This window comes from Ranitomeya variabilis, chromosome 3 (genome assembly GCF_051348905.1).
Source record: "Ranitomeya variabilis isolate aRanVar5 chromosome 3, aRanVar5.hap1, whole genome shotgun sequence".
Taxonomy (NCBI): domain Eukaryota; kingdom Metazoa; phylum Chordata; class Amphibia; order Anura; family Dendrobatidae; genus Ranitomeya; species Ranitomeya variabilis.
The window spans coordinates 291128051-291272229 of NC_135234.1; positions in this window are offsets into that span (position 1 = coordinate 291128051).

The following is a 144179-nucleotide window of genomic DNA, read 5'->3' on the forward strand; positions in this document are numbered from 1 at the left end:
ACCCTGTTCCCCCAATGGCTGCCAATCGGGGTCAATAACTGGGTCATCTATTACCTCCTCTTCGAGCTCGTGTGCAACTTCGTCTGTGTCACTGTGTCGGTCGGTGGTATAGCGTTCGTGGCGGGGCAACATAGTCTCATCAGGGTCTGATTGTGGATCTGTACCCTGAGAGGGCAATGTGGTGGTCTGAGTCAAAGGAGCAGCATAGTACTCTGGCTGTGGCTGTGCATCAGTGCACTCCATGTCAGAATATACTTGTAATGGGCATGGCCTGTTAAATGTTTCACTTTCTAAGCCAGGGACGGTATGTGTAAAGAGCTCCATGGAGTGACCCGTTGTGTCGCCTGCTGCATCCTTCTCTCTTGTTGTAGTTTTTGCTGAGGAGGACAAGGAAGCGACTTGTCCCTGACCGTGAACATCCACAAGCGACGCGCTGCTTTTACATTTACCAGTTTCGGAAGAGGAGGCAAAAGAGCTAGAGGCTGAGTCTGCAATGTAAGCCAAAACTTGCTGTTGCTGCTCCGCCTTTAAAAGCGGTTTTCCTACTCCCAGAAAAGAGAGCGTTCGAGGCCTTGTGTAGCCTGACGACGAAACTGGCTCCACAGCTCCAGACTTAGGTGGAATATTTTTATCCCCACGACCACCTGATGCTCCACTACCACTACCATCATTACCAGCTGACAATGAACGCCCACGACGACCTCTTGCACCAGACTTCCTCATTGTTTTAAAATCTTAACCAAAGTAACTTTATTTGTTGCTATCAAACAACTTACACGGTGAGCTATAACTTCAGTATGATTTCAATATCCCTTAACAGGTTGGTGAGACCACAAGGAAAATCAGGCACAATGTTACACACTCTGTTTTCTGTGGCACAAAATCACAGAGATGACACACACGCAGGACTGTCACTCAAGCACTAATGTCAATATTAATCTCCCACCTAATTTATTTATTTTTTTTTCTCAGGGAGACTTTAGAAACCAAATAATATTAAAAAAAAAAAAAAAAAGGCTTTCTATGGCCCACAATTAGAGAGAGAGAGGTGGCACAACCAGGAGTCAAGACTGGCGCACAAGCTGAAAGGGCAATATTACTCTCCCACTGTTTTTTATGTTTTTTTTGTTTTTTTCAGGGAGACTTTAGAAACCAAATAATATTAAAAAAACCAAAAAAAAAAAAGGCTTTCTATGGCCCACTGAATGAAAGGGAGAGAGGTGGCACACCCAGGAGTCAAGACTGGCACACAAGCTGAAAGGGCAATATTACTCTCCCACTGTTTTTTTATGTATTTTTTGTTTTTTCAGGGAGACTTTAGAAACCCAATAATATTTAAAAAAAAAAATAAATAGGCTTTCTATGGCCCACTGAATGAGAGGGAGAGAGGTGGCACACCCAGGAGTCAAGACTGGCACACAAGCTGAAAGGGCAATATTACTCTCCCACTGTTTTTTTAGGTTTTTTTTTTTTTTTCAGGGAGAATTAGAAACCAAATAATATTAAAAAAAAAAAAAATAGGCTTTCTATGGCCCACTGAATGAAAGGGAGAGAGGTGGCACACCCAGGAGTCAAGACTGGCACACAAGCTGAAAGGGCAATATTACTCTCCCACTGTTTTTTTATGTATTTTTTGTTTTTTTCAGGGAGACTTTAGAAACCCAATAATATTTAAAAAAAAAAATAAATAGGCTTTCTATGGCCCACTGAATGAGAGGGAGAGAGGTGGCACACCCAGGAGTCAAGACTGGCACACAAGCTGAAAGGGCAATATTACTCTCCCACTGTTTTTTTAGGTTTTTTTTTTTTTTCAGGGAGACTTTTGAAACCAAATAATATTAAAAAAAAAAAAAAAAAAAAAATATAGGCTTGCTATAGCCCACTGAATGATAGCGCACACACAGCAGTGGCACACAAGCCCTGACTGAGGCCAATATTTTTCTCCCACTGATTGATGTAGTGTTTCTGTGTTGAGGTAGATTTTAGAACACAAATCACGGAAAAAATAAATAGGCTTTCTATGGCCCACTCAGTGAGAGATGGCACACACAGGGATGGCACTGTAGCAGAAATGCCAATCTTAATCTCCCACAAAAAAAAAACAAAAAAAAAAAAAAACTGTCCTACAATTACTATCTCCCTGCAGTAATGTAAGCCAGGTATGGCAGGCAGCAATAGGAGTGGACTGATGCACAAATTAAATAAAAAGTGTGGACAAACAAAAAAGATAGCTGTGCAGAAAGGAAGGAACAAGAGGATATGTGCTTTGAAAAAAGCAGTTGGTTTCCACAGTGGCGTACACACAGCAATACAGCTATCACGGAGCCTTCTAGGGCAGCCCAATGAGCTACAGCGCTGAGGGGAAAAAAAAAAAAAAATAGCTTCCACTGTTCCTGCACACCGAAGGTGGTGTTGGACAGTGGAAATCGCTGCAGCACAAGCGGTTTGGTGGTTAGTGGACCCTGCCTAACGCTCTCCCTGCTTCTGATGAAGCGGCAGCAACCTCTCCCTAAGCTCAGATCAGCAGCAGTAAGATGGCGGTCGGCGGGAACGCCCCTTTATAGCCCCTGTGACGCCGCAGACAGCAAGCCAATCACTGCAATGCCCTTCTCTAAGATGGTGGGGACCAGGATCTATGTCATCACGCTGCCCACACTCTGCGTTCACCTTCATTGGCTGAGAAATGGCGCTTTTCGCGTCATTGAAACGCGACTTTGGCGCGAAAGTCGCGTACCGCATGGCCGACAAGCACAGGGGTCGGATCGGGTTTCATGAGACGCCGACTTAGCCAAAAGTCGGCGACTTTTGAAAATGATCGACCCGTTTCGCTCAACCCTACTCTACACCCTACACCCTAGACTACAATCTACACCCTACACCCTACACCCTACATGCTACACCCTACACTCTACACCCTACACCCTACATGCTACACTCTACACCCTACACCCTACTCTACATGCTACATGCTACACGGTACATGATACACGCTACACCCTACACGCTACACGCTACACCCTACACGCTACATGCTACACTCCAAACCCTACACGCTACACCCTACACCCTACTCCCTACACTCTACACGCTACACGCTACACCCTACACCCTACACTGTACACCCTACACCCTACATGCTACACTCTACACTCTGCTCCCTACTCTCTACACGCTACACTCTATACCCTACACTCTACACGCTACGCGCTACACGCTACACACTACACCCTACACCCTAACACCCTACATGCTACACCCTACACTCTACACCCTACACCCTACACTCTACATGCTACACGCTACACGCTACATGCTACACCCTACACGCTACACCCTACACCCTACACGCTACACGCTACACGCTACACTCTACACCCTACACTCTACACCCTACACGCTACACGCTACACGCTACACTCTACACGCTAAACGCTACAGCTTATACCCTACACTCTACACCGTACACATTACACGCTACACTCTACACCCTACACGCTACACCCTACACCCTACACCCTACATGCTACACCCTACACTCTACACCCTACACCCTACACGCTACACGCTACACCCTACACCCTGCACGCCACACACTACACTCTACACGCTACACCCTACACGCTACACTCTACACGCTACACGCTACACTCTACACCCTACACGCTACACTCTACACCCTACACGCTACACTCTACATGCTACACGCTACATGCTACATGCTACACGCTACACCCTACACGCTACACTCTACACCCTACACCCTACACCCTACACGCTACACTCTACACCCTACACGCTACACCCTACACTCTACACCCTACACCCTACACGCTACACGCTACACTCTACACCCTACTCTACATGCTACACGCTACACGGTACATGATACACGCTACACCCTACACGCTACACGCTACACCCTACACGGTACACGCTACACTCCACACCCTGCACGCTACACCCTACACCCTACTCCCTACACTCTACACGCTACACGCTACACCCTACACCCTACACTGTACACCCTACACCCTACATGCTACACTCTACACTCTGCTCCCTACTCTCTACACGCTACACACTACACGCTACACCCTACACGCTACACTTTACACTCTACACGCTACACTCCACACTCTACACACTACACTCTACACCCTACACCCTACACCCTACTCTACATGCTACACGCTACATGCTACACCCTACACGCTTCACCCTACACCCTACACGCTACACGCTACACGCTACACTCTACACCCTACACTCTACACCCTACACGCTACACGCTACACTCTACACGCTAAACGCTACAGCTTATACCCTACACTGTACACCGTACACCCTACACGCTACACTCTACACCCTACACGCTACACCCTACACCCTACACCCTACATGCTACACCCTACACTCTACACCCTACACCCTACATGCTACACTCTACACCCTACACCCTACTCTACATGCTACATGCTACACGGTACATGATACACGCTACACCCTACACGCTACACGCTACACCCTACACGCTACATGCTACACTCCAAACCCTACACGCTACACCCTACACCCTACTCCCTACACTCTACACGCTACACGCTACACCCTACACCCTACACTGTACACCCTACACCCTACATGCTACACTCTACACTCTGCTCCCTACTCTCTACACGCTACACTCTATACCCTACACTCTACACGCTACGCGCTACACGCTACACACTACACCCTACACCCTAACACCCTACATGCTACACCCTACACTCTACACCCTACACCCTACACTCTACATGCTACACGCTACACGCTACATGCTACACCCTACACGCTACACCCTACACCCTACACGCTACACGCTACACGCTACACTCTACACCCTACACTCTACACCCTACACGCTACACGCTACACGCTACACTCTACACGCTAAACGCTACAGCTTATACCCTACACTCTACACCGTACACATTACACGCTACACTCTACACCCTACACGCTACACCCTACACCCTACATGCTACACCCTACACTCTACACCCTACACCCTACACGCTACACGCTACACCCTACACCCTGCACGCCACACACTACACTCTACACGCTACACCCTACACGCTACACTCTACACGCTACACGCTACACTCTACACCCTACACGCTACACTCTACACCCTACACACTACACTCTACACGCTACACGGTACACGCTACGCCCTACACCCTACACGCTACATGTTACACTCTACACCCTACACGCTACACTCTACACCCTACACGCTGCACCCTACACGCTACATGCTACACTCTAAACGCTACACTCTACACCCTACACGCTACACTCTACATCCTACACCCTACACGGCTATACGCTACACTCTACACCCTGCACGCTACACGCTACACTCTACACCCTACACGCTACACTCTACACCCTACACGCTACACCCTACACTCTACACTCTCCACCCTACACGCTACACGCTACACTCTACACGCTACACCCTACACGCTACACTCCACACCCTACACGCAACACCCTACACTCTACACCCTACACCCTAAACCCTACACGCTACACCCTACACGCTACACTCTACACCCTACACCCTACACTCTACACCCTACACGCTACACGCTACACTCTACACCCTACACCCTACACGCGCTACACGCTACACGCTACACTCTACACCCTACACGCTACACTCTTCACCCTACACGCTACACCCTACACTCTACACGCAACATGCTACACTCTACACCCTACACCCTACACGATACATGCTACACCCTACACGCTACAGCCTACACGCTACACGCTACACTCTACACCCTACAAGCTACACGCTACACGCTACACCCTACACTCTACACCCTACACCCTACATGCTTCACCCTACACGCTACACTCTACACTCTACACCCTACACCCTACACGCTACATGCTACAACCTACACGCTACACTCTACACCCTACACTCTACACGCTACACACTACACGCTACACCCTACACGCTACACGCTACACCCTACACGCTACACGTTACACTCTACACCCTACACCCTACACGCTACACGCTACACCCTACACGCTACACGTTACACTCTACACCCTACACGCTACACTCTACACCCTGCACCCTACACGCTACACGCTACACCCTACATGCTATACGCTACACAATACACGCTACACGTTACACTCTACACCCTACACTCTACACCCTACACTCTACACGCTACACTCTACACCCTACACTCTACACTCTACACCCTACACCATACACGCTACACGCTACACTCTACACCCTGCACCCTACACGCTACACGCTACACCCTACACCCTACACGCTACAATCTACACCCTACACCCTACACGCTACACGCTACACCCTACACTCTACACCCTACACCCTACACGCTACACACTATACTCTACACCCTACACGCTACACCCTACACGCAACACGCTACACTCTACACCCTACACGCTACACTCTGCACGCTACACGCTACACCCTACTAGCTACACTCTACACGCTACACTCTACACCATACACGCTACACCCTACACTCTACACCCTACACCCTACACGCTATACCCGACACCCTACACCCTGCATGCTTCACACTACACGCTACACTCTACACTATACACCCTACACCCTACACGCTACATGCTACACCCTACACGCTACACTCTACACCCTACACCCTACACGCTACACACTACACGCTACACGCTACACCCTACACACTACACGCTACACCCTACACGCTACACGTTACACTCTACACCCTGCACCCTACACGCTACACGCTACACCCTACACGCTACACGCTACACCCTACACACTACACGTTACACTCTACACCCTACACTCTACACCCTACACTCTACACGCTACACTCTACACCCTACACTCTGCACTCTACACCCTACACCCTACACGCTACACGCTACAATCTACACCCTACACGCTACACGCTACACCCTACACCCTACACCCTACACGCTACAATCTACACGCTACACGCTACACCCTATACGCTAGACGCTACACTCTACACGCTACAGGATACACGCTACACCCTACACACTACACCCTACACTCTACACCCTACACCCTACACGCTACACGCTACACCCTACACGCTACACCCTACACTCTACACCCTACACCCTACACGCTACACGCTACACCCTACACGCTACACGTTACACTCTACACCCTACACCCTACACTCTACACCCTACACCCTACTCTCTACACGCTATATTCTACACCCTACACGCTACACTCTACACCCTACACGCTACACGCTACACTCTACACCCTAGACGCCACACTCTATACCCTACACTCTACACGCTACACCCTACACCCTACACTCTGCATGCTACACCCTACACCCTACACCCTACTCTCTACATGCTACACGCTACACGCTACATGCTACACGCTACACCCTACACGCTACACGCTACACACTACACGCTACACCCTACACCCTACACCCTACACGCTACACGCTACATTCTACACCCTACACGCTACACCCTACACTCTACACCCTACACGCTACACCCTACACTCTACACCCTACACGCTACACGCTACACTCTACACCATACACGCTACACCCTACACTCTACACCCTACACCCTACACGCTATACCCGACACCCTACACCCTGCATGCTTCACACTACACGCTACACTCTACACTATACACCCTACACCCTACACGCTACATGCTACACCCTACACGCTACACTCTACACCCTACACCCTACACGCTACACACTACACGCTACACGCTACACCCTACACACTACACGCTACACCCTACACGCTACACGTTACACTCTACACCCTGCACCCTACATGCTACACGCTACACCCTACACGCTACACGCTACACCCTACACACTACACGTTACACTCTACACCCTACACTCTACACCCTACACTCTACACGCTACACTCTACACCCTACACTCTGCACTCTACACCCTACACCCTACACGCTACACGCTACAATCTACACCCTACACGCTACACGCTACACCCTACACCCTACACGCTACAATCTACACGCTACACGCTACACCCTATACGCTAGACGCTACACTCTACACGCTACAGGATACACGCTACACCCTACACACTACACCCTACACTCTACACCCTACACCCTACACGCTACACGCTACACCCTACACGCTACACCCTACACTCTACACCCTACACCCTACACGCTACACGCTACACCCTACACGCTACACGTTACACTCTACACCCTACACCCTACACTCTACACCCTACACCCTACTCTCTACACGCTATATTCTACACCCTACACGCTACACTCTTCACCCTACACGCTACACGCTACACTCTACACCCTAGACGCTACACTCTATACCCTACACTCTACACGCTACACCCTACACTCTGCATGCTACACCCTACACCCTACACCCTACTCTCTACATGCTACACGCTACACGCTACATGCTACACGCTACACCCTACACGCTACACGCTACACACTACACGCTACACCCTACACCCTACACCCTACACGCTACACGCTACACTCTACACCCTACACGCTACACCCTACACCCTACACCCTACACACTACACGCTACATTCTACACCCTACACGCTACACCCTACACTCTACACCCTACACGCTACACCCTACACTCTACACCCTACATGCTATACGCTACACTCTACACCCTGCACGCTACACGCTACACCCTACACGCTACACTCTACACCCTACACGCTACACCCTACACTCTACACCCTACACCCTACACGCTACACGCTACACTCCACACCCTACATGCTACACGCTACACCCTACACGCTACACATTACACTCTAAACCCTACACTCTACATCCTACACCCTACACTCTACACCCTACACGCTACACTCTACACTCTACACCCTACACCCTACATGCTACACGCTACACGCTACACTCTACACCCCACACGCTACACGCTACAATCTACAAGCTAAACGCTACAAACTACACGCTACATATTACACTCTACACCCTAGCGTGTAGCGTGTAGGGTGTAGAGTGTAGCGTGTAGCATGTAGCGTGTAGGGTGTAGGGTGTAGAGTGTAGCATGTAGCGTGTAGGGTGTAGAGTGTAGCGTGTAGGGTGTAGAGTGTAGCATGTAGCGTGTAGGGTGTAGAGTGTAGAGTGTAGCATGTAGCGTGTAGATTGTAGGGTGTACTGTGTAGGGTGTAGAGTGTAGCATGTAGGGTGTAGGGTGTAGAGTGAAGGGTGTAGCGTGTAGAGTGTAGCGTGTAGCGTGTACGGTGTAGGGTGTAGAGTGTAGGGTGTAGCGTGTAGCGTGTAGCGTGTAGGCTGTAGCGTGTAGGGTATAGCATGTATCGTGTAGGGTGTAGGGTGTAGAGTGTAGCATGTAGCGTGTAGAGTGTAGGGTGTAGTGTGTAGGGTGTAGAGTGTAGCATGTAGGGTGTAGAGTGTAGCGTGTAGCGTGTAGCGTGTGTAGGGTGTAGGGTGTAGAGTGTAGCGTGTAGCGTGTAGGGTGTAGAGTGTAGGGTGTAGGGTGTAGAGTGTAGCGTGTAGGGTGTAGCGTGTAGGGTTTAGGGTGTAGGGTGTAGAATGTAGGGTGTTGCGTGTAGGGTGTAGAGTGTAGCGTGTAGCGTGTAGGGTGTAGTGTGTAGCGTATAGCGTGTAGGGTGTAGGATGTAGAGTGTAGCGTGTAGGGTGTAGAGTGTAGCGTGTAGGGTGTAGCATGTAGCGTGTAGGGTGTATGGTGTAGAGTGTAGAGTGCAGCGTGTAGGGTGAAGCATGTAGGGTGTAGGGTGTCGGGTATAGCGTGTAGGGTGTAGGGTGTAGAGTGTAGGGTGTAGCGTGTATGGTGTAGAGTGTAGCGTGTAGCGTGTAGAGTGTAGCGTGTAGGGTGTAGGGTGTAGCGTGTAGCGTGCAGAGTGTAGCGTGTAGGGTGTAGAGTGTAGCGTGTTGCGTGTAGGGTGTAGAGTGTAGCGTGTAGCGTGTAGAGTGTAGAGTGTAGCGTGTAGCGTGTAGAGTGTAGCGGGTAGGGTGTAGAGTGTAGCGAGTAGCGTGTAGGGTGTAGGGTGTAGAGTGTAGGGTGTAGCGTGTAGGGTGTAGAGTGTAGCGTGTAGGGTGTAGGGTGTAGCGTGTAGGGTGTAGAGTGTAGCGTGTAGGGTGTAGCGTGTAGCGTGTAGCGTGCAGGGTGTAGAGTGTAGCGTATAGCGTGTAGGGTGTAGAGTGTAGGGTGTAGCATGTAGCGTGTAGAGTGTAGCGTGTAGGGTGTAGGGTGCAGCGTGTAGCGTGTACCGTGTAGCGTATAGAGTGCAGCGTGTAGGGTGTAGAGTGTAGCGTGTAGTGTGTAGCGTGTAGGGTGTAGGGTGTAGCGTGTAGGGTGTAGAGTGTAGCGTGTAGGGTGTAGAGTGTAACATGTAGCGTGTAGGGTGTAGGGCGTAGCGTGTAGCGTGTACCGTGTAGCGTGTAGAGTGTAGTGTGTAGGGTGTAGAGTGTAGCGTGTAGGGTGTAGAGTGTAGCGTGTAGCGTGTAGCGTGTAGCGAGTAGCGTGTAGGGTGTAGCGTGTATCATGTACCGTGTAGCGTGTAGCATGTAGAGTAGGGTGTAGGGTGTAGAGTGTAGCGTGTAGCGTGTAGTGTGTAGCGTGTAGAGTGTAAAGTGTAGCGTGTAGTGTGTAGTGTGTAGCGTGTAGCGCGTAGCGTGTAGAGTGTAGGGTATAGAGTGTAGCGTGTAGAGAGTAGGGAGTAGAGTGTAGAGTGTAGCGTGTAGGGTGTAGAGTGTAGCGAGTAGCGTGTAGTGTGTAGGGTGTAGGGTGTAGAATGTAGGGTGTAGCGTGTAGGGTGTAGAGTGTAGCGTGTAGGGTGTAGCGTGTAGCGTGCAGGGTGTAGAGTGTAGCGTATAGCGTGTAGGGTGTAGAGTGTGGGGTGTAGCGTGTAGAGTGTAGCGTGTAGCGTGTAGGGTGTAGGGTGTACAGTGTAGGGTGTAGCGTGTAGAGTGTAGTGTGTGGCGTGCAGGGCGTAGGGTGTAGCATGTAGGGTGTAGGGTGTAGAGTGTAGGGTGTAGCATGTAGGGTGTAGGGTGTAGCGTGTAGGGTGTAGGGTGTAGCATGTAGGGTGTACGGTGTAGAGTGTAGGGTATAAGCTGTAGCGTTTAGCGTGTAGAGTGTAGCGTGTAGCGTGTAGGGTGTAGGGTGTAGAGTGTAGCGTGTAGGGTGTAGAGTGTAGCGTGTAGAGAGTAGGGTGTAGGGTGTAGAGTGTAGGGTGTAGGGTGTAGAGTGTAACGTGTAGCGTGTAGGGTGTAGCGTGTAGGGTGTAGAGTGTAGGGTGTAGCGTGTAGGGTGTAGCGTGTAGCGTGTAGCGTGTATGGTGTAGGGTGTAGAGTGTAGGGTGTAGCGTGTAGGGTGTAGCGTGTAGGGTGTAGCGTGTAGCGTGTAGCGTGTAGGTTGTAGGGTGTAGAGTGTAGGGTGTAGCGTGTAGGGTGTAGCGTGTATCGTGTAGCGTGTAGAGTGTAGCGTCTAGCGTGTAGCGTATAGTGTGTAGCGTGTAGATTGTAGCGTGTAGGGTGTAGGGTGTACCGTGTAGGGTGTAGCGTGTAGCGTGTAGCGTGTAGAGTGTAGCATGTAGGGTGTAGCAAGTAGCGTGTATTGTGTAGGGTGTAGAGTGTAGCATGTAGCGTGTAGAGTGTAGGGTGTAGAGTGTAGCGTGTAGGGTGTAGAGTGTAGCGTGTAGCGTGTAGGATGTCACTTTTTCCTCTGATGAAGACGCTTGAGTAGTGTCGATACGCGTGGGGTAAAGGGCTTCCTTTGTTTTTTTCCCGAGGGACAGGACTTGGGTAACTTATCTTTACAACTGCTATGGAATTACACCTATTTACTTCATGCATGGCCTGGCATTTTTCCAAGCCTTAGGACAATGGATCCTGATTCTTTGTATTTCCACAAGGCGTCTGTATGCATACATTTATCCAAATAACTAGGATTTTGTAGTACTGCAGCATATCTATTTCCCTGATTACCTTTCTATAGGGGTCTGCTTTCATTTGCTTACCAACTGTGCGCACGCATGCTGTGTTGAACAAAATAGGATCCATGATGTATTTCTTCCAGATACTAGGCTGGAGTATATGTTTCCTGTCATAGTACTCAGGGGGTCACAGTTGGCAGTAAACAATAGGCTTCTTATATGTAGATTTGACTAAGATTGGTGTACCCGCATACCTAGCAATTTTTTCTCTCTGGTTATTTCTCCTGTCTCACATATGCTGTAAAGTATTAGCTTCCTGCATTCCCTCGGGTAAAATTACTTATGGCCTATTCAGCCATACTAGTGTTTTAAATGTTTTCAAATGTATGTTTTGCCTGGTTCTGTTTGTGGATTACTATTTTTGTGCAATAAAATTGACTATTTAAGGTGGATCCCATTGGTTTGCATATCCTTTTCTTTTTGTGTTTAGTGTGAAGCGTGTAGCTTAACCCTACACCCTACACGCTACACCCTACACTCTACACCGTACACTCTACACGCTACACTCTACACCCTACACCCTACACGCCACACGCTACACTCTACACCCTACACGCTACACTCTACACGCTACACGCTACACTCTACACTCTACACGCTACACGCTACACCCTACACCCTACACGCTACACGCTACACTCTACAACCTACACGCTACACGCTACACTCTACACGCTACACGCTACACTCTACACACTCTACACCCTACACCCTAGACTACAATCTACACCCTACACGCTACACGCTACACTCTACACCCTAGACGCTACACTGTATACCCTACACTCTACACGCTACACCCTACACCCTACACTCTACATGCTACACCCTACACCCTACACCCTACACTCTACATGCTACACGCTACACGCTACATGCTACACGCTACACCCTACACGCTACACGCTACACACTACACGCTACACGCTACACGCTACACCCTTCACCCTACACTCTACACCCTACACCCTACACGCTACACCCTACACGCTACACGCTACACACTACACGCTACACCCTACACCCTACACCCTACACGCTACACTCTACACCCTACACGCTACACCCTACACCCTACACCCTACACGCTACACGCTACACTCTACACCCTACACGCTACACGCTACACTCTACACCCTACACGCTACACCCTACACTCTACACCGTACACTCTACACGCTACACGCTACACTCTACACCCTACACCCTACACGCTACACGCTACACTCTACACCCTACACGCTACACGCTACACTCTACACGCTACACGCTACACTCTACACCCTACACTCTACACGCTACACGCTACACGCTACACCCTTCACCCTACACTCTACACCCTACACCCTACACGCTACACGCTACACCCTACACGCTACACGTTACACTCTACACCCTACACCCTACACGCTACACGCTACAATCTACACCCTACACGCTACACGCTACACCCTGCACCCTACACCGTACACGCTACAATCTACACGCTACACGCTACACCCTATACGCTAGACGCTACACTCTACACGCTACACGATACACGCTACACCCTACACACTACACCCTACACTCTACACCCTACACCCTACACGCTACACGCTACACGCTACACCCTACACGCTACACCCTACACTCTACACCCTACACCCTACACGCTACACGCTACACCCTACACGCTACACGTTACACTCTACACCCTACACCCTACACTCTACACCCTACACCCTACTCTCTACACGCTATATTCTACACCCTACACGCTACACTCTACACCCTACACGCTACACGCTACACTCTACACCCTAGACGCTACACACTATACCCTACACTCTACACGCTACACCCTACACCCTACACTCTACATGCTACACCCTACACCCTACACTCTACATGCTACACGCTACACGCTACATGCTACACGCTACACCCTACACGCTACACGCTACCCACTACACGCTACACCCTACACCCTACACCCTACACGCTACACACTACACTCTACACCCTACACGCTACACCCTACACCCTACACCCTACATGCTACACCCTACACTCTACACCCTACACGCTACACCCTACACTCTACACCCTACACGCTATACGCTACACTCTACACCCTGCACGCTACACGCTACACCCTACACGCTACACTCTACACCCTACACGCTACACCCTACACTCTACACCCTACACCCTACACGCTACACGCTACAGTCTACACCCTACACGCTACACCCTACACTCCACACCCTACACCCTACATGCTACACGCTACACCCTACACGCTACACATTACACTCTAAACCCTACACTCTACATCCTACACCCTACACTCTACACCCTACACGCTACACTCTACACTCTACACCCTACACCCTACATGCTACACGTTACACGCTACACTCTACACCCCACACGCTACACGCTACACCCTACAAGCTAAACGCTACAAACTACACGCTACATATTACACTCTACACCCTAGCGTGTAGCGTGTAGGGTGTAGAGTGTAGCGTGTAGCATGTAGCGTGTAGGGTGTAGACTGTAGGCTGTAGCGTGTAGGGTGTAGCATGTATCGTGTAGGGTGTAGGGTGTAGAGTGTAGCATGTAGCGTGTAGAGTGTAGGGTGTAGCGTGTAGGGTGTAGAGTGTAGCGTGTAGGGTGTAGAGTGTAGTGTGTAGCGTGTAGCGTGTGTAGGGTGTAGGGTGTAGAGTGTAGCGTGTAGCGTGTAGGGTGTAGAGTGTAGGGTGTAGCGTGTAGGCTGTAGCGTGTAGGGTGTAGCATGTATCGTGTAGGGTGTAGGGTGTAGAGTGTAGCATGTAGCGTGTAGAGTGTAGGGTGTAGCGTGTAGGGTGTAGAGTGTAGCGTGTAGGGTGTAGAGTGTAGTGTGTAGCGTGTAGCGTGTGTAGGGTGTAGGGTGTAGAGTGTAGCGTGTAGCGTGTAGGGTGTAGCGTGTAGGGTGTAGCATGTAGCGTGTAGGGTGTAGGGTGTAGAGTGTAGAGTGTAGCGTGTAGGGTGAAGCATGTAGGGTGTAGGGTGTCGGGTATAGCGTGTAGGGTGTAGGGTGTAGAGTGTAGGGTGTAGCGTGTATGGTGTAGAGTGTAGCGTGTAGCGTGTAGAGTGTAGCGTGTAGGGTGTAGGGTGTAGCGTGTAGCGTGCAGAGTGTAGCGTGTAGGGTGTAGAGTGTAGCCTGTTGCGTGTAGGGTGTAGAGTGTAGCGTGTAGCGTGTAGAGTGTAGAGTGTAGCGTGTAGCGTGTAGAGTGTAGCAGGTAGGGTGTAGAGTGTAGCGAGTAGCGTGTAGAGTGTAGCGTGTAGGGTGTAGCGTGTAGCGTGTAGAGTGTAGCGTGTAGGGTGTAGAGTGTAGCGTGTAGGGTGTAGCGTGTAGCGTGTAGCATGTAGAGTGTAGCGTGTAGGGTGTAGAGTGTAGCGTGTAGGGTGTAGCGTGTAGCGTGTAGCGTGCAGGGTGTAGAGTGTAGCGTATAGCGTGTAGGGTGTAGAGTGTAGGGTGTAGCATGTAGCGTGTAGAGTGTAGCGTGTAGGGTGTAGGGTGTAGCGTGTAGCGTTTACCGTGTAGCGTATAGAGTGCAGCGTGTAGGGTGTAGAGTGTAGCGTGTAGTGTGTAGCGTGTAGGGTGTTGCGTGTAGCGTGTAGGGTGTAGAGTGTAGCGTGTAGGGTGTAGAGTGTAACATGTAGCGTGTAGGGTGTAGGGCGTAGCGTGTAGCGTGTACCGTGTAGCGTGTAGAGTGTAGTGTGTAGGGTGTAGAGTGTAGCGTGTAGGGTGTAGAGTGTAGCGTGTAGCGTGTAGAGTGTAGCATGTAGGGTGTAGCGTGTAGAGTGTAGTGTGTGGCGTGCAGGGCATAGGGTGTAGCGTGTAGCGTGTAGGGTGTAGGGTGTAGAGTGTAGGGTGTAGCATGTAGGGTGTAGGGTGTAGGGTGTAGCGTGTAGCGTGTAGAGTGTAGCGTGTAGGGTGTACGGTGTAGAGAGTATGGTATAAGCTGTAGCGTTTAGCGTGTAGAGTGTAGCGTGTAGCGTGTAGCGTGTAGCGTGTAGGGTGTAGAGTGTAGGGTGTGGAGTGTAGCGTGTAGGGTGTAGGGTGTAGCGTGTAGGGTGTAGCATGTAGCGTGTAGCGTGTAGCATGTAGAGTAGGGTGTAGGGTGTAGGGTGTAGAGTGTAGTGTGTAGAGTGTAGTGTGTAGCGTGTAGAGTGTAAAGTGTAGCGTGTAGGGTGTAGCGTGTAGTGTGTAGCGTGTAGCGTGTAGCGTGTAGAGTGTAGGGTATAGAGTGTAGCGTGTAGAGAGTAGGGAGCAGAGTGTAGAGTGTAGCGTGTACAGTGTAGGGTGTAGGGTGTAGCGTGTAGCGTTTAGAGTGTAGGGAGTAGGGTGTAGGGTGTAGCGTGTAGGGTGTAGAGTGTAGCGTGTAACGTGTAGCGTGTAGGGTGTAGCGTGTAGCGTGTAGGGTGTAGCGTGTAGAGTGTAGTGTGTGGCGTGCAGGGCGTAGGGTGTAGCGTGTAGGGTGTAGGGTGTAGAGTGTAGGGTGTAGCATGTAGGGTGTAGAGTGTAGCGTGTAGGGTGTAGAGTGTAGAGTGTAGAGAGTAGGGTGTAGGGTGTAGAGTGTAGGGTGTAGGGTGTAGAGTGTAACGTGTAGCGTGTAGGGTGTAGCGTTTAGCGTGTAGAGTGTAGCGTGTAGCGTGTAGGGTGTAGAGTGTAGCGTGTAGCGTGTAGGGTGTCACTTTTTCCTCTTATGAAGACGCTTGAGTAGCGTCGATACGCGTGGGGTAAAGGGCTTCCTTTGTTTTTTTCCCGAGGGACAGGACTTGGGTAACTTATCTTTACAACTGCTTATGGTATTACACCTATTTACTTCATGCATGGCCTGGCATTTTTCCAAGCCTTAGGACAATGGATCCTGATTCTTTGTATTTCCACAAGGCGTCTGTATGCATACATTTATCCAAATAACTAGGATTTTGTAGTACTGCAGCATATCTATTTCCCTGATTACCTTTCTATAGGGGTCTGCTTTCATTTGCTTACCAACTGTGCGCACGCATGCTGTGTTGAACAAAATAGGATCCATGATGTATTTCTTCCAGATACTAGGCTGGAGTATATGTTTCCTGTCATAGTACTCAGGGGGTCACAGTTGGCAGTAAACAATAGGCTTCTTATATGTAGATTTGACTAAGATTGGTGTACCCGCATACCTAGCAATTTTTTCTCTCTGGTTATTTCTCCTGTCTCACATATGCTGTAAAGTATTAGCTTCCTGCATTCCCTCGGGTAAAATTACTTATGGCCTATTCAGCCATACTAGTGTTTTAAATGTTTTCAAATGTATGTTTTGCCTGGTTCTGTTTGTGGATTACTATTTTTGTGCAATAAAATTGACTATTTAAGGTGGATCCCATTGGTTTGCATATCCTTTTCTTTTTGTGTTTAGTGTGAAGCGTGTAGCTTAACCCTACACCCTACACGCTACACCCTACACTCTACACCGTACACTCTACACGCTACACTCTACACCCTACACCCTACACGCCACACGCTACACTCTACACCCTACACGCTACACTCTACACGCTACACGCTACACTCTACACTCTACACGCTACACGCTACACCCTACACCCTACACGCTACACGCTACACTCTACAACCTACACGCTACACGCTACACTCTACACGCTACACGCTACACTCTACACACTCTACACCCTACACCCTAGACTACAATCTACACCCTACACGCTACACGCTACACTCTACACCCTAGACGCTACACTCTATACCCTACACTCTACACGCTACACCCTACACCCTACACTCTACATGCTACACCCTACACCCTACACCCTACACTCTACATGCTACACGCTACACGCTACATGCTACACGCTACACCCTACACGCTACACGCTACACACTACACGCTACACGCTACACGCTACACCCTTCACCCTACACTCTACACCCTACACCCTACACGCTACACCCTACACGCTACACGCTACACACTACACGCTACACCCTACACCCTACACCCTACACGCTACACTCTACACCCTACACGCTACACCCTACACCCTACACCCTACACGCTACACGCTACACTCTACACCCTACACGCTACACGCTACACTCTACACCCTACACGCTACACCCTACACTCTACACCGTACACTCTACACGCTACACGCTACACTCTACACCCTACACCCTACACGCTACACGCTACACTCTACACCCTACACGCTACACGCTACACTCTACACGCTACACGCTACACTCTACACCCTACACTCTACACGCTACACGCTACACGCTACACCCTTCACCCTACACTCTACACCCTACACCCTACACGCTACACGCTACACCCTACACGCTACACGTTACACTCTACACCCTACACCCTACACGCTACACGCTACAATCTACACCCTACACGCTACACGCTACACCCTGCACCCTACACCGTACACGCTACAATCTACACGCTACACGCTACACCCTATACGCTAGACGCTACACTCTACACGCTACACGATACACGCTACACCCTACACACTACACCCTACACTCTACACCCTACACCCTACACGCTACACGCTACACGCTACACCCTACACGCTACACCCTACACTCTACACCCTACACCCTACACGCTACACGCTACACCCTACACGCTACACGTTACACTCTACACCCTACACCCTACACTCTACACCCTACACCCTACTCTCTACACGCTATATTCTACACCCTACACGCTACACTCTACACCCTACACGCTACACGCTACACTCTACACCCTAGACGCTACACACTATACCCTACACTCTACACGCTACACCCTACACCCTACACTCTACATGCTACACCCTACACCCTACACTCTACATGCTACACGCTACACGCTACATGCTACACGCTACACCCTACACGCTACACGCTACCCACTACACGCTACACCCTACACCCTACACCCTACACGCTACACACTACACTCTACACCCTACACGCTACACCCTACACCCTACACCCTACATGCTACACCCTACACTCTACACCCTACACGCTACACCCTACACTCTACACCCTACACGCTATACGCTACACTCTACACCCTGCACGCTACACGCTACACCCTACACGCTACACTCTACACCCTACACGCTACACCCTACACTCTACACCCTACACCCTACACGCTACACGCTACAGTCTACACCCTACACGCTACACCCTACACTCCACACCCTACACCCTACATGCTACACGCTACACCCTACACGCTACACATTACACTCTAAACCCTACACTCTACATCCTACACCCTACACTCTACACCCTACACGCTACACTCTACACTCTACACCCTACACCCTACATGCTACACGTTACACGCTACACTCTACACCCCACACGCTACACGCTACACCCTACAAGCTAAACGCTACAAACTACACGCTACATATTACACTCTACACCCTAGCGTGTAGCGTGTAGGGTGTAGAGTGTAGCGTGTAGCATGTAGCGTGTAGGGTGTAGACTGTAGGCTGTAGCGTGTAGGGTGTAGCATGTATCGTGTAGGGTGTAGGGTGTAGAGTGTAGCATGTAGCGTGTAGAGTGTAGGGTGTAGCGTGTAGGGTGTAGAGTGTAGCGTGTAGGGTGTAGAGTGTAGTGTGTAGCGTGTAGCGTGTGTAGGGTGTAGGGTGTAGAGTGTAGCGTGTAGCGTGTAGGGTGTAGAGTGTAGGGTGTAGCGTGTAGGCTGTAGCGTGTAGGGTGTAGCATGTATCGTGTAGGGTGTAGGGTGTAGAGTGTAGCATGTAGCGTGTAGAGTGTAGGGTGTAGCGTGTAGGGTGTAGAGTGTAGCGTGTAGGGTGTAGAGTGTAGTGTGTAGCGTGTAGCGTGTGTAGGGTGTAGGGTGTAGAGTGTAGCGTGTAGCGTGTAGGGTGTAGCGTGTAGGGTGTAGCATGTAGCGTGTAGGGTGTAGGGTGTAGAGTGTAGAGTGTAGCGTGTAGGGTGAAGCATGTAGGGTGTAGGGTGTCGGGTATAGCGTGTAGGGTGTAGGGTGTAGAGTGTAGGGTGTAGCGTGTATGGTGTAGAGTGTAGCGTGTAGCGTGTAGAGTGTAGCGTGTAGGGTGTAGGGTGTAGCGTGTAGCGTGCAGAGTGTAGCGTGTAGGGTGTAGAGTGTAGCCTGTTGCGTGTAGGGTGTAGAGTGTAGCGTGTAGCGTGTAGAGTGTAGAGTGTAGCGTGTAGCGTGTAGAGTGTAGCAGGTAGGGTGTAGAGTGTAGCGAGTAGCGTGTAGAGTGTAGCGTGTAGGGTGTAGCGTGTAGCGTGTAGAGTGTAGCGTGTAGGGTGTAGAGTGTAGCGTGTAGGGTGTAGCGTGTAGCGTGTAGCATGTAGAGTGTAGCGTGTAGGGTGTAGAGTGTAGCGTGTAGGGTGTAGCGTGTAGCGTGTAGCGTGCAGGGTGTAGAGTGTAGCGTATAGCGTGTAGGGTGTAGAGTGTAGGGTGTAGCATGTAGCGTGTAGAGTGTAGCGTGTAGGGTGTAGGGTGTAGCGTGTAGCGTTTACCGTGTAGCGTATAGAGTGCAGCGTGTAGGGTGTAGAGTGTAGCGTGTAGTGTGTAGCGTGTAGGGTGTTGCGTGTAGCGTGTAGGGTGTAGAGTGTAGCGTGTAGGGTGTAGAGTGTAACATGTAGCGTGTAGGGTGTAGGGCGTAGCGTGTAGCGTGTACCGTGTAGCGTGTAGAGTGTAGTGTGTAGGGTGTAGAGTGTAGCGTGTAGGGTGTAGAGTGTAGCGTGTAGCGTGTAGAGTGTAGCATGTAGGGTGTAGCGTGTAGAGTGTAGTGTGTGGCGTGCAGGGCATAGGGTGTAGCGTGTAGCGTGTAGGGTGTAGGGTGTAGAGTGTAGGGTGTAGCATGTAGGGTGTAGGGTGTAGGGTGTAGCGTGTAGCGTGTAGAGTGTAGCGTGTAGGGTGTACGGTGTAGAGAGTATGGTATAAGCTGTAGCGTTTAGCGTGTAGAGTGTAGCGTGTAGCGTGTAGCGTGTAGCGTGTAGGGTGTAGAGTGTAGGGTGTGGAGTGTAGCGTGTAGGGTGTAGGGTGTAGCGTGTAGGGTGTAGCATGTAGCGTGTAGCGTGTAGCATGTAGAGTAGGGTGTAGGGTGTAGGGTGTAGAGTGTAGTGTGTAGAGTGTAGTGTGTAGCGTGTAGAGTGTAAAGTGTAGCGTGTAGGGTGTAGCGTGTAGTGTGTAGCGTGTAGCGTGTAGCGTGTAGAGTGTAGGGTATAGAGTGTAGCGTGTAGAGAGTAGGGAGCAGAGTGTAGAGTGTAGCGTGTACAGTGTAGGGTGTAGGGTGTAGCGTGTAGCGTTTAGAGTGTAGGGAGTAGGGTGTAGGGTGTAGCGTGTAGGGTGTAGAGTGTAGCGTGTAACGTGTAGCGTGTAGGGTGTAGCGTGTAGCGTGTAGGGTGTAGCGTGTAGAGTGTAGTGTGTGGCGTGCAGGGCGTAGGGTGTAGCGTGTAGGGTGTAGGGTGTAGAGTGTAGGGTGTAGCATGTAGGGTGTAGAGTGTAGCGTGTAGGGTGTAGAGTGTAGAGTGTAGAGAGTAGGGTGTAGGGTGTAGAGTGTAGGGTGTAGGGTGTAGAGTGTAACGTGTAGCGTGTAGGGTGTAGCGTTTAGCGTGTAGAGTGTAGCGTGTAGCGTGTAGGGTGTAGAGTGTAGCGTGTAGCGTGTAGGGTGTCACTTTTTCCTCTTATGAAGACGCTTGAGTAGCGTCGATACGCGTGGGGTAAAGGGCTTCCTTTGTTTTTTTCCCGAGGGACAGGACTTGGGTAACTTATCTTTACAACTGCTTATGGTATTACACCTATTTACTTCATGCATGGCCTGGCATTTTTCCAAGCCTTAGGACAATGGATCCTGATTCTTTGTATTTCCACAAGGCGTCTGTATGCATACATTTATCCAAATAACTAGGATTTTGTAGTACTGCAGCATATCTATTTCCCTGATTACCTTTCTATAGGGGTCTGCTTTCATTTGCTTACCAACTGTGCGCACGCATGCTGTGTTGAACAAAATAGGATCCATGATGTATTTCTTCCAGATACTAGGCTGGAGTATATGTTTCCTGTCATAGTACTCAGGGGGTCACAGTTGGCAGTAAACAATAGGCTTCTTATATGTAGATTTGACTAAGATTGGTGTACCCGCATACCTAGCAATTTTTTCTCTCTGGTTATTTCTCCTGTCTCACATATGCTGTAAAGTATTAGCTTCCTGCATTCCCTCGGGTAAAATTACTTATGGCCTATTCAGCCATACTAGTGTTTTAAATGTTTTCAAATGTATGTTTTGCCTGGTTCTGTTTGTGGATTACTATTTTTGTGCAATAAAATTGACTATTTAAGGTGGATCCCATTGGTTTGCATATCCTTTTCTTTTTGTGTTTAGTGTGAAGCGTGTAGCTTAACCCTACACCCTACACGCTACACCCTACACTCTACACCGTACACTCTACACGCTACACTCTACACCCTACACCCTACACGCCACACGCTACACTCTACACCCTACACGCTACACTCTACACGCTACACGCTACACTCTACACTCTACACGCTACACGCTACACCCTACACCCTACACGCTACACGCTACACTCTACAACCTACACGCTACACGCTACACTCTACACGCTACACGCTACACTCTACACACTCTACACCCTACACCCTAGACTACAATCTACACCCTACACGCTACACGCTACACTCTACACCCTAGACGCTACACTCTATACCCTACACTCTACACGCTACACCCTACACCCTACACTCTACATGCTACACCCTACACCCTACACCCTACACTCTACATGCTACACGCTACACGCTACATGCTACACGCTACACCCTACACGCTACACGCTACACACTACACGCTACACGCTACACGCTACACCCTTCACCCTACACTCTACACCCTACACCCTACACGCTACACCCTACACGCTACACGCTACACACTACACGCTACACCCTACACCCTACACCCTACACGCTACACTCTACACCCTACACGCTACACCCTACACCCTACACCCTACACGCTACACGCTACACTCTACACCCTACACGCTACACGCTACACTCTACACCCTACACGCTACACCCTACACTCTACACCGTACACTCTACACGCTACACGCTACACTCTACACCCTACACCCTACACGCTACACGCTACACTCTACACCCTACACGCTACACGCTACACTCTACACGCTACACGCTACACTCTACACCCTACACTCTACACGCTACACGCTACACGCTACACCCTTCACCCTACACTCTACACCCTACACCCTACACGCTACACGCTACACCCTACACGCTACACGTTACACTCTACACCCTACACCCTACACGCTACACGCTACAATCTACACCCTACACGCTACACGCTACACCCTGCACCCTACACCGTACACGCTACAATCTACACGCTACACGCTACACCCTATACGCTAGACGCTACACTCTACACGCTACACGATACACGCTACACCCTACACACTACACCCTACACTCTACACCCTACACCCTACACGCTACACGCTACACGCTACACCCTACACGCTACACCCTACACTCTACACCCTACACCCTACACGCTACACGCTACACCCTACACGCTACACGTTACACTCTACACCCTACACCCTACACTCTACACCCTACACCCTACTCTCTACACGCTATATTCTACACCCTACACGCTACACTCTACACCCTACACGCTACACGCTACACTCTACACCCTAGACGCTACACACTATACCCTACACTCTACACGCTACACCCTACACCCTACACTCTACATGCTACACCCTACACCCTACACTCTACATGCTACACGCTACACGCTACATGCTACACGCTACACCCTACACGCTACACGCTACCCACTACACGCTACACCCTACACCCTACACCCTACACGCTACACACTACACTCTACACCCTACACGCTACACCCTACACCCTACACCCTACATGCTACACCCTACACTCTACACCCTACACGCTACACCCTACACTCTACACCCTACACGCTATACGCTACACTCTACACCCTGCACGCTACACGCTACACCCTACACGCTACACTCTACACCCTACACGCTACACCCTACACTCTACACCCTACACCCTACACGCTACACGCTACAGTCTACACCCTACACGCTACACCCTACACTCCACACCCTACACCCTACATGCTACACGCTACACCCTACACGCTACACATTACACTCTAAACCCTACACTCTACATCCTACACCCTACACTCTACACCCTACACGCTACACTCTACACTCTACACCCTACACCCTACATGCTACACGTTACACGCTACACTCTACACCCCACACGCTACACGCTACACCCTACAAGCTAAACGCTACAAACTACACGCTACATATTACACTCTACACCCTAGCGTGTAGCGTGTAGGGTGTAGAGTGTAGCGTGTAGCATGTAGCGTGTAGGGTGTAGACTGTAGGCTGTAGCGTGTAGGGTGTAGCATGTATCGTGTAGGGTGTAGGGTGTAGAGTGTAGCATGTAGCGTGTAGAGTGTAGGGTGTAGCGTGTAGGGTGTAGAGTGTAGCGTGTAGGGTGTAGAGTGTAGTGTGTAGCGTGTAGCGTGTGTAGGGTGTAGGGTGTAGAGTGTAGCGTGTAGCGTGTAGGGTGTAGAGTGTAGGGTGTAGCGTGTAGGCTGTAGCGTGTAGGGTGTAGCATGTATCGTGTAGGGTGTAGGGTGTAGAGTGTAGCATGTAGCGTGTAGAGTGTAGGGTGTAGCGTGTAGGGTGTAGAGTGTAGCGTGTAGGGTGTAGAGTGTAGTGTGTAGCGTGTAGCGTGTGTAGGGTGTAGGGTGTAGAGTGTAGCGTGTAGCGTGTAGGGTGTAGCGTGTAGGGTGTAGCATGTAGCGTGTAGGGTGTAGGGTGTAGAGTGTAGAGTGTAGCGTGTAGGGTGAAGCATGTAGGGTGTAGGGTGTCGGGTATAGCGTGTAGGGTGTAGGGTGTAGAGTGTAGGGTGTAGCGTGTATGGTGTAGAGTGTAGCGTGTAGCGTGTAGAGTGTAGCGTGTAGGGTGTAGGGTGTAGCGTGTAGCGTGCAGAGTGTAGCGTGTAGGGTGTAGAGTGTAGCCTGTTGCGTGTAGGGTGTAGAGTGTAGCGTGTAGCGTGTAGAGTGTAGAGTGTAGCGTGTAGCGTGTAGAGTGTAGCAGGTAGGGTGTAGAGTGTAGCGAGTAGCGTGTAGAGTGTAGCGTGTAGGGTGTAGCGTGTAGCGTGTAGAGTGTAGCGTGTAGGGTGTAGAGTGTAGCGTGTAGGGTGTAGCGTGTAGCGTGTAGCATGTAGAGTGTAGCGTGTAGGGTGTAGAGTGTAGCGTGTAGGGTGTAGCGTGTAGCGTGTAGCGTGCAGGGTGTAGAGTGTAGCGTATAGCGTGTAGGGTGTAGAGTGTAGGGTGTAGCATGTAGCGTGTAGAGTGTAGCGTGTAGGGTGTAGGGTGTAGCGTGTAGCGTTTACCGTGTAGCGTATAGAGTGCAGCGTGTAGGGTGTAGAGTGTAGCGTGTAGTGTGTAGCGTGTAGGGTGTTGCGTGTAGCGTGTAGGGTGTAGAGTGTAGCGTGTAGGGTGTAGAGTGTAACATGTAGCGTGTAGGGTGTAGGGCGTAGCGTGTAGCGTGTACCGTGTAGCGTGTAGAGTGTAGTGTGTAGGGTGTAGAGTGTAGCGTGTAGGGTGTAGAGTGTAGCGTGTAGCGTGTAGAGTGTAGCATGTAGGGTGTAGCGTGTAGAGTGTAGTGTGTGGCGTGCAGGGCATAGGGTGTAGCGTGTAGCGTGTAGGGTGTAGGGTGTAGAGTGTAGGGTGTAGCATGTAGGGTGTAGGGTGTAGGGTGTAGCGTGTAGCGTGTAGAGTGTAGCGTGTAGGGTGTACGGTGTAGAGAGTATGGTATAAGCTGTAGCGTTTAGCGTGTAGAGTGTAGCGTGTAGCGTGTAGCGTGTAGCGTGTAGGGTGTAGAGTGTAGGGTGTGGAGTGTAGCGTGTAGGGTGTAGGGTGTAGCGTGTAGGGTGTAGCATGTAGCGTGTAGCGTGTAGCATGTAGAGTAGGGTGTAGGGTGTAGGGTGTAGAGTGTAGTGTGTAGAGTGTAGTGTGTAGCGTGTAGAGTGTAAAGTGTAGCGTGTAGGGTGTAGCGTGTAGTGTGTAGCGTGTAGCGTGTAGCGTGTAGAGTGTAGGGTATAGAGTGTAGCGTGTAGAGAGTAGGGAGCAGAGTGTAGAGTGTAGCGTGTACAGTGTAGGGTGTAGGGTGTAGCGTGTAGCGTTTAGAGTGTAGGGAGTAGGGTGTAGGGTGTAGCGTGTAGGGTGTAGAGTGTAGCGTGTAACGTGTAGCGTGTAGGGTGTAGCGTGTAGCGTGTAGGGTGTAGCGTGTAGAGTGTAGTGTGTGGCGTGCAGGGCGTAGGGTGTAGCGTGTAGGGTGTAGGGTGTAGAGTGTAGGGTGTAGCATGTAGGGTGTAGAGTGTAGCGTGTAGGGTGTAGAGTGTAGAGTGTAGAGAGTAGGGTGTAGGGTGTAGAGTGTAGGGTGTAGGGTGTAGAGTGTAACGTGTAGCGTGTAGGGTGTAGCGTTTAGCGTGTAGAGTGTAGCGTGTAGCGTGTAGGGTGTAGAGTGTAGCGTGTAGCGTGTAGGGTGTCACTTTTTCCTCTTATGAAGACGCTTGAGTAGCGTCGATACGCGTGGGGTAAAGGGCTTCCTTTGTTTTTTTCCCGAGGGACAGGACTTGGGTAACTTATCTTTACAACTGCTTATGGTATTACACCTATTTACTTCATGCATGGCCTGGCATTTTTCCAAGCCTTAGGACAATGGATCCTGATTCTTTGTATTTCCACAAGGCGTCTGTATGCATACATTTATCCAAATAACTAGGATTTTGTAGTACTGCAGCATATCTATTTCCCTGATTACCTTTCTATAGGGGTCTGCTTTCATTTGCTTACCAACTGTGCGCACGCATGCTGTGTTGAACAAAATAGGATCCATGATGTATTTCTTCCAGATACTAGGCTGGAGTATATGTTTCCTGTCATAGTACTCAGGGGGTCACAGTTGGCAGTAAACAATAGGCTTCTTATATGTAGATTTGACTAAGATTGGTGTACCCGCATACCTAGCAATTTTTTCTCTCTGGTTATTTCTCCTGTCTCACATATGCTGTAAAGTATTAGCTTCCTTCATTCCCTCGGGTAAAATTACTTATGGCCTATTCAGCCATACTAGTGTTTTAAATGTTTTTAAATGTATGTTTTGCCTGGTTCTGTTTGTGGATTACTAGTTTTGTGCAATAAAATTGACTATTTAAGGTGGATCCCATTGGTTTGCATATCCTTTTCTTTTTGTGTTTAGTGTGTAGCGTGTAGCTTAACCCTACACGCTACACGCTACACGCTACACTCTACACCCTACACGCTACACCCTACACTCTACACCGTACACTATACACGCTACGCGCTACACTCTACACCCTACACGCTACACTCTACACTCTACATGCTACACGCTACACTCTACACTCTACACGCTACACGCTACACCCTACACCCTACACCCTACACGCTACACGCTACACTCTACAACCTACACGCTACACGCTACACTCTACACGCTACACGCTACACTCTACACCCTAGACTCTACACGCTACACGCTACACTCTACACCCTACACTCTACACGCTACACGCTACACTGTACACCCTACATGCAACACGCTACACTCTACACCCTACACGCTACACTCTACACGCTACACGCTACATGCTACACTCTACACTCTACACCATACACCCTACACGCTACACACTATATACACCCGACACGCTACACTCTACACGCTACACGCTACACGCTACACGCTACACTCTACACTCTACACGCTACACTCTACACCCTACACGCAACACGCTACACTCTACACCCTACACGCTACACTCTGCACGCTACACGCTACACCCTACACCCTACACGCTACACTCTACACGCTACACTCTACACCATACACGCTACTTCCTACACTCTACACCCTACACCCTACACGCTATACCCGACACCCTACACCCTGCATGCTTCACACTACACGCTACACTCTACACTATACACCCTACACGCTACATGCTACACCCTACACGCTACACTCTACACCCTACACCCTACACGCTACACACTACACGCTACACGCTACACCCTACACGCTACACGCTACACCCTACACGCTACACGTTACACTCTACACCCTACACCCTACACACTACACCCTACACGCTACACGTTACACTCTACACCCTACACGCTACACTCTACACCCTACACCCTACACGCTACACACTACACGCTACACGCTACACCCTACACGCTACACGCTACACCCTACACGCTACACGTTACACTCTACACCCTACACCCTACACGCTACACCCTACACACTACACGTTACACTCTACACCCTACACTCTACACCCTACACTCTACACGCTACACTCTACACCCTACACTCTGCACTCTACACCCTACACCCTACACGCTACACGCTACACTCTACACCCTACACACTACACGCTACACACTACACGCTACACGCTACACCCTACACGCTACACGCTACACCCTACACGCTACACTCTACACCCTGCACCCTACACGCTACACGCTACACCCTACATGCTACACGCTACACCCTACACGTTACACTCTACACCCTACACTCTGCACTCTACACTCTACACGCTACACTCTACACCCTACACTCTGCACTCTACACCCTACACCCTACACACTACATGCTACACTCTACACCCTACACGCTACACGCTACACCCTACACCCTACACGCTACAATCTACACGCTACACCCTATACGCTAGACGCTACACTCTACACGCTACACGATACACGCTACACCCTACACGCTACACCCTACACTCTACACCCTACACCCTACACGCTACATGCTACACCCTACACGCTACACGTTACACTCTACACCCTACACCCTACACTCTACACCCTACACCCTACTCTCTACACGCTATATTCTACACCCTACACGCTACACTCTACACCCTACATGCTACACCCTACACCCTACACTCTACATGCTACACGCTACACGCTACATGCTACACGCTACACCCTACACGCTACACGCTACACACTACATGCTACACCCTACACCCTACACCCTACACGCTACACGCTACACTCTACACCCTACACGCTACACCCTACACCCTACACGCTACACGCTACACTCTACACCCTACACGCTACACCCTACACTCTACACCCTACACGCTACACCCTACACTCTACACCCTACACGCTATACGCTACACTCTACACCCTGCACGCTACACGCTACACCCTACACGCTACACTCTACACCCTACACGCTACACCCTACACTCTACACCCTACACCCTACACGCTACACGCTACACTCTACACCCTACACGCTACACCCTACACTCCACACCCTACACCCTACATGCTACACGCTACACCCTACACGCTACACATTACACTCTAAACCCTACACTCTACATCCGACACCCTACACTCTACACCCTGCACGCTACACTCTACACTCTACACCCTACACCCTACACCCTACATGCTACACGCTACACGCAACACTCTACACCCTACACGCTACCCGCTACACCCTACAAGCTAAACGCTACAAACTACACGCTACATATTACATTCTACACCCTAGCGTGTAGCGTGTAGGGTGTAGAGTGTAGCGTGTAGCATGTAGCGTGTAGGGTGTATGGTGTAGAGTGTAGCATGTAGCGTGTAGGGTGTAGAGTGTAGCGTGTAGGGTGTAGAGTGTAGCATGTAGCGTGTAGGGTGTAGGGTGTAGAGTGTAGAGTGTAGCATGTAGCGTGTAGATTGTAGGGTGTACCGTGTAGGGTGTAGAGTGTAGCATGTAGAGTGTAGGGTGTAGAGTGAAGGGTGTAGCGTGTAGAGTGTAGCGTGTAGCGTGTACGGTGTAGGGTGTAGAGTGTAGGGTGTAGCGTGTAGCGTGTAGCTTGTAGGGTGTAGAGTGTAGCGTGTAGCGTGTAGGCTGTAGCGTGTAGGGTGTAGCATGTATCGTGTGGGGTGTAGAGTATAGCATGTAGCGTGTAGAGTGTAGGGTGTAGCGTGTAGCGTGTGTAGGGTGTAGGGTGTAGAGTGTAGCGTGTAGCGTGTAGGGTGTAGAGTGTAGGGTGTAGGGTGTAGAGTGTAGCGTGTAGGGTGTAGCGTGTAGGGTTTAGGGTGTAGGGTGTAGAGTGTAGGGTGTTGCGTGTAGGGTGTAGAGTGTAGCGTGTAGGGTGTAGCGTGTAGAGTGTAGCGTGTAGCGTGTAGAGTGGAGAGTGTAGAGTGTAGGGTGTAGCATGTAGGGTGTAGAGTGTAGCGTGTAGGGTGTAGAGTGTAGCGTGTAGCGTGCAGGGTGTAGAGTGTAGCGTATAGCGTGTAGGGTGTAGGATGTAGAGTGTAGCGTGTAGGGTGTAGAGTGTAGCGTGTAGAGTGTAGCATGTAGCGTGTAGGGTGTAGAGTGTAGAGTGTAGCGTGTAGGGTGAAGCATGTAGGGTGTAGGGTGTCGGGTATAGCGTGTAGGGTGTAGGGTGTAGAGTGTAGGGTGTAGCGTGTATGGTGTAGAGTGTAGCGTGTAGCGTGTAGAGTGTAGGGTGTAGAGTGTAGGGTGTAGCGTGTAGGGTGTAGAGTGTAGCGTGTAGGGTGTAGGGTGTAGGGTGTAGAGTGTAGCGTGTAGGGTGTAGCGTGTAGCATGTAGCGTGTAGCGTGTAGCATGTAGAGTGTAGCGTGTAGGGTGTAGAGTGTAGCGTGTAGGGTGTAGCGTGTAGCGTGTAGCGTGCAGGGTGTAGAGTGTAGCGTATAGCGTGTAGGGTGTAGAGTGTAGGGTGTAGCATGTAGCGTGTAGAGTGTAGCGTGTAGGGTGTAGAGTGTAGAGTGTAGCGTGTAGGGTGAAGCATGTAGGGTGTAGGGTGTCGGGTATAGCGTGTAGGGTGTAGGGTGTAGAGTGTAGGGTGTAGCGTGTATGGTGTAGAGTGTAGCGTGTAGCGTGTAGAGTGTAGGGTGTAGAGTGTAGGGTGTAGCGTGTAGGGTGTAGAGTGTAGCGTGTAGGGTGTAGGGTGTAGGGTGTAGAGTGTAGCGTGTAGGGTGTAGCGTGTAGCATGTAGCGTGTAGCGTGTAGCATGTAGAGTGTAGCGTGTAGGGTGTAGAGTGTAGCGTGTAGGGTGTAGCGTGTAGCGTGTAGCGTGCAGGGTGTAGAGTGTAGCGTATAGCGTGTAGGGTGTAGAGTGTAGGGTGTAGCATGTAGCGTGTAGAGTGTAGCGTGTAGGGTGTAGGGTGTACAGTGTAGGGTGTAGCGTGTAGCGTGTACCGTGTAGCGTATAGAGTGCAGCGTGTAGGGTGTAGAGTGTAGCGTGTAGTGTGTAGCGTGTAGGGTGTAGGGTGTAGCGTGTAGGGTGTAGAGTGTAGCGTGTAGGGTGTAGAGTGTAACATGTAGCGTGTAGGGTGTAGGGCGTAGCGTGTAGCGTGTACCGTGTAGCGTGTAGAGTGTAGTGTGTAGGGTGTAGAGTGTAGCGTGTAGGGTGTAGAGTGTAGCGTGTAGTGTGTAGCGTGTAGAGTGTAGCGTGTAGGGTGTAGGGTGTAGAGTGTAGTGTGTGGCGTGCAGGGCGTAGGGTGTAGCGTGTAGGGTGTAGGGTGTAGAGTGTAGGGTGTAGCATGTAGGGTGTAGGGTGTAGGGTGTAGCGTGTAGGGTGTAGAGTGTAGCGTGTAGGGTGTACGGTGTAGAGTGTAGGGTATAAGCTGTAGCGTTTAGCGTGTAGAGTGTAGCGTGTAGCGTGTAGCGTGTAGCGTGTAGGGTGTAGAGTGTAGGGTGTAGAGTGTAGCGTGTAGCGTGTAGCGTGAAGGGTGTAGGGTGTAGCGTGTAGGGTGTAGCATGTAGCGTGTAGCGTGTAGCATGTAGAGTAGGGTGTAGGGTGTAGAGTGTAGTGTGTAGAGTGTAGCGTGTAGAATGTAAAGTGTAGCGTGTAGGGTGTAGCGTGTAGTGTGTAGCGTGTAGCGCGTAGCGTGTAGAGTGTAGGGTATAGAGTGTAGCGTGTAGAGAGTAGGGAGCAGAGTGTAGAGTGTAGCGTGCAGGGTGTAGGGTGTACAGTGTAGGGTGTAGGGTGTAGCGTGTAGCGTGTAGAGTGTAGGGAGTAGGGTGTAGGGTGTAGCGTGTAGGGTGTAGAGTGTAGCGTGTAGCGTGTAGGGTGTAGCGTGTAGCGTGTAGGGTGTAGCGTGTATCATGTACCGTGTAGCGTGTAGCATGTAGAGTAGGGTGTAGGGTGTAGAGTGTAGCATGTAGGGTGTAGGGTGTAGAGTGTAGGGTGTAGCATGTAGGGTGTAGGGTGTAGGGTGTAGCGTGCAGGGTGTAGAGTGTAGCGTGTAGGGTGTACGGTGTAGAGTGTAGGGTATAAGCTGTAGCGTTTAGCGTGTAGAGTGTAGCGTGTAGCGTGTAGCGTGTAGGGTGTAGAGTGTAGGGTGTAGAGTGTAGCGTGTAGCGTGTAGCGTGTAGGGTGTAGGGTGAAGCGTGTAGGGTGTAGCATGTAGCGTGTAGCGTGTAGCATGTAGAGTAGGGTGTAGGGTGTAGGGTGTAGAGTGTAGTGTGTAGAGTGTGGAGTGTAGCGTGTAGAGTGTAAAGTGTAGCGTGTAGGGTGTAGCGTGAAGTGTGTAGCGTGTAGCGCGTAGCGTGTAGAGTGTAGGGTATAGAGTGTAGCGTGTAGAGAGTAGGGAGCAGAGTGTAGAGTGTAGCATGTAGGGTGTACAGTGTAGGGTGTAGGGTGTAGCGTGTAGCGTGTAGAGTGTAGGGAGTAGGGTGTAGGGTGTAGCGTGTAGGGTGTGGAGTGCAGCGTGTAGCGTGTAGGGTGTAGCGTGTAGCGTGTAGGGTGTAGCGTGTATCATGTACCGTGTAGCGTGTAGCATGTAGAGTAGGGTGTAGGGTGTAGAGTGTAGCGTGTAGCGTGTAGTGTGTAGCGTGTAGAGTGTAAAGTGTAGCGTGTAGTGTGTAGTGTGTAGCGTGTAGCGCGTAGCGTGTAGAGTGTAGGGTATAGAGTGTAGCGTGTAGAGAGTAGGGAGTAGAGTGGAGAGTGTAGGGTGTAGGGTGTAGAGTGTAGGGTGTAGCGTGTATGGTGTAGAGTGTAGCGTGTAGCGTGTAGAGTGTAGCGTGTAGGGTGTAGGGTGTAGCGTGTAGCGTGCAGAGTGTAGCGTGTAGGGTGTAGAGTGTAGCGTGTTGCGTGTAGGGTGTAGAGTGTAGCGTGTAGCGTGTAGAGTGTAGAGTGTAGCGTGTAGCGTGTAGAGTGTAGCGGGTAGGGTGTAGAGTGTAGCGAGTAGCGTGTAGGGTGTAGGGTGTAGAGTGTAGCGTGTAGCGTGTAGCATGTAGCGTTTAGCGTGTAGCATGTAGAGTGTAGCGTGTAGGGTGTAGAGTGTAGCGTGTAGGGTGTAGCGTGTAGCGTGCAGGGTGTAGAGTGTAGCGTATAGCGTGTAGGGTGTAGAGTGTAGCGTGTAGCATGTAGCGTGTAGAGTGTAGCGTGTAGGGTGTAGGGTGTACAGTGTAGGGTGTAGCGTGTAGCATGTAGGGTGTAGGGTGTAGCGTGTAGCGTGTACCGTGTAGCGTATAGAGTGCAGCGTGTAGGGTGTAGAGTGTAGCGTGTAGTGTGTAGCGTGTAGGGTGTAGGGTGTAGCGTGTAGGGTGTAGAGTGTAGCGTGTAGGGTGTAGAGTGTAACATGTAGCGTGTAGGGTGTAGGGCGTAGCGTGTAGCGTGTACCGTGTAGCGTGTAGAGTATAGTGTGTAGGGTGTAGAGTGTAGCGTGTAGGGTGTAGAGTGTAGCGTGTAGCGTGTAGCGTGTAGAGTGTAGCGTGTAGGGTGTAGCGTGTAGAGTGTAGTCTGTGGCGTGCAGGGCGTAGGGTGTAGCGTGTAGGGTGTAGGGTGTAGAGTGTAGGGTGTAGCATGTAGGGTGTAGGGTGTAGGGTGTAGCGTGTAGGGTGTAGAGTGTAGCGTGTAGGGTGTACGGTGTAGAGTGTAGGGTATAAGCTGTAGCGTTTAGCGTGTAGAGTGTAGCGTGTAGCGTGTAGCATGTAGCGTGTAGGGTGTAGAGTGTAGGGTGTAGAGTGTAGCGTGTAGCGTGTAGCGTGTAGGGTGTAGCGTGTATCATGTACCGTGTAGCGTGTAGCATGTAGAGTAGGGTGTAGGGTGTAGAGTGTAGCGTGTAGCGTGTAGTGTGTAGCGTGTAGAGTGTAAAGTGTAGCGTGTAGTGTGTAGTGTGTAGCGTGTAGCGCGTAGCGTGTAGAGTGTAGGGTATAGAGTGTAGCGTGTAGAGAGTAGGGAGTAGAGTGTAGAGTGTAGCGTGTAGGGTGTAGAGTGTAGCGAGAAGCGTGTAGTGTGTAGGGTGTAGGGTGTAGAGTGTAGGGTGTAGCGTGTAGGGTGTAGAGTGTAGCGTGTAGGGTGTAGCGTGTAGCGTGCAGGGTGTAGAGTGTAGGGTGTAGCGTGTAGGGTGTAGCGTGTAGCGTGTAGCGTGTAGGGTGTAGGGTGTAGAGTGTAGGGTGTAGCGTGTAGGATGTAGCGTGTAGCGTGTAGCGTGTAGCGTGTAGGGTGTAGGGTGTAGAGTGTAGGGTGTAGCGTGTAGGGTGTAGCGTGTATCGTGTAGCGTGTAGAGTGTAGCGTCTAGCGTGTAGCGTATAGTGTGTAGCGTGTAGCGTGTAGATTGTAGCGTGTAGGGTGTAGGGTGTAGAGTGTAGGGTGTAGCGTGTAGGGTGTAGAGTGTAGCGTGTAGGGTGTAGCGTGTAGCGTGCAGGGTGTAGAGTGTAGCGTATAGCGTGTAGGGTGTAGGGTGTAGAGTGTAGGGTGTAGCGTGTAGAGTGTAGCGTGTAGCGTGTAGGGTGTAGGGTGTACAGTGTAGGGTGTAGGGTGTAGCGTGTAGAGTGTAGTGTGTGGCGTGCAGGGCATAGGGTGTAGCGTGTAGGGTGTAGGGTGTAGAGTGTAGAGTGTAGCATGTAGGGTGTAGGGTGTAGCATGTAGGGTGTAGAGTGTAGCATGTAGGGTGTACGGTGTAGAGTGTAGGGTATAAGCTGTAGCATTTAGCGTGTAGAGTGTAGCGTGTAGCGTGTAGGGTGTAGGGTGTAGAGTGTAGAGTGTAGCGTGTAGGGTGTAGAGTGTAGCGTGTAGAGAGTAGGGTGCAGGGTGTAGAGTGTAGGGTGTAGAGTGTAACGTGTAGCGTGTAGGGTGTAGCGTGTAGGGTGTAGAGTGTAGGGTGTAGCGTGTAGGGTGTAGCGTGTAGCGTGTAGCGTGTAGGGTGTAGGGTGTAGAGTGTAGGGTGTAGCGTGTAGGATGTAGCGTGTAGCGTGTAGTGTGTAGCGTGTAGGGTGTAGGGTGTAGAGTGTAGGGTGTAGCGTGTAGGGTGTAGCGTGTATCGTGTAGCGTGTAGAGTGTAGCGTCTAGCGTGTAGCGTATAGTGTGTAGCGTGTAGCGTGTAGATTGTAGCGTGTAGGGTGTAGGGTGTAGGGTGTAGCGTGTAGCGTGTAGGGTGTAGGGTGTAGCGTGTAGCGTGTAGGGTGTAGGGTGTAGGGTGTAGCGTGTAGGGTGTAGCGTGTAGCGTGTAGCGTGTAGGGTGTAGGGTGTAGAGTGTAGGGTGTAGCGTGTAGGATGTAGCGTGTAGCGTGTAGCGTGTAGCGTGTAGGGTGTAGGGTGTAGAGTGTAGGGTGTAGCGTGTAGGGTGTAGCGTGTATCGTGTAGCGTGTAGAGTGTAGCGTCTAGCGTGTAGCGTATAGTGTGTAGCGTGTAGCGTGTAGATTGTAGCGTGTAGGGTGTAGGGTGTAGCAAGTAGCGTGTATTGTGTAGGGTGTAGAGTGTAGGGTGTAGGGTGTAGCGTGTAGCGTGTAGAGTGTAGGGAGTAGGGTGTAGGGTGTAGCGTGTAGGGTGTGGAGTGCAGCGTGTAGCGTGTAGGGTGTAGCGTGTAGCGTGTAGGGTGTAGCGTGTATCATGTACCGTGTAGCGTGTAGCATGTAGAGTAGGGTGTAGGGTGTAGAGTGTAGCGTGTAGCGTGTAGTGTGTAGCGTGTAGAGTGTAAAGTGTAGCGTGTAGTGTGTAGTGTGTAGCGTGTAGCGCGTAGCGTGTAGAGTGTAGGGTATAGAGTGTAGCGTGTAGAGAGTAGGGAGTAGAGTGTAGAGTGTAGGGTGTAGGGTGTAGAGTGTAGGGTGTAGCGTGTATGGTGTAGAGTGTAGCGTGTAGCGTGTAGAGTGTAGCGTGTAGGGTGTAGGGTGTAGCGTGTAGCGTGCAGAGTGTAGCGTGTAGGGTGTAGAGTGTAGCGTGTTGCGTGTAGGGTGTAGAGTGTAGCGTGTAGAGTGTAGAGTGTAGCGTGTAGCGTGTAGAGTGTAGCGGGTAGGGTGTAGAGTGTAGCGAGTAGCGTGTAGGGTGTAGGGTGTAGAGTGTAGCGTGTAGGGTGTAGCGTGTAGCATGTAGCGTTTAGCGTGTAGCATGTAGAGTGTAGCGTGTAGGGTGTAGAGTGTAGCATGTAGGGTGTAGCGTGTAGCGTGCAGGGTGTAGAGTGTAGCGTATAGCGTGTAGGGTGTAGAGTGTAGGGTGTAGCATGTAGCGTGTAGAGTGTAGCGTGTAGGGTGTAGGGTGTACAGTGTAGGGTGTAGCGTGTAGCATGTAGGGTGTAGGGTGTAGCGTGTAGCGTGTACCGTGTAGCGTATAGAGTGCAGCGTGTAGGGTGTAGAGTGTAGCGTGTAGTGTGTAGCGTGTAGGGTGTAGGGTGTAGCGTGTAGGGTGTAGAGTGTAGCGTGTAGGGTGTAGAGTGTAACATGTAGCGTGTAGGGTGTAGGGCGTAGCGTGTAGCGTGTACCGTGTAGCGTGTAGAGTATAGTGTGTAGGGTGTAGAGTGTAGCGTGTAGGGTGTAGAGTGTAGCGTGTAGCGTGTAGAGTGTAGCGTGTAGGGTGTAGCGTGTAGAGTGTAGTCTGTGGCGTGCAGGGCGTAGGGTGTAGCGTGTAGGGTGTAGGGTGTAGAGTGTAGGGTGTAGCATGTAGGGTGTAGGGTGTAGCGTGTAGGGTGTAGAGTGTAGCGTGTAGGGTGTACGGTGTAGAGTGTAGGGTATAAGCTGTAGCGTTTAGCGTGTAGAGTGTAGCGTGTAGCGTGTAGCGTGTAGCGTGTAGGGTGTAGAGTGTAGGGTGTAGAGTGTAGCGTGTAGCGTGTAGCGTGTAGGGTGTAGGGTGTAGGGTGTAGCATGTAGCGTGTAGCGTGTAGCATGTAGAGTAGGGTGTAGGGTGTAGAGTGTAGTGTGTAGAGTGTAGCGTGTAGAGTGTAAAGTGTAGCGTGTAGGGTGTAGCGTGTAGTGTGTAGCGTGTAGCGCGTAGCGTGTAGAGTGTAGGGTATAGAGTGTAGCGTGTAGAGAGTAGGGAGCAGAGTGTAGAGTGTAGCGTGCAGGGTGTAGGGTGTACAGTGTAGGGTGTAGGGTGTAGCGTGTAGCGTGTAGGGTGTAGGGTGTAGGGTGTACCGTGTAGGGTGTAGCGTGTAGCGTGTAGCATGTAGAGTGTAGCATGTAGGGTGTAGCAAGTAGCGTGTATTGTGTAGGGTGTAGAGTGTAGCGTGTAGCGTGTAGGGTGTCACTTTTTCCTCTGATGAAGACGCTTGAGTAGCGTCGATACGCGTGGGGTTCAGGGCTTCCTTTGTTTTTTTCCCGAGGGACAGGACTTGGGTAACTTATCTTTACAACTGCTATGGAATTACACCTATTTACTTCATGCATGGCCTGGCATTTTTCCAAGCCTTAGGACAATGGATCCTGATTCTTTGTATTTCCACAAGGCGTCTGTATGCATACATTTATCCAAATAACTAGGATTTTGTAGTACTGCAGCATATCTATTTCCCTGATTACCTTTCTATAGGGGTCTGCTTTCATTTGCTCACCAACTGTGCGCACGCATGCTGTGTTGAACAAAATAGGATCCATGATGTATTTCTTCCAGATACTAGGCTGGAGTATATGTTTCCTGTCATAGTACTCAGGGGGTCACAGTTGGCAGTAAACAATAGGCTTCTTATATGTAGATTTGACTAAGATTGGTGTACCCGCATACCTAGCAATTTTTTCTCTCTGGTTATTTCTCCTGTCTCACATATGCTGTAAAGTATTAGCTTCCTTCATTCCCTCGGGTAAAATTACTTATGGCCTATTCAGCCATACTAGTGTTTTAAATGTTATTAAATGTATGTTTTGCCTGGTTCTATTTGTGGATTACTATTTTTGTACAATAAAATTGACTAACGTGGATCCCATTGGTTTGCATATCCTTTTCTTTTTGTGTTTAGTGTGTAGCGTGTAACTTAACCCTACACGCTACACGCTACACGCTACACTCTACACCCTACACGCTACACCCTACACTCTACACCGTACACTCTACACGCTACACTCTACACCCTACACCCTACACGCTACACGCTACACTCTACACCCTACACCCTACACGCTACACGCTACACCCTACACTCTACACGCTACACGCTACACTCTACACGCTACACGCTACATACTACACTCTACACTCTACATCCTACACCCTACACGCTACACGCTATACTCTACACCCTACACGCTACACTCTACACGCTACACGCTACACTCTACACTCTACAAGCTACACGCTACACTCTACACCCTACACGCAACACGCTACACTCTACACCCTACACGCTACACTCTGCACGCTACACGCTACACCCTACACGCTATACTCTGCACGCTACACGCTACACTCTACACCATACAAGCTACACCCTACACTCTACACCCTACACCCTACACGCTATACCCGACACCCTACACCCTACATGCTACACCTTACACGCTACAATCTACACCCTACACGCTACACGCTACACGCTACACCCTTCACCCTACACTCTACACCCTACACGCTACACGCTACACCCTACACGCTACACGTTACACTCTACACCCTACACCCTACACCCTACTCTCTACATGCTATACTATACACCCTACACGCTACACTCTACACCCTACACGCTACACTCTACACCCTACATGCTACACCCTACACCCTACATGCTACACCCTACACTCTACAACCTACACCCTACACACTACACGCTACACCCTACACCCTACACGCTACACTCTACACGCTACACGCTACACTCTACACCCTACACGCAACACCCTACACCCTACACCCTACAAACTACACGCTACACCCTACACCCTACACCCGACACGCTACACCCTACACTCTACACGCTACACTCTACACCCTACACGCTACACTCTACACCCTACACTCTACACGCTACATGCTACACTCTACATTCTACACAATACTCTCTACACGCTACACTCTACACCCTACACGCTACACTCTACACTCTACACCCTACTCTCTACACGCTACACTCTATACCCTACACTCTACACGCTACACCCTACACCCTACACTCTACATGCTACACCCTACACCCTACACTCTACATGCTACACGCTACACGATACATGCTACACGCTACACCCTACACGCTACACGCTACACTCTACACACTACACGCTACACCCTACAGCCTACACCCTACACGCTACACGCTACACTCTACACCCTACACGCTACACCCTACACCCTACACCCTACACGCTACACGCTACACCCTACACCCTACACCCTACACGCTACACGCTACACGCTACACTCTACACCCTACTCTACACGCTACACGCTACACCCTTCACCCTACACTCTACACCCTACACCCTACACGCTACACTCTACACGCTACACGCTACACTCTACACCCTACACGCAACACCCTACACCCTACACCCTACAAACTACACGCTACACCCTACACCCTACACCCGACACGCTACACCCTACACTCTACACGCTACACTCTACACCCTACACGCTACACTCTACACCCTACACTCTACACGCTACATGCTACACTCTACATTCTACACAATACTCTCTACACACTACACTCTACACCCTACACGCTACACTCTACACTCTACACCCTACTCTCTACACGCTACACTCTATACCCTACACTCTACACGCTACACCCTACACCCTACACTCTACATGCTACACCCTACACCCTACACTCTACATGCTACACGCTACACGATACATGCTACACGCTACACCCTACACGCTACACGCTACACACTACACGCTACACCCTACAGCCTACACCCTACACGCTACACGCTACACTCTACACCCTACACGCTACACCCTACACCCTACACCCTACACGCTACACGCTACACCCTACACCCTACACCCTACACGCTACACGCTACACGCTACACTCTACACCCTACACGCTACACCCTACACTCTACACCCTACACGCTACACCCTACACTCTACACGCTACACGCTACACTCTACACGCTACACGCTACACTCTACACTCTACACCCTACACCCTACACGCTACACGCTATACTCTACACCCTACACGCTACACTCTACACGCTACACGCTACACGCTACACGCTACACTCTACACGCTACACGCTACACTCTACACCCTACACGCAACACGCTACACTCTACACCCTACAGGCTACACTCTGCATTCTACACGCTACACCCTACACCCTGCACGCTACACTCTGCACGCTACACGCTACACTCTACACTCTACACCCTACACCCTACACGCTACACGCTATACTCTACACCCTACACGCTACACTCTACACGCTACACGCTACACGCTACACTCTACACGCTACACGCTACACTCTACACCCTACACGCAACACGCTACACTCTACACCCTACACGCTACACTCTGCATTCTACACGCTACACCCTACACCATACACGCTACACCCTACACTCCACACCCTACACTCTACACGCTACACTCTACACCCTACACTCTACACTCTACACCCTACACCCTACACGCTACACGCTACACTCTACACCCTGCACCCTACACGCTACACGCTACACCCTACACCCTACACGCTACAATCTACACCCTACACCCTACACGCTACACGCTACACCCTACACTCTACACCCTACACCCTACACGCTACACACTATACTCTACACCCTACACGCTACACCCTACACGCAACACGCTACACTCTACACCCTACACGCTACACTCTGCACGCTACACGCTACACCCTACACCCTACACGCTACACTCTACACGCTACACTCTACACCATACACGCTACACCCTACACTCTACACCCTACACCCTACACGCTATACCCGACACCCTACACCCTGCATGCTTCACACTACACGCTACACTCTACACTATACACCCTACACCCTACACGCTACATGCTACACCCTACACGCTACACTCTGCACCCTACACCCTACACGCTACACACTACACGCTACACGCTACACCCTACACGCTACACGCTACACCCTACACGCTACACGTTACACTCTACACCCTGCACCCTACACGCTACACGCTACACCCTACATGCTACACGCTACACCCTACACACTACACGTTACACTCTACACCCTACACTCTACACCCTACACTCTACACGCTACACTCTACACCCTACACTCTGCACTCTACACCTTACACCCTACACGCTACACGCTACAATCTACACCCTACACGCTACACCCTACACCCTACACCCTACACGCTACACGCTACACGCTACACTCTACACCCTACACGCTACACCCTACACTCTACACCCTACACGCTACACCCTACACTCTACACGCTACACGCTACACGCTACACTATACACGCTACACGCTACACTCTACACTCTACACCCTACACCCTACACGCTACACGCTATACTCTACACCCTACACGCTGCACTCTACACGCTACACGCTACACGGTACACTCTACACGCTACACGCTACACTCTAAACCCTACACGCAACACGCTACACTCTACACCCTACACGCTACACTCTGCATTCTACACGCTACACCCTACACCCTGCACGCTACACTCTGCACGCTACACGCTACACTCTACACCATACACGCTACACACTACACTCTACACCCTACACCCTACACGCTATACCCGACACCCTACACCCTACATGCTTCACCCTACACGCTACACTCTACACTCTACACCCTACACCCTACACGCTACATGCTACAACCTACACGCTACACTCTACATTCTACACTCTACACGCTACACACTACACGCTACACCCTACACGCTACACGCTACACCCTACACGCTACACGTTACACTCTACACCCTACACCCTACACGCTACACGCTACACCCTACACGCTACACGTTACACTCTACACCCTACACGCTACACTCTACACCCTGCACCCTACACGCTACACACTACACCCTACACGCTACACGTTACACTCTACACCCTACACTCTACACCCTACACTCTACACGCTACACTCTACACCCTACACTCTACACTCTACACCCTACACCCTACACGCTACACGCTACACTCTACACCCTACACCCTACACACTACACGCTACACCCTACACCCTACACGCTACAATCTACACCCTACACCCTACACGCTACACGCTACACCCAACACTCTACACCCTACACCCTACACGCTACACACTATACTCTACACCCTACACGCTACACCCTACACGCAACACGCTACACTCTACACCCTACACGCTCCACTCTGCACGCTACACGCTACACCCTACACCCTACACGCTACACTCTACACGCTACACTCTACACCATACACGCAACACCCTACACTCTACACCCTACACCCTACACGCTATACCCGACACCCTACACCCTGCATGCTTCACACTACACGCTACACTCTACACTATACACCCTACACCCTACACGCTACATGCTACACCCTACACGCTACACTCTACACCCTACACCCTACACGCTACACACTACACGCTACACGCTACACCCTACACGCTACACGCTACACCCTACACGCTACACGTTACACTCTACACCCTGCACCCTACACGCTACACGCTACACCCTGTACGCTACACGCTACACCCTACACGCTACACTCTACACCCTACACGCTACACCCTACACTCTACACCCTACACGCTACACGCTACACCCTACTAGCTAAACGCTACAAACTACACGCTACATATTACACTCTACACCCTAGCGTGTAGCGTGTAGGGTGTAGAGTGTAGCGTGTAGCATGTAGCGTGTAGGGTGTAGGGTGTAGAGTGTAGAATGTAGCGTGTAGGGTGTAGAGTGTAGCGTGTAGGGTGTAGAGTGTAGCATGTAGCGTGTAGGGTGTAGGGTGTAGAGTGTAGAGTGTAGCATGTAGCGTGTAGATTGTAGGGTGTACCGTGTAGGGTGTAGAGTGTAGCATGTAGGGTGTAGGGTGTAGAGTGAAGGGTGTAGCGTGTAGAGTGTAGCGTGTAGCGTGTACGGTGTAGGGTGTAGAGTGTAGGGTGTAGCGTGTAGCGTGTAGCTTGTAGGGTGTAGAGTGTAGCGTGTAGCGTGTAGGCTGTAGCGTGTAGGGTGTAGCATGTATCGTGTAGGGTGTAGGGTGTAGAGTGTAGCATGTAGCGTGTGAAGTGTAGGGTGTAGCGTGTAGGGTGTAGAGTGTAGCGTGTAGGGTGTAGAGTGTAGCGTGTAGCATGTAGCGTCTGTAGCGTGTAGGGTGTAGCGTGTAGAGTGTAGCGTGTAGCGTGTAGGGTGGAGAGTGTAGAGTGTAGGGTGTAGCGTGTAGGGTGTAGAGTGTAGCGTGTAGGGTGTAGAGTGTAGCGTGTAGCGTGCAGGGTGTAGAGTGTAGCGTATAGCGTGTAGGGTGTAGGATGTAGAGTGTAGCGTGTAGGGTGTAGGGTGTAGAGTGTAGCGTGTAGGGTGTCGGGTGTCGGGTATAGCGTGTAAGGTGTAGAGTGTAGGGTGTAGCGTGTATGGTGTAGAGTGTAGCGTGTAGAGTGTAGCGTGTAAGGGTGTAGGGTGTAGCGTGTAGCGTGCAGAGTGTAGCGTGTAGGGTGTAGAGTGTAGCGTGTTGCGTGTAGGGTGTAGAGTGTAGCGTGTAGAGTGTAGAGTGTAGCGTGTAGCGTGTAGAGTGTACCGGGTAGGGTGTAGAGTGTAGCGAGTAGCGTGTAGGGTGTAGGGTGTAGAGTGTAGGGTGTAGCGTGTAGGGTGTAGAGTGTAGCGTGTAGGGTGTAAGGTGTAGGGTGTAGAGTGTAGCGTGTAGGGTGTAGCGTGTAGCATGTAGCGTGTAGCGTGTAGCATGTAGAGTGTAGCGTGTAGGGTGTAGAGTGTAGCGTGTAGGGTGTAGCGTGTAGCATGTAGCGTGCAGGGTGCAGAGTGTAGCGTATAGCGTGTAGGGTGTGAAGTGTAGGGTGTAGCATGTAGCGTGTAGAGTGTAACGTGTAGGGTGTAGAGTGTAGCGTGTAGGGTGTAGAGTGTAGCGTGTAGCGTGTAGCGTGTAGCGTGTAGAGTGTAGCATGTAGGGTGTAGCGTGTAGAGTGTAGTGTGTGGCGTGCAGGGCGTAGGGTGTAGCGTGTAGCGTGTAGGGTGTAGGGTGTAGAGTGTAGGGTGTAGCATGTAGGGTGTGGAGTGTAGGGTGTAGGGTGTAGCGTGTAGGGTGTAGCATGTAGCGTGTAGCGTGTAGCATGTAGAGTAGGGTGTAGGGTGTAGGGTGTAAAGTGTAGCGTGTAGCGTGTAGCGTGTAGGGTGTAGGGTGTAGCGTGTAGGGTGTAGCATGTAGCGTGTAGCGTGTAGCATGTAGAGTAGGGTGTAGGGTGTAGGGTGTAAAGTGTAGTGTGTAGAGTGTAGAGTTTAGCGTGTAGAGTGTAAAGTGTAGCGTGTAGGGTGTAGCGTGTAGTGTGTAGCGTGTAGCGCGTAGCGTGTAGAGTGTAGGGTATAGAGTGTAGCGTGTAGAGAGTAGGGAGCAGAGTGTAGAGTGTAGCATGTAGGGTGTAGGGTGTACAGTGTAGGGTGTAGGGTGTAGCGTGTAGCGTGTAGAGTGTAGGGAGTAGGGTGTAGGGTGTAGCGTGTAGGGTGTGGAGTGTAGCGTGTAGCGTGTATTGTGTAGCGTGTAGCGTGTAGGGTGTAGCGTGTATCATGTACCGTGTAGCGTGTAGCATGTAGAGTAGGGTGTAGGGTGTAGAGTGTAGCATGTACGGTGTAGGGTGTAGAGTGTAGGGTGTAGCATGTAGGGTGTAGGGTGTACAGTGTAGGGTGTAGGGTGTAGCGTGTAGAGTGTAGGGAGTAGGGTGTAGGGTGTAGCGTGTAGGGTGTAGAGTGTAGCGTGTAGCGTGTAGGGTGTAGCGTGTAGCGTGTAGGGTGTAGCGTGTATCATGTACCGTGTAGCGTGTAGCATGTAGAGTAGGGTGTAGGGTGTAGAGTGTAGCATGTAGGGTGTAGGGTGTAGAGTGTAGGGTGTAGCATGTAGGGCGTAGGGTGTAGGGTGTAGCGTGTAGGTTGTAGAGTGTAGCGTGTAGGGTGTACGGTGTAGAGTGTAGGGTATAAGCTGTAGCGTTTAGCGTGTAGAGTGTAGCGTGTAGCGTGTAGGGTGTAGAGTGTAGGGTGTAGAGTGTAGCGTGTAGCGTGTAGCGTGTAGCGTGTAGGGTGTAGGGTGAAGCGTGTAGGGTGTAGCATGTAGCGTGAATCGTGTAGCATGTAGAGTAGGGTGTAGGGTGTAGGGTGTAGAGTGTAGTGTGTAGAGTGTGGAGTGTAGCGTGTAGAGTGTAAAGTGTAGCGTGTAGGGTGTAGCGTGTAGTGTGTAGCGTGTAGCGCGTAGCGTGTAGAGTATAGAGTGTAGCGTGTAGAGAGTAGGGAGCAGAGTGTAGAGTGTAGCATGTAGGGTGTAGGGTGTACAGTGTAGGGTGTAGGGTGTAGCGTGTAGCGTGTAGAGTGTAGGGAGTAGGGTGTAGTGTGTAGCGTGTAGAGTGTAAAGTGTAGCGTGTAGTGTGTAGTGTGTAGCGTGTAGCGCGTAGCGTGTAGAGTGTAGGGTATAGAGTGTAGCGTGTAGAGAGTAGGGAGTAGAGTGTAGAGTGTAGCGTGTAGGGTGTAGAGTGTAGCGAGTAGCGTGTAGTGTGTAGGGTGTAGGGTGTAGAGTGTAGGGTGTAGCGTGTAGGGTGTAGAGTGTAGCGTGTAGGGTGTAGCGTGTAGCGTGCAGGGTGTAGAGTGTAGCGTATAGCGTGTAGGGTGTAGGGTGTAGAGTGTAGGGTGTAGCGTGTAGAGTGTAGCATGTAGCGTGTAGGGTGTAGGGTGTACAGTGTAGGGTGTAGCGTGTAGAGTGTAGTGTGTGGCGTGCAGGGCATAGGGTGTAGCGTGTAGGGTGTAGGGTGTAGAGTGTAGGGTGTATCATGTAGGGTGTAGGGTGTAGGGTGTAGCGTGTAGGGTGTAGAGTGTAGCATGTAGGGTGTACGGTGTAGAGTGTAGGGTATAAGCTGTAGCGTTTAGCGTGTAGAGTGTAGCGTGTAGCGTGTAGGGTGTAGGGTGTAGAGTGTAGAGTGTAGCGTGTAGGGTGTAGTGTGTAGCGTGTAGAGAGTAGGGTGTAGGGTGTAGAGTGTAACGTGTAGCGTGTAGGGTGTAGCGTGTAGGGTGTAGAGTGTAGGGTGTAGCGTGTAGGGTGTAGCGTGTAGCGTGTAGCGTGTAGGGTGTAGGGTGTAGAGTGTAGGGTGTAGCGTGTAGGGTGTAGCGTGTAGCGTGTAGCGTGTAGGGTGTAGGGTGTAGAGTGTAGGGTGTAGCGTGTAGGGTGTAGAGTGTAGCGTCTAGCGTGTAGCGTATAGTGTGTAGCGTGTAGCGTGTAGATTGTAGCGTGTAGGGTGTAGGGTGTAGGGTGTAGCGTGTAGCGTGTAGATTGTAGGGTGTAGGGTGTAGGGTGTAGCGTGTAGCGTGTAGGGTGTAGGTTGTAGGGTGTAGGGTGTACCGTGTAGGGTGTAGCGTGTAGCGTGTAGAGTGTAGCATGTAGGGTGTAGCAAGTAGCGTGTATTGTGTAGAGTGTAGCATGTAGCGTGTAGAGTGTAGGCTGTAGCGTGTAGGGTGTAGAGTGTAGCGTGTAGGGTGTAGAGTGTAGCGTGTAGCGTGTAGGGTGTCACTTTTTCCTCTGATGAAGACGCTTGAGTAGCGTCGATACGCGTGGGGTTCAGGGCTTCCTTTGTTTTTTTCCCGAGGGACAGGACTTGAGTAACTTATCTTTACAACTGCTATGGAATTACACCTATTTACTTCATGCATGGCCTGGCATTTTTCCAAGCCTTAGGACAATGGATCCTGATTCTTTGTATTTCCACAAGGCGTCTGTATGCATACATTTATCCAAATAACTAGGATTTTGTAGTACTGCAGCATATCTATTTCCCTGATTACCTTTCTATAGGGGTCTGCTTTCATTTGCTTACCAACTGTGCGCACGCATGCTGTGTTGAACAAAATAGGATCCATGATGTATTTCTTCCAGATACTAGGCTGGAGTATATGTTTCCTGTCATAGTACTCAGGGGGTCACAGTTGGCAGTAAACAATAGGCTTCTTATATGTAGATTTGACTAAGATTGGTGTACCCGCATACCTAGCAATTTTTTCTCTCTGGTTATTTCTCCTGTCTCACATATGCTGTAAAGTATTAGCTTCCTTCATTCCCTCGGGTAAAATTACTTATGGCCTATTCAGCCATACTAGTGTTTTAAATGTTTTTAAATGTATGTTTTGCCTGGTTCTGTTTGTGGATTACTATTTTTGTACAATAAAATTGACTATTTAACGTGGATCCCATTGGTTTGCATATCCTTTTCTTTTTGTGTTTAGTGTGTAGTGTGTAGCTTAACCCTACACGCTACACGCTACACTCTACACCCTACACGCTACACCCTACACTCTACACCGTACACTCTACACGCTACACGCTACACTCTACACCCTACACCCTACACGCTACATGCTACACCCTACACGCTACACTCTACACCCTACACTCTACACGCTACACACTACACGCTACACGCTACACCCTACACGCTACACGCTACACCCTACACGCTACACGTTACACTCTACACCCTACACCCTACACGCTACACGCTACACCCTACACGCTACACGTTACACTCTACACCCTACACGCTACACTCTACACCCTGCACCCTACACGCTACAATCTACACCCTACACCCTACACGCTACACGCTACACGCTACACCCTTCACCCTACACTCTACACCCTACACCCTACACGCTACACGCTACACTCTACACCCTACACGCTACACTCTACACCCTACATGCTACACCCTACACTTTACACGCTACATGCTACACTCTACACCCTACACGCTACACTCTACACCCTACTCTCTACACGCTACACGCTACACTCTATACCCTACACTCTACACGCTACACCCTACACCCTACACTCTACATGCTACACCCTACACCCTACACCCTACACTCTACATGCTACACGCTACACGATACATGCTACACGCTACACCCTACACGCTACACTCTACACCCTACACGCTACACTCTGCACGCTACACGCTACACCCTACACCCTACACGCTACACTCTACACGCTACACTCTACACCATACACGCTACACCTTACACTCTACACCCTACACCCTACACGCTATACCCGACACCCTACATCCTGCATGCTTCACACTACACGCTACACTCTACACTATACACCCTACACCCTACACGCTACATGCTACACCCTACACGCTACACTCTACACCCTACTCCCTACACGCTACACACTACACGCTACACGCTACACCCTACACACTACACGTTACACTCTACACCCTACACTCTGCACTCTACACCCTACACCCTACACGCTACATGCTACAATCTACACCCTACACGCTACACGCTACACCCTACACCCTACACCCTACACGCTACAATCTACACGCTACACGCTACACCCTATACGCTAGACGCTACACTCTACACGCTACACGATACACGCTACACCCTACACACTACACCCTACACTCTACACCCTACACCCTACACGCTACACGCTACACGCTACACCCTACACGCTACACCCTACACTCTACACCCTACACCCTACACGCTACATGCTACACCCTACACGCTACACGTTACACTCTACACCCTACACCCTACACTCTACACCCTACACCCTACTCTCTACACGCTATATTCTACACCCTACACGCTACACTCTACACCCTACACGCTACACGCTACACTCTACACCCTAGACGCTACACTCTATACCCTACACTCTACACGATACACCCTACACCCTACACTCTACATGCTACACCCTACACCCTACACCCTACACTCTACATGCTAGACGCTACACGCTACATGCTACACGCTACACCCTACACGCTACACGCTACCCACTACACGCTACACCCTACACCCTACACCCTACACGCTACACACTACACTCTACACCCTACACGCTACACCCTACACCCTACACCCTACACCCTACACGCTACACGCTACACTCTACACCCTACACGCTACACCCTACACTCTACACCCTACACGCTACACCCTACACTCTACACCCTACACGCTATACGCTACACTCTACACCCTGCACGCTACACGCTACACCCTACACGCTACACTCTACACCCTACACGCTACACTCTACACTCTACACCCTACACCCTACACCCTACACGCTACACGCTACACTCTACACCCTACACGCTACACCCTACACTCCACACCCTACACCCTACATGCTACACGCTACACCCTACACGCTACACATTACACTCTAAACCTTACACTCTACATCCTACACCCTACACTCTACACCCTACACGCTACACTCTACACTCTACACCCTACACCCTACATGCTACACGCTACACGCTACACTCTACACCCCACACGCTACACGCTACACCCTACAAGCTAAACGCTACAAACTACACGCTACATATTACACTCTACACCCTAGCGTGTAGCGTGTAGGGTGTAGAGTGTAGCGTGTAGCATGTAGCGTGTAGGGTGTAGGGTGTAGAGTGTAGCATGTAGCGTGTAGGGTGTAGAGTGTAGGGTGTAGCGTGTAGCGTGTAGCTTGTAGGGTGTAGAGTGTAGCGTGTAGGCTGTAGCGTGTAGGGTGTAGCATGTATCGTGTAGGGTGTAGGGTGTAGAGTGTAGCATGTATCGTGTAGAGTGTAGGGTGTAGCGTGTAGGGTGTAGAGTGTAGCGTGTAGCGTGTAGAGTGTAGGGTGTAGGGTGTAGAGTGTAGGGTGTTGCGTGTAGGGTGTAGAGTGTAGCGTGTAGGCTGTAGCGTGTAGAGTGTAGCGTGTAGCGTGTAGGGTGGAGGGTGTAGAGTGTAGGGTGTAGCGTGTAGGGTGTAGAGTGTAGCGTGTAGGGTGTAGAGTGTAGCGTGTAGCGTGCAGGGTGTAGAGTGTAGCTTATAGCGTGTAGGGTGTAGGATGTAGAGTGTAGCGTGTAGGGTGTAAAGTGTAGCGTGTAGGGTGTAGCATGTAGCGTGTAGGGTGTAGGGTGTAGAGTGTAGCGTGTAGGGTGAAGCATGTAGGGTGTAGGGTGTCGGGTATAGCGTGTAGGGTGTAGGGTGTAGAGTGTAGGGTGTAGCGTGTATGGTGTAGAGTGTAGCGTGTAGCGTGTAGAGTGTAGCGTGTAGGGTGTAGGGTGTAGCGTGTAGCGTGCAGAGTGTAGCGTGTAGGGTGTAGAGTGTAGCCTGTTGCGTGTAGGGTGTAGAGTGTAGCGTGTAGCGTGTAGAGTGTAGAGTGTAGCGTGTAGCGTGTAGAGTGTAGCGGGTAGGGTGTAGAGTGTAGCGAGTAGCGTGTAGGGTGTAGGGTGTAGAGTGTACGGTGTAGCGTGTAGGGTGTAGAGTGTAGCGTGTAGGGTGTAGGGTGTAGCGTGTAGGGTGTAGAGTGTAGCGTGTAGGGTGTAGCGTGTAGCGTGTAGAGTGTAGCGTGTAGGGTGTAGAGTGTAGCGTGTAGGGTGTAGCGTGTAGCGTGTAGCGTGCAGGGTGTAGAGTGTAGCGTATAGCGTGTAGGGTGTAGAGTGTAGGGTGTAGCATGTAGCGTGTAGAGTGTAGCGTGTAGGGTGTAGGGTGTAGCGTGTAGCGTTTACCGTGTAGCGTATAGAGTGCAGCGTGTAGGGTGTAGAGTGTAGCGTGTAGTGTGTAGCGTGTAGGGTGTAGGGTGTAGCGTGTAGGGTGTAGAGTGTAGCGTGTAGGGTGTAGAGTGTAACATGTAGCGTGTAGGGTGTAGGGCGTAGCGTGTAGCGTGTACCGTGTAGCGTGTAGAGTGTAGTGTGTAGGGTGTAGAGTGTAGCGTGTAGGGTGTAGAGTGTAGCGTGTAGCGTGTAGCGTGTAGAGTGTAGCGTGTAGGGTGTAGCGTGTAGAGTGTAGTGTGTGGCGTGCAGGGCATAGGGTGTAGCGTGTAGCGTGTAGGGTGTAGGGTGTAGAGTGTAGGGTGTAGCATGTAGGGTGTAGGGTGTAGGGTGTAGCGTGTAGCGTGTAGAGTGTAGCGTGTAGGGTGTACGGTGTAGAGAGTATGGTATAAGCTGTAGCGTTTAGCGTGTAGAGTGTAGCGTGTAGCGTGTAGCGTGTAGTGTGTAGCGTGTAGGGTGTAGAGTGTAGGGTGTGGAGTGTAGCGTGTAGGGTGTAGGGTGTAGCGTGTAGGGTGTAGCATGTAGCGTGTAGCGTGTAGCATGTAGAGTAGGGTGTAGGGTGTAGGGTGTAGCGTGTAGTGTGTAGCGTGTAGCGCGTAGCGTGTAGAGTGTAGGGTATAGAGTGTAGCGTGTAGAGAGTAGGGAGCAGAGTGTAGAGTGTAGCGTGTAGGGTGTACAGTGTAGGGTGTAGGGTGTAGCGTGTAGCGTGTAGAGTGTAGGGAGTAGGGTGTAGGGTGTAGCGTGTAGGGTGTGGAGTGTAGCGTGTAGCGTGTAGGGTGTAGCGTGTAGCGAGTAGGGTGTAGCGTGTATCATGTACCGTGTAGCGTGTAGCATGTAGAGTAGGGTGTAGGGTGTAGAGTGTAGCGTGTAGCGTGTAGTGTGTAGCGTGTAGAGTGTAAAGTGTAGCGTGTAGTGTGTAGTGTGTAGTGTGTAGCGCGTAGCGTGTAGAGTGTAGGGTATAGAGTGTAGCGTGTAGAGAGTAGGGAGTAGAGTGTAGAGTGTAGCGTGTAGGGTGTAGAGTGTAGCGAGTAGCGTGTAGTGTGTAGGGTGTAGGGTGTAGAGTGTAGGGTGTAGCGTGTAGGGTGTAGAGTGTAGCGTGTAGGGTGTAGCGTGTAGCGTGCAGGTGTAGAGTGTAGCGTATAGCGTGTAGGGTGTAGGGTGTAGAGTGTAGGGTGTAGCGTGTAGAGTGTAGCGTGTAGCGTGTAGGGTGTAGGGTGTACAGTGTAGGGTGTAGGGTGTAGCGTGTAGAGTGTAGTGTGTGGCGTGCAGGGCGTAGGGTGTAGCGTGTAGGGTGTAGGGTGTAGAGTGTAGGGTGTAGCATGTAGGGTGTAGGGTGTAGGGTGTAGCGTGTAGGGTGTAGAGTGTAGCATGTAGGGTGTACGGTGTAGAGTGTAGGGTATAAGCTGTAGCGTTTAGCGTGTAGAGTGTAGCGTGTAGGGTGTAGGGTGTAGAGTGTAGCGTGTAGGGTGTAGAGTGTAGAGTGTAGAGAGTAGGGTGTAGGGTGTAGAGTGTAGGGTGTAGGGTGTAGAGTGTAACGTGTAGCGTGTAGGGTGTAGAGTGTAGGGTGTAGAGTGTAGGGTGTAGCGTGTAGGGTGTAGCGTGTAGCGTGTAGCGTGTAGGATGTAGGGTGTAGAGTGTAGGGTGTAGCGTGTAGGGTGTAGCGTGTAGCGTGTAGCGTGTAGCGTGTAGGTTGTAGGGTGTAGAGTGTAGGGTGTAGCGTGTAGGGTGTAGCGTGTATCGTGTAGCGTGTAGAGTGTAGCGTCTAGCGTGTAGCGTATAGTGTGTAGCGTGTAGCGTGTAGATTGTAGCGTGTAGGGTGTAGGGTGTAGGGTGTACCGTGTAGGGTGTAGCGTGTAGCGTGTAGCGTGTAGAGTGTAGCATGTAGGGTGTAGCAAGTAGCGTGTATTGTGTAGGGTGTAAAGTGTAGCATGTAGCGTGTAGAGTGTAGGGTGTAGCGTGTAGGGTGTAGAGTGTAGTGTGTAGCGTGTAGCGTGTGTAGGGTGTAGGGTGTAGAGTGTAGCGTGTAGCGTGTAGGGTGTAGAGTGTAGGGTGTAGGGTGTAGAGTGTATCGTGTAGGGTGTAGCGTGTAGGGTTTAGGGTGTAGAGTGTAGGGTGTTGCGTGTAGGGTGTAGAGTGTAGCGTGTAGGGTGTAGCGTGTAGAGTGTAGCGTGTAGCGTGTAGGGTGGAGGGTGTAGAGTGTAGGGTGTAGCGTGTAGGGTGTAGAGTGTAGCGTGTAGAGTGTAGAGTGTAGCGTGTAGCGTGCAGGGTGTAGAGTGTAGCGTATAGCGTGTAGGGTGTAGGATGTAGAGTGTAGCGTGTAGGGTGTAGAGTGTAGCGTGTAGGGTGTAGCATGTAGTGTGTAGGGTGTAGGTTGTAGAGTGTAGCGTGTAGGGTGAAGCATGTAGGGTGTAGGGTGTCGGGTATAGCGTGTAGGGTGTAGGGTGTAGAGTGTAGGGTGTAGCGTGTATGGTGAAGAGTGTAGCGTGTAGCGTGTAGAGTGTAGCGTGTAGGGTGTAGGGTGTAGCGTGTAGCGTGCAGAGTGTAGCGTGTAGGGTGTAGAGTGTAGCCTGTTGCGTGTAGGGTGTAGAGTGTAGCGTGTAGCGTGTAGAGTGTAGAGTGTAGCGTGTAGAGTGTAGCGTGTAGGGTGTAGCGTGTAGTGTGTAGCGTGTAGCGCGTAGCGTGTAGAGTGTAGGGTATAGAGTGTAGCGTGTAGAGAGTAGGGAGCAGAGTGTAGAGTGTAGCGTGCAGGGTGTAGGGTGTACAGTGTAGGGTGTAGGGTGTAGCGTGTAGCGTGTAGAGTGTAGGGAGTAGGGTGTAGGGTGTAGCGTGTAGGGTGTAGAGTGTAGCGTGTAGCGTGTAGGGTGTAGCGTGTAGCGTGTAGGGTGTAGCGTGTATCATGTACCGTGTAGCGTGTAGCATGTAGAGTAGGGTGTAGGGTGTAGAGTGTAGCATGTAGGGTGTAGGGTGTAGAGTGTAGGGTGTAGCATGTAGGGTGTAGGGTGTAGGGTGTAGCGTGCAGGGTGTAGAGTGTAGCGTGTAGGGTGTACGGTGTAGAGTGTAGGGTATAAGCTGTAGCGTTTAGCGTGTAGAGTGTAGCGTGTAGCGTGTAGCGTGTAGGGTGTAGAGTGTAGGGTGTAGAGTGTAGCGTGTAGCGTGTAGCGTGTAGGGTGTAGGGTGAAGCGTGTAGGGTGTAGCATGTAGCGTGTAGCGTGTAGCATGTAGAGTAGGGTGTAGGGTGTAGGGTGTAGAGTGTAGTGTGTAGAGTGTGGAGTGTAGCGTGTAGAGTGTAAAGTGTAGCGTGTAGGGTGTAGCGTGAAGTGTGTAGCGTGTAGCGCGTAGCGTGTAGAGTGTAGGGTATAGAGTGTAGCGTGTAGAGAGTAGGGAGCAGAGTGTAGAGTGTAGCATGTAGGGTGTACAGTGTAGGGTGTAGGGTGTAGCGTGTAGCGTGTAGAGTGTAGGGAGTAGGGTGTAGGGTGTAGCGTGTAGGGTGTGGAGTGCAGCGTGTAGCGTGTAGGGTGTAGCGTGTAGCGTGTAGGGTGTAGCGTGTATCATGTACCGTGTAGCGTGTAGCATGTAGAGTAGGGTGTAGGGTGTAGAGTGTAGCGTGTAGCGTGTAGTGTGTAGCGTGTAGAGTGTAAAGTGTAGCGTGTAGTGTGTAGTGTGTAGCGTGTAGCGCGTAGCGTGTAGAGTGTAGGGTATAGAGTGTAGCGTGTAGAGAGTAGGGAGTAGAGTGGAGAGTGTAGGGTGTAGGGTGTAGAGTGTAGGGTGTAGCGTGTATGGTGTAGAGTGTAGCGTGTAGCGTGTAGAGTGTAGCGTGTAGGGTGTAGGGTGTAGCGTGTAGCGTGCAGAGTGTAGCGTGTAGGGTGTAGAGTGTAGCGTGTTGCGTGTAGGGTGTAGAGTGTAGCGTGTAGCGTGTAGAGTGTAGAGTGTAGCGTGTAGCGTGTAGAGTGTAGCGGGTAGGGTGTAGAGTGTAGCGAGTAGCGTGTAGGGTGTAGGGTGTAGAGTGTAGCGTGTAGCGTGTAGCATGTAGCGTTTAGCGTGTAGCATGTAGAGTGTAGCGTGTAGGGTGTAGAGTGTAGCGTGTAGGGTGTAGCGTGTAGCGTGCAGGGTGTAGAGTGTAGCGTATAGCGTGTAGGGTGTAGAGTGTAGCGTGTAGCATGTAGCGTGTAGAGTGTAGCGTGTAGGGTGTAGGGTGTACAGTGTAGGGTGTAGCGTGTAGCATGTAGGGTGTAGGGTGTAGCGTGTAGCGTGTACCGTGTAGCGTATAGAGTGCAGCGTGTAGGGTGTAGAGTGTAGCGTGTAGTGTGTAGCGTGTAGGGTGTAGGGTGTAGCGTGTAGGGTGTAGAGTGTAGCGTGTAGGGTGTAGAGTGTAACATGTAGCGTGTAGGGTGTAGGGCGTAGCGTGTAGCGTGTACCGTGTAGCGTGTAGAGTATAGTGTGTAGGGTGTAGAGTGTAGCGTGTAGGGTGTAGAGTGTAGCGTGTAGCGTGTAGCGTGTAGAGTGTAGCGTGTAGGGTGTAGCGTGTAGAGTGTAGTCTGTGGCGTGCAGGGCGTAGGGTGTAGCGTGTAGGGTGTAGGGTGTAGAGTGTAGGGTGTAGCATGTAGGGTGTAGGGTGTAGGGTGTAGCGTGTAGGGTGTAGAGTGTAGCGTGTAGGGTGTACGGTGTAGAGTGTAGGGTATAAGCTGTAGCGTTTAGCGTGTAGAGTGTAGCGTGTAGCGTGTAGCATGTAGCGTGTAGGGTGTAGAGTGTAGGGTGTAGAGTGTAGCGTGTAGCGTGTAGCGTGTAGGGTGTAGCGTGTATCATGTACCGTGTAGCGTGTAGCATGTAGAGTAGGGTGTAGGGTGTAGAGTGTAGCGTGTAGCGTGTAGTGTGTAGCGTGTAGAGTGTAAAGTGTAGCGTGTAGTGTGTAGTGTGTAGCGTGTAGCGCGTAGCGTGTAGAGTGTAGGGTATAGAGTGTAGCGTGTAGAGAGTAGGGAGTAGAGTGTAGAGTGTAGCGTGTAGGGTGTAGAGTGTAGCGAGAAGCGTGTAGTGTGTAGGGTGTAGGGTGTAGAGTGTAGGGTGTAGCGTGTAGGGTGTAGAGTGTAGCGTGTAGGGTGTAGCGTGTAGCGTGCAGGGTGTAGAGTGTAGGGTGTAGCGTGTAGGGTGTAGCGTGTAGCGTGTAGCGTGTAGGGTGTAGGGTGTAGAGTGTAGGGTGTAGCGTGTAGGATGTAGCGTGTAGCGTGTAGCGTGTAGCGTGTAGGGTGTAGGGTGTAGAGTGTAGGGTGTAGCGTGTAGGGTGTAGCGTGTATCGTGTAGCGTGTAGAGTGTAGCGTCTAGCGTGTAGCGTATAGTGTGTAGCGTGTAGCGTGTAGATTGTAGCGTGTAGGGTGTAGGGTGTAGAGTGTAGGGTGTAGCGTGTAGGGTGTAGAGTGTAGCGTGTAGGGTGTAGCGTGTAGCGTGCAGGGTGTAGAGTGTAGCGTATAGCGTGTAGGGTGTAGGGTGTAGAGTGTAGGGTGTAGCGTGTAGAGTGTAGCGTGTAGCGTGTAGGGTGTAGGGTGTACAGTGTAGGGTGTAGGGTGTAGCGTGTAGAGTGTAGTGTGTGGCGTGCAGGGCATAGGGTGTAGCGTGTAGGGTGTAGGGTGTAGAGTGTAGAGTGTAGCATGTAGGGTGTAGGGTGTAGCATGTAGGGTGTAGAGTGTAGCATGTAGGGTGTACGGTGTAGAGTGTAGGGTATAAGCTGTAGCATTTAGCGTGTAGAGTGTAGCGTGTAGCGTGTAGCGTGTAGGGTGTAGGGTGTAGAGTGTAGAGTGTAGCGTGTAGGGTGTAGAGTGTAGCGTGTAGAGAGTAGGGTGCAGGGTGTAGAGTGTAGGGTGTAGAGTGTAACGTGTAGCGTGTAGGGTGTAGCGTGTAGGGTGTAGAGTGTAGGGTGTAGCGTGTAGGGTGTAGCGTGTAGCGTGTAGCGTGTAGGGTGTAGGGTGTAGAGTGTAGGGTGTAGCGTGTAGGATGTAGCGTGTAGCGTGTAGTGTGTAGCGTGTAGGGTGTAGGGTGTAGAGTGTAGGGTGTAGCGTGTAGGGTGTAGCGTGTATCGTGTAGCGTGTAGAGTGTAGCGTCTAGCGTGTAGCGTATAGTGTGTAGCGTGTAGCGTGTAGATTGTAGCGTGTAGGGTGTAGGGTGTAGGGTGTAGCGTGTAGCGTGTAGGGTGTAGGGTGTAGCGTGTAGCGTGTAGGGTGTAGGGTGTAGGGTGTAGCGTGTAGGGTGTAGCGTGTAGCGTGTAGCGTGTAGGGTGTAGGGTGTAGAGTGTAGGGTGTAGCGTGTAGGATGTAGCGTGTAGCGTGTAGCGTGTAGCGTGTAGGGTGTAGGGTGTAGAGTGTAGGGTGTAGCGTGTAGGGTGTAGCGTGTATCGTGTAGCGTGTAGAGTGTAGCGTCTAGCGTGTAGCGTATAGTGTGTAGCGTGTAGCGTGTAGATTGTAGCGTGTAGGGTGTAGGGTGTAGCAAGTAGCGTGTATTGTGTAGGGTGTAGAGTGTAGGGTGTAGGGTGTAGCGTGTAGCGTGTAGAGTGTAGGGAGTAGGGTGTAGGGTGTAGCGTGTAGGGTGTGGAGTGCAGCGTGTAGCGTGTAGGGTGTAGCGTGTAGCGTGTAGGGTGTAGCGTGTATCATGTACCGTGTAGCGTGTAGCATGTAGAGTAGGGTGTAGGGTGTAGAGTGTAGCGTGTAGCGTGTAGTGTGTAGCGTGTAGAGTGTAAAGTGTAGCGTGTAGTGTGTAGTGTGTAGCGTGTAGCGCGTAGCGTGTAGAGTGTAGGGTATAGAGTGTAGCGTGTAGAGAGTAGGGAGTAGAGTGTAGAGTGTAGGGTGTAGGGTGTAGAGTGTAGGGTGTAGCGTGTATGGTGTAGAGTGTAGCGTGTAGCGTGTAGAGTGTAGCGTGTAGGGTGTAGGGTGTAGCGTGTAGCGTGCAGAGTGTAGCGTGTAGGGTGTAGAGTGTAGCGTGTTGCGTGTAGGGTGTAGAGTGTAGCGTGTAGAGTGTAGAGTGTAGCGTGTAGCGTGTAGAGTGTAGCGGGTAGGGTGTAGAGTGTAGCGAGTAGCGTGTAGGGTGTAGGGTGTAGAGTGTAGCGTGTAGGGTGTAGCGTGTAGCATGTAGCGTTTAGCGTGTAGCATGTAGAGTGTAGCGTGTAGGGTGTAGAGTGTAGCATGTAGGGTGTAGCGTGTAGCGTGCAGGGTGTAGAGTGTAGCGTATAGCGTGTAGGGTGTAGAGTGTAGGGTGTAGCATGTAGCGTGTAGAGTGTAGCGTGTAGGGTGTAGGGTGTACAGTGTAGGGTGTAGCGTGTAGCATGTAGGGTGTAGGGTGTAGCGTGTAGCGTGTACCGTGTAGCGTATAGAGTGCAGCGTGTAGGGTGTAGAGTGTAGCGTGTAGTGTGTAGCGTGTAGGGTGTAGGGTGTAGCGTGTAGGGTGTAGAGTGTAGCGTGTAGGGTGTAGAGTGTAACATGTAGCGTGTAGGGTGTAGGGCGTAGCGTGTAGCGTGTACCGTGTAGCGTGTAGAGTATAGTGTGTAGGGTGTAGAGTGTAGCGTGTAGGGTGTAGAGTGTAGCGTGTAGCGTGTAGAGTGTAGCGTGTAGGGTGTAGCGTGTAGAGTGTAGTCTGTGGCGTGCAGGGCGTAGGGTGTAGCGTGTAGGGTGTAGGGTGTAGAGTGTAGGGTGTAGCATGTAGGGTGTAGGGTGTAGCGTGTAGGGTGTAGAGTGTAGCGTGTAGGGTGTACGGTGTAGAGTGTAGGGTATAAGCTGTAGCGTTTAGCGTGTAGAGTGTAGCGTGTAGCGTGTAGCGTGTAGCGTGTAGGGTGTAGAGTGTAGGGTGTAGAGTGTAGCGTGTAGCGTGTAGCGTGTAGGGTGTAGGGTGTAGGGTGTAGCATGTAGCGTGTAGCGTGTAGCATGTAGAGTAGGGTGTAGGGTGTAGAGTGTAGTGTGTAGAGTGTAGCGTGTAGAGTGTAAAGTGTAGCGTGTAGGGTGTAGCGTGTAGTGTGTAGCGTGTAGCGCGTAGCGTGTAGAGTGTAGGGTATAGAGTGTAGCGTGTAGAGAGTAGGGAGCAGAGTGTAGAGTGTAGCGTGCAGGGTGTAGGGTGTACAGTGTAGGGTGTAGGGTGTAGCGTGTAGCGTGTAGGGTGTAGGGTGTAGGGTGTACCGTGTAGGGTGTAGCGTGTAGCGTGTAGCATGTAGAGTGTAGCATGTAGGGTGTAGCAAGTAGCGTGTATTGTGTAGGGTGTAGAGTGTAGCGTGTAGCGTGTAGGGTGTCACTTTTTCCTCTGATGAAGACGCTTGAGTAGCGTCGATACGCGTGGGGTTCAGGGCTTCCTTTGTTTTTTTCCCGAGGGACAGGACTTGGGTAACTTATCTTTACAACTGCTATGGAATTACACCTATTTACTTCATGCATGGCCTGGCATTTTTCCAAGCCTTAGGACAATGGATCCTGATTCTTTGTATTTCCACAAGGCGTCTGTATGCATACATTTATCCAAATAACTAGGATTTTGTAGTACTGCAGCATATCTATTTCCCTGATTACCTTTCTATAGGGGTCTGCTTTCATTTGCTCACCAACTGTGCGCACGCATGCTGTGTTGAACAAAATAGGATCCATGATGTATTTCTTCCAGATACTAGGCTGGAGTATATGTTTCCTGTCATAGTACTCAGGGGGTCACAGTTGGCAGTAAACAATAGGCTTCTTATATGTAGATTTGACTAAGATTGGTGTACCCGCATACCTAGCAATTTTTTCTCTCTGGTTATTTCTCCTGTCTCACATATGCTGTAAAGTATTAGCTTCCTTCATTCCCTCGGGTAAAATTACTTATGGCCTATTCAGCCATACTAGTGTTTTAAATGTTATTAAATGTATGTTTTGCCTGGTTCTATTTGTGGATTACTATTTTTGTACAATAAAATTGACTAACGTGGATCCCATTGGTTTGCATATCCTTTTCTTTTTGTGTTTAGTGTGTAGCGTGTAACTTAACCCTACACGCTACACGCTACACGCTACACTCTACACCCTACACGCTACACCCTACACTCTACACCGTACACTCTACACGCTACACTCTACACCCTACACCCTACACGCTACACGCTACACTCTACACCCTACACCCTACACGCTACACGCTACACCCTACACTCTACACGCTACACGCTACACTCTACACGCTACACGCTACATACTACACTCTACACTCTACATCCTACACCCTACACGCTACACGCTATACTCTACACCCTACACGCTACACTCTACACGCTACACGCTACACTCTACACTCTACAAGCTACACGCTACACTCTACACCCTACACGCAACACGCTACACTCTACACCCTACACGCTACACTCTGCACGCTACACGCTACACCCTACACGCTATACTCTGCACGCTACACGCTACACTCTACACCATACAAGCTACACCCTACACTCTACACCCTACACCCTACACGCTATACCCGACACCCTACACCCTACATGCTACACCTTACACGCTACAATCTACACCCTACACGCTACACGCTACACGCTACACCCTTCACCCTACACTCTACACCCTACACGCTACACGCTACACCCTACACGCTACACGTTACACTCTACACCCTACACCCTACACCCTACTCTCTACATGCTATACTATACACCCTACACGCTACACTCTACACCCTACACGCTACACTCTACACCCTACATGCTACACCCTACACCCTACATGCTACACCCTACACTCTACAACCTACACCCTACACACTACACGCTACACCCTACACCCTACACGCTACACTCTACACGCTACACGCTACACTCTACACCCTACACGCAACACCCTACACCCTACACCCTACAAACTACACGCTACACCCTACACCCTACACCCGACACGCTACACCCTACACTCTACACGCTACACTCTACACCCTACACGCTACACTCTACACCCTACACTCTACACGCTACATGCTACACTCTACATTCTACACAATACTCTCTACACGCTACACTCTACACCCTACACGCTACACTCTACACTCTACACCCTACTCTCTACACGCTACACTCTATACCCTACACTCTACACGCTACACCCTACACCCTACACTCTACATGCTACACCCTACACCCTACACTCTACATGCTACACGCTACACGATACATGCTACACGCTACACCCTACACGCTACACGCTACACTCTACACACTACACGCTACACCCTACAGCCTACACCCTACACGCTACACGCTACACTCTACACCCTACACGCTACACCCTACACCCTACACCCTACACGCTACACGCTACACCCTACACCCTACACCCTACACGCTACACGCTACACGCTACACTCTACACCCTACTCTACACGCTACACGCTACACCCTTCACCCTACACTCTACACCCTACACCCTACACGCTACACTCTACACGCTACACGCTACACTCTACACCCTACACGCAACACCCTACACCCTACACCCTACAAACTACACGCTACACCCTACACCCTACACCCGACACGCTACACCCTACACTCTACACGCTACACTCTACACCCTACACGCTACACTCTACACCCTACACTCTACACGCTACATGCTACACTCTACATTCTACACAATACTCTCTACACACTACACTCTACACCCTACACGCTACACTCTACACTCTACACCCTACTCTCTACACGCTACACTCTATACCCTACACTCTACACGCTACACCCTACACCCTACACTCTACATGCTACACCCTACACCCTACACTCTACATGCTACACGCTACACGATACATGCTACACGCTACACCCTACACGCTACACGCTACACACTACACGCTACACCCTACAGCCTACACCCTACACGCTACACGCTACACTCTACACCCTACACGCTACACCCTACACCCTACACCCTACACGCTACACGCTACACCCTACACCCTACACCCTACACGCTACACGCTACACGCTACACTCTACACCCTACACGCTACACCCTACACTCTACACCCTACACGCTACACCCTACACTCTACACGCTACACGCTACACTCTACACGCTACACGCTACACTCTACACTCTACACCCTACACCCTACACGCTACACGCTATACTCTACACCCTACACGCTACACTCTACACGCTACACGCTACACGCTACACGCTACACTCTACACGCTACACGCTACACTCTACACCCTACACGCAACACGCTACACTCTACACCCTACAGGCTACACTCTGCATTCTACACGCTACACCCTACACCCTGCACGCTACACTCTGCACGCTACACGCTACACTCTACACTCTACACCCTACACCCTACACGCTACACGCTATACTCTACACCCTACACGCTACACTCTACACGCTACACGCTACACGCTACACTCTACACGCTACACGCTACACTCTACACCCTACACGCAACACGCTACACTCTACACCCTACACGCTACACTCTGCATTCTACACGCTACACCCTACACCATACACGCTACACCCTACACTCCACACCCTACACTCTACACGCTACACTCTACACCCTACACTCTACACTCTACACCCTACACCCTACACGCTACACGCTACACTCTACACCCTGCACCCTACACGCTACACGCTACACCCTACACCCTACACGCTACAATCTACACCCTACACCCTACACGCTACACGCTACACCCTACACTCTACACCCTACACCCTACACGCTACACACTATACTCTACACCCTACACGCTACACCCTACACGCAACACGCTACACTCTACACCCTACACGCTACACTCTGCACGCTACACGCTACACCCTACACCCTACACGCTACACTCTACACGCTACACTCTACACCATACACGCTACACCCTACACTCTACACCCTACACCCTACACGCTATACCCGACACCCTACACCCTGCATGCTTCACACTACACGCTACACTCTACACTATACACCCTACACCCTACACGCTACATGCTACACTCTGCACCCTACACCCTACACGCTACACACTACACGCTACACGCTACACCCTACACGCTACACGCTACACCCTACACGCTACACGTTACACTCTACACCCTGCACCCTACACGCTACACGCTACACCCTACATGCTACACGCTACACCCTACACACTACACGTTACACTCTACACCCTACACTCTACACCCTACACTCTACACGCTACACTCTACACCCTACACTCTGCACTCTACACCTTACACCCTACACGCTACACGCTACAATCTACACCCTACACGCTACACCCTACACCCTACACCCTACACGCTACACGCTACACGCTACACTCTACACCCTACACGCTACACCCTACACTCTACACCCTACACGCTACACCCTACACTCTACACGCTACACGCTACACGCTACACTATACACGCTACACGCTACACTCTACACTCTACACCCTACACCCTACACGCTACACGCTATACTCTACACCCTACACGCTGCACTCTACACGCTACACGCTACACGGTACACTCTACACGCTACACGCTACACTCTAAACCCTACACGCAACACGCTACACTCTACACCCTACACGCTACACTCTGCATTCTACACGCTACACCCTACACCCTGCACGCTACACTCTGCACGCTACACGCTACACTCTACACCATACACGCTACACACTACACTCTACACCCTACACCCTACACGCTATACCCGACACCCTACACCCTACATGCTTCACCCTACACGCTACACTCTACACTCTACACCCTACACCCTACACGCTACATGCTACAACCTACACGCTACACTCTACATTCTACACTCTACACGCTACACACTACACGCTACACCCTACACGCTACACGCTACACCCTACACGCTACACGTTACACTCTACACCCTACACCCTACACGCTACACGCTACACCCTACACGCTACACGTTACACTCTACACCCTACACGCTACACTCTACACCCTGCACCCTACACGCTACACACTACACCCTACACGCTACACGTTACACTCTACACCCTACACTCTACACCCTACACTCTACACGCTACACTCTACACCCTACACTCTACACTCTACACCCTACACCCTACACGCTACACGCTACACTCTACACCCTACACCCTACACACTACACGCTACACCCTACACCCTACACGCTACAATCTACACCCTACACCCTACACGCTACACGCTACACCCAACACTCTACACCCTACACCCTACACGCTACACACTATACTCTACACCCTACACGCTACACCCTACACGCAACACGCTACACTCTACACCCTACACGCTCCACTCTGCACGCTACACGCTACACCCTACACCCTACACGCTACACTCTACACGCTACACTCTACACCATACACGCAACACCCTACACTCTACACCCTACACCCTACACGCTATACCCGACACCCTACACCCTGCATGCTTCACACTACACGCTACACTCTACACTATACACCCTACACCCTACACGCTACATGCTACACCCTACACGCTACACTCTACACCCTACACCCTACACGCTACACACTACACGCTACACGCTACACCCTACACGCTACACGCTACACCCTACACGCTACACGTTACACTCTACACCCTGCACCCTACACGCTACACGCTACACCCTGTACGCTACACGCTACACCCTACACGCTACACTCTACACCCTACACGCTACACCCTACACTCTACACCCTACACGCTACACGCTACACCCTACTAGCTAAACGCTACAAACTACACGCTACATATTACACTCTACACCCTAGCGTGTAGCGTGTAGGGTGTAGAGTGTAGCGTGTAGCATGTAGCGTGTAGGGTGTAGGGTGTAGAGTGTAGAATGTAGCGTGTAGGGTGTAGAGTGTAGCGTGTAGGGTGTAGAGTGTAGCATGTAGCGTGTAGGGTGTAGGGTGTAGAGTGTAGAGTGTAGCATGTAGCGTGTAGATTGTAGGGTGTACCGTGTAGGGTGTAGAGTGTAGCATGTAGGGTGTAGGGTGTAGAGTGAAGGGTGTAGCGTGTAGAGTGTAGCGTGTAGCGTGTACGGTGTAGGGTGTAGAGTGTAGGGTGTAGCGTGTAGCGTGTAGCTTGTAGGGTGTAGAGTGTAGCGTGTAGCGTGTAGGCTGTAGCGTGTAGGGTGTAGCATGTATCGTGTAGGGTGTAGGGTGTAGAGTGTAGCATGTAGCGTGTGAAGTGTAGGGTGTAGCGTGTAGGGTGTAGAGTGTAGCGTGTAGGGTGTAGAGTGTAGCGTGTAGCATGTAGCGTCTGTAGCGTGTAGGGTGTAGCGTGTAGAGTGTAGCGTGTAGCGTGTAGGGTGGAGAGTGTAGAGTGTAGGGTGTAGCGTGTAGGGTGTAGAGTGTAGCGTGTAGGGTGTAGAGTGTAGCGTGTAGCGTGCAGGGTGTAGAGTGTAGCGTATAGCGTGTAGGGTGTAGGATGTAGAGTGTAGCGTGTAGGGTGTAGGGTGTAGAGTGTAGCGTGTAGGGTGTCGGGTGTCGGGTATAGCGTGTAAGGTGTAGAGTGTAGGGTGTAGCGTGTATGGTGTAGAGTGTAGCGTGTAGAGTGTAGCGTGTAAGGGTGTAGGGTGTAGCGTGTAGCGTGCAGAGTGTAGCGTGTAGGGTGTAGAGTGTAGCGTGTTGCGTGTAGGGTGTAGAGTGTAGCGTGTAGAGTGTAGAGTGTAGCGTGTAGCGTGTAGAGTGTACCGGGTAGGGTGTAGAGTGTAGCGAGTAGCGTGTAGGGTGTAGGGTGTAGAGTGTAGGGTGTAGCGTGTAGGGTGTAGAGTGTAGCGTGTAGGGTGTAAGGTGTAGGGTGTAGAGTGTAGCGTGTAGGGTGTAGCGTGTAGCATGTAGCGTGTAGCGTGTAGCATGTAGAGTGTAGCGTGTAGGGTGTAGAGTGTAGCGTGTAGGGTGTAGCGTGTAGCATGTAGCGTGCAGGGTGCAGAGTGTAGCGTATAGCGTGTAGGGTGTGAAGTGTAGGGTGTAGCATGTAGCGTGTAGAGTGTAACGTGTAGGGTGTAGAGTGTAGCGTGTAGGGTGTAGAGTGTAGCGTGTAGCGTGTAGCGTGTAGCGTGTAGAGTGTAGCATGTAGGGTGTAGCGTGTAGAGTGTAGTGTGTGGCGTGCAGGGCGTAGGGTGTAGCGTGTAGCGTGTAGGGTGTAGGGTGTAGAGTGTAGGGTGTAGCATGTAGGGTGTGGAGTGTAGGGTGTAGGGTGTAGCGTGTAGGGTGTAGTATGTAGCGTGTAGCGTGTAGCATGTAGAGTAGGGTGTAGGGTGTAGGGTGTAAAGTGTAGCGTGTAGCGTGTAGCGTGTAGGGTGTAGGGTGTAGCGTGTAGGGTGTAGCATGTAGCGTGTAGCGTGTAGCATGTAGAGTAGGGTGTAGGGTGTAGGGTGTAAAGTGTAGTGTGTAGAGTGTAGAGTTTAGCGTGTAGAGTGTAAAGTGTAGCGTGTAGGGTGTAGCGTGTAGTGTGTAGCGTGTAGCGCGTAGCGTGTAGAGTGTAGGGTATAGAGTGTAGCGTGTAGAGAGTAGGGAGCAGAGTGTAGAGTGTAGCATGTAGGGTGTAGGGTGTACAGTGTAGGGTGTAGGGTGTAGCGTGTAGCGTGTAGAGTGTAGGGAGTAGGGTGTAGGGTGTAGCGTGTAGGGTGTGGAGTGTAGCGTGTAGCGTGTATTGTGTAGCGTGTAGCGTGTAGGGTGTAGCGTGTATCATGTACCGTGTAGCGTGTAGCATGTAGAGTAGGGTGTAGGGTGTAGAGTGTAGCATGTACGGTGTAGGGTGTAGAGTGTAGGGTGTAGCATGTAGGGTGTAGGGTGTACAGTGTAGGGTGTAGGGTGTAGCGTGTAGAGTGTAGGGAGTAGGGTGTAGGGTGTAGCGTGTAGGGTGTAGAGTGTAGCGTGTAGCGTGTAGGGTGTAGCGTGTAGCGTGTAGGGTGTAGCGTGTATCATGTACCGTGTAGCGTGTAGCATGTAGAGTAGGGTGTAGGGTGTAGAGTGTAGCATGTAGGGTGTAGGGTGTAGAGTGTAGGGTGTAGCATGTAGGGCGTAGGGTGTAGGGTGTAGCGTGTAGGTTGTAGAGTGTAGCGTGTAGGGTGTACGGTGTAGAGTGTAGGGTATAAGCTGTAGCGTTTAGCGTGTAGAGTGTAGCGTGTAGCGTGTAGGGTGTAGAGTGTAGGGTGTAGAGTGTAGCGTGTAGCGTGTAGCGTGTAGCGTGTAGGGTGTAGGGTGAAGCGTGTAGGGTGTAGCATGTAGCGTGAATCGTGTAGCATGTAGAGTAGGGTGTAGGGTGTAGGGTGTAGAGTGTAGTGTGTAGAGTGTGGAGTGTAGCGTGTAGAGTGTAAAGTGTAGCGTGTAGGGTGTAGCGTGTAGTGTGTAGCGTGTAGCGCGTAGCGTGTAGAGTATAGAGTGTAGCGTGTAGAGAGTAGGGAGCAGAGTGTAGAGTGTAGCATGTAGGGTGTAGGGTGTACAGTGTAGGGTGTAGGGTGTAGCGTGTAGCGTGTAGAGTGTAGGGAGTAGGGTGTAGTGTGTAGCGTGTAGAGTGTAAAGTGTAGCGTGTAGTGTGTAGTGTGTAGCGTGTAGCGCGTAGCGTGTAGAGTGTAGGGTATAGAGTGTAGCGTGTAGAGAGTAGGGAGTAGAGTGTAGAGTGTAGCGTGTAGGGTGTAGAGTGTAGCGAGTAGCGTGTAGTGTGTAGGGTGTAGGGTGTAGAGTGTAGGGTGTAGCGTGTAGGGTGTAGAGTGTAGCGTGTAGGGTGTAGCGTGTAGCGTGCAGGGTGTAGAGTGTAGCGTATAGCGTGTAGGGTGTAGGGTGTAGAGTGTAGGGTGTAGCGTGTAGAGTGTAGCATGTAGCGTGTAGGGTGTAGGGTGTACAGTGTAGGGTGTAGCGTGTAGAGTGTAGTGTGTGGCGTGCAGGGCATAGGGTGTAGCGTGTAGGGTGTAGGGTGTAGAGTGTAGGGTGTATCATGTAGGGTGTAGGGTGTAGGGTGTAGCGTGTAGGGTGTAGAGTGTAGCATGTAGGGTGTACGGTGTAGAGTGTAGGGTATAAGCTGTAGCGTTTAGCGTGTAGAGTGTAGCGTGTAGCGTGTAGGGTGTAGGGTGTAGAGTGTAGAGTGTAGCGTGTAGGGTGTAGTGTGTAGCGTGTAGAGAGTAGGGTGTAGGGTGTAGAGTGTAACGTGTAGCGTGTAGGGTGTAGCGTGTAGGGTGTAGAGTGTAGGGTGTAGCGTGTAGGGTGTAGCGTGTAGCGTGTAGCGTGTAGGGTGTAGGGTGTAGAGTGTAGGGTGTAGCGTGTAGGGTGTAGCGTGTAGCGTGTAGCGTGTAGGGTGTAGGGTGTAGAGTGTAGGGTGTAGCGTGTAGGGTGTAGAGTGTAGCGTCTAGCGTGTAGCGTATAGTGTGTAGCGTGTAGCGTGTAGATTGTAGCGTGTAGGGTGTAGGGTGTAGGGTGTAGCGTGTAGCGTGTAGATTGTAGCGTGTAGGGTGTAGGGTGTAGGGTGTAGCGTGTAGCGTGTAGGGTGTAGGTTGTAGGGTGTAGGGTGTACCGTGTAGGGTGTAGCGTGTAGCGTGTAGAGTGTAGCATGTAGGGTGTAGCAAGTAGCGTGTATTGTGTAGAGTGTAGCATGTAGCGTGTAGAGTGTAGGCTGTAGCGTGTAGGGTGTAGAGTGTAGCGTGTAGGGTGTAGAGTGTAGCGTGTAGCGTGTAGGGTGTCACTTTTTCCTCTGATGAAGACGCTTGAGTAGCGTCGATACGCGTGGGGTTCAGGGCTTCCTTTGTTTTTTTCCCGAGGGACAGGACTTGAGTAACTTATCTTTACAACTGCTATGGAATTACACCTATTTACTTCATGCATGGCCTGGCATTTTTCCAAGCCTTAGGACAATGGATCCTGATTCTTTGTATTTCCACAAGGCGTCTGTATGCATACATTTATCCAAATAACTAGGATTTTGTAGTACTGCAGCATATCTATTTCCCTGATTACCTTTCTATAGGGGTCTGCTTTCATTTGCTTACCAACTGTGCGCACGCATGCTGTGTTGAACAAAATAGGATCCATGATGTATTTCTTCCAGATACTAGGCTGGAGTATATGTTTCCTGTCATAGTACTCAGGGGGTCACAGTTGGCAGTAAACAATAGGCTTCTTATATGTAGATTTGACTAAGATTGGTGTACCCGCATACCTAGCAATTTTTTCTCTCTGGTTATTTCTCCTGTCTCACATATGCTGTAAAGTATTAGCTTCCTTCATTCCCTCGGGTAAAATTACTTATGGCCTATTCAGCCATACTAGTGTTTTAAATGTTTTTAAATGTATGTTTTGCCTGGTTCTGTTTGTGGATTACTATTTTTGTACAATAAAATTGACTATTTAACGTGGATCCCATTGGTTTGCATATCCTTTTCTTTTTGTGTTTAGTGTGTAGTGTGTAGCTTAACCCTACACGCTACACGCTACACTCTACACCCTACACGCTACACCCTACACTCTACACCGTACACTCTACACGCTACACGCTACACTCTACACCCTACACCCTACACGCTACATGCTACACCCTACACGCTACACTCTACACCCTACACTCTACACGCTACACACTACACGCTACACGCTACACCCTACACGCTACACGCTACACCCTACACGCTACACGTTACACTCTACACCCTACACCCTACACGCTACACGCTACACCCTACACGCTACACGTTACACTCTACACCCTACACGCTACACTCTACACCCTGCACCCTACACGCTACAATCTACACCCTACACCCTACACGCTACACGCTACACGCTACACCCTTCACCCTACACTCTACACCCTACACCCTACACGCTACACGCTACACTCTACACCCTACACGCTACACTCTACACCCTACATGCTACACCCTACACTTTACACGCTACATGCTACACTCTACACCCTACACGCTACACTCTACACCCTACTCTCTACACGCTACACGCTACACTCTATACCCTACACTCTACACGCTACACCCTACACCCTACACTCTACATGCTACACCCTACACCCTACACCCTACACTCTACATGCTACACGCTACACGATACATGCTACACGCTACACCCTACACGCTACACTCTACACCCTACACGCTACACTCTGCACGCTACACGCTACACCCTACACCCTACACGCTACACTCTACACGCTACACTCTACACCATACACGCTACACCTTACACTCTACACCCTACACCCTACACGCTATACCCGACACCCTACATCCTACATGCTTCACACTACACGCTACACTCTACACTATACACCCTACACCCTACACGCTACATGCTACACCCTACACGCTACACTCTACACCCTACTCCCTACACGCTACACACTACACGCTACACGCTACACCCTACACACTACACGTTACACTCTACACCCTACACTCTGCACTCTACACCCTACACCCTACACGCTACATGCTACAATCTACACCCTACACGCTACACGCTACACCCTACACCCTACACCCTACACCCTACACGCTACAATCTACACGCTACACGCTACACCCTATACGCTAGACGCTACACTCTACACGCTACACGATACACGCTACACCCTACACACTACACCCTACACTCTACACCCTACACCCTACACGCTACACGCTACACGCTACACCCTACACGCTACACCCTACACTCTACACCCTACACCCTACACGCTACATGCTACACCCTACACGCTACACGTTACACTCTACACCCTACACCCTACACTCTACACCCTACACCCTACTCTCTACACGCTATATTCTACACCCTACACGCTACACTCTACACCCTACACGCTACACGCTACACTCTACACCCTAGACGCTACACTCTATACCCTACACTCTACACGATACACCCTACACCCTACACTCTACATGCTACACCCTACACCCTACACCCTACACTCTACATGCTAGACGCTACACGCTACATGCTACACGCTACACCCTACACGCTACACGCTACCCACTACACGCTACACCCTACACCCTACACCCTACACGCTACACACTACACTCTACACCCTACACGCTACACCCTACACCCTACACCCTACACCCTACACGCTACACGCTACACTCTACACCCTACACGCTACACCCTACACTCTACACCCTACACGCTACACCCTACACTCTACACCCTACACGCTATACGCTACACTCTACACCCTGCACGCTACACGCTACACCCTACACGCTACACTCTACACCCTACACGCTACACTCTACACTCTACACCCTACACCCTACACCCTACACGCTACACGCTACACTCTACACCCTACACGCTACACCCTACACTCCACACCCTACACCCTACATGCTACACGCTACACCCTACACGCTACACATTACACTCTAAACCTTACACTCTACATCCTACACCCTACACTCTACACCCTACACGCTACACTCTACACTCTACACCCTACACCCTACATGCTACACGCTACACGCTACACTCTACACCCCACACGCTACACGCTACACCCTACAAGCTAAACGCTACAAACTACACGCTACATATTACACTCTACACCCTAGCGTGTAGCGTGTAGGGTGTAGAGTGTAGCGTGTAGCATGTAGCGTGTAGGGTGTAGGGTGTAGAGTGTAGCATGTAGCGTGTAGGGTGTAGAGTGTAGGGTGTAGCGTGTAGCGTGTAGCTTGTAGGGTGTAGAGTGTAGCGTGTAGGCTGTAGCGTGTAGGGTGTAGCATGTATCGTGTAGGGTGTAGGGTGTAGAGTGTAGCATGTATCGTGTAGAGTGTAGGGTGTAGCGTGTAGGGTGTAGAGTGTAGCGTGTAGCGTGTAGAGTGTAGGGTGTAGGGTGTAGAGTGTAGGGTGTTGCGTGTAGGGTGTAGAGTGTAGCGTGTAGGCTGTAGCGTGTAGAGTGTAGCGTGTAGCGTGTAGGGTGGAGGGTGTAGAGTGTAGGGTGTAGCGTGTAGGGTGTAGAGTGTAGCGTGTAGGGTGTAGAGTGTAGCGTGTAGCGTGCAGGGTGTAGAGTGTAGCTTATAGCGTGTAGGGTGTAGGATGTAGAGTGTAGCGTGTAGGGTGTAAAGTGTAGCGTGTAGGGTGTAGCATGTAGCGTGTAGGGTGTAGGGTGTAGAGTGTAGCGTGTAGGGTGAAGCATGTAGGGTGTAGGGTGTCGGGTATAGCGTGTAGGGTGTAGGGTGTAGAGTGTAGGGTGTAGCGTGTATGGTGTAGAGTGTAGCGTGTAGCGTGTAGAGTGTAGCGTGTAGGGTGTAGGGTGTAGCGTGTAGCGTGCAGAGTGTAGCGTGTAGGGTGTAGAGTGTAGCCTGTTGCGTGTAGGGTGTAGAGTGTAGCGTGTAGCGTGTAGAGTGTAGAGTGTAGCGTGTAGCGTGTAGAGTGTAGCGGGTAGGGTGTAGAGTGTAGCGAGTAGCGTGTAGGGTGTAGGGTGTAGAGTGTACGGTGTAGCGTGTAGGGTGTAGAGTGTAGCGTGTAGGGTGTAGGGTGTAGCGTGTAGGGTGTAGAGTGTAGCGTGTAGGGTGTAGCGTGTAGCGTGTAGAGTGTAGCGTGTAGGGTGTAGAGTGTAGCGTGTAGGGTGTAGCGTGTAGCGTGTAGCGTGCAGGGTGTAGAGTGTAGCGTATAGCGTGTAGGGTGTAGAGTGTAGGGTGTAGCATGTAGCGTGTAGAGTGTAGCGTGTAGGGTGTAGGGTGTAGCGTGTAGCGTTTACCGTGTAGCGTATAGAGTGCAGCGTGTAGGGTGTAGAGTGTAGCGTGTAGTGTGTAGCGTGTAGGGTGTAGGGTGTAGCGTGTAGGGTGTAGAGTGTAGCGTGTAGGGTGTAGAGTGTAACATGTAGCGTGTAGGGTGTAGGGCGTAGCGTGTAGCGTGTACCGTGTAGCGTGTAGAGTGTAGTGTGTAGGGTGTAGAGTGTAGCGTGTAGGGTGTAGAGTGTAGCGTGTAGCGTGTAGCGTGTAGAGTGTAGCGTGTAGGGTGTAGCGTGTAGAGTGTAGTGTGTGGCGTGCAGGGCATAGGGTGTAGCGTGTAGCGTGTAGGGTGTAGGGTGTAGAGTGTAGGGTGTAGCATGTAGGGTGTAGGGTGTAGGGTGTAGCGTGTAGCGTGTAGAGTGTAGCGTGTAGGGTGTACGGTGTAGAGAGTATGGTATAAGCTGTAGCGTTTAGCGTGTAGAGTGTAGCGTGTAGCGTGTAGCGTGTAGTGTGTAGCGTGTAGGGTGTAGAGTGTAGGGTGTGGAGTGTAGCGTGTAGGGTGTAGGGTGTAGCGTGTAGGGTGTAGCATGTAGCGTGTAGCGTGTAGCATGTAGAGTAGGGTGTAGGGTGTAGGGTGTAGCGTGTAGTGTGTAGCGTGTAGCGCGTAGCGTGTAGAGTGTAGGGTATAGAGTGTAGCGTGTAGAGAGTAGGGAGCAGAGTGTAGAGTGTAGCGTGTAGGGTGTACAGTGTAGGGTGTAGGGTGTAGCGTGTAGCGTGTAGAGTGTAGGGAGTAGGGTGTAGGGTGTAGCGTGTAGGGTGTGGAGTGTAGCGTGTAGCGTGTAGGGTGTAGCGTGTAGCGAGTAGGGTGTAGCGTGTATCATGTACCGTGTAGCGTGTAGCATGTAGAGTAGGGTGTAGGGTGTAGAGTGTAGCGTGTAGCGTGTAGTGTGTAGCGTGTAGAGTGTAAAGTGTAGCGTGTAGTGTGTAGTGTGTAGTGTGTAGCGCGTAGCGTGTAGAGTGTAGGGTATAGAGTGTAGCGTGTAGAGAGTAGGGAGTAGAGTGTAGAGTGTAGCGTGTAGGGTGTAGAGTGTAGCGAGTAGCGTGTAGTGTGTAGGGTGTAGGGTGTAGAGTGTAGGGTGTAGCGTGTAGGGTGTAGAGTGTAGCGTGTAGGGTGTAGCGTGTAGCGTGCAGGTGTAGAGTGTAGCGTATAGCGTGTAGGGTGTAGGGTGTAGAGTGTAGGGTGTAGCGTGTAGAGTGTAGCGTGTAGCGTGTAGGGTGTAGGGTGTACAGTGTAGGGTGTAGGGTGTAGCGTGTAGAGTGTAGTGTGTGGCGTGCAGGGCGTAGGGTGTAGCGTGTAGGGTGTAGGGTGTAGAGTGTAGGGTGTAGCATGTAGGGTGTAGGGTGTAGGGTGTAGCGTGTAGGGTGTAGAGTGTAGCATGTAGGGTGTACGGTGTAGAGTGTAGGGTATAAGCTGTAGCGTTTAGCGTGTAGAGTGTAGCGTGTAGCGTGTAGGGTGTAGGGTGTAGAGTGTAGCGTGTAGGGTGTAGAGTGTAGAGTGTAGAGAGTAGGGTGTAGGGTGTAGAGTGTAGGGTGTAGGGTGTAGAGTGTAACGTGTAGCGTGTAGGGTGTAGAGTGTAGGGTGTAGAGTGTAGGGTGTAGCGTGTAGGGTGTAGCGTGTAGCGTGTAGCGTGTAGGATGTAGGGTGTAGAGTGTAGGGTGTAGCGTGTAGGGTGTAGCGTGTAGCGTGTAGCGTGTAGCGTGTAGGTTGTAGGGTGTAGAGTGTAGGGTGTAGCGTGTAGGGTGTAGCGTGTATCGTGTAGCGTGTAGAGTGTAGCGTCTAGCGTGTAGCGTATAGTGTGTAGCGTGTAGCGTGTAGATTGTAGCGTGTAGGGTGTAGGGTGTAGGGTGTACCGTGTAGGGTGTAGCGTGTAGCGTGTAGCGTGTAGAGTGTAGCATGTAGGGTGTAGCAAGTAGCGTGTATTGTGTAGGGTGTAAAGTGTAGCATGTAGCGTGTAGAGTGTAGGGTGTAGCGTGTAGGGTGTAGAGTGTAGTGTGTAGCGTGTAGCGTGTGTAGGGTGTAGGGTGTAGAGTGTAGCGTGTAGCGTGTAGGGTGTAGAGTGTAGGGTGTAGGGTGTAGAGTGTATCGTGTAGGGTGTAGCGTGTAGGGTTTAGGGTGTAGAGTGTAGGGTGTTGCGTGTAGGGTGTAGAGTGTAGCGTGTAGGGTGTAGCGTGTAGAGTGTAGCGTGTAGCGTGTAGGGTGGAGGGTGTAGAGTGTAGGGTGTAGCGTGTAGGGTGTAGAGTGTAGCGTGTAGAGTGTAGAGTGTAGCGTGTAGCGTGCAGGGTGTAGAGTGTAGCGTATAGCGTGTAGGGTGTAGGATGTAGAGTGTAGCGTGTAGGGTGTAGAGTGTAGCGTGTAGGGTGTAGCATGTAGTGTGTAGGGTGTAGGTTGTAGAGTGTAGCGTGTAGGGTGAAGCATGTAGGGTGTAGGGTGTCGGGTATAGCGTGTAGGGTGTAGGGTGTAGAGTGTAGGGTGTAGCGTGTATGGTGAAGAGTGTAGCGTGTAGCGTGTAGAGTGTAGCGTGTAGGGTGTAGGGTGTAGCGTGTAGCGTGCAGAGTGTAGCGTGTAGGGTGTAGAGTGTAGCCTGTTGCGTGTAGGGTGTAGAGTGTAGCGTGTAGCGTGTAGAGTGTAGAGTGTAGCGTGTAGAGTGTAGCGGGTAGGGTGTAGAGTGTAGCGAGTAGCGTGTAGGGTGTAGGGTGTAGAGTGTAGGGTGTAGCGTGTAGGGTGTAGAGTGTAGCGTGTAGGGTGTAGGGTGTAGCGTGTAGGGTGTAGAGTGTAGCGTGTAGGGTGTAGCGTGTAGCGTGTAGAGTGTAGCGTGTAGGGTGTAGAGTGTAGCGTGTAGGGTGTAGCGTGTAGCGTGTAGCATGTAGAGTGTAGCCTGTAGGGTGTAGAGTGTAGCGTGTAGGGTGTAGCGTGTAGCGTGTAGCGTGCAGGGTGTAGAGTGTAGCGTATAGCGTGTAGGGTGTAGAGTGTAGGGTGTAGCATGTAGCGTGTAGAGTGTAGCGTGTAGGGTGTAGGGTGTAGCGTGTAGCGTTTACCGTGTAGCGTATAGAGTGCAGCGTGTAGGGTGTAGAGTGTAGCGTGTAGTGTGTAGCGTGTAGGGTGTAGGGTGTAGCGTGTAGGGTGTAGAGTGTAGCGTGTAGGGTGTAGAGTGTAACATGTAGCGTGTAGGGTGTAGGGCGTAGCGTGTAGCATGTACCGTGTAGCGTGTAGAGTGTAGTGTGTAGGGTGTAGAGTGTAGCGTGTAGGGTGTAGAGTGTAGCGTGTAGCGTGTAGCGTGTAGAGTGTAGCGTGTAGGGTGTAGCGTGTAGAGTGTAGTGTGTGGCGTGCAGGGCATAGGGTGTAGCGTGTAGCGTGTAGGGTGTAGGGTGTAGAGTGTAGGGTGTAGCATGTAGGGTGTAGGGTGTAGCGTGTAGCGTGTAGAGTGTAGCGTGTAGGGTGTACGGTGTAGAGTATGGTATAAGCTGTAGCGTTTAGCGTGTAGAGTGTAGCGTGTAGCGTGTAGCGTGTAGGGTGTAGAGTGTAGGGTGTGGAGTGTAGGGTGTAGCGTGTAGGGTGTAGCGTGTAGCGTGTAGCGTGTAGGGTGTAGGGTGTAGAGTGTAGGGTGTAGCGTGTAGGGTGTAGCGTGTAGCGTGTAGCGTGTAGCGTGTAGGTTGTAGGGTGTAGAGTGTAGGGTGTAGCGTGTAGGGTGTAGCGTGTATCGTGTAGCGTGTAGAGTGTAGCGTCTAGCGTGTAGCGTATAGTGTGTAGCGTGTAGCGTGTAGCGTGTAGCGTGTAGGGTGTAGAGTGTAGGGTGTGGAGTGTAGCGTGTAGGGTGTAGGGTGTAGCGTGTAGGGTGTAGCATGTAGCGTGTAGCGTGTAGCATGTAGAGTAGGGTGTAGGGTGTAGAGTGTAGTGTGTAGAGTGTAGTGTGTAGCGTGTAGAGTGTAAAGTGTAGCATGTAGGGTGTAGCGTGTAGTGTGTAGCGTGTAGCGCGTAGCGTGTAGAGTGTAGGGTATAGAGTGTAGCGTGTAGAGAGTAGGGAGCAGAGTGTAGAGTGTAGCGTGCAGGGTGTAGGGTGTACAGTGTAGGGTGTAGCGTGTAGCATGTAGGGTGTAGCGTGTAGCGTGTAGCGTATAGAGTGCAGCGTGTAGGGTGTAGAGTGTAGCGTGTAGTGTGTAGCGTGTAGGGTGTAGGGTGTAGCGTGTAGGGTGTAGAGTGTAGCGTGTAGGGTGTAGAGTGTAACATGTAGCGTGTAGGGTGTAGGGCGTAGCGTGTAGCATGTACCGTGTAGAGTGTAGCGTGTAGGGTGTAGCGTGTAGAGTGTAGTGTGTGGCGTGCAGGGCGTAGGGTGTAGCGTGTAGGGTGTAGGGTGTAGAGTGTAGGGTGTAGCATGTAGGGTGTAGGGTGTAGGGTGTAGCATGTAGGGTGTAGAGTGTAGCGTGTAGGGTGTACGGTGTAGAGTGTAGGGTATAAGCTGTAGCGTTTAGCGTGTAGAGTGTAGCGTGTAGCGTGTAGCGTGTAGCGTGTAGGGTGTAGAGTGTAGCGTGTAGGGTGTAGCGTGTAGAGTGTAGTGTGTGGCGTGCAGGGCGTAGGGTGTAGCGTGTAGGGTGTAGGGTGTAGAGTGTAGGGTGTAGCATGTAGGGTGTAGGGTGTAGGGTGTAGCATGTAGGGTGTAGAGTGTAGCGTGTAGGGTGTACGGTGTAGAGTGTAGGGTATAAGCTGTAGCGGTTAGCGTGTAGAGTGTAGCGTGTAGCGTGTAGCGTGTAGCGTGTAGGGTGTAGAGTGTAGGGTGTAGAGTGTAAGCGTGTAGCGTGTAGCGTGTAGGGTGTAGGGTGTAGCGTGTAGCATGTAGCGTGTAGCGTGTAGCATGTAGAGTAGGGTGTAGGGTGTAGAGTGTAGTGTGTAGAGTGTAGCGTGTAGAGTGTAAAGTGTAGCGTGTAGGGTGTAGCGTGTAGTGTGTAGCGTGTAGCGCGTAGCGTGTAGAGTGTAGGGTATAGAGTGTAGCGTGTAGAGAGTAGGGAGCAGAGTGTAGCGTGCAGGGTGTAGGGTGTACAGTGTAGGGTGTAGGGTGTAGCGTGTAGAGTGTAGGGAGTAGGGTGTAGGGTGTAGCGTGTAGGGTGTAGAGTGTAGCGTGTAGCGTGTAGGGTGTAGCGTGTAGGGTGTAGCGTGTATCATGTACCGTGTAGCGTGTAGCATGTAGAGTAGGGTGTAGGGTGTAGGGTGTAGCATGTAGGGTGTAGGGTGTAGGGTGTAGCGTGCAGGGTGTAGAGTGTAGCGTGTAGGGTGTACGGTGTAGAGTGTAGGGTATAAGCTGTAGCAATTAGCGTGTAGAGTGTAGCGTGTAGCGTGTAGCGTGTAGGGTGTAGAGTGTAGGGTGTAGAGTGTAGCGTGTAGCGTGTAGGGTGTAGGATGAAGCGTGTAGGGTGTAGCATGTAGCGTGTAGCGTGTAGCATGTAGAGTAGGGTGTAGGGTGTAGGGTGTAGAGTGTAGTGTGTAGAGTGTGGAGTGTAGCGTGTAGAGTGTAAAGTGTAGCGTGTAGGGTGTAGCGTGTAGTGTGTAGCGTGTAGCGCGTAGCGTGTAGAGTGTAGGGTATAGAGTGTAGCGTGTAGAGAGTAGGGAGCAGAGTGTAGAGTGTAGCATGTAGGGTGTAGGGTGTACAGTGTAGGGTGTAGGGTGTAGCGTGTAGCGTGTAGAGTGTAGGGAGTAGGGTGTAGGGTGTAGCGTGTAGGGTGTGGAGTGTAGCGTGTAGCGTGTAGGGTGTAGCGTGTAGCGTGTAGGGTGTAGCGTGTATCATGTACCGTGTAGCGTGTAGCATGTAGAGTAGGGTGTAGGGTGTAGAGTGTAGCATGTAGGGTGTAGGGTGTAGAGTGTAGGGTGTAGCATGTAGGGTGTAGGGTGTAGGGTGTAGCGTGCAGGGTGTAGAGTGTAGCGTGTAGGGTGTACGGTGTAGAGTGTAGGGTATAAGCTGTAGCGTTTAGCGTGTAGAGTGTAGCGTGTAGCGTGTAGGGTGTAGGGTGTAAAGTGTAGCGTGTAGTGTGTAGTGTGTAGCGTGTAGCGCGTAGCGTGTAGAGTGTAGGGTATAGAGTGTAGCGTGTAGAGAGTAGGGAGTAGAGTGTAGAGTGTAGCGTGTAGGGTGTAGAGTGTAGCGAGTAGCGTGTAGTGTGTAGGGTGTAGGGTGTAGGGAGTAGAGTGTAGCGTATAGCGTGTAGGGTGTAGGGTGTAGAGTGTAGGGAGTAGAGTGTAGCGTGTAGGGTGTACGGTGTAGAGTGTAGCGAGTAGCGTGTAGTGTGTAGGGTGTAGGGTGTAGAGTGTAGCGTATAGCGTGTAGGGTGTAGAGTGTAGGGTGTAGCGTGTAGGGTGTAGCGTGTATCGTGTAGCGTGTAGAGTGTAGCGTCTAGCGTGTAGCGTATAGTGTGTAGCGTGTAGCGTGTAGATTGTAGCGTGTAGGGTGTAGGGTGTAGCGTGTAGCGTGTAGGGTGTAGGGTGTAGGGTGTACCGTGTAGGGTGTAGCGTGTAGCGTGTAGCGTGTAGAGTGTAGCATGTAGGGTGTAGCAAGTAGCGTGTATTGTGTAGGGTGTAGAGTGTAGCGTGTAGCGTGTAGGGTGTCACTTTTTCCTCTGATGAAGACGCTTGAGTAGCGTCGATACGCGTGGGGTTCAGGGCTTCCTTTGTTTTTTTCCCGAGGGACAGGACTTGGGTAACTTATCTTTACAACTGCTATGGAATTACACCTATTTACTTCATGCATGGCCTGGCATTTTTCCAAGCCTTAGGACAATGGATCCTGATTCTTTGTATTTCCACAAGGCGTCTGTATGCATACATTTATCCAAATAACTAGGATTTTGTAGTACTGCAGCATATCTATTTCCCTGATTACCTTTCTATAGGGGTCTGCTTTCATTTGCTTACCAACTGTGCGCACGCATGCTGTGTTGAACAAAATAGGATCCATGATGTATTTCTTCCAGATACTAGGCTGGAGTATATGTTTCCTGTCATAGTACTCAGGGGGTCACAGTTGGCAGTAAACAATAGGCTTCTTATATGTAGATTTGACTAAGATTGGTGTACCCGCATACCTAGCAATTTTTTCTCTCTGGTTATTTCTCCTGTCTCACATATGCTGTAAAGTATTAGCTTCCTTCATTCCCTCGGGTAAAATTACTTATGGCCTATTCAGCCATACTAGTGTTTTAAATGTTTTTAAATGTATGTTTTGCCTGGTTCTGTTTGTGGATTACTATTTTTGTACAATAAAATTGACTATTTAACGTGGATCCCATTGGTTTGCATATCCTTTTCTTTTTGTGTTTAGTGTGTAGCTTAACCCTACACGCTACACGCTACATGCTACACTCTACACCCTACACGCTACACCCTACACTCTACACCGTACACTCTACACGCTACACGCTACACTCTACACCCTACACCCTACACGCTACATGCTACACCCTACACGCTACACTCTACACCCTACACTCTTACACGCTACACACTACACGCTACACGCTACACCCTACACGCTACACGCTACACCCTACACGCTACACGTTACACTCTACACCCTACACCCTACACGCTACACGCTACACCCTACACGCTACACGTTACACTCTACACCCTACACGCTACACTCTACACCTTGCACCCTACACGCTACAATCTGCACCCTACACCCTACACGCTACACGCTACACCCTTCACCCTACACTCTACACCCTACACCCTACACGTTACATGCTACACCCTACACGCTACACGTTACACTCTACAACCTACACCCTACACCCTACTCTCTACATGCTATACTCTACACCCTACACGCTACACTCTACACCCTACACGCTACACGCTACACCCTACACGCTAAACGCTACAGCTTATACCCTACACTCTACACCGTACACCCTACACGCTACACTCTACACCCTACATGCTACACCCTACACCCTACACCCTACATGCTACACCCTACACTCTACACCCTACACCCTACACACTACACGCTACACCCTACACCCTACACGCTACACTCTACACCCTACACGCTACACGTTACACTCTACAACCTACACCCTACACCCTACTCTCTACATGCTATACTCTACACCCTACACGCTACACTCTACACCCTACACGCTACACTCTACACGCTAAACGCTACAGCTTATACCCTACACTCTACACCGTACACCCTACATGCTACACTCTACACCCTACACGCTACACCCTACACCCTACACCCTACATGCTACACCCTACACTCTACACCCTACACCCTACACGCTACACCCTATGCCCTGCACGACACACACTACACTCTACACGCTACACCCTACACCCTACACTGTACACCCTACACCCTACACGCTACACGCTACACTCTACACGCTACACCCTACACTCTACACCCTACACCCTACACGCTATACGCTACACTCTACACCCTGCACGCTACACGCTACACCCTACACGCTACACTCTACACCCTACACGCTACACCCTACACTCTACACCCTACACCCTACACACTACACGCTACTCGCTACACTCTACACCCTACACGCTACACTCTACACTCTACTCCCTACTCTCTACACGCTACACTCTATACCCTACACTCTACACGCTACGCGCTACACGCTACACACTACACACTACACGCTACACTTTACACTCTACACGCTACACACTACACGCTACACGCTACACTCTACACCCTACACGCTACTCTACATGCTACACGCTACACGGTACATGATACACGCTACACCCTACACGCTACACGCTACACCCTACATGCTACACGCTACACTCCACACCCTACACTCTACACCCTACACCCTACTCCCTACACTCTACACGCTACACGCTACACCCTACACCCTACACTGTACACCCTACACCCTACATGCTACACTCTACACTCTGCTCCCTACTCTCTACACGCTACACTCTATACCCTACACTCTACACGCTACGCCCTACACGCTACACACTACACGCTACACCCTACACGCTACACTTTACACTCTACACGCTACACTCCACACTCTACACACTACACTCTACACCCTACACCCTACATTCTACTCTACATGCTACACGCTACACGCTACATGCTACACCCTACACGCTTCACCCTACACCCTACACGCTACACGCTACACGCTACACTCTACACCCTACACGCTACACGCTACACGCTACACTCTACACGCTAAACGCTACAGCTTATACCCTACACTCTACACCGTACACCCTACACACTACACTCTACACCCTACACGCTACACCCTACACCCTACACCATACATGCTACACCCTACACTCTACACCCTACATGCTACACTCTACACCCTACACCCTACTCTACATGCTACACGCTACACGGTACATGATACACGCTACACCCTACACGCTACACGCTACACCCTACACGCTACACGCTACACGCTACACTCTACACCCTACACGATACACCCTACACCCTACTCCCTACACTCTACACGCTACACCCTACACCCTACACTGTACACCCTACACCCTGCACGCTACACTCTACACTCTGCTCCCTACTCTCTACACGCTACACTCTATACCCTACACTCTACACGCTACGCGCTACACGCTACACACTACACGCTACACCCTACACGCTACACTTTACACTCTACACGCTACACTCTACACTCTACACACTACACTCTACACCCTACACCCTACACCCTACTCTACATGCTACATGCTACACGCTACATGCTACACCCTACACGCTACACCCTACACCCTACACGCTACACGCTACACGCTACACTCTACACCCTACACTCTACACCCTACACGCTACACGCTACACGCTACACGCTACACTCTACACGCTAAACGCTACAGCTTATACCCTACACTCTACACCGTACACCCTACACGCTACACTCTACACCCTACACGCTACAACCTACACCCTACACCCTACATGCTACACCCTACACTCTACACCCTACGCCCTGCACGCCACACACTACACTCTACACGCTACACCCTACACGCTACACTCTACACGCTACACGCTACACGCTACACTCTACACCCTACACGCTACACTCTACACCCTACACACTACACTCTACACACTACACGGTACACGCTACACGCTACGCCCTACACCCTACACGCTACATGTTACACTCTACACCCTACACGCTACACTCTACACCCTACACGCTACACCCTACACCCTACACGCTACACACTACACGCTACACTCTACACCCTACACGCTGCACTCTATACGCTACACGGTACACGCTACACCCTACACCCTACATGCTACACGCTACACCCTACACTGTACACCCTACACCCTACACGCTACACTCTACACGCTACATGCTACACCCTACACTCTACACCCTACACGCTATACGCTACACTCTACACCCTGCACGCTACACGCTACACGCTACACCCTACACGCTACACTCTACACCCTACACGCTACACTCTACATGCTACACGCTACACGCTACATGCTACACGCTACACCCTACACGCTACACTCTACACCCTACACCCTACACGCTACACTCCACCCTACACGCTACACCCTACACTCTACACCCTACACCCTACACGCTACTCGCTACACTCTACACCCTACCCGCTACACTCTACACGCTACACGCTACACTCTACACTCTACACGCTACACGCTACACTCTACACCCTACACGCAACACGCTACACTCTACACCCTACACGCTACACTCTGCACGCTACACGCTACACCCTACACGCTACACTCTACACGCTACACGCTACACTCTACACCATACACGCTACACCCTACACTCTACACCCTACACCCTACACGCTATACCCGACACCCTACACCCTACATGCTTCACCCTACACGCTACACTCTACACTCTACACCCTACACGCTACATGCTACACTCTACACGCTACACTCTACACCCTACACGCTACACTCTACATCCTACACCCTACACGCTATACGCTACACTCTACACCCTGCACGCTACACGCTACACTCTACACCCTACACGCTACACTCTACACCCTACACGCTACACCCTACACTCTACACTCTCCACCCTACACGCTACACGCTACACTCTACACGCTACACCCTACACGCTACACTCTACACCCTACACGCAACACCCTACACTCTACACCCTACACCCTAAACCTTACACGCTACACCCTACACGCTACACTCTACACCCTACACCCTACACTCTACACCCTACACGCTACACGCTACACTCTACACCCTACACCCTACACACGCTACACGCTACACCCTACACTCTACACGCTACATGCTACACTCCACACCCTACACGATACATGCTACACCCTACACGCTACAGCCTACACGCTACACGCTACACTCTACACCCTACAAGCTACACGCTACACGCTACACCCTACACTCTACTCCCTACACCGTACACGCTACACGCTACACTCTACACGCTACACCCTTCACTCTACACCCTACACCCTACATGCTACACTCTACACCCTACACTCTACACCCTACAACCTACACGCTACATGCTACACTCTACACCCTACACGCTACACTCTACATCCTACACGCTACATGCTACACTCTACACCATTCACCCTACACGCTACATGCTACACGCTACACTCTACACCCTACACGCTACACGCTAGGGTGTAGAGTGTAATATGTAGCGTGTAGTTTGTAGCGTTTAGCTTGTAGGGTGTAGCGTGTAGCGTGTAGCGTGTAGGGTGTAGAGTGTAGCGTGTAGCGTGTAGCATGTAGGGTGTAGGGTGTAGAGTGTAGAGTGTAGCGTGTAGGGTGTAGAGTGTAGGGTGTAGGATGTAAAGTGTAGGGTTTAGAGTGTAATGTGTAGCGTGTAGGGTGTAGCGTGTAGCATGTAGGGTGTAGGGTGTGGAGTGTAGGGTGTAGCGTGTAGGGTGTAGAGTGTAGCGTGTAGGGTGTAGGGTGTAGAGTGTAGGGTGTAGCGTGTAGGGTGTAGAGTGTAGCGTGTAGGGTGTAGCGTGTAGCGTGCAGGGTGTAGAGTGTAGCGTATAGCGTGTAGGGTGTAGAGTGTAGGGTGTAGCGTGTAGGGTGTAGAGTGTAGGGTGTAGCGTGTAGGGTGTAGAGTGTAGTGTGTAGCGTGTAGGGTGTAGGGTGTAGGGTGTAGCGTGTAGGGTGTAGAGTGTAGCGTGTAGCGTGTAGGGTGTAGGGTGTAGGGTGTAGCGTGTAGTGTGTAGCGTGTAGCGTGTAGGGTGTAGCGTGTAGCATGTAGCGTGTAGCGTGTAGCATGTTGAGTGTAGGGTGTAGGGTGTAGGGTGTAGCATGTAGAGTGTAGGGTATAGAGTGTAGCGTCTAGGGTGTAGAGTGTAGCATGTAGGGTGTAGAGTGTAGAGTGTAGGGTGTAGAATATAGCGTGTAGAGAGTAGGGTGTAGGGTGTAGAGTGTAGGGTGTAGGGTGTAGAGTGTAACGTGTAGCGTGTAGGGTGTAGCGTGTAGCGTGTAGGGTGTAGGGTGTAGAGTGTAGGGTGTAGCGTGTAGGGTGTAGCGTGTAGCGTGTAGCGTGTAGGGTGTAGGGTGTAGAGTGTAGGGTGTAGCGTGTAGGGTGTAGCGTGTATCGTGTAGCGTGTAGAGTGTAGCGTCTAGCGTATAGGGTGTAGCGTGTAGATTGTAGCGTGTAGGGTGTAGGGTGTAGCGTGTAGCGTGTAGGGTGGAGAGTGTAGCGTGTAGTGTGTAGGGTGTAGGGTGTAGAGTGCAGAGTGTAGGGTGTAGAGTGTAGCGTGTAGAGTGTAGGGTGTAGAGTGTAGGGTGTAGAGTGTAACGTGTAGTGTGTAGGGTGTAGCGTGTAGCGTGTAGGGTGTAGCGTGTAGCGTGTAGGGTGCAGGGTGTAGAGTGTAACGTGTAGCGTGTAGGGTGTAGCGTGTAGCGTGTAGGGTGTAGCATGTAGCGTGTAGTGTGTAGCGTGTAGGGTGTAGGGTGTAGAGTGTAGCGTGTAGCGTGTAGGGTGTAGGGTGTAGAGTGTAGGGTGTAGAGTGTAGCGTGTAGAGTGTAGGGTGTAGAGTGTAGAGTGTAGAGTGTAACGTGTAGTGTGTAGGGTGTAGCGTGTAGCGTGTAGGGAGCAGGGTGTAGAGTGTAGCGTGTAGGGTGTAGAGTGTAACGTGTAGCGCGTAGGGTGTAGTGTGTAGGGTGTAGGGTGTAGAGTGTAACGTGTAGCGTGTAGGGTGTAGCGTGTAGCGTGTAGGATGTAGCGTGTAGCGTGTAGTATGTAGCGTGTAGGGTGTAGGGTGTAGAGTGTAGCGTGTAGGGTGTAGCATGTAGCGTGTAGGGTGTAGGGTGTATAGTGTAGAGTGTAGCGTGTAGTGTGAAGCATGCAGGGTGTAGGGTGTCGGGTATAGCGTGTAGGGTGTAGGGTGTAGAGTGTAGAGTGTAGCGTGTATGGTGTAGAGTGTAGCGTGTAGAGTGTAGCGTGTAGGGTGTAGGGTGTAGAGTGTAGAGTGTAGCGTGTATGGTGTAGAGTGTAGCGTGTAGCGTGCAGAGTGTAGCGTGTAGGGTGTAGAGTGTAGCGTGTTGCGTGTAGGGTGTAGAGTGTAGCGTGTAGAGTGTAGAGTGTAGCGTGTAGCGTGTAGCGTGTAGAGTGTAGCGTGTAGGGTGTAGAGTATAGTGTGTAGCGTGTAGGGTGTATGGTGTAGAGTGTAGAGTGTAGCATGTAGCGTGTAGCGTGTAGAGTGTAGCGTGTAGGGTGTAGAGTGTAGCGTGTTGCATGTAGGGTGTACAGTGTAGCGTGTAGCGTGTAGAGTGTAGGGCGTAGAGTGTAGCGTGTAGCATGTGGAGTGTAGGGTGTAGAGTGTAGCGTGTAGCATGTAGAGTGTAGCGTGTAGCGTGTAGGTTGTAGAGTGTAGCGTGTAGCGTGTAGGGTGTAAGGTGTAGCGTGTAGCGTGTAGGGTGTAGAGTGTAGCATGTAGTGTGTAGCGTGTAGGGGGTAGGGTGTAGCGTGTAGGGTGTAGAGTGTAGCGTGTAGGGTGTAGAGTGTAACATGTAGCGTGTAGGGTGTAGGGCGTAGCGTGTAGCGTGTACCATGTAGCGTGTAGAGTGCAGTGTGTAGGGTGTAGAGTGTAGCGTGTTGCGTGTAGGGTGTAGAGTGTAGCGTGTAGCGTGTAGAGTGTAGCGTGTAGCGTGTAGCGTGTAGAGTGTAGCGGGTAGGGTGTAGAGTGTAGCGAGTAGCGTGTAGCGTGTAGGGTGTAGGGTGTAGAGTGTAGGGTGTAGCATGTAGGGTGTAGAGTGTAGCGTGTAGGGTGTAGGATGTAGCGTGTAGGGTGTAGAGTGTAGCGTGTAGGGTGTAGCGTGTAGCATGTAGTGTGTAGCGTGTAGCATGTAGAGTGTAGCGTGTAGGGTGTAGAGTGTAGCGTGTAGGGTGTAGCGTGTAGCGTGTAGCGTGCAGGGTGTAGAGTGTAGCGTATAGCGTGTAGGGTGTAGAGTGTAGGGTGTAGCATGTAGCGTGTAGAGTGTAGCGTGTAGGGTGTAGGGTGTACAGTGTAGGGTGTAGCGTGTAGCGTGTAGGGTGTAGGGTGTAGGGTGTAGCATGTAGGGTGTAGGGTGTAGGGTGTAGCGTGTAGTGTGTAGAGTGTAGCATGTAGGGTGTACGGTGTAGAATGTAGGGTATAAGCTGTAGCGTTTAGCGTGTAGAGTGTAGCGTGTAGCGTGTAGCGTGTAGGGTGTAGGGTGTAGAGTGTAGAGTGTAGCGTGTAGGGTGTAGAGTGTAGCGTGTAGAGAGTAGGGTGTAGGGTGTAGAGTGTAGGGTGTAGGGTGTAGAGTGTAACGTGTAGCGTGTAGGGTGTAGCGTGTAGGGTGTAGAGTGTAGGGTGTAGCGTGTAGGGTGTAGCGTGTAGTGTGTAGCGTGTAGTGTGTAGGGTGTAGAGTGTAGGGTGTAGCGTGTAGGGTGTAGCGTTAGCGTGTAGCGTGTAGCGTGTAGGGTGTAGGGTGTAGAGTGTAGGGTGTAGCGTGTATGGTGTAGAGTGTAGCGTGTAGCGTGTAGAGTGTAGCGTGTAGGGTGTAGGGTGTAGCGTGTAGCGTGCAGAGTGTAGCGTGTAGGGTGTAGAGTGTAGCGTGTTGCGTGTAGGGTGTAGAGTGTAGCGTGTAGCGTGTAGAGTGTAGAGTGTAGCGTGTAGCGTGTAGCGTGTAGAGTGTAGCGGGTAGGGTGTAGAGTGTAGCGAGTAGCGTGTAGCGTGTAGGGTGTAGGGTGTAGAGTGTAGCGTGTAGGGTGTAGCGTGTAGGGTGTAGAGTGTAGCGTGTAGGGTGTAGCGTGTAGCATGTAGCGTGTAGCGTGTAGCATGTAGAGTGTAGCGTGTAGGGTGTAGAGTGTAGCGTGTAGGGTGTAGCGTGTAGCGTGTAGCGTGCAGGGTGTAGAGTGTAGCGTATAGCGTGTAGGGTGTAGAGTGTAGGGTGTAGCATGTAGCGTGTAGAGTGTAGCGTGTAGGGTGTAGGGTGTACAGTGTAGGGTGTAGCGTGTAGCGTGTAGGGTGTAGGGTGTAGCGTGTAGCGTGTACCGTGTAGCGTATAGAGTGCAGCGTGTAGGGTGTAGAGTGTAGCATGTAGTGTGTAGCGTGTAGGGTGTAGGGTGTAGCGTGTAGGGTGTAGAGTGTAGCGTGTAGGGTGTAGAGTGTAACATGTAGCGTGTAGGGTGTAGGGCGTAGCGTGTAGCGTGTACCGTGTAGCGTGTAGAGTAGGGTGTAGGGTGTAGAGTGTAGCGTGTAGGGTGAAGGGTGTAGAGTGTAGGGTGTAGCATGTAGGGTGTAGGGTGTAGGGTGTAGCGTGTAGGGTGTAGAGTGTAGCGTGTAGGGTGTACGGTGTAGAGTGTAGGGTATAAGCTGTAGCGTTTAGCGTGTAGAGTGTAGCGTGTAGCGTGTAGCGTGTACGGTGTAGAGTGTAGGGTGTAGAGTGTAGCGTGTAGCGTGTAGCGTGTAGCGTGTAGGGTGTAGGGTGAAGCGTGTAGGGTGTAGCATGTAGCGTGTAGCGTGTAGCATGTAGAGTAGGGTGTAGGGTGTAGGGTGTAGAGTGTAGTGTGTAGAGTGAGGAGTGTAGCGTGTAGATTGTAAAGTGTAGCGTGTAGGGTGTAGCGTGTAGTGTGTAGCGTGTAGCGCGTAGCGTGTAGAGTGTAGGGTATAGAGTGTAGCATGTAGAGAGTAGGGAGCAGAGTGTAGAGTGTAGGTTGTAGGGTGTACAGTGTAGGGTGTAGGGTGTAGCGTGTAGCGTGTAGAGTGTAGGGCGTAGGGTGTAGAGTGTAGGGTGTAGCGTGTAGGGTGTAGAGTGTAGCGTGTAGGGTGTAGCGTGTAGCGTACAGGGTGTAGAGTGTAGCGTATAGCGTGTAGGGTGTGTGGTGTAGAGTGTAGGGTGTAGCGTGTAGAGTGTAGCGTGTAGCGTGTAGGGTGTAGGGTGTGCAGTGTAGGGTGTAGGGTGTAGCGTGTAGAGTGTAGTGTGTGGCGTGCAGGGCGTAGGGTGTAGCGTGTAGGGTGTAGGGTGTAGAGTGTAGGGTGTAGCATGTAGGGTGTAGGGTGTAGGGTGTAGCGTGTAGTGTGTAGAGTGTAGCATGTAGGGTGTACGGTGTAGAATGTAGGGTATAAGCTGTAGCGTTTAGCGTGTAGAGTGTAGCGTGTAGCGTGTAGCGTGTAGGGTGTAGGGTGTAGAGTGTAGAGTGTAGCGTGTAGGGTGTAGAGTGTAGCGTGTAGAGAGTAGGGTGTAGGGTGTAGAGTGTAGGGTGTAGAGTGTAACGTGTAGCGTGTAGGGTGTAGCGTGTAGGGTGTAGAGTGTAGGGTGTAGCGTGTACGGTGTAGCGTGTAGCGTGTAGCGTGTAGTTTGTAGGGTGTAGAGTGTAGGGTGTAGCATGTAGGGTGTAGCGTTAGCGTGTAGCGTGTAGCGTGTAGGGTGTAGGGTGTAGAGTGTAGGGTGTAGCGTGTAGGGTGTAGCGTGTATCGTGTAGCGTGTAGAGTGTAGCGTCTAGCGTGTAGCGTAGTGTGTAGCGTGTAGCGTGTAGATTGTAGCATGTAGGGTGTAGGGTGTAGGGTGTAGCGTGTAGCGTGTAGGGTGTAGGGTGTACCGTGTAGGGTGTAGCGTGTAGCGTGTAGCGTGTAGAGTGTAGCATGTAGGGTGTAGCAAGTAGCGTGTATTGTGTAGGGTGTAGAGTGTAGCATGTAGCGTGTAGAGTGTAGGGTGTAGCGTGTAGGGTGTAGAGTGTAGCGTGTAGGGTGTAGAGTGTAGCGTGTAGCGTGTAGCGTGTAGGGTGTAGGGTGTAGAGTGTAGCGTGTAGCGTGTAGGGTGTCACTTTTTCCCCTGATGAAGACGCTTGAGTAGCGTCGATACGCGTGGGGTTCAGGGCTTCCTTTGTTTTAATCCCGAGGGACAGGACTTGGGTAACTTATCTTTACAACTGCTATGGAATTACACCTATTTACTTCATGCATGGCCTGGCATTTTTCCAAGCCTTGGGACAATGGATCCTGATTCTTTGTATTTCCACAAGGCGTCTGTATGCATACATTTATCCAAATAACTAGGATTTTGTAGTACTGCAAGCATATCTATTTCCCTGATTACCTTTCTATAGGGGTCTGCTTTCATTTGCTTACCAACTGTGCGCACGCATGCTGTGTTGAACAAAATAGGATCCATGATGTATTTCTTCCAGATACTAGGCTGGAGTATATGTTTCCTGTCATAGTACTCAGGGGGTCACAGTTGGCAGTAAACAATAGGCTTCTTATATGTAGATTTGACTAAGATTGGTGTACCCGCATACCTAGCAATTTTTTCTCTCTGGTTATTTCTCCTGTCTCACATATGCTGTAAAGTATTAGCTTCCTTCATTCCCTCGGGTAAAATTACTTATGGCCTATTCAGCCATACTAGTGTTTTAAATGTTTTTAAATGTATGTTTTGCCTGGTTCTGTTTGTGGATTACTATTTTTGTACAATAAAATTCACTATTTAACGTGGATCCCATTGGTTTGCATATCCTTTTCTTTTTGTGTTTAGTGTGTAGTGTGTAGCTTAACCCTACACGCTACACGCTACACCCTACACTCTACACCGTACACTCTACACGCTACACGCTACACTCTACACCCTACACCCTACACGCTACATGCTACACTCTACACCCTACACGCTACACGCTACACTCTACACGCTACACGCTACACTCTACACCCTACACTCTACACGCTACACGCTACACGCTACACCCTACACTCTACACGCTACACGCTACACTCTACACGCTACACGGCTACATGCTACACTCTACACTCTACACCCTACACCCTACACGCAAAACGCTATACTCTAACACCCTACACGCTACACTCTACACGCTACACGCTACACTCTACACTCTACACGCTACACGCTACACTCTACACCCTACACGCAACACGCTACACTCTACACCCTACACGCTACACTCTGCACGCTACACGCTACACCCTACACGCTACACTCTACACCATACACGCTACACCCTACACTCTACACCCTACACTCTACACCCTACACCCTACACGCTATACCCGACACCCTACACCCTACATGCTTCACCCTACACGCTACACTCTACACTCTACACCCTACACCCTACACGCTACACTCTACACCCTACACTCTACACGCTACACACTACACGCTACACGCTACACCCTACACGCTACACGCTACACCCTACACGCTACACGTTACACTCTACACCCTACACCCTACACGGTACACGCTACACCCTACACGCTACACGTGACACTCTACACCCTACACGCTACACTCTACACCCTGCACCCTGCACGCTACACGCTACACCCTACATGCTACACGCTACACCCTACACGCTACACGTTACACTCTACACCCTACAATCTACACCCTACACTCTACACGCTACACTCTACACCCTACACTCTACACCCTACACCCTACACGCTACACGCTACACTCTACACCCTACACCCTACACGCTACAAGCTACACCCTACACCCTACACGCTACAATCTACACCCTACACCCTACACGCTACACGCTACACCCTACACCCTACACTCTACACCCTACACCCTACACGCTACACGCTACACCCTACACGCTACACGTTACACTCTACACCCTACACCCTACACCCTACTCTCTACATGCTATATTCTACACCCTACACGCTACACTCTACACTCTACACCCTACACGCTACACGCTACACCCTACACGCTAAACGCTACAGCTTATACCCTACACTCTACACCGTACACCCTACACGCTACACTCTACACCCTACATGCTACACCCTACACCCTACACCCTACATGCTACACCCTACACTCTACACCCTACACCGTACACACTACACGCTACACCCTACACGCTACACTCTACACGCTACACTCTACACCCTACACGCAACGCCCTACACCCTACAAACTACACGCTACACCCTACACCCTACACCCGACACGCTACACCCTACACGCTACACTCTACACTCTACACGCTACTCTCTACATGCTACACGCTACACTCTATACCCTACACTCTACACGCTACACCCTACACCCTACACTCTACATGCTACACCCTACACCCTACACTCTACATGCTACACGCTTCACGATACATGCTACACGCTACACCCTACACGCTACACGCTACACTCTACACACTACACGCTAAACCCTACAGCCTACACCCTACACGCTACACGCTACACTCTACACCCTACACGCTACACGCTACACTCTACACGCTACACGCTACACGCTACACTCTACACGCTACACGCTACACTCTACACCCTACACGCAACACACTACACTCTACACCCTACACGCTACACTCTGCACGCTACACGCTACACCCTACACCCTGCACGCTACACTCTGCACGCTACACGCTACACTCTACACCATACACCCTACACCCTACACTCTACATGCTACACGCTTCACGATACATGCTACACGCTACACCCTACACGCTACACGCTACACTCTACACACTACACGCTAAACCCTACAGCCTACACCCTACACGCTACACGCTACACTCTACACCCTACACGCTACACCCTACACCCTACACGCTACACGCTACACTCTACACCCTACACGCTACACCCTACACTCTACACTCTACACACTACACGCTAAACCCTACACCCTACACCCTACACGCTACACGCTATACTCTACACCCTACACGCTACACCCTACACGCAACACACTACACTCTACACCCTACACGCTACACTCTGCACGCTACACGCTACACCCTACACCCTGCACGCTACACTCTGCACGCTACACGCTACACTCTACACCATACACGCTACACCCTACACTCTACACCCTACACCCTACACGCTATACCCGACACCCTACACCCTACATGCTTCACCCTACACGCTACACTCTACACTCTACACCCTACACCCTATACGCTACATGCTACACCCTACACGCTACACTCTACACCCTACACTCTACACGCTACACACTACACTCTACACCATACACGCTACACCCTACACTCTACACCCTACACGCTATACCCGACACCCTACACCCTACATGCTTCACCCTACACGCTACACTCTACACTCTACACCCTACACCCTACAAGCTACATGCTACAACCTACACGCTACACTCTACACCCTACACTCTACACGCTACACACTACACGCTACACTCTACATGCTACACGCTTCACGATACATGCTACACGCTACACCCTACACGCTACACGCTACACTCTACACACTACACGCTAAACCCTACAGCCTACACCCTACACGCTACACGCTACACTCTACACCCTACACGCTACACCCTACACCCTACACGCTACACGCTACACTCTACACCCTACACGCTACACCCTACACTCTACACTCTACACACTACACGCTACACTCTACACCCTACACCCTACACGCTACACGCTATACTCTACACCCTACACGCTACACTCTACACGCTACACGCTACACGCTACACTCTACACGCTACACGCTACACTCTACACCCTACACGCAACACACTACACTCTACACCCTACACGCTACACTCTGCACGCTACACGCTACACCCTACACCCTGCACGCTACACTCTGCACGCTACACGCTACACTCTACACCATACATGCTACACCCTACACTCTACACCCTACACCCTACACGCTATACCCGACACCCTACACCCTACATGCTTCACCCTACACGCTACACTCTACACTCTACACCCTACACCCTATACGCTACATGCTACACCCTACACGCTACACTCTACACCCTACACTCTACACGCTACACCCTACACTCTACACCCTACACCCTACACGCTATACCCGACACCCTACACCCTACATGCTTCACCCTACACGCTACACTCTACACTCTACACCCTACACCCTATACGCTACATGCTACACCCTACACGCTACACGCTACACTCTACACCCTACACGCTACACCCTACACCCCACACGCTACACGCTACACTCTACACCCTACACGCTACACCCTACACTCTACACTCTACACACTACACGCTACACTCTACACCCTACACCCTACACGCTACACGCTATACTCTACACCCTACACGCTACACTCTACACGCTACACGCTACACGCTACACTCTACACGCTACACGCTACACTCTACACCCTACACGCAACACACTACACTCTACACCCTACACGCTACACTCTGCACGCTACACGCTACACCCTACACCCTGCACGCTACACTCTGCACGCTACACGCTACACTCTACACCATACACGCTACACCCTACACTCTACACCCTACACCCTACACGCTACACCCGACACCCTACACCCTACATGCTTCACCCTACACGCTACACTCTACACTCTACACCCTACACCCTATACGCTACATGCTACACCCTACACGCTACACTCTACACCCTACACTCTACACGCTACACACTACACTCTACACCATACACGCTACACCCTACACTCTACACCCTACACGCTATACCCGACACCCTACACCCTACATGCTTCACCCTACACGCTACACTCTACACTCTACACCCTACACCCTACAAGCTACATGCTACAACCTACACGCTACACTCTACACCCTACACTCTACACGCTACACACTACACGCTACACTCTACATGCAACACGCTTCACGATACATGCTACACGCTACACCCTACACGCTACACTCTACACACTACACGCTAAACCCTACAGCCTACACCGTACACGCTACACGCTACACTCTACACCCTACACGCTACACCCTACACCCTACACGCTACACACTACACTCTACACCCTACACGCTACACCCTACACTCTACACTCTACACACTACACGCTACACTCTACACCCTACACCCTACACGCTACACGCTATACTCTACACCCTACACGCTACACTCTACACGCTACACGCTACACGCTACACTCTACACGCTACACGCTACACTCTACACCCTACACGCAACACACTACACTCTACACCCTACACGCTACACTCTGCACGCTACACGCTACACCCTACACCCTGCACGCTACACTCTGCACGCTACACGCTACACTCTACACCATACACGCTACACCCTACACTCTACACCCTACACCCTACACGCTATACCCGACACCCTACACCCTACATGCTTCACCCTACACGCTACACTCTACACTCTACACCCTACACCCTATACGCTACATGCTACACCCTACACGCTACACTCTACACCCTACACTCTACACGCTACACACTACACTCTACACCATACACGCTACACCCTACACTCTACACCCTACACGCTATACCCGACACCCTACACCCTACATGCTTCACCCTACACGCTACACTCTACACTCTACACCCTACACCCTACAAGCTACATGCTACAACCTACACGCTACACTCTACACCCTACACTCTACACGCTACACACTACACGCTACACGCTACACGCTACACGCTACACCCTACACGCTACACGTTACACTCTACACCCTACACGCTACACTCTTACACCCTGCACCCTACACGCTACACGCTACACCCTACATGCTACACGCTACACAATACACGCTACACGTTACACTCTACACCCTACACTCTACACCCTACACTCTACACGCTACACTCTACACCCTACACTCTACACTCTACACCCTACACCCTACACGCTACACGCTACACTCTACACCCTACACCCTACACCCTACACGCTACACTCTACACCCTACACCCTACACGCTACAATCTACACCCTACACTCTGCACGCTACACGCTACACCCTACACCCTACACGCTACACTCTACACGCTACACTCTACACCATACACGCTACACCCTACACTCTACACCCTACACCCTACACGCTATACCCGACACCCTACACCCTGCATGCTTCACACTACACGCTACACTCTACACTATACACCCTACACCCTACACGCTACATACTACACCCTACACGCTACACTCTACACCCTACACCCTACACGCTACACACTACACGCTACACGCTACACCCTACACGCTACACGCAACACCCTACACGCTACACGTTACACTCTACACCCTGCACCCTACACGATACACGCTACACCCTACACGCTACACGCTACACCCTACACACTACACGTTACACTCTACACCCTACACTCTACACCCTACACTCTACACGCTACACTCTACACCCTACACTCTGCACTCTACACCCTACACCCTACACACTACACGCTACACTCTACACCCTACACGCTACACGCTACACCCTACACCCTACACCCTACACGCTACAATCTACACGCTACACGCCACACCCTATACGCTAGACGCTACACTCTACACGATACACGCTACACCCTACACGCTACACCCTACACTCTACACCCTACACCCTACACGCTACACGCTACACGCTACACCCTACACGCTACACCCTACACTCTACACCCTACACCCTACACGCTACACCCTACACGCTACACGTTACACTCTACACCCTACACCCTACACCCTACACTCTACACCCTACACCCTACTCTCTACACGCTATATTCTACACCCTACACGCTACACTCTACACCCTACACGCTACACGCTACACTCTACACCCTAGACGCTACACTCTATACCCTACACTCTACACGCTACACCCTACACCCTACACTCTACATGCTACACCCTACACCCTACACCCTACACTCTACATGCTACACGCTACACGCTACATGCTACACGCTACACCCTACACGCTACACGCTACACACAACACGCTACACCCTAAACCCTACACCCTACACGCTACACGCTACACTCTACACCCTACACGCTACACCCTACACCCTACACCCTACACGCTACACGCTACACTCTACACCCTACACGCTACACCCTACACTCTACACCCTACACGCTACACCCTACACTCTACACCCTACACGCTATACGCTACACTCTACACCCTGCATGCTACACGCTACACCCTACACGCTACACTCTACACCCTACACGCTACACCCTACACTCTACACCCTACACCCTACACGCTACACGCTACACTCTAGACCCTACACGCTACACCCTACACTCCACACCCTACACCCTACATGCTACACGCTACACCCTACACGCTACCCATTACACTCTAAACCCTACACTCTACATCCTACACCCTACACTCTACACCCTACACGCTACACTCTACAGTCTACACCCTACACCCTACATGCTACACGCTACACGCTACACTCTACACCCTACACGCTACACGCTACACCCTACAAGCTAAACGCTACAAACTACATGCTACATATTACACTCTACACCCTAGCGTGTAGCGTTTAGGGTGTAGAGTGTAGCGTGTAGCATTTAGCGTGTAGGGTGTAGGGTGTAGAGTGTAGCATGTAGCGTGTAGGGTGTAGAGTGTAGCGTGTAGGGTGTAGAGTGTAGCATGTAGCGTGTAGGGTGTAGGGTGTAGAGTGTAGAGTGTAGCATGTAGCGTGTAGATTGTAGGGTGTACCGTGTAGGGTGTAGAGTGTAGCATGTAGGGTGTAGGGTGTAGAGTGAAGGGTGTAGCGTGTAGAGTGTAGCGTGTAGCGTGTACGGTGTAGGGTGTAGAGTGTAGGGTGTAGCGTGTAGCTTGTAGGGTGTAGAGTGTAGCGTGTAGCGTGTAGGCTGTAGCGTGTAGGGTGTAGCATGTATCGTGTAGGGTGTAGAGTGTAGCATGTAGCGTGTAGAGTGTAGGGTGTAGCGTGTAGGGTGTAGAGTGTAGCGTGTAGGGTGTAGAGTGTAGCGTGTAGCGGGTGTAGGGTGTAGAGTGTAGCGTGTAGCGTGTAGGGTGTAGAGTGTAGGGTGTAGAGTGTAGCGTGTAGGGTGTAGCGTGTAGGGTTTAGGGTGTAGGGTGTAGAGTGTAGGGTGTTGCGTGTAGGGTGTAGAGTGTAGCGTGTAGGGTGTAGCGTGTAGAGTGTAGCGTGTAGCGTGTAGGGTGGAGAGTGTAGAGTGTAGGGTTTAGCGTGTAGGGTGTAGAGTGTAGCGTGTAGGGTGTAGAGTGTAGCGTGTAGCGTGCAGGGTGTAGAGTGTAGCGTATAGCGTGTAGGGTGTAGGATGTAGAGTGTAGCGTGTAGGGTGTAGAGTGTAGCGTGTAGAGTGTAGCATGTAGCGTGTAGGGTGTAGGGTGTAGAGTGTAGAGTGTAGCGTGTAGGGTGAAGCATGTAGGGTGTAGGGTGTCGGGTATAGCGTGTAGGGTGTAGGGTGTAGAGTGTAGGGTGTAGCATGTATGGTGTAGAGTGTAGCGTGTAGCGTGTAGAGTGTAGCGTGTAGGGTGTAGGGTGTAGCGTGTAGCGTGCAGAGTGTAGCGTGTAGGGTGTAGAGTGTAGCATGTTGCGTGTAGCGTGTAGAGTGTAGAGTGTAGCGTGTAGCGTGTAGAGTGTAGCGGGTAGGGTGTAGAGTGTAGCGAGTAGCGTATAGGGTGTAGGGTGTAGAGTGTAGAGTGTAGCGTGTAGGGTGTAGAGTGTAGCGTGTAGGGTGTAGGGTGTAGGGTGTAGAGTGTAGCGTGTAGGGTGTAGCGTGTAGCATGTAGCGTGTAGCGTGTAGCATGTAGAGTGTAGCGTGTAGGGTGTAGAGTGTAGCGTGTAGGGTGTAGCGTGCAGCATGCAGGGTGTAGAGTGTAGCGTATAGCGTGTAGGGTGTAGAGTGTAGGGTGTAGCATGTAGCGTGTAGAGTGTAGCGTGTAGGGTGTAGGGTGTACAGTGTAGGGTGTAGCGTGTAGCATGTAGGGTGTAGGGTGTAGCGTGTACCGTGTAGCGTATAGAGTGCAGCGTGTAGGGTGTAGAGTGTAGCGTGTAGTGTGTAGCGTGTAGGGTGTAGGGTGTAGCGTGTAGGGTGTAGAGTGTAGCGTGTAGGGTGTAGAGTGTAACATGTAGCGTGTAGGGTGTAGGGCGTAGCGTGTAGCGTGTACCGTGTAGAGTGTAGTGTGTAGGGTGTAGAGTGTAGCGTGTAGGGTGTAGAGTGTAGCGTGTAGAGTGTAGCGTGTAGGGTGTAGCGTGTAGAGTGTAGTGTGTGGCGTGCAGGGCGTAGGGTGTAGCGTGTAGCGTGTAGGGTGTAGGGTGTAGAGTGTAGGGTGTAGCATGTAGGGTGTAGGGTGTAGGGTGTAGCGTGTAGGGTGTAGAGTGTAGCGTGTAGGGTGTACGGTGTAGAGTGTAGGGTATAAGCTGTAGCGTTTAGCGTGTAGAGTGTAGCGTGTAGCGTGTAGCGTGTAGAATGTAGAGTGTAGGGTGTAGAGTGTAGCGTGTAGCGTGTAGCGTGTAGGGTGTAGGGTGTAGGGTGTAGCATGTAGCGTGTAGCGTGTAGCATGTAGAGTAGGGTGTAGGGTGTAGAGTGTAGTGTGTAGAGTGTAGAGTGTAGCGTGTAGAGTGTAAAGTGTAGCGTGTAGGGTGTAGCGTGTGGTGTGTAGCGTGTAGCGCGTAGCGTGTAGAGTGTAGGGTATAGAGTGTAGCGTGTAGAGAGTAGGGAGCAGAGTGTAGAGTGTAGCGTGCAGGGTGTAGGGTGTACAGTGTAGGGTGTAGGGTGTAGCGTGTAGCGTGTAGAGTTTAGGGAGTAGGGTGTAGGGTGTAGCGTGTAGGGTGTAGAGTGTAGCGTGTAGCGTGTAGCGTGTAGGGTGTAGCGTGTAGCGTGTAGGGTGTAGCGTGTATCATGTACCGTGTAGCGTGTAGCATGTAGAGTAGGGTGTAGGGTGTAGAGTGTAGCATGTAGGGTGTAGGGTGCAGAGTGTAGGGTGTAGCATGTAGGGTGTAGGGTGTAGGGTGTAGCGTGCAGGGTGTAGAGTGTAGCGTGTAGGGTGTACGGTGTAGAGTGTAGGGTATAAGCTGTAGCGTTTAGCGTGTAGAGTGTAGCGTGTAGCGTGTAGCGTGTAGCGTGTAGCGTGTAGGGTGTAGAGTGTAGGGTGTAGAGTGTAGCGTGTAGAGTGTGGAGTGTAGCGTGTAGAGTGTAAAGTGTAGCGTGTAGGGTGTAGCGTGTAGTGTGTAGCGTGTAGCGCGTAGCGTGTAGAGTGTAGGGTATAGAGTGTAGCGTGTAGAGAGTAGGGAGCAGAGTGTAGAGTGTAGCATGTAGGGTGTAGGGTGTACAGTGTAGGGTGTAGGGTGTAGCATGTAGCATGTAGAGTGTAGGGAGTAGGGTGTAGGGTGTAGCGTGTAGGGTGTGGAGTGTAGCGTGTAGCGTGTAGGGTGTAGGATGTAGCGTGTATCATGTACCGTGTAGCGTGTAGGGTGTAGAGTGTAGGGTGTAGAGTGTAGCGTGTAGAGTGTGGAGTGTAGCGTGTAGAGTGTAAAGTGTAGCGTGTAGGGTGTAGCGTGTAGTGTGTAGCGTGTAGCGCGTAGCGTGTAGAGTGTAGGGTATAGAGTGTAGCGTGTAGAGAGTAGGGAGTAGAGTGTAGAGTGTAGCGTGTAGGGTGTAGAGTGTAGCGAGTAGCGTGTAGTGTGTAGGGTGTAGGGTGTAGAGTGTAGGGTGTAGCGTGTAGGGTGTAGAGTGTAGTGTGTAGGGTGTAGCGAGTAGCATGCAGGGTGTAGAGTGTAGCGTCTAGCGTGTAGGGTGTAGGGTGTAGAGTGTAGGGTGTAGCGTGTAGAGTGTAGCGTGTAGCGTGTAGGGTGTAGGGTGTACAGTGTAGGGTGTAGGGTGTAGCGTGTAGAGTGTAGTGTGTGGCGTGCAGGGCATAGGGTGTAGCGTGTAGGGTGTAGGGTGTAGAGTGTAGGGTGTAGCATGTAGGGTGTAGGGTGTAGGGTGTAGCGTGTAGGGTGTAGAGTGTAGCATGTAGGGTGTACGGTGTAGAGTGTAGGGTATAAGCTGTAGCGTTTAGCGTGTAGAGTGTAGCGTGTAGCGTGTAGCGTGTAGGGTGTAGGGTGTAGAGTGTAGAGTGTAGCGTGTAGGGTGTAGAGTGTAGCGTGTAGAGAGTAGGGTGTAGGGTGTAGAGTGTAGGGTGTAGGGTGTAGAGTGTAACGTGTAGCGTGTAGGGTGTAGCGTGTAGGGTGTAGAGTGTAGGCTGTAGCGTGTAGGGTGTAGCGTGTAGCGTGTAGCGTGTAGGGTGTAGGGTGTAGAGTGCAGGGTGTAGCGTGTAGGGTGTAGCGTGTAGCGTGTAGCGTGTAGCGTGTAGGGTGTAGGTTGTAGAGTGTAGGGTGTAGCGTGTAGGGTGTAGCGTGTATCGTGTAGCGTGTAGAGTGTAGCGTCTAGCGTGTAGCGTATAGTGTGTAGCGTGTAGATTGTAGCGTGTAGGGTGTAGGGTGTAGGGTGTAGCGTGTAGAGTGTAGCATGTAGGGTGTAGCAAGCAGCGTGTATTGTGTAGGGTGTAGAGTGTAGCGTGTAGCGTGTAGGGTGTCACTTTTTCCTCTGATGAAGACGCTTGAGTAGCGTCGATACGCGTGGGGTTCAGGGCTTCCTTTGTTTTTTTCCCGAGGGACAGGACTTGGGTAACTTATCTTTACAACTGCTATGGAATTACACATATTTACTTCATGCATGGCCTGGCATTTTTCCAAGCCTTAGGACAATGGATCCTGATTCTTTGTATTTCCACAAGGCGTCTGTATGCATACATTTATCCAAATAACTAGGATTTTGTAGTACTGCAGCATATCTATTTCCCTGATTACCTTTCTATAGGGGTCTGCTTTCATTTGCTTACCAACTGTGCGCACGCATGCTGTGTTGAACAAAATAGGATCCATGATGTATTTCTTCCAGATACTAGGCTGGAGTATATGTTTCCTGTCATAGTACTCAGGGGGTCACAGTTGGCAGTAAACAATAGGCTTCTTATATGTAGATTTGACTAAGATTGGTGTACCCGCATACCTAGCAATTTTTTCTCTCTGGTTATTTCTCCTGTCTCACATATGATGTAAAGTATTAGCTTCCTTCATTCCCTCGGGTAAAATTACTTATGGCCTATTCAGCCATACTAGTGTTTTAAATGTTTTTAAATGTATGTTTTGCCTGGTTCTGTTTGTGGATTACTATTTTTGTACAATAAAATTGACTATTTAACGTGGATCCCATTGGTTTGCATATCCTTTTCTTTTTGTGTTTAGTGTGTAGCGTGTAACTTAACCCTACACGCTACACTCTACACCCTACACGCTACACCCTACACGCTACACCCTACACTCTACACGCTACACGCTACACTCTACACGCTACACGCTACATGCTACACTCTACACTCTACACCCTACACCCTACACGCTACACGCTATACTCTACACCCTACACGCTACACTCTACACGCTACACGCTACACTCTACACTCTACACGCTACACTCTACACCCTACACTCTACACCCTACACCCTACATGCTACATGCTACACCCTACACGCTACAATCTACACCCTACACCCTACACGCTACACGCTACACCCTTCACACTACACTCTACACCCTACACGCTACACGCTACACCCTACACGCTACACGTTACACTCTACACCCTACACCCTACTCTCTACATGCTATACTCTACACCCTACACGCTACACTCTACACCCTACACGCCACACGCTACACCCTACACGCTAAACGCTACAGCTTATACCCTACACTCTACACCGTACACCCTACACGCTACACTCTACACCCTACATGCTACACCCTACACCCTACACCCTACATGCTACACCCTACACTCTACAACCTACACCCTACACACTACACGCTACACCCTACACCCTACACGCTACACTCTACACGCTACACGCTACACTCTACACCCTAAACGCAACACCCTACACCCTACACCCTACAAACTACACGCTACACCCTACACCCTACACCCGACACGCTACACCCTACACGCTTCCTTTGTTTTTATCCCGAGGGACAGGACTTGGGTAACTTATCTTTACAACTGCTATGGAATTACACCTATTTACTTCATGCATGGCCTGGCATTTTTCCAAGCCTTAGGACAATGGATCCTGATTCTTTGTATTTCCACAAGGCGTCTGTATGCATACATTTATCCAAATAACTAGGATTTTGTAGTACTGCAGCATATCTATTTCCCTGATTACCTTTCTATAGGGGTCTGCTTTCATTTGCTTACCAACTGTGCGCACGCATGCTACACCCTACACGCTACACTCTACACCCTACACTCTACACGCTACACGCTACACTCTGCACGCTGCACGCTACACCCTACACGCTATACTCTGCACGCTACACGCTACACTCTACACCATACACGCTACACCCTACACTCTACACCCTACACCCTACACGCTATACCCGACACCCTACACCCTACATGCTTCACCCTACACGCTACACTCTACACTCTACACCTTACACCCTACACGCTACATGCTACACCCTACACGCTACAATCTACACCCTACACCCTACACTCTACACGCTACACGCTGCACTCTGCACGCTGCACGCTACACCCTACACGCTATACTCTGCACGCTACACGCTACACTCTACACCATACACGCTACACCCTACACTCTACACCCTACACCCTACACGCTATACCCGACACCCTACACCCTACATGCTTCACCCTACACGCTACACTCTACACTCTACACCTTACACCCTACACGCTACATGCTACACCCTACACGCTACAATCTACACCCTACACCCTACACGCTACACGCTACACCCTTCACACTACACTCTACACCCTACACGCCACACGCTACACCCTACACGCTAAACGCTACAGCTTATACCCTACACTCTACACCGTACACCCTACACGCTACACTCTACACCCTACATGCTACACCCTACACCCTACACGCTAAACGCTACAGCTTATACCCTACACTCTACACCCTACACGCTACACGTTACACTCTACACCCTACACCCTACTCTCTACATGCTATACTCTACACCCTACACGCTACACTCTACACCCTACACGCTACACCCTACACGCTAAACGCTACAGCTTATACCCTACACTCTACACCCTACACGCTACACGTTACACTCTACACCCTACACCCTACACCCTACTCTCTACATGCTATACTCTACACCCTACACGCTACACCCTACACCCTACACGCTACAATCTACACCCTACACCCTACACGCTTTACGCTACACCCTACACTCTACACCCTACACCCTACACGCCACACACTATACTCTACACCCTACACGCTACACCCTACATGCAACACGCTACACTCTACACCCTACACGCTACACTCTGAACGCTACACGCTACACCCTACACCCTACACGCTACACTCTACACGCTACACTCTACACCATACACGCTATACCCGACACCCTACACCCTGCATGCTTCACACTACACGCTACACTCTACACTATACACCCTACACCCTACACGCTACATGCTACAACCTACACGCTACACTCTACACCCTACACCCTACACGCTACACACTACACGCTACACGCTACACCCTACACGCTACACGCTACACCCTACACGCTACACGTTACACTCTACACCCTGCACCCTACACGCTACACGCTACACCCTACACGCTACACGCTACACCCTACACACTACACGTTACACTCTACACCCTACACTCTACACCCTACACTCTACACGCTACACTCTACACCCTACACTCTGCACTCTACACCCTACACCCTACACGCTACACGCTACAATCTACACCCTTCACGCTACACCCTACACCCTACAACCTACACGCTACACGCTACACGCTACACTCTACACCCTACACGCTACACCCTACACTCTACACCCTACACGCTACACCCTACACTCTACACGCTACACGCTACACGTTACACTCTACACCCTACACCCTACACGCTACACGCTACACCCTACACGCTACACGTTACATTCTACACCCTACACGCTACACTCTACACCCTGCACCCTACACGCTACACCCTACATGCTACACGCTATACAATACACGCTACACGTTACACTCTACACCCTACACTCTACACCCTACACTCTACACGCTACACTCTATAGCCTACACTCTACACTCTACACCCTACAACCTACACGCTACACGCTACACTCTACACCCTACACCCTACACGCTACACCCTACACCCTACACGCTACAATCTACACCCTACACCCTACACGCTACACGCTACACCCTACACTCTACACCCTACACCCTACACGCTACACACTATACTCTACACCCTACACGCTACACCCTACACGCAACACGCTACACTCTACACCCTACACACTACACTCTGCACGCTACACGCTACACCCTACACCCTACACGCTACACTCTACACGCTACACTCTACACCATACACGCTACACCCTACACTCTACACCCTACACCCTACACGCTATACCCGACACCCTACACCCTGCATGCTTCACACTACACGCTACACTCTACACTATACACCCTACACCCTACACGCTACATGCTACACCCTACACGCTACACTCTACACCCTACACCCTACACGCTACACACTACACGCTACACGCTACACCCTACACGCTACACGCTACACCCTACACGCTACACGTTACACTCTACACCCTGCACCCTACACGCTACACGCTACACCCTACACGCTACACGCTACACCCTACACACTACACGTTACACTCTACACCCTACACTCTACACCTTACACTCTACACACTACACTCTACACCCTACACTCTGCACTCTACACCCTACACCCTACACGCTACACGCTACACTCTACACCCTACACGCTACACGCTACACCCTACACCCTACACCCTACACGCTACAATCTACACGCTACACGCTACACCCTATACGCTAGACGCTACACTCTACACGCTACACGATACACGCTACACCCTACACACTACACCCTACACTCTACACCCTACACCCTACACGCTACACACTACACGCTACACCCTACACGCTACACCCTACACTCTACACCCTACACCCTACACGCTACACGCTACACCCTACACGCTACACGTTACACTCTACACCCTACACACTACACTCTACACCCTACACCCTACTCTCTACACGCTATATTCTACACCCTACACCCTACACTCTACACCCTACACGCTACACGCTACACTCTACACCCTAGACGCTACACTCTATACCCTACACTCTACACGCTACACCCTACACCCTACACTCTACATGCTACACCCTACACCCTACACCCTACACTCTACATGCTACACGCTACACGCTACATGCTACACGCTACACCCTACACGCTACACGCTACACACTACACGCTACACCCTACACCCTACACCCTACACGCTACACGCTACACTCTACACCCTACACGCTACACCCTACACCCTACACGCTACACTCTACACGCTACACCCTACACTCTACACCCTACACGCTACACCCTACACTCTACACCCTACACGCTATACGCTACACTCTACACCCTGCACGCTACACGCTACACCCTACACGCTACACTCTACACCCTACACGCTACACCCTACACGCTACACTCTACACTCTACACCCTACATGCTACACGCTACACGCTACACTCTACACCCTACACGCTACACGCTACACCCTACTAGCTAAACGCTACAAACTACACGCTACATATTACACTCTACACCCTAGCGTGTAGCGTGTAGGGTGTAGAGTGTAGCGTGTAGCATGTAGCGTGTAGGGTGTAGGGTGTAGAGTGTAGCATGTAGCGTGTAGGGTGTAGAGTGTAGCGTGTAGGGTGTAGAGTGTAGCATGTAGCGTGTAGGATGTAGGGTGTAGAGTGTAGAGTGTAGCATGTAGCGTGTAGATTGTAGGGTGTACCGTGTAGGGTGTAGAGTGTAGCATGTAGGGTGTAGGGTGTAGAGTGAAGGGTGTAGCGTGTAGAGTGTAGCGTGTAGCGTGTACGGTGTAGGGTGTAGAGTGTAGGGTGTAGCGTGTAGCGTGTAGCTTGTAGGGTGTAGAGTGTAGCGTGTAGCGTGTAGGCTGTAGCGTGTAGGGTGTAGCATGTATCGTGTAGGGTGTAGGGTGTAGAGTGTAGCATGTAGCGTGTAAAGTGTAGGGTGTAGCGTGTAGGGTGTAGAGTGTAGCGTGTAGGGTGTAGAGTGTAGCGTGTAGCGTGTAGCGTGTGTAGGGTGTAGGGTGTAGAGTGTAGCATGTAGCGTGTAGGGTGTAGAGTGTAGGGTGTAGGGTGTAGAGTGTAGCGTGTAGGGTGTAGCGTGTAGGGTTTAGGGTGTAGGGTGTAGAGTGTAGGGTGTTGCGTGTAGGGTGTGGAGTGTAGCGTGTAGGGTGTAGCGTGTAGAGTGCAGCGTGTAGCGTGTAGGGTGGAGAGTGTAGAGTGTAGGGTGTAGCGTGTAGGGTGTAGAGTGTAGCGTGTAGGGTGTAGAGTGTAGCGTGTAGCGTGCAGGGTGTAGAGTGTAGCGTATAGCGTGTAGGGTGTAGGATGTAGAGTGTAGCGTGTAGGGTGTAGAGTGTAGCGTGTAGAGTGTAGCATGTAGCGTGTAGGGTGTAGGGTGTAGAGTGTAGAGTGTAGCGTGTAGGGTGAAGCATGTAGGGTGTAGGGTGTCGGGTATAGCGTGTAGGGTGTAGGGTGTAGAGTGTAGGGTGTAGCGTGTATGGTGTAGAGTGTAGCGTGTAGCGTGTAAAGTGTAGCGTGTAGGGTGTAGGGTGTAGCGTGTAGCGTGCAGAGTGTAGCGTGTAGCATGTAGAGTGTAGCGTGTTGCGTGTAGGGTGTAGAGTGTAGCGTGTAGCGTGTAGAGTGTAGAGTGTAGCGTGTAGCGTGTAGCGTGTAGAGTGTAGCGGGTAGGGTGTAGAGTGTAGCGAGTAGCGTGTAGGGTGTAGGGTGTAGAGTGTAGGGTGTAGCGTGTAGGGTGTAGAGTGTATCGTGTAGGGTGTAGGGTGTAGGGTGTAGAGTGTAGCGTGTAGGGTGTAGCGTGTAGCATGTAGCGTGTAGCGTGTAGCATGTAGAGTGTAGCGTGTAGGGTGTAGAGTGTAGCGTGTAGGGTGTAGCGTGTAGCGTGTAGCGTGCAGGGTGTAGAGTGTAGCGTATAGCGTGTAGGGTGTAGAGTGTAGGGTGTAGCATGTAGCGTGTAGAGTGTAGCGTGTAGGGTGTACAGTGTAGGGTGTAGCGTGTAGCATGTAGGGTGTAGGGTGTAGCGTGTAGCGTGTACTGTGTAGCGTATAGAGTGCAGCGTGTAGGGTGTAGAGTGTAGCGTGTAGTGTGTAGCGTGTAGGGTGTAGGGTGTAGAGTGTAGGGTGTAGAGTGTAGCGTGTAGGGTGTAGAGTGTAACATGTAGCGTGTAGGGTGTAGGGCGTAGCGTGTAGCGTGTACCGTGTAGCGTGTAGAGTGTAGTGTGTAGGGTGTAGAGTGTAGCGTGTAGGGTGTAGAGTGTAGCGTGTAGCGTGTAGAGTGTAGCGTGTAGGGTGTAGCGTGTAGAGTGTAGTGTGTGGCGTGCAGGGCGTAGGGTGTAGCGTGTAGGGTGTAGGGTGTAGAGTGTAGGGTGTAGCATGTAGGGTGTAGGGTGTAGGGTGTAGCGTGTAGGGTGTAGGGTGTAGCGTGTAGGGTGTAGCATGTAGCGTGTAGCGTGTAGCATGTAGAGTAGGGTGTAGGGTGTAGGGTGTAGAGTGTAGTGTGTAGAGTGTAGAGTGTAGAGTGTAGCGTGTAGAGTGTAAAGTGTAGCGTGTAGGGTGTAGCGTGTAGTGTGTAGCGTGTAGCGCGTAGCGTGTAGAGTGTAGGGTATAGAGTGTAGCGTGTAGAGAGTAGGGAGCAGAGTGTAGAGTGTAGCATATAGGGTGTAGGGTGTACAGTGTAGGGTGTAGGGTGTAGCGTGTAGCGTGTAGAGTGTAGGGAGTAGGGTGTAGGGTGTAGCGTGTAGGGTGTGGAGTGTAGCGTGTAGCGTGTAGGGTGTAGCGTGTAGCGTGTAGCGTGTAGGGTGTAGCGTGTATCATGTACCGTGTAGCGTGTAGCATGTAGAGTAGGGTGTAGGGTGTAGAGTGTAGCATGTAGGGTGTAGGGTGTAGGGTGTAGAGTGTAGGGTGTAGCATGTAGGGTGTAGGGTGTACAGTGTAGGGTGTAGGGTGTAGCGTGTAGTGTGTAGAGTGTAGGGAGTAGGGTGTAGGGTGTAGCGTGTAGGGTGTAGAGTGTAGCGTGTAGCGTGTAGCGTGTAGGGTGTAGCGTGTAGCGTGTAGCGTGTAGGGTGTAGCGTGTATCATGTACCGTGTAGCGTGTAGCATGTAGAGTAGGGTGTAGGGTGTAGAGTGTAGCATGTAGGGTGTAGGGTGTAGAGTGTAGGGTGTAGCATGTAGGGTGTAGGGTGTAGGGTGTAGCGTGTAGGGTGTAGAGTGTAGCGTGTAGGGTGTACGGTGTAGAGTGTAGGGTATAAGCTGTAGCGTTTAGCGTGTAGAGTGTAGCGTGTAGCGTGTAGGGTGTAGAGTGTAGGGTGTAGAGTGTAGCGTGTAGCGTGTAGGGTGTAGGGTGAAGCGTGTAGGGTGTAGCATGTAGCGTGTAGCGTGTAGCATGTAGAGTAGGGTGTAGGGTGTAGGGTGTAGAGTGTAGTGTGTAGAGTGTGGAGTGTAGCGTGTAGAGTGTAAAGTGTAGCGTGTAGGGTGTAGCGTGTAGTGTGTAGCGTGTAGCGCGTAGCGTGTAGAGTGTAGGGTATAGAGTGTAGCGTGTAGAGAGTAGGGAGCCGAGTGTAGAGTGTAGCATGTAGGGTGTACAGTGTAGGGTGTAGGGTGTAGCGTGTAGCGTGTAGAGTGTAGGGAGTAGGGTGTAGCGTGTAGGGTGTGGAGTGTAGCGTGTAGCGTGTAGGGTGTAGAGTGTAGCGTGTAGCGTGTAGTGTGTAGCGTGTAGAGTGTAAAGTGTAGCGTGTAGTGTGTAGTGTGTAGCGTGTAGCGCGTAGCGTGTAGAGTGTAGGGTATAGAGTGTAGCGTGTAGAGCGTAGGGAGTAGAGTGTAGAGTGTAGCGTGTAGGGTGTAGAGTGTAGCGAGTAGCGTGTAGTGTGTAGGGTGTAGCGTGTAGGGTGTAGGGTGTACAGTGTAGGGTGTAGCGTGTAGAGTGTAGTGTGTGGCATGCAGGGCATAGGGTGTAGCGTGTAGGGTGTAGGGTGTAGAGTGTAGGGTGTAGCATGTAGGGTGTAGGGTGTAGGGCGTAGCGTGTAGGGTGTAGAGTGTAGCATGTAGGGTGTACGGTGTAGAGTGTAGGGTATAAGCTGTAGCGTTTAGCGTGTAGAGTGTAGCGTGTAGCGTGTAGGGTGTAGGGTGTAGAGTGTAGAGTGTAGCGTGTAGGGTGTAGAGTGTAGCGTGTAGAGAGTAGGGTGTAGGGTGTAGAGTGTAGGGTGTAGGGTGTAGAGTGTAACGTGTAGCGTGTAGGGTGTAGCGTGTAGGGTGTAGAGTGTAGGGTGTAGCGTGTAGGGTGTAGCGTGTAGCGTGTAGCGTGTAGGGTGTAGGGTGTAGAGTGTAGGGTGTAGCGTGTAGGGTGTAGCGTGTAGCGTGTAGGGTGTAGGGTGTAGAGTGTAGGGTGTAGCGTGTAGGGTGTAGAGTGTAGCGTCTAGCGTGTAGCGTATAGTGTGTAGCGTGTAGCGTGTAGATTGTAGCGTGTAGGGTGTAGGGTGTAGGGTGTAGCGTGTAGATTGTAGCGTGTAGGGTGTAGGGTGTAGGGTGTAGCGTGTAGCGTGTAGGGTGTAGGGTGTAGGGTGTAGCGTGTAGGGTGTAGAGTGTAGCATGTAGGGTGTACGGTGTAGAGTGTAGGGTATAAGCTGTAGCGTTTAGCGTGTAGAGTGTAGCGTGTAGCGTGTAGGGTGTAGGGTGTAGAGTGTAGAGTGTAGCGTGTAGGGTGTAGAGTGTAGCGTGTAGAGAGTAGGGTGTAGGGTGTAGAGTGTAGGGTGTAGGGTGTAGAGTGTAACGTGTAGCGTGTAGGGTGTAGCGTGAAGGGTGTAGAGTGTAGGGTGTAGCGTGTAGGGTGTAGCGTGTAGCGTGTAGCGTGTAGGGTGTAGAGTGTAGGGTGTAGCGTGTAGGGTGTAGCGTGTAGCGTGTAGGGTGTAGGGTGTAGAGTGTAGGGTGTAGCGTGTAGGGTGTAGAGTGTAGCGTCTAGCGTGTAGCGTATAGTGTGTAGCGTGTAGATTGTAGCGTGTAGGGTGTGGGGTGTAGGGTGTAGCGTGTAGCGTGTAGATTGTAGCGTGTAGGGTGTAGGGTGTAGGGTGTAGCGTGTAGGGTGTAGGGTGTAGGGTGTACCGTGTAGGGTGTAGCGTGTAGCGTGTAGCGTGTAGAGTGTAGCATGTAGGGTGTAGCAAGTAGCGTGCATTGTGTAGGGTGTAGAGTGTAGCATGTAGCGTGTAGAGTGTAGGGTGTAGCGTGTAGGGTGTAGAGTGTAGCGTGTAGGGTGTAGAGTGTAGCGTGTAGCGTGAAGGGTTGTCACTTTTTCCTCTGATGAAGACGCTTGAGTAGCGTCGATACGCGTGGGGTTCAGGGCTTCCTTTGTTTTTTTCCCAAGGGACAGGACTTGGGTAACTTATCTTTACAACTGCTATGGAATTACACCTATTTACTTCATGCATGGCCTGGCATTTTTCCAAGCCTTAGGACAATGGATCCTGATTCTTTGTATTTCCACAAGGCGTCTGTATGCATACATTTATCCAAATAACTAGGATTTTGTAGTACTGCAGCATATCTATTTCCCTGATTACCTTTCTATAGGGGTCTGCTTTCATTTGCTTACCAACTGTGCGCACGCATGCTGTGTTGAACAAAATAGGATCCATGATGTATTTCTTCCAGTTACTAGGCTGGAGTATATCTTTCCTGTCATAGTACTCAGGGGGTCACAGTTGGCAGTAAACAATAGGCTTCTTATATGTAGATTTGACTAAGATTGGTGTACCCGCATACCTAGCAATTTTTTCTCTCTGGTTATTTCTCCTGTCTCACATATGCTGTAAAGTATTAGCTTCCTTCATTCCCTCGGGTAAAATTACTTATGGCCTATTCAGCCATACTAGTGTTTTAAATGTTTTTAAATGTATGTTTTGCCTGGTTCTGTTTGTGGATTACTATTTTTGTACAATAAAATTGACTATTTAACGTGGATCCCATTGGTTTGCATATCCTTTTCTTTTTGTGTTTAGTGTGTAGTGTGTAGCTTAACCCTACACGCTACACGCTACATGCTACACTCTACACCCTACACGCTACACCCTACACTCTACACCGTACACTCTACACGCTACACGCTACACTCTACACCCTACACCCTACACGCTACATGCTACACCCTACACGCTACACTCTACACCCTACACTCTACACGCTACACACTACACGCTACACGCTACACCCTACACGCTACACGCTACACCCTACACGCTACACGTTACACTCTACACCCTACACCCTACACGCTACACGCTACACCCTACACGCTACACGTTACACTCTACACCCTACACGCTACACTCTACACCTTGCACCCTACACGCTACAATCTGCACCCTACACCCTACACGCTACACGCTACACGCTACACCCTTCACCCTACACTCTACACCCTACACCCTACACGCTACACGCTACACCCTACACGCTACACGTTACACTCTATACAACCTACACCCTACACCCTACTCTCTACATGCTATACTCTACACCCTACACGCTACACTCTACACCCTACACGCTACACGCTACACCCTACACGCTAAACGCTACAGCTTATACCCTACACTCTACACCGTACACCCTACACGCTACACTCTACACCCTACATGCTACACCCTACACCCTACACCCTACATGCTACACCCTACACTCTACACCCTACACCCTACACACTACACGCTACACCCTACACCCTACACGCTACACTCTACACGCTACACGCTACACTCTACACCCTACACGCAACACCCTACACCCTACACCCTACAAACTACACGCTACACCCTACACCCTACACCCGACACGCTACACCCTACACGCTACACTCTACACGCTACACTCTACACCCTACACGCTACACTCTACACCCTACACTCTACACGCTACATGCTACACTCTACATTCCACACAATACACTCTACACGCTACACTCTACACCCTACACTCTACACCCTACACGCTACACTCTACACTCTACACCCTACTCTCTACACGCTACACGCTACACTCTATACCCTACACTCTACACGCTACACCCTACACCCTACACTCTACATGCTACACCCTACACCCTACACCCTACACTCTACATGCTACACGCTACACGATACATGCTACACGCTACACCCTACACGCTAGCTACACGCTACACCCTACACCCTACACGCTACACTCTACACGCTACACTCTACACCATACACGCTACACCCTACACTCTACACCCTACACCCTACACGCTATACCCGACACCCTACACCCTGCATGCTTCACACTACACGCTACACTCTACACTATACACCCTACACCCTACACGCTACATGCTACACCCTACACGCTACACTCTACACCCTACACCCTACACGCTACACACTACACGCTACACCCTACACACTACACGTTACACTCTACACCCTACACTCTGCACTCTACACCCTACACCCTAAACGCTACACGCTACAATCTACACCCTACACGCTACACGCTACACCCTGCACCCTACACCCTACACGCTACAATCTACACGCTACACGCTACACCCTATACGCTAGACGCTACACTCTACACGCTACACGATACACGCTACACCCTACACACTACACCCTACACTCTACACCCTACACCCTACACGCTACACGCTACACGCTACACCCTACACGCTACACCCTACACTCTACACCCTACACCCTACACGCTACACGCTACACCCTACACGCTACACGTTACACTCTACACCCTACACCCTACACTCTACACCCTACACCCTACTCTCTACACGCTATATTCTACACCCTACACGCTACACTCTACACCCTACACGCTACACGCTACACTCTACACCCTAGACGCTACACTCTATACCCTACACTCTACACGCTACACCCTACACCCTACACTCTACATGCTACACCCTACACCCTACACCCTACACTCTACATGCTACACGCTACACGCTACATGCTACACGCTACACCCTACACGCTACACGCTACCCACTACACGCTACACCCTACACCCTACACCCTACACGCTACACACTACACTCTACACCCTACACGCTACACCTTACACTCTACACCCTACACGCTATACGCTACACTCTACACCCTGCACGCTACACGCTACACCCTACACGCTACACTCTACACCCTACACGCTACACCCTACACTCTACACCCTACACCCTACACGCTACACGCTACACTCTACACCCTACACGCTACACCCTACATGCTACACGCTACACCCTACACGCTACACATTACACTCTAAACCCTACACTCTACATCCTACACCCTACACGCTACACTCTACACTCTACACCCTACACCCTACATGCTACACGCTACACGCTACACTCTACACCCCACACGCTACACGCTACACCCTACAAGCTAAACGCTACAAACTACACGCTACATATTACACTCTACACCCTAGCGTGTAGCGTGTAGGGTGTAGAGTGTAGCGTGTAGCATGTAGCGTGTAGGGTGTAGGGTGTAGAGTGTAGCATGTAGCGTGTAGGGTGTAGAGTGTAGGGTGTAGCGTGTAGCGTGTAGCTTGTAGGGTGTAGAGTGTAGCGTGTAGCGTCTAGGCTGTAGCGTGTAGGGTGTAGCATGTATCGTGTAGGGTGTAGGGTGTAGAGTGTAGCATGTAGCGTGTAGAGTGTAGGGTGTAGCGTGTAGGGTGTAGAGTGTAGCGTGTAGGGTGTAGAGTGTAGTGTGTAGCGTGTAGCGTGTGTAGGGTGTAGGGTGTAGAGTGTAGCGTGTAGGGTGTAGAGTGTAGGGTGTAGGGTGTAGAGTGTAGCGTGTAGGGTGTAGCGTGTAGGGTTTAGGGTGTAGGGTGTAGAGTGTAGGGTGTTGCGTGTAGGGTGTAGAGTGTAGCATGTAGCGTGTAGGGTGTAGCGTGTAGAGTGTAGCGTGTAGCGTGTAGGGTGGAGGGTGTAGAGTGTAGGGTGTAGCGTGTAGGGTGTAGAGTGTAGCGTGTAGGGTGTAGAGTGTAGCGTGTAGCGTGCAGGGTGTAGAGTGTAGCGTATAGCGTGTAGGGTGTAGGATGTAGAGTGTAGCGTGTAGGGTGTAGAGTGGAGCATGTAGGGTGTAGCATGTAGCGTGTAGGGTGTAGGGTGTAGAGTGTAGAGTGTAGCGTGTAGGGTGAAGCATGTAGGGTGTAGGGTGTCGGGTATAGCGTGTAGGGTGTAGGGTGTAGAGTGTAGGGTGTAGCGTGTATGGTGTAGAGTGTAGCGTGTAGCGTGTAGAGTGTAGCGTGTAGGGTGTAGGGTGTAGCGTGTAGCGTGCAGAGTGTAGCGTGTAGGGTGTAGAGTGTAGCCTGTTGCGTGTAGGGTGTAGAGTGTAGCGTGTAGCGTGTAGAGTGTAGAGTGTAGCGTGTAGCGTGTAGAGTGTAGCAGGTAGGGTGTAGAGTGTAGCTAGTAGCGTGTAGGGTGTAGAGTGTAGGGTGTAGCGTGTAGGGTGTAGAGTGTAGCGTGTAGGGTGTAGGGTGTAGCGTGTAGGGTGTAGCGTGTAGGGTGTAGCGTGTAGCGTGTAGCGTGTAGGGTGTAGAGTGTAGCGTGTAGGGTGTAGCGTGTAGCGTGTAGCATGTAGAGTGTAGCGTGTAGGGTGTAGAGTGTAGCGTGTAGGGTGTAGCGTGTAGCGTGTAGCGTGCAGGGTGTAGAGTGTAGCGTATAGCGTGTAGGGTGTAGAGTGTAGGGTGTGGCATGTAGCGTGTAGAGTGTAGCGTGTAGGGTGTAGGGTGTAGCGTGTAGCGTTTACCGTGTAGCGTATAGAGTGCAGCGTGTAGGGTGTAGAGTGTAGCGTGTAGGGTGTAGCGTGTAGCGTGCAGCGTGCAGGGTGTAGAGTGTAGCGTGTAGTGTGTAGCGTGTAGGGTGTAGGGTGTAGCGTGTAGGGTGTAGAGTGTAGCGTGTAGGGTGTAGAGTGTAACATGTAGCGTGTAGGATGTAGGGCGTAGCGTGTAGCGTGTACCGTGTAGCGTGTAGAGTGTAGTGTGTAGGGTGTAGAGTGTAGCGTGTAGGGTGTAGAGTGTAGCGTGTAGAGTGTAGCGTGTAGCGTGTAGCGTGCAGGGTGTAGAGTGTAGCTAGTAGCGTGTAGGGTGTAGAGTGTAGGGTGTAGCGTGTAGGGTGTAGAGTGTAGCGTGTAGGGTGTAGGGTGTAGCGTGTAGGGTGTAGCGTGTAGCGTGTAGAGTGTAGCGTGTAGGGTGTAGAGTGTAGCGTGTAGGGTGTAGCGTGTAGCGTGTAGCATGTAGAGTGTAGCGTGTAGGGTGTAGCGTGCAGGGTGTAGAGTGTAGCTAGTAGCGTGTAGGGTGTAGAGTGTAGGGTGTAGCGTGTAGGGTGTAGCGTGTAGCGTGTAGCATGTAGAGTGTAGCGTGTAGGGTGTAGAGTGTAGCGTGTAGGGTGTAGCGTGTAGCGTGTAGCGTGCAGGGTGTAGAGTGTAGCGTATAGCGTGTAGGGTGTAGAGTGTAGGGTGTAGCATGTAGCGTGTAGAGTGTAGCGTGTAGGGTGTAGGGTGTAGCGTGTAGCGTTTACCGTGTAGCGTATAGAGTGCAGCGTGTAGGGTGTAGAGTGTAGCGTGTAGGGTGTAGCGTGTAGCGTGTAGCGTGCAGGGTGTAGAGTGTAGCGTGTAGTGTGTAGCGTGTAGGGTGTAGGGTGTAGCGTGTAGGGTGTAGAGTGTAGCGTGTAGGGTGTAGAGTGTAACATGTAGCGTGTAGGGTGTAGGGCGTAGCGTGTAGCGTGTACCGTGTAGCGTGTAGAGTGTAGTGTGTAGGGTGTAGAGTGTAGCGTGTAGGGTGTAGAGTGTAGCGTGTAGCGTGTAGAGTGTAGCGTGTAGGGTGTAGCGTGTAGAGTGTAGTGTGTGGCGTGCAGGGCATAGGGTGTAGCGTGTAGCGTGTAGGGTGTAGGGTGTAGAGTGTAGGGTGTAGCATGTAGGGTGTAGGGTGTAGGGTGTAGCGTGTAGCGTGTAGAGTGTAGCGTGTAGGGTGTACGGTGTAGAGAGTATGGTATAAGCTGTAGCGTTTAGCGTGTAGAGTGTAGCGTGTAGCGTGTAGCGTGTAGCGTGTAGGGTGTAGAGTGTAGGGTGTGGAGTGTAGCGTGTAGGGTGTAGGGTGTAGCGTGTAGGGTGTAGCATGTAGCGTGTAGCGTGTAGCATGTAGAGTAGGGTGTAGGGTGTAGGGTGTAGAGTGTAGTGTGTAGAGTGTAGTGTGTAGCGTGTAGAGTGTAAAGTGTAGCGTGTAGGGTGTAGCGTGTAGTGTGTAGCGTGTAGCGTGTAGCGTGTAGAGTGTAGGGTATAGAGTGTAGCGTGTAGAGAGTAGGGAGCAGAGTGTAGAGTGTAGCGTGCAGGGTGTAGGGTGTACAGTGTAGGGTGTAGGGTGTAGCGTGTAGAGTGTAGGGAGTAGGGTGTAGGGTGTAGCGTGTAGGGTGTAGAGTGTAGCGTGTAACGTGTAGCGTGTAGGGTGTAGCGTGTAGCGTGTAGGGTGTAGCGTGTATCATGTACCGTGTAGCGTGTAGCATGTAGAGTAGGGTGTAGGGTGTAGAGTGTAGGGTGTAGGGTGTAGAGTGTAGGGTGTAGCATGTAGGGTGTAGGGTGTAGGGTGTAGCGTGTAGGGTGTAGAGTGTAGCGTGTAGTGTGTACGGTGTAGAGTGTAGGGTATAAGCTGTAGCGTTTAGCGTGTAGAGTGTAGCGTGTAGCGTGTAGCGTGTAGGGTGTAGAGTGTAGGGTGTAGAGTGTAGCGTGTAGCGTGTAGCGTGTAGGGTGTAGGGTGAAGCGTGTAGGGTGTAGCATGTAGTGTGTAGCGTGTAGCATGTAGAGTAGGGTGTAGGGTGTAGAGTGTAGTGTGTAGAGTGTGGAGTGTAGCGTGTAGAGTGTAAAGTGTAGCGTGTAGGATGTAGCGTGTAGTGTGTAGCGTGTAGCGCGTAGCGTGTAGAGTGTAGGGTATAAAGTGTAGCGTGTAGAGAGTAGGGAGCAGAGTGTAGAGTGTAGCGTGTAGGGTGTAGGGTGTACAGTGTAGGGTGTAGGGTGTAGCGTGTAGCGTGTAGAGTGTAGGGAGTAGGGTGTAGGGTGTAGCGTGTAGGGTGTGGAGTGTAGCGTGTAGCGTGTAGGGTGTAGCGTGTAGCGAGTAGGGTGTAGCGTGTATCATATACCGTGTAGCGTGTAGCATGTAGAGTAGGGTGTAGGGTGTAGAGTGTAGCGTGTAGCGTGTAGTGTGTAGCGTGTAGAGTGTAAAGTGTAGCGTGTAGTGTGTAGTGTGTAGTGTGTAGCGCGTAGCGTGTAGAGTGTAGGATATAGAGTGTAGCGTGTAGAGAGTAGGGAGTAGAGTGTAGAGTGTAGCGTGTAGGGTGTAGAGTGTAGCGAGTAGCGTGTAGTGTGTAGGGTGTAGGGTGTAGAGTGTAGGGTGTAGCGTGTAGGGTGTAGAGTGTAGCGTGTAGGGTGTAGCGTGTAGCGTGCAGGTGTAGAGTGTAGCGTATAGCGTGTAGGGTGTAGGGTGTAGAGTGTAGGGTGTAGCGTGTAGAGTGTAGCGTGTAGCGTGTAGGGTGTAGGGTGTACAGTGTAGGGTGTAGGGTGTAGCGTGTAGAGTGTAGTGTGTGGCGTGCAGGGCGTAGGGTGTAGCGTGTAGGGTGTAGGGTGTAGAGTGTATGGTGTAGCATGTAGGGTGTAGGGTGTAGGGTGTAGCGTGTAGGGTGTAGAGTGTAGCATGTAGGGTGTACGGTGTAGAGTGTAGGGTATAAGCTGTAGCGTTTAGCATGTAGAGTGTAGCGTGTAGCGTGTAGGGTGTAGGGTGTAGAGTGTAGCGTGTAGGGTGTAGAGTGTAGAGTGTAGAGAGTAGGGTGTAGGGTGTAGAGTGTAGGGTGTAGGGTGTAGAGTGTAACGTGTAGCGTGTAGGGTGTAGCGTGTAGGGTGTAGAGTGTAGGGTGTAGCGTGTAGGGTGTAGCGTGTAGCGTGTAGGGTGTAGGGTGTAGAGTGTAGGGTGTAGCGTGTAGGGTGTAGGGTGTAGCGTGTAGCGTGTAGCGTGTAGGTTGTAGGGTGTAGGGTGTAGCGTGTAGGGTGTAGCGTGTATCGTGTAGCGTGTAGAGTGTAGCGTCTAGCGTGTAGCGTATAGTGTGTAGCGTGTAGCGTGTAGATTGTAGCGTATAGGGTGTAGGGTGTAGGGTGTACCGTGTATGGTGTAGCGTGTAGCGTGTAGCGTGTAGAGTGTAGCATGTAGGGTGTAGCAAGTAGCGTGTATTGTGTAGGGTGTAGAGTGTAGCATGTAGCGTGTAGAGTGTAGGGTGTAGCGTGTAGGGTGTAGACTGTAGCGTGTAGGGTGTAGAGTGTAGCGTGTAGCGTGTAGGGTGTCACTTTTTCCTCTGATGAAGACGCTTGAGTAGCGTCGATACGCGTGGGGTAAAGGGCTTCCTTTGTTTTTTTCCCGAGGGACAGGACTTGGGTAACTTATCTTTACAACTGCTATGGAATTACACCTATTTACTTCATGCATGGCCTGGCATTTTTCCAAGCCTTAGGACAATGGATCCTGATTAGTGTTGAGCGATACTTTCCGATATCGGAAAGTATCGGTAGGGTTGAGCGAAACGGGTCGATCATTTTCAAAAGTCGCCGACTTTTGGCTAAGTCGGCGTCTCATGAAACCCGATCCGACCCCTGTGCTTGTCGGCCATGCGGTACGCGACTTTCGCGCCAAAGTCGCGTTTCAATGACGCGAAAAGCGCCATTTCTCAGCCAATGAAGGTGAACGCAGAGTGTGGGCAGCGTGATGACATAGATCCTGGTCCCCACCATCTTAGAGAAGGGCATTGCAGTGATTGGCTTGCTGTCTGCGGCGTCACAGGGGCTATAAAGGGGCGTTCCCGCCGACCGCCATCTTACTGCTGCTGATCTGAGCTTAGGGACAGGTTGCTGCCGCTTCATCAGAAGCAGGGAGAGCGTTAGGCAGGGTCCACTAACCACCAAACCGCTTGTGCTGCAGCGATTTCCACTGTCCAACACCACCTTCGGTGTGCAGGGACTGTGGAAGCTATTTTTTTTTTTTTTTCCCCTCAGCGCTGTAGCTCATTGGGCTGCCCTAGAAGGCTCCGTGATAGCTGTATTGCTGTGTGTACGCCACTGTGGAAACCAACTGCTTTTTTCAAAGCACATATCCTCTTGTTCCTTCCTTTCTGCACAGCTATCTTTTCTGTTTTTCCACACTTTTTATTTAATTTGTGCATCAGTCCACTCCTATTGCTGCCTGCCATACCTGGCTTACATTACTGCAGGGAGATAGTAATTGTAGGACAGTTTTTTTTTTTTTTTTGTTTTTTTTTTTTGTGGGAGATTAAGATTGGCATTTCTGCTACAGTGCCATCCCTGTGTGTGCCATCTCTCACTGAGTGGGCCATAGAAAGCCTATTTATTTTTTCCGTGATTTGTGTTCTAAAATCTACCTCAACACAAAAACAGTACATCAATCAGTGGGAGAAAAATATTGGCCTCAGTCAGGGCTTGTGTGCCACTGCTGTGTGTGCTATCTCTCATTCAGTGGGCTATAGCAAGCCTATTTTTTTTTTTTTTTTTTAATATTATTTGGTTTCTAATTCTCCCTGAAAAAAAAAAAAAAAACCTAAAAAAACAGTGGGAGAATAATATTGCCCTTTCAGCTTGTGTGCCAGTCTTGACTCCTGGGTGTGCCACCTCTCTCCCTTTCATTCAGTGGGCCATAGAAAGCCTATTTATTTTTTCCGTGATTTGTGTTCTAAAATCTACCTCAACACAAAAACACTACATCAATCAGTGGGAGAAAAATATTGGCCTCAGTCAGGGCTTGTGTGCCACTGCTGTGTGTGCTATCTCTCATTCAGTGGGCTATAGCAAGCCTATTTTTTTTTTTTTTTTTTTTTTTAATATTATTTGGTTTCTAAAGTCTCCCTGAAAAAAAAAAAAAAACATAAAAAAACAGTGGGAGAGTAATATTGCCCTTTCAGCTTGTGTGCCAGTCTTGACTCCTGGGTGTGCCACCTCTCTCCCTTTCATTCAGTGGGCCATAGAAAGCCTATTTATTTTTTCCGTGATTTGTGTTCTAAAATCTACCTCAACACAAAAACACTACATCAATCAGTGGGAGAAAAATATTGGCCTCAGTCAGGGCTTGTGTGCCACTGCTGTGTGTGCTATCTCTCATTCAGTGGGCTATAGCAAGCCTATTTTTTTTTTTTTTTTTTTTTTTAATATTATTTGGTTTCTAAAGTCTCCCTGAAAAAAAAAAAAAAACATAAAAAAACAGTGGGAGAGTAATATTGCCCTTTCAGCTTGTGTGCCAGTCTTGACTCCTGGGTGTGCCACCTCTCTCCCTTTCATTCAGTGGGCCATAGAAAGCCTATTTATTTTTTGGTTTTTTTAATATTATTTGGTTTCTAAAGTCTCCCTGAAAATAAAAAAAAAAAATACATAAAAAAACAGTGGGAGAGTAATATTGCCATTTCAGCTTGTGTGCCAGTCTTGACTCCTGGGTGTGCCACCTCTCTCCCTCTCATTCAGTGGGCCATAGAAAGCCTTGTTTTTTTGTTTTTTTTTTTAATATTATTTGGTTTCTAAAGTCTCCCTGAAAATAAAAAAAAAAAACATAAAAAAACAGTGGGAGAGTAATATTGCCATTTCAGCTTGTGTGCCAGTCTTGACTCCTGGGTGTGCCACCTCTCTCTCTAATTGTGGGCCATAGAAAGCCTATTTATTTTTTGGTTTTTTTAATATTATTTGGTTTCTAAAGTCTCCCTGAAAATAAAAAAAAAAAATACATAAAAAAACAGTGGGAGAGTAATATTGCCCTTTCAGCTTGTGTGCCAGTCTTGACTCCTGGGTGTGCCACCTCTCTCCCTTTCATTCAGTGGGCCATAGAAAGCCTATTTATTTTTTGGTTTTTTTAATATTATTTGGTTTCTAAAGTCTCCCTGAAAATAAAAAAAAAAAATACATAAAAAAACAGTGGGAGAGTAATATTGCCATTTCAGCTTGTGTGCCAGTCTTGACTCCTGGGTGTGCCACCTCTCTCCCTCTCATTCAGTGGGCCATAGAAAGCCTTGTTTTTTTGTTTTTTTTTAATATTATTTGGTTTCTAAAGTCTCCCTGAAAATAAAAAAAAAAAACATAAAAAAACAGTGGGAGAGTAATATTGCCATTTCAGCTTGTGTGCCAGTCTTGACTCCTGGGTGTGCCACCTCTCTCTCTAATTGTGGGCCATAGAAAGCCTATTTATTTTTTGGTTTTTTTAATATTATTTGGTTTCTAAAGTCTCCCTGAAAATAAAAAAAAAAAATACATAAAAAAACAGTGGGAGAGTAATATTGCCCTTTCAGCTTGTGTGCCAGTCTTGACTCCTGGGTGTGCCACCTCTCTCCCTTTCATTCAGTGGGCCATAGAAAGCCTATTTATTTTTTGGTTTTTTTAATATTATTTGGTTTCTAAAGTCTCCCTGAAAATAAAAAAAAAAATACATAAAAAAACAGTGGGAGAGTAATATTGCCATTTCAGCTTGTGTGCCAGTCTTGACTCCTGGGTGTGCCACCTCTCTCTCTAATTGTGGGCCATAGAAAGCCTTTTTATTTTTTTCCTTCATTTGTGTTTTAAAATCAACCTCAACACAAAAACACTACATCAATCAGTGGGAGAAAAATATTGGCCTCAGTCAGGGCTTGTGTGCCACTCCTGTGCGTGCCATCTCTCATTCAGTGGGCCATAGAAAGCCTTGTTTTTTTGTTTTTTTTTTAAATATTATTTGGTTTCTAAAGTCTCACAGAGAAAAAAAAAAAAATAAATTAGGTGGGAGATTAATATTGACATTAGTGCTTGAGTGACAGTCCTGCGTGTGTGTCATCTCTGTGATTTGGTGTCACAGAAAACAGAGTGTGTAACATTGTGCCTGATTTTCCTTGTGGTCTCACCAACCTGTTAAGGGATATTGAAATCATACTGAAGTTATAGCTCACCGTGTAAGTTGTTTGACAGCAACAAATAAAGTTAGTTTGGTTACGATTTTTAAACAATGAGAAAGTCTGGTGCAAGAGGTCGTCGTGGGCGTTCATTGTCAGCTGGTAATGATGGTAGTGGTAGTGGAGCATCAGGTGGTCGTGGGGATAAAAATATTCCACCTAAGTCTGGAGCTGTGGAGCCAGTTTCGTCGTCAGGCTACACAAGGCCTCGAACGCTCTCTTTTCTGGGAGTAGGAAAACCGCTTTTAAAGGCTGAGCAGCAACAGCAAGTTTTGGCTTACATTGCAGACTCAGCCTCTAGCTCTTTTGCCTCCTCTTCCGAAACTGGTAAATGTAAAAGCAGCGCGTCGCTTGTGGATGTTCACGGTCAGGGACAAGTCGCTTCCTTGTCCTCCTCAGCAAAAACTACAACAAGAGAGAAGGATGCAGCAGGCGACACAACGGGTCACTCCATGGAGCTCTTTACACATACCGTCCCTGGCTTAGAAAGTGAAACATTTAACAGGCCATGCCCATTACAAGTAGATTCTGACATGGAGTGCACTGATGCACAGCCACAGCCAGAGTACTATGCTGCTCCTTTGACTCAGACCACCACATTGCCCTCTCAGGGTACAGATCCACAATCAGACCCTGATGAGACTATGTTGCCCCGCCACGAACGCTATACCACCGACCGACACAGTGACACAGACGAAGTTGCACACGAGCTCGAAGAGGAGGTAATAGATGACCCAGTTATTGACCCCGATTGGCAGCCATTGGGGGAACAGGGTGCAGGCGGCAGTAGTTCAGAAGCGGAGGTGGAGGAGGGGCCGCAGCAGGCATCAACATCGCAACAGGTTCCATCTGCCGGGCCCGTATCTGGCCCAAAACGCGTGTCAAAGCCAAAACCTGTTGGAGGACAGCGTGGCCATCCGGTTAAAGCTCAGTCTGCAATCCCTGAAAAGGGATCCGAGTCTAGGAAGAGTGCAGTCTGGCATTTTTTTAAACAACATCCAACTGATCAGCGCAAAGTCATCTGTCAAAAATGTTCAACTAGCTTAAGCAGAGGTCAGAATCTGAAAAGTCTAAATACTAGTTGCATGCATAGACACTTAACCACCATGCATTTTCAAGCCTGGACTAACTACCAAACGTCCCTTAAGGTTGTAGCACCCTCGGCCAATGAAGCTAGTCAGCAACGCAACATCCCTTCCGTCACTGTAAGGCCACCATTTTCCGCACCACCGGCAGTATCTGTGCAGGTTTCTTTGCCAGCCAAAAGCAGTCAGGGTCAGGGAATCACCAGTTTAGTAGGAGGAAATATTGCATCTAGGGCACCGGCGGAAACAATACCGTCTCCAACCGTCTCTCAGTCTGCCATGTACACCGGCACACCCGAAAGTTCCACGATCTCCTGCTCTCCAGTCCAGCTCACCCTACATGAGACTCTGGTTAGAAAAAGGAAGTACTTATCCTCGCATCCGCGTACACAGGGTTTTAACGCCCACATAGCTAGACTAATCTCGTTAGAGATGATGCCCTACCGTTTAGTTGAAAGCGAAGCTTTTAAAGCCCTGATGGAGTACGCTGAACCACGATACGAGCTACCTAGTCGACACTTTTTTTCCAGAAAAGCCATCCCAGCCCTGCACCAGCATTTTAAACAGCGCATCGTCCATGCACTTAGGCAATCTGTGAGTACAAAGGTGCACCTGACTACAGATGCATGGACCAGTAGGCATGGCCAGGGACGTTATGTGTCCATCACGGCACACTGGGTGAATGTGGTGGATGCAGGGTCCACAGGCGACATCAATTTAGGGACAGTTGTGCCTAGCCCACGGTCTAGGAAACAGTTGGCTGTAGGCGTTCGCACCCCCTCCTCCTCCTCCTCGTCCTCCTGCAGAAGCTACAGCTCTTCCACAGAACGCAGTCGGCCAACCACTCCATCGGCAGATGACACTGTTGCACACCAGTTGTCCCATTATGGGCCAGCTACTGCCAAGCGTCAGCAGGCTGTATTGGCTATGAAGTGTTTGGGCGACAACAGACACACCGCGGAAGTTCTGTCCGAGTTCTTGCAACAAGAAACGCAGTCGTGGCTGGGCACAGTAGATCTTGAGGCAGGCAAGGTAGTGAGTGATAACGGAAGGAATTTCATGGCTGCCATCTCCCTTTCCCAACTGAAACACATTCCTTGCCTGGCTCACACCTTAAACCTGGTGGTGCAGTGCTTATTGAAAACTTATCCTGGGTTCTCCGACCTGCTCCTCAAAGTGCGTGCACTTTGCTCACATATCCGACGTTCGCCTGTACACGCCAGCCGTATGCAGACCTATCAGCGGTCTTTGAACCTTCCCCAGCATCGCCTAATCATAGACGTTGCAACAAGGTGGAACTCAACACTGCACATGCTTCAGAGACTGTGCGAACAGAGGCGTGCTGTTATTTATTTGTGGGAGGATACACGGGCAGGCAGTAGGATGGCAGACATGGAGTTGTCAGGTGTGCAGTGGTCGAAGATACAAGACATGTGTCAAGTCCTTCAGTGTTTTGAGGAATGCACACGGCTGGTTAGTGCAGACAACGCCGTAATAAGCATGAGCATCCCCCTAATGCGTCTGCTGATGCAAAGTTTGACGCACATAAAGGAGCAGGCGTCTGCACCAGAGGAAGAGGGAAGCCTTGATGACAGTCAGCCATTGTCTGGTCAGGGCAGTGTACAGGACGAGGTAGCGGGCGAAGAGGAGGTGGAGGACGAGGAGGATGATGGGGATGAGTATATTTTTAATGCGGAAACTTTCACGGGGGCACAGGAAATTGGTTGCGTGTCACGGCCGGGTTCTGGTTTTTTGAGGGACACAAGTGACGTAGATTTGCCTGCAACTGCCCCTCAACCAATCACAACCGGAGATTTGACAACTGGAACTTTGGCCCACATGGCGGATTATGCCTTACGTATCCTAAAAAGGGACACACGCATTACGAAAATGATGAACGATGACGATTACTGGTTGGCCTGCCTCCTTGATCCACGCTATAAAGGCAAATTGCAAAATATTATGCCACATGAGAACTTGGAACTAATATTAGCAACCAAACAATCAACTCTTGTTGACCGTTTGCTTCAGGCATTCCCAGCACACAGCGCACGTGATCGTTCTCACACAAGCTCCAGGGGGCAGCAGACTAGGAGTGTTAGGGGTGCACACATCAGAAGTGGCGTTGGACAGAGGGGTTTTCTGACCAGGTTGTGGAGTGATTTTGCTATGACCGCAGACAGGACAGGTACTGCTGCATCAATTGAAAGTGACAGGAGACAACATTTGTCCAGTATGGTTACTAACTATTTTTCATCCCTTATCGATGTTCTCCCTCAACCGTCATTCCCATTTGATTACTGGGCCTCCAAATTAGACACCTGGCCAGAATTGGCAGAATATGCATTGCAGGAGCTTGCTTGCCCGGCAGCAAGTGTCCTATCAGAAAGAGTATTCAGTGCTGCAGGTTCAATATTAACCGAAAAAAGGACTCGTCTGGCTACCCAAAATGTTGACGATCTAACATTCATTAAAATGAACCACAACTGGATTTCGAAATCTTTTGCCCCACCTTGCCCGGCCGACACCTAGCTTTCCTATGAAAAGCTCTTGCCTGTGAATTACTTTTCTAATGTCTAATTTGCTGCAGCTGATTGTACAGCATACGACATGTTTACACCTCCCTAAATGGCAAAACTCCCCACACGGGGCCGTGGTATCGCGACTTGGCGCAAGCACCTGTGAGACTGCTGTTTGTCTGAAGAGGTGGGTGTGCTCGCTTTTGGTTGACGGCATTGCTACTGGGTCCCTCATAGTACAATGTAGTGTCTCTGGCGGTGGTGGTGCGCACCCAACGTCAGACACACCGTTGTAACATGAGGGGCCCTGGGGCGGTCCTGCCGGCCTCAAGAGAGTTCCCCCCTACCCCAGCTCAAAATGTGCTCTACCACGTGCAAAATTATGTCGCACAGCTCCACCAATCTTTAGTCTATTCGCTGACATCATTCAATGTCTGGCACTGACAATACAAATTTGTAGACATCTATGATGCAACTTAAAGTAGTCTGTGTCTGTGTCCTATATTGGCACCATTAAATAGTTACTGCCAAATTACAATGTCAGAAACTCAGTAGATGAGCCCACCCCTGTACCTAAGTATGCCACCTTTTTTTTTTGTTTTGGTTGTTTTGCGAGACATTAACATCTATTTATATTTTGGGAGTACTGGGACAGACACTCCTTGCACTACTCCTCCACTCACCACCAAGCTGCCTGTGTATCCATGTAACCGCTGTAAAACTGCCATGAGCCTATTGTTTGTTATTTTAGGCCTTTGATAGCCTGTCTGCGGTCCCTACTTTAAATACTCCTCCACTGACCACCAAGCTGCCTGCCCGTGTATCCATGTAACCGCTGTGAAACTGCCATGAGCCTATTGTTTGTTATGTTAGGCCTTTGATAGCCTGTCTGCGGTCCCTACTTTAAATACTCCTCCACTGACCAGACCACTGCTGCCCGTGTACCCCTGGAACCAATTATAAAGTGCCTACAGCCAGCCCATTTTCTTATGTTAGGCCTTTGAAGCCTGTCTGCGGTCCCTACTTTAAATACTCCTCCACTGACCAGACCACTGCTGCCCGTGTACCCCTGGAACCAATTATAAAGTGCCTACAGCCAGCCCATTTTCTTATGTTAGGCCTTTGAAGCCTTTCTGCGGTCCCTACTTTAAATACTCCTCCACTCACCACCACCAAGCTGCCTGCCCGTGTATCCATGTAACCGCTGTGAAACTGCCATGAGCCTATTGTTTGTTATTTTAGGCCTTTGATAGCCTGTCTGCGGTCCCTACTTTAAATACTCCTCCACTCACCACCAAGCTGCCTGCCCGTGTATCCATGTAACCGCTGTGAAACTGCCATCATGAGCCTATTGTTTGTTATGTTAGGCCTTTGATAGCCTGTCTGCGGTCCCTACTTTAAATACTCCTCCACTGACCAGACCACTGCTGCCCGTGTACCCCTGGAACCAATTATAAAGTGCCTACAGCCAGCCCATTTTCTTATGTTAGGCCTTTGATAGCCTGTCTGCGGTCCCTACTTTAAATACTCCTCCACTCACCACCAAGCTGCCTGCCCGTGTATCCATGTAACCGCTGTGAAACTGCCATCATGAGCCTATTGTTTGTTATGTTAGGCCTTTGATAGCCTGTCTGCGGTCCCTACTTTAAATACTCCTCCACTGACCAGACCACTGCTGCCCGTGTACCCCTGGAACCAATTATAAAGTGCCTACAGCCAGCCCATTTTCTTATGTTAGGCCTTTGAAGCCTGTCTGCGGTCCCTACTTTAAATACTCCTCCACTGACCAGACCACTGCTGCCCGTGTACCCCTGGAACCAATTATAAAGTGCCTACAGCCAGCCCATTTTCTTATGTTAGGCCTTTGAAGCCTTTCTGCGGTCCCTACTTTAAATACTCCTCCACTCACCACCACCAAGCTGCCTGCCCGTGTATCCATGTAACCGCTGTGAAACTGCCATGAGCCTATTGTTTGTTATTTTAGGCCTTTGATAGCCTGTCTGCGGTCCCTACTTTAAATACTCCTCCACTCACCACCAAGCTGCCTGTGTATCCATGTAACCGCTGTAAAACTGCCATGAGCCTATTGTTTGTTATTTTAGGCCTTTGATAGCCTGTCTGCGGTCCCTACTTTAAATACTCCTCCACTGACCAGACCACTGCTGCCCGTGTACCCCTGGAACCAATTATAAAGTGCCTACAGCCAGCCCATTTTCTTATGTTAGGCCTTTGAAGCCTGTCTGCGGTCCCTACTTTAAATACTCCTCCACTCACCACCACCAAGCTGCCTGCCCGTGTATCCATGTAACCGCTGTGAAACTGCCATGAGCCTATTGTTTGTTATTTTAGGCCTTTGATAGCCTGTCTGCGGTCCCTACTTTAAATACTCCTCCACTCACCACCAAGCTGCCTGCCCGTGTATCCATGTAACCGCTGTGAAACTGCCATCATGAGCCTATTGTTTGTTATGTTAGGCCTTTGATAGCCTGTCTGCGGTCCCTACTTTAAATACTCCTCCACTGACCAGACCACTGCTGCCCGTGTACCCCTGGAACCAATTATAAAGTGCCTACAGCCAGCCCATTTTCTTATGTTAGGCCTTTGATAGCCTGTCTGCGGTCCCTACTTTAAATACTCCTCCACTCACCACCAAGCTGCCTGCCTGTGTATCCATGTAACCGCTGTGAAACTGCCATCATGAGCCTATTGTTTGTTATGTTAGGCCTTTGATAGCCTGTCTGCGGTCCCTACTTTAAATACTCCTCCACTGACCAGACCACTGCTGCCCGTGTACCCCTGGAACCAATTATAAAGTGCCTACAGCCAGCCCATTTTCTTATGTTAGGCCTTTGAAGCCTGTCTGCGGTCCCTACTTTAAATACTCCTCCACTCACCACCACCAAGCTGCCTGCCCGTGTATCCATGTAACCGCTGTGAAACTGCCATGAGCCTATTGTTTGTTATTTTAGGCCTTTGATAGCCTGTGTGCGGTCCCTACTTTAAATACTCCTCCACTCACCACCAAGCTGCCTGCCCGTGTATCCATGTAACCGCTGTGAAACTGCCATGAGCCTATTGTTTGTTATGTTAGGCCTTTGATAGCCTGTCTGCGGTCCCTACTTTAAATACTCCTCCACTGACCAGACCACTGCTGCCCGTGTACCCCTGGAACCAATTATAAAGTGCCTACAGCCAGCCCATTTTCTTATGTTAGGCCTTTGAAGCCTGTCTGCGGTCCCTACTTTAAATACTCCTCCACTGACCAGACCACTGCTGCCCGTGTACCCCTGGAACCAATTATAAAGTGCCTACAGCCAGCCCATTTTCTTATGTTAGGCCTTTGAAGCCTTTCTGCGGTCCCTACTTTAAATACTCCTCCACTCACCACCACCAAGCTGCCTGCCCGTGTATCCATGTAACCGCTGTGAAACTGCCATGAGCCTATTGTTTGTTATTTTAGGCCTTTGATAGCCTGTCTGCGGTCCCTACTTTAAATACTCCTCCACTCACCACCAAGCTGCCTGTGTATCCATGTAACCGCTGTAAAACTGCCATGAGCCTATTGTTTGTTATGTTAGGCCTTTGATAGCCTGTCTGCGGTCCCTACTTTAAATACTCCTCCACTGACCAGACCACTGCTGCCCGTGTACCCCTGGAACCAATTATAAAGTGCCTACAGCCAGCCCATTTTCTTATGTTAGGCCTTTGAAGCCTGTCTGCGGTCCCTACTTTAAATACTCCTCCACTCACCACCACCAAGCTGCCTGCCCGTGTATCCATGTAACCGCTGTGAAACTGCCATGAGCCTATTGTTTGTTATTTTAGGCCTTTGATAGCCTGTCTGCGGTCCCTACTTTAAATACTCCTCCACTCACCACCAAGCTGCCTGCCCGTGTATCCATGTAACCGCTGTGAAACTGCCATCATGAGCCTATTGTTTGTTATGTTAGGCCTTTGATAGCCTGTCTGCGGTCCCTACTTTAAATACTCCTCCACTGACCAGACCACTGCTGCCCGTGTACCCCTGGAACCAATTATAAAGTGCCTACAGCCAGCCCATTTTCTTATGTTAGGCCTTTGATAGCCTGTCTGCGGTCCCTACTTTAAATACTCCTCCACTCACCACCAAGCTGCCTGCCCGTGTATCCATGTAACCGCTGTGAAACTGCCATCATGAGCCTATTGTTTGTTATGTTAGGCCTTTGATAGCCTGTCTGCGGTCCCTACTTTAAATACTCCTCCACTGACCAGACCACTGCTGCCCGTGTACCCCTGGAACCAATTATAAAGTGCCTACAGCCAGCCCATTTTCTTATGTTAGGCCTTTGAAGCCTGTCTGCGGTCCCTACTTTAAATACTCCTCCACTCACCACCACCAAGCTGCCTGCCCGTCTATCCATGTAACCGCTGTAAAACTGCAATGAGCCTATTGTTTGTTATTTTAGGCCTTTGATAGCCTGTCTGCGGCCCCTACTTGCAATACTCCTCCACTGACCACAATGCTGCCTGGAGTGCCTGCCTGTGTATCCATGTAACCGATGTAAAACTGCCATGACTGCCTACTGTTTGTTATTTTAGGCCTTTGATAGCCTGTCTGCAGCCCCTACTTGCAATACTCCTCCACTGACCACACCAATGCTGCCCGTGTACCCCTGGAACCTATTTAAAAGTTCATAGAGCCTAGTTATATATTTTATTTACTATTAATAAGGCCATGATGGACTACGCTGTACCACGCTACAAGCTAACCAGTCGACACTTCTTTTGCGAGAAAAGCCATCCCAACCCTCCACCAGCATGTAGAAGACCGCATTGTCCATGCACTCTGGCAATCTGTGAGTACAAAGGTGCACCTGACAACAGACGCATGGACCTGTAGGCATGGCCACGGAAGATTACGTGTCCATTACGGCGCAATGGGTTAATGTGGTGGATGCATGGTCCACAGGGGACAGCCTACTAAGTCTGTCTGCAGTCCCTAATTCAAATTGTGCTCCACTGTCTAAATCGGAACTTCCACCTTCTGGCTTTCGGCCTATAGTATCAGAAATTAAACTGCATTTGGCCTTCAACTTTGGTTAGGGCCTACTAACGGCTTCTGCCCCTCCCTGGTGTTGCCCTCAACTAAATAAAGCTGAGCTTCAACCTTCTGCTCCAAATTACCATTTTGAAAAATGCAATAGGCTTTTCAGGCCTACTAAAGGAGTCTGTCTGTGTGCCCCTCCCTGGTGTTGTCCTCAACTAAATAAAGCTGAGCTTCAACCTTCCGGCTCTCATTATGTGGTTTTAAAAAAAAAAAAGGTGGTTAGGGCCTACTAACGGCTTCTGCCCCTCCCTGGTGTTGTCCTCAACTAAATAAAGCTGAGCTTCAACCTTCCGGCTCTCATTATGTGGTTTTAAAAAAAAAAAAGGTGGTTAGGGCCTACTAACGGCTTCTGCCCCTCCCTGGTGTTGTCCTCAACTAAATAAAGCTGAGTTTCAACCTTCCGGCTCTCATTATGTGGTTTTAAAAAAAAAAAAGGTGGTTAGGGCCTACTAACGGCTTCTGCCCCTCCCTGGTGTTGTCCTCAACTAAATAAAGCTGAGCTTCAACCTTCCGGCTCTCATTATGTGGTTTTAAAAAAAAAAAAGGTGGTTAGGGCCTACTAACGGCTTCTGCCCCTCCCTGGTGTTGTCCTCAACTAAATAAAGCTGAGCTTCAACCTTCCGGCTCTCATTATGTGGTTTTAAAAAAAAAAAAGGTGGTTAGGGCCTACTAACGGCTTCTGCCCCTCCCTGGTGTTGTCCTCAACTAAATAAAGCTGAGCTTCAACCTTCCGGCTCTCATTATGTGGTTTTAAAAAAAAAAAAGGTGGTTAGGGCCTACTAACGGCTTCTGCCCCTCCCTGGTGTTGTCCTCAACTAAATAAAGCTGAGCTTCAACCTTCCGGCTCTCATTATGTGGTTTAAAAAAAAAAAAAGGTGGTTAGGGCCTACTAACGGCTTCTGCCCCTCCCTGGTGTTGTCCTCAACTAAATAAAGCTGAGCTTCAACCTTCCGGCTCTCATTATGTGGTTTTAAAAAAAAAAAAGGTGGTTAGGGCCTACTAACGGCTTCTGCCCCTCCCTGGTGTTGTCCTCAACTAAATAAAGCTGAGCTTCAACCTTCCGGCTCTCATTATGTGGTTTTAAAAAAAAAAAAGGTGGTTAGGGCCTACTAACGGCTTCTGCCCCTCCCTGGTGTTGTCCTCAACTAAATAAAGCTGAGCTTCAACCTTCCGGCTCTCATTATGTGGTTTTAAAAAAAAAAAAGGTGGTTAGGGCCTACTAACGGCTTCTGCCCCTCCCTGGTGTTGTCCTCAACTAAATAAAGCTGAGCTTCAACCTTCCGGCTCTCATTATGTGGTTTTAAAAAAAAAAAAGGTGGTTAGGGCCTACTAACGGCTTCTGCCCCTCCCTGGTGTTGTCCTCAACTAAATAAAGCTGAGCTTCAACCTTCCGGCTCTCATTATGTGGTTTTAAAAAAAAAAAAGGTGGTTAGGGCCTACTAACGGCTTCTGCCCCTCCCTGGTGTTGCCCTCAACTAAATAAAGCTGAGCTTCAACCTTCTGCTCCAAATTACCATTTTAAAAAATGCAATAGGCTTTTCCGGCCTACTAAAGGTGTCTGCCCCTCCCTGGTGTTGTCCTCAACTGAACAAAGCTGAGCTTCCACATTCTGGCTTTCGCCCTATACTATCAGATATTAAACTGCATTTGGCCTACTAGTGTGGTTAGGCCCTTGAAACAGTGTCTGCTGCTCTTGGGTTTGCTACTCCACTGAACAAAGCAATGCCGCCTGTTTAGTCCTGTTACCAATTTTGAACTGCATGTAGCCTACTTTATTCTTTGGCCCTATATCTGTTTCCTCCTCATCCTGCCCATTGCCCAGCCACTGCTAAATGAGTCTGCTGGTACATTGACCGAGACCACTACATTCCCCTTGTACTCTACACAGCCAGAATCTGTCCCTGCTGAAAGTAAGGTTCCCCTTCCCGCATGTTATACCACCTTACACAGGGACAAAGAGGAAGGTGCAGATGAAAGTGCAGGTTCCTTCATCAGGTGGGGGGGCATACTCGTTGGCGACGTCACTGGCACAGGGCCCCTCAGAGTACGCAAAAGTGTCGCTGCTGGTGGGAGGCGCCCCCGCCATGCAAACACACCGCCGTACTTTGAGGGGCCCTGTGCCAGTGGCAATGCGAACGAGTGGGCCCCCCCCCTGCTTGCTCAGGATCACAGCACTTGCAACTTTTAAATAATTACCTTTCCCTGCAACACCGCCGTGACGTAGTCCGCATTTCCTGGGCCCACGAAAAACTTGAGCCGGCCCTACTCCCCCCACAACTTTTGCCAAATGACCCCCAATTCCCTATGCCCAACTATTATTATAAAGTTAATTAAGATTGACAAGCTTCAGAAACAAGAATGGATGTTTTTGGCATTAAAATGGGCACTGTAGGTGTTTTCCTGGCCTCCACTCACTGCCGACTATGCTTCCCCATTGACTTGCATTGGGTTTCGTGTTTCGGTCGATCCCCGACTTTTAGCGATAATCGGCCGACTGCACTCGACTCGACTCTGGACAAAATCGGGTTTCCCAAAACCCTACTCGATCTTAAAAAAATGAAAGTCGCTCAACCCTAAGTATCGGTATCGGAAAATATCGGCCGATACCGTCACAGTATCGGAATCCAATCCGATACCGATACCCGATCCCAATGCAAGTCAATGGGACGAAAATATCGGAATTAAAATAAACCCTTTATACACTTGTAGGTTCATTCTACATGAAGGAAAACAACTAAGAATATTGTAGGATGTATTGGGGGACGTGGCGGAGATATTAAAGGGACAGAGGTTTAGCCCAATGTAATAGAATAGCAGGATTTTTTATTTTTTTTTATGAAGTTCGGCGTTAGAAAGAATTTGACTATGTTTTTTTTTTTTTTTTTTATGTCAGATATTGATGTTTCACTACTTCCACGCCCTTCACCTTCTTTTTTACTTCTCCCACGCTTTCTTCTTAATTATCCTCATCATCAGCTTCTTTGACATCAACTTCTTCACCTTATTCATCTTCTTCTTCATCTTCTACCTATTATTTTTTGGGTTACATTGTTCATATTCTTTTTATTTTACTATTATCTTCATCATATTCAACTTCTTCATCATATTCTTATTTGTGACAGGCATTCCCGTAGTTGTTATCTATAAAAGTTTGAAGATTACACCTTCCGTTCTGCCTGTCACAAAACAGTTACATTTGTCCGCGTTCAGTTTGGCCTGCAGCATCAGGCTTTATCCAGGGGCACCACGAGGAGGAACGGACTCACCCCCATACACTGCTTAGTCTTCTTCTGCTTATAATTTACATAATATTTTTTGCTCTGATATTTTGTGTTATGCTTAATGTCCTTCTGCTCTTTGTTCTGCAGCCTCTTGTTCTTCTGCTTCTCGGTCTTCCAGGTCGTCGTCGTCTCCAGGGTCGTCGTCTCCGGGGTCGTCGTCATCGGGGTGGTCTTCAGGGTCGTCGTCTCCGGGGTCGTCGTCATCGGGGTGGTCTTCGGGGTCATCGTCTCCAGGGTCGTCGTCATCACGGTGGTTGTCGTCTCTGGTGTCGTCGTCATCTTAGGGGTGGTCTTCCGGGTCATCGTGTTTAGTCTCTTGAACTTGGAAATGTAGCAGAAGGTACAAGAAGGCTGAGAAAATGCCGAGAACCAGCTGATGGAACTGGAACTCGGATGGCTACCCGAAGGTCCAAGAGCCAATGGAACTACCGAGGACCAGCTGACGTTACTGGAACCCGGTTACTAAGCAGGAGGTACCTGTGCTGAAAGCACTACCAAGGACCACCTGACGTTGGTGGAACTCGGATACCCAGAGGGAGGCACCTAAGCCAAAGGCTCTGCCCGGAACCAGCTGACGGTACTGGAACCAGGATGGGGAGCAGAAGGTACAAGAGCAAAAGACACTGCCGAGAACCAGCTGACGGTGCTGGAACCCGGATGGGTAGCCGAAGGTCCAAGAGCCAATGGAACTACCGAGGACCAGCTGACGTTACTGGAACCCGGTTACTAAGCAGGAGGTACCCGTGCCTGAAAGCACTACCAAGGACCACCTGACGTTGGTGGAACTCGGATACCAAAGGGAGGCACCTAAGCCAAAGGCTCTGCCCGGAACCAGCTGACGGTACTGGAACCAGGATGGGGAGCAGAAGGTACAAGAGCAAGTGTCTGCGTGGCTTTTGCAGGACACGATGCCGGCTGCACAGCAGGGGAACAGCTGGCGGTGCTGGACCCCACTGACACATTGGCGAGGTGTTTTTCTCTGTGCAGCTAGCACATCTGGGCCCCAACTGGCGGTTTGTTAGAGCCCAGGGTCAGCAGGAGGAGGAGCAGGAGGAGGAGGAGCAGGGGGAGGGGAGTGTAGGCCGAAGCCTGCACTGGCGGCAGCTTTGGGTCTGTTGTGTCTGCGTGGCTTTTGCAGGACACGTTGCCGGCTACACAGCAGGGGAACAGCTGGCGGTGCTGGACCCCACTGACACATTGGCGAGGTGTTTGGCTCTGTGCAGCCAGCACTTCCGGACAGCAACGATCGGTGTTGGAGCCCGGGCTCTGCAGGGGGAGCAGAGTGTAGGCCGAAGCCTACTTGAACCGATTTCAAAGGTCACCTTTAACCCCCCCTCAGGGGTTAGAAAGTAGAAGAGCCACAGCTTATGCAGCAGTAGTGCTGCACAAGTCAAAGGTTGCTCTTTTAATTTTTCTCCTTGCACACGCTGAATGAAACACGTATAACATTTAGCCCTTTATACAGTCAAACTGTGTTGGAGGCGCGAGTTCCCTTTGTAATGAGACGCAGCACAGGTGTCAAGAATCCCACCTTGGTGCTGGGTGCAGCCTCCCGAGCATTGTTATTTGCTGTACAGGAGTCTGCGCTGTCGTGTTATCCCCTGGCCTAGCGCCGTTAGCGCTGCCCATCTTCTGGCATCATGTAATGTCGGCCGGTGCGGTTCGCGATGACCATGAATCCCAGCCCCGCAGTGTCTTAACATTGTTAAAACACTGCGGGGCTGGGATTCAGGGCCTGGCGCAGCACATATGTTGGCCTCTCACACTCGGGTCCTTACACCCGCTTCAGACTGTGCGGCGTCATCTGATCCCTTATCGCATGCCACGGCCATGAAGCCGCACAGTCCGAAGAAGGCGGAAGGAGAGGAGGGACAGGCGAACTGATGCACTGATCCTGCCCATGAATCACACCCTCGCAGTCCCAATAAATAAGACACCGAGGGGCGTTGTGTGGGTCAGGGCGGCCGCAGAGGCGCAGCCAGCCAAACAATGATGCCAGAAGACGGGCAGCGCTACCAAGGGGGTTGCAGCGTGTCATTACAAAGGAAAGTCACACCACCGGGACGGTTAAATGGTCAGTCACACAGAGGACACATTTCAGACGTGTTTTCAGTTCCACATGTGCGAGGAGAATACGTTTCTGAGCCACCTTGCACACATGCAGCATTACCGCTGTACAAGGTGGCTGGATAACATAAAAACGCCTGGGGGAGGGGGGACAGGTTCCCTTCAATTTCAGTTCTTGTGTCTGCGTGGCTTTTGCAGGACACGTTGCCGGCTGCACAGCAGGGGAACAGCTGGCGGTGCTGGACCCCACTGACACATTGGCTGGTGTTTTTCTCTGTGCAGCTAGCACATCTGGGCCCCAACTGGCGGTGTGTTAGAGCCCAGGGACAGCAGGAGGAGGAGCAGGAGGAGGAGGAGCAGGGGGAGGGGAGTGTAGGCCGAAGCCTGCACTGGCGGCAGCTTTGGGTCTGTTGTGTCTGCGTGGCTTTTGCAGGACACGTTGCCGGCTACACAGCAGGGGAACAGCTGGCGGTGCTGGACCCCACTGACACATTGGCGAGGTGTTTGGCTCTGTGCAGCCAGCACTTCCGGACAGCAACTAGCGTTGTTGGAGCCCGGGCTCTGCAGGTGGAGCAGAGTGTAGGCCGAAGCCTACTTGAACCGATTTCAAAGGTCACCTTTAACCCCCCCTCAGGGGTTAGAAAGTAGAAGAGCCACAGCTTATGCAGCAGTAGTGCTGCACAAGTCAAAGGTTGCTCTTTTAATTTTTCTCCTTGCACACGCTGAATGAAACACGTATAACATTTAGCCCTTTATACAGTCAAACTGTGTTGGAGGCGCGAGTTCCCTTTGTAATGAGACGCAGCACAGGTGTCAAGAATCCCACCTTGGTGCTGGGTGCAGCCTCCCGAGCGTTGTTATTTGCTGTACAGGAGTCTGCGCTGTCGTGTTATCCCCTGGCCTAGCGCCGTTAGCGCTGCCCATCTTCTGGCATCATGTAATGTCGGCCGGTGCGGTTCGCGATGACCATGAATCCCAGCCCCGCAGTGTCTTAACATTGTTAAAACACTGCGGGGCTGGGATTCAGGGCCTGGCGCAGCACATATGTTGGCCTCTCACACTCGGGTCCTTACACCCGCTTCAGACTGTGCGGCGTCATCTGATCCCTTATCGCATGCCACGGCCATGAAGCCGCACAGTCCGAAGAAGGCAGAAGGAGAGGAGGGACAGGCGAACTGATGCACTGATCCTGCCCATGAATCACACCCTCGCAGTCCCAATAAATAAGACACCGAGGGGCGTTGTGTGGGTCAGGGCGGCCGCAGAGGCGCAGCCAGCCAAACAATGATGCCAGAAGACGGGCAGCGCTACCAAGGGGGTTGCAGCGTGTCATTACAAAGGAAAGTCACACCACCGGGACGGTTAAATGGTCAGTCACACAGAGGACACATTTCAGACGTGTTTTCAGTTCCACATGTGCGAGGAGAATACGTTTCTGAGCCACCTTGCACACATGCAGCATTACCGCTGTACAAGGTGGCTGGATAACGTAAAAACGCCTGGGGGAGGGGGGACAGGTTCCCTTCAATTTCAGTTCTTGTGTCTGCGTGGCTTTTGCAGGACACGTTGCCGGCTGCACAGCAGGGGAACAGCTGGCGGTGCTGGACCCCACTGACACATTGGCTGGTGTTTTTCTCTGTGCAGCTAGCACATCTGGGCCCCAACTGGCGGTGTGTTAGAGCCCAGGGACAGCAGGAGGAGGAGCAGGAGGAGGAGGAGCAGGGGGAGGGGAGTGTAGGCCGAAGCCTGCACTGGCGGCAGCTTTGGGTCTGTTGTGTCTGCGTGGCTTTTGCAGGACACGTTGCCGGCTACACAGCAGGGGAACAGCTGGCGGTGCTGGACCCCACTGACACATTGGCGAGGTGTTTGGCTCTGTGCAGCCAGCACTTCCGGACAGCAACTAGCGTTGTTGGAGCCCGGGCTCTGCAGGTGGAGCAGAGTGTAGGCCGAAGCCTACTTGAACCGATTTCAAAGGTCACCTTTAACCCCCCCTCAGGGGTTAGAAAGTAGAAGAGCCACAGCTTATGCAGCAGTAGTGCTGCACAAGTCAAAGGTTGCTCTTTTAATTTTTCTCCTTGCACACGCTGAATGAAACACGTATAACATTTAGCCCTTTATACAGTCAAACTGTGTTGGAGGCGCGAGTTCCCTTTGTAATGAGACGCAGCACAGGTGTCAAGAATCCCACCTTGGTGCTGGGTGCAGCCTCCCGAGCGTTGTTATTTGCTGTACAGGAGTCTGCGCTGTCGTGTTATCCCCTGGCCTAGCGCCGTTAGCGCTGCCCATCTTCTGGCATCATGTAATGTCGGCCGGTGCGGTTCGCGATGACCATGAATCCCAGCCCCGCAGTGTCTTAACATTGTTAAAACACTGCGGGGCTGGGATTCAGGGCCTGGCGCAGCACATATGTTGGCCTCTCACACTCGGGTCCTTACACCCGCTTCAGACTGTGCGGCGTCATCTGATCCCTTATCGCATGCCACGGCCATGAAGCCGCACAGTCCGAAGAAGGCGGAAGGAGAGGAGGGACAGGCGAACTGATGCACTGATCCTGCCCATGAATCACACCCTCGCAGTCCCAATAAATAAGACACCGAGGGGCGTTGTGTGGGTCAGGGCGGCCGCAGAGGCGCAGCCAGCCAAACAATGATGCCAGAAGACGGGCAGCGCTACCAAGGGGGTTGCAGCGTGTCATTACAAAGGAAAGTCACACCACCGGGACGGTTAAATGGTCAGTCACACAGAGGACACATTTCAGACGTGTTTTCAGTTCCACATGTGCGAGGAGAATACGTTTCTGAGCCACCTTGCACACATGCAGCATTACCGCTGTACAAGGTGGCTGGATAACGTAAAAACGCCTGGGGGAGGGGGGACAGGTTCCCTTCAATTTCAGTTCTTGTGTCTGCGTGGCTTTTGCAGGACACGTTGCCGGCTGCACAGCAGGGGAACAGCTGGCGGTGCTGGACCCCACTGACACATTGGCTGGTGTTTTTCTCTGTGCAGCTAGCACATCTGGGCCCCAACTGGCGGTGTGTTAGAGCCCAGGGACAGCAGGAGGAGGAGCAGGAGGAGGAGGAGCAGGGGGAGGGGAGTGTAGGCCGAAGCCTGCACTGGCGGCAGCTTTGGGTCTGTTGTGTCTGCGTGGCTTTTGCAGGACACGTTGCCGGCTACACAGCAGGGGAACAGCTGGCGGTGCTGGACCCCACTGACACATTGGCGAGGTGTTTGGCTCTGTGCAGCCAGCACTTCCGGACAGCAACTAGCGTTGTTGGAGCCCGGGCTCTGCAGGTGGAGCAGAGTGTAGGCCGAAGCCTACTTGAACCGATTTCAAAGGTCACCTTTAACCCCCCCTCAGGGGTTAGAAAGTAGAAGAGCCACAGCTTATGCAGCAGTAGTGCTGCACAAGTCAAAGGTTGCTCTTTTAATTTTTCTCCTTGCACACGCTGAATGAAACACGTATAACATTTAGCCCTTTATACAGTCAAACTGTGTTGGAGGCGCGAGTTCCCTTTGTAATGAGACGCAGCACAGGTGTCAAGAATCCCACCTTGGTGCTGGGTGCAGCCTCCCGAGCGTTGTTATTTGCTGTACAGGAGTCTGCGCTGTCGTGTTATCCCCTGGCCTAGCGCCGTTAGCGCTGCCCATCTTCTGGCATCATGTAATGTCGGCCGGTGCGGTTCGCGATGACCATGAATCCCAGCCCCGCAGTGTCTTAACATTGTTAAAACACTGCGGGGCTGGGATTCAGGGCCTGGCGCAGCACATATGTTGGCCTCTCACACTCGGGTCCTTACACCCGCTTCAGACTGTGCGGCGTCATCTGATCCCTTATCGCATGCCACGGCCATGAAGCCGCACAGTCCGAAGAAGGCGGAAGGAGAGGAGGGACAGGCGAACTGATGCACTGATCCTGCCCATGAATCACACCCTCGCAGTCCCAATAAATAAGACACCGAGGGGCGTTGTGTGGGTCAGGGCGGCCGCAGAGGCGCAGCCAGCCAAACAATGATGCCAGAAGACGGGCAGCGCTACCAAGGGGGTTGCAGCGTGTCATTACAAAGGAAAGTCACACCACCGGGACGGTTAAATGGTCAGTCACACAGAGGACACATTTCAGACGTGTTTTCAGTTCCACATGTGCGAGGAGAATACGTTTCTGAGCCACCTTGCACACATGCAGCATTACCGCTGTACAAGGTGGCTGGATAACGTAAAAACGCCTGGGGGAGGGGGGACAGGTTCCCTTCAATTTCAGTTCTTGTGTCTGCGTGGCTTTTGCAGGACACGTTGCCGGCTGCACAGCAGGGGAACAGCTGGCGGTGCTGGACCCCACTGACACATTGGCTGGTGTTTTTCTCTGTGCAGCTAGCACATCTGGGCCCCAACTGGCGGTGTGTTAGAGCCCAGGGACAGCAGGAGGAGGAGCAGGAGGAGGAGGAGCAGGGGGAGGGGAGTGTAGGCCGAAGCCTGCACTGGCGGCAGCTTTGGGTCTGTTGTGTCTGCGTGGCTTTTGCAGGACACGTTGCCGGCTACACAGCAGGGGAACAGCTGGCGGTGCTGGACCCCACTGACACATTGGCGAGGTGTTTGGCTCTGTGCAGCCAGCACTTCCGGACAGCAACTAGCGTTGTTGGAGCCCGGGCTCTGCAGGTGGAGCAGAGTGTAGGCCGAAGCCTACTTGAACCGATTTCAAAGGTCACCTTTAACCCCCCCTCAGGGGTTAGAAAGTAGAAGAGCCACAGCTTATGCAGCAGTAGTGCTGCACAAGTCAAAGGTTGCTCTTTTAATTTTTCTCCTTGCACACGCTGAATGAAACACGTATAACATTTAGCCCTTTATACAGTCAAACTGTGTTGGAGGCGCGAGTTCCCTTTGTAATGAGACGCAGCACAGGTGTCAAGAATCCCACCTTGGTGCTGGGTGCAGCCTCCCGAGCGTTGTTATTTGCTGTACAGGAGTCTGCGCTGTCGTGTTATCCCCTGGCCTAGCGCCGTTAGCGCTGCCCATCTTCTGGCATCATGTAATGTCGGCCGGTGCGGTTCGCGATGACCATGAATCCCAGCCCCGCAGTGTCTTAACATTGTTAAAACACTGCGGGGCTGGGATTCAGGGCCTGGCGCAGCACATATGTTGGCCTCTCACACTCGGGTCCTTACACCCGCTTCAGACTGTGCGGCGTCATCTGATCCCTTATCGCATGCCACGGCCATGAAGCCGCACAGTCCGAAGAAGGCGGAAGGAGAGGAGGGACAGGCGAACTGATGCACTGATCCTGCCCATGAATCACACCCTCGCAGTCCCAATAAATAAGACACCGAGGGGCGTTGTGTGGGTCAGGGCGGCCGCAGAGGCGCAGCCAGCCAAACAATGATGCCAGAAGACGGGCAGCGCTACCAAGGGGGTTGCAGCGTGTCATTACAAAGGAAAGTCACACCACCGGGACGGTTAAATGGTCAGTCACACAGAGGACACATTTCAGACGTGTTTTCAGTTCCACATGTGCGAGGAGAATACGTTTCTGAGCCACCTTGCACACATGCAGCATTACCGCTGTACAAGGTGGCTGGATAACGTAAAAACGCCTGGGGGAGGGGGGACAGGTTCCCTTCAATTTCAGTTCTTGTGTCTGCGTGGCTTTTGCAGGACACATTGCCGGCTGCACAGCAGGGGAACAGCTGGCGGTGCTGGACCCCACTGACACATTGGCTGGTGTTTTTCTCTGTGCAGCTAGCACATCTGGGCCCCAACTGGCGGTGTGTTAGAGCCCAGGGACAGCAGGAGGAGGAGCAGGAGGAGGAGGAGCAGGGGGAGGGGAGTGTAGGCCGAAGCCTGCACTGGCGGCAGCTTTGGGTCTGTTGTGTCTGCGTGGCTTTTGCAGGACACGTTGCCGGCTACACAGCAGGGGAACAGCTGGCGGTGCTGGACCCCACTGACACATTGGCGAGGTGTTTGGCTCTGTGCAGCCAGCACTTCCGGACAGCAACTAGCGTTGTTGGAGCCCGGGCTCTGCAGGTGGAGCAGAGTGTAGGCCGAAGCCTACTTGAACCGATTTCAAAGGTCACCTTTAACCCCCCCTCAGGGGTTAGAAAGTAGAAGAGCCACAGCTTATGCAGCAGTAGTGCTGCACAAGTCAAAGGTTGCTCTTTTAATTTTTCTCCTTGCACACGCTGAATGAAACACGTATAACATTTAGCCCTTTATACAGTCAAACTGTGTTGGAGGCGCGAGTTCCCTTTGTAATGAGACGCAGCACAGGTGTCAAGAATCCCACCTTGGTGCTGGGTGCAGCCTCCCGAGCGTTGTTATTTGCTGTA